This window comes from Pinus tabuliformis, chromosome 7, assembly GCF_031772625.1.
Source record: "Pinus tabuliformis cultivar Carrire ecotype Pingquan chromosome 7, CPIR1, whole genome shotgun sequence".
NCBI classification, from domain to species: Eukaryota; Viridiplantae; Streptophyta; class Pinopsida; order Pinales; family Pinaceae; genus Pinus; species Pinus tabuliformis.
Window position 1 is genome coordinate 1,526,883,935 of NC_142293.1, and position 144,179 is coordinate 1,527,028,113.

Here is a 144,179-nt window from a genome sequence, read left to right on the forward strand (position 1 = left end):
GGCAAGATTGTTATAAGAAGGGCAGACCTTAGGTCTTAAGGTGTCGCGACATGCGATCGCCAAAACATCGCATCGGCGAAAACCCTTTGTAAGTTATCAGACCGGCCGACGAGACGATGCAATAGCGATTTTGCAATTGAACATCAACCGTCGGATCGAGGAACGGATCAACAGCCATCCCATGGTGAAAGAGCGGGGTTTAAACAATGAAAGTGGTATTTTTGGCAGCCTCAAAACCATAAGTGGTATTGAAGGTTAGTCACCTGATTCTTCTTAGTGACTGACACGTAGCAGCGAGGAGGAGAGGAAATCGCTTATCGGGCGATTAATCCTTGCACAAGTTGTCTAGTCGAAATTGTTGTGAACTGTCAGATCCTTTGAGTGCAGATCAACGGTGGAGGATCAACGAACTGTTTTGAATATTCGGAGTGAATATTGATCGTTGGATCTGAGAAACTAATGGACGGTGGAGATCGATGAATGGAGAGCGCAACGGGAGCCAATAGACCGGATGTGCGGACCCGACGATATATAGGTCCAGGTGCATAAATATTTGAAGTTAGATTTAAGCGCTCGGTTGGGTTTTTCCTGTGTATTTCGATATGAAGTATGGTCCCGGTTTAAAGGCTTAAGGCCTCAAATACGCTTCTGATAGGCTTGTGGGCTATAACCCATAGGCCTCAGGATCGAAATTTACAAAGAAAGGGGAAATTGGTATACCCCAAAATCTCCTTTCATCACATTTTAAGCATCTTGGAGGCACAAGGAGAGGAACTCAATTAGAGCAAGAAGGAGGAGATTACTTCTGTTTTAGGGTAGTAGGTTAGGGCTAATTCCAGCGAAGGAGAAGAGGTTGTGTTTGGGTCTCTTTGTGACTGTTTGGATGCCAAGTAAACCTTGCAGGAAGGTCGAGCTTCTTAGGGTGTTTTCTGAGCAAGTTAGGATCCATTTTGGGGAAAAAACACAAGGAAAGGGTTCAGACTTCTCTGCTTAGCCGCAGCAAGCCAAGAAGATAATAGCGAGGTTTTAGGAGGCTATTTCAGGAGGCCGGGGAGTTGTTGAAGAGGATCTAGCCCAGATCTTGGAGGCCGAGAGGCAGGGAGACTGTTTTAGGGTGTTTGGGTGAAGGAATAGCCCTTAGAAGGGTTGTCGCAACTAAGGGACAGCTTGTTGTTGCAAGTCGCAATGAATAAGAGTAGGTTGAAGGGTGGAATGGGGTTGGAACAACCCAACATTGCAGCCAAGGCTTTCCTCCCCTCTTAGAAAGGCAACCACAATTGTGGAGGGCTATTCTGGCCACATTTTGAAGGTTGTCAGGACTGTTGTTAGAGTTCCCTAACCAGTCCAACAATGCAGCAAACAGAGAGCCCTAAAACAGTGAACTGATGTATGCCTTTTGGAGTAGCTTTTGATGGTTGTTGGATCATTGTATTGACCAGTATTGGATCAGTTAAAGGCAGTTGTGGGAGTCAAGGAGAGGGGGCAGATCTGTTGATCAGATGCCCTAGTGACAGATCCCACAGAGATAGTGCAGCGTGGTGAACAACAACATGCTTAGAGGTGTATTGGGTCAAGGGTTGACTCTTGCAAGGATCTGTTTGATGTGCCGATTGTAGCAGCCCTTAGGAGTTGTTTGGTGGATCCCATGTGGACTGTTGGGAGGCCTACCAAGCAGCCAAGGTGACAGCAGTCACATTAGATCAAGAGGCAAGAGGAAAGCAGCAAGGTATGTTGCAGATTGACTCATGTACGATGGATTGATGGTGTCCTAGGTGAGGACACATGGCAGATTGGTGGAGTCTGTGGGCAGCCATGTGTAAGGATCTCCCATGTGTGTGGATGCCCTAGCTAGGAGCAGATGTTACAGCATGAACTTGGTCTCTCGAGGACTGTTGCAGGGCAGCATGAGAGAAGACCAAGTGTAGACGAGATTGGCCACTTATGGTCTGTCAGAGGACAGCATGTTAATGTCCATGTTGAATCTTTAGTGCGGCACCTTTATGGACAAAGGTGACTACTAGCCTGGCAGTTGTTGATAAGCTCAAGGGTTTGATCAACAAGGCGCAGGATTGTGTAGCCCAAGGCGTGCATGTGGAGAAGGACTTCTACAGCAAATGAAGGGAAATCCTCCTAGCCCGTGTTCATTGTAGGAGATGGACATCTTACAGTGATAGTTGGTAGCCCTCCGTGCCCTATGTTGGTCTTCATCGTTACAGCACAGGAAGACCATAATTAGTTTAAGTCCCAGAGTAGCTGAGGAGAAGCAATGGGCAAATCGAGAGTTGTGAACAACTCGACAGGAATCTCGATGTGTTGTGGCCTTGATGGAGGAAGGCACAACTAGAGAGCAGATTGAATAGCCAAGACTCAGTGGCCAGGTGGACTTGGAGCATTGATAGAGGCAGGAGTTGCAAATCGGGAGCCGAAGGACTGGGTAGGTACAGTGATGTAGGAGCATAAGGCTTGAAGACAAATTCAAAGAATTATTCCAAAAATACAAAAAAATCTACAAGCAAAGGAGTAGGGTCCTTTAGCCATCAATTTCCATGTTTTTCTAATTAAGCGTAGAGCTAGAATATAGGATTTGATCATGATGTAATAAGTTTTAGTTAGTTAGCTGTAGTGGAGATTCTCGAGGAGAATGCATCGCAGAATAGATGGGATTAATAAATTTTAGCCTTTGAATTAAGATCCGGTTGTTAGGATGAACTAGTACTTATGTAATTTTCACGCTATTGTAAAAGGATTTTGATTGTTAAGGAAATTTGGCTTTCCAAGAGCAAATCTAGTGAATTGGGGAAAATTGTCTCTGTGCATGTGAATGATAAATTCTCTGTCAAATCCCAAAGGATAATCTCCTTCGAAATCTTTGTTTTATTGTGAATTTCCAAGTTTAAATGGTGTTTTTGTGAAATTGGTTAAAACTGTGTCGATTGTGTTAAATTCTGTGTTTTTCCCTTTTAAACTGAGTTTATCGTAAAACCCTGAGTTTATTAAGCAGAAGGTCGAGATTGTGGAGGAAGACCACAGACAGAGACCGAGGAGATCAACGGTGTTCGGCGCGGAGGTTAACCAATAGTTAACAACCCAAAGCAGTTTGAAGAAACCACAAGTGGTTATCGGGCGGAAGAAGGGCAGTAAGTGGGGAGCGAGAGAAACCACTTATCGGGCAGGTTTCAAGTGTGCAGGTTAGCCGCCCGATATGTGTTTAAGCCGTCAGATCTGTTGATGTGAGATCGACGGTTGACCGAGGTGGAACAAGTCCAAGGTCGGGGAATATTGAGACCGTTAGATCTTGGACAGATCAACGGTGATGAAGAAGAGCCGATGATAATTATGAACGTGGGTGAATAAAATTTGAAGTCTGGGTTTTCGTATTGGCGCATTATTTTCTATGTGATCCTATGTCTTTCTGATAGAGGGTTGTGGACCCGATTTATAAATGAAAACCGATTAAGTTGTATGGTCGGGGTTTGTAAAAGGCTAAGACACAGTTAAACGCTCTGATATGTTGTGGCCATAACAAGCCTTAAAATGTGGATTTCAAGGTTTGTTAAGCCATGGTTTATATTACCTTCGGGTCCATTTATTATGGAATAACCCTGCCGATATTGTATTTTGCATGTTAATGCATTTCTTTTGGGAAAACAGGGTCGATAGAGCTAAGTGCCTCTGTTATCAAATTGTGTCCGATAACGAAAGGTTTGGCTATTAACAACAAAAGGATTGATTATAGCGGCAAAAGGGGAAATATTAATTACACAGTCATTCTAGAAATAGATGACTAATACTCCAGTTGAGGAAGATGAAGGGATTCCACCAAAATTAGAGGAAGTTGTATCAAGGTTTGAACGTTTGTCAATATCGCCTGCACCCAGGCCACCATTAGTGGTATCAGAGCAACCTGTTGACACTGAATTGAATCTCAGAAGCAAGAGAAGGAAATCCAATATGGCTTTCAGAGTTGGAAGAGGACGAGGATGTGGTAGAAGAGGACGACCAGTTGCAAATGTTGAGGTGATGGAAGCTATGCAACAGATGTAGGCTAGATTAGAAGCATTAACAGCAGGGAGAAATATAGATGATGGAGATGTTAGTGAGCCTGAGGTTGAAACTGAAGGAGAGGAGGAAACTATAGCAGTTACTCCTGAGATGAGGTTCTTCCAATCAGTGTTGAGATCCACAACTAGGCCAAAAACTGAGGTTTCAATATATGAAGGAGGATTGAATCCAGAAGAATTGATAGACTGGATTAATGGCATGGAGAAATTCTTTGATTATGAAGAAACAGAAGATGAGAAGAAAGTAAAGTTTGTTTTCACCAAGCTAAAAGGACATACATCACTTTGGTGGGATGGAGTGCAGGCAGAAAGAAAGAGTCTTAACAAGCAACCAATCAGAAATTGGAATAGGATGGTAGCAAAGCTAAGAGGTAAGTTTCTACCAAGTAATTATCAGCAAACCTTGTTCAAACAGATGCAGAATCTTAGACAGGTGTCTATGACAGTGAGAGAATATACAAAGAAATTCTATAAGGTAAGTATAAGAGCTAGACAAACTCAAGATACAAATGAGAAGGTGGCTAGATATGTGATTGGTCTTAGGATGGACATTCAAGATGAGATAAGTATACTGTCTCCTAAAATAGTAGAAGAAGCTTATCAGATGGTATTGAAAGTTGAAGAAAAACTCATGAGGAAGCAATGTGCTAGAGGAAGAGGTGCTTTCCGAGGAAAAGGAAGTCAACGTGGTAGAGGAAGATCTACAGAACCTAGAGATGAAGCTAACAGCAGCTCAACCCAGCATGCAGCCACAGAAGGTGATGCAGGTGGTAGAGGGAGTTTTTCTAGAGGAAGAGGAGGCAGAGGCAGAGGAAGAGAAGTAAGATGTTACAGGTGTAACAAACTGGGACACAGAGCTTTTGAGTGCCCAGAGAATGCAAGAACAAATCAGAGGAATGCAATTGTTGCTCAAGTCGAGGAAGAAGCAGCAATAGTGACAGAAGAAGAAAATGTACCAGAGAGAGGAGAATCTTTGGTAGTCAATAAAGTTTTGCTCAAGCCAGCAAAGAAGATAGTTGAACCATCACAAAGAAAGACTTTGTTTAGAACAATGTGTAATGTTCAAGGAAAATGTTGTCAGATGATCATTGATAGTGGAAGCACTGATAATTTGGTCTCTACAGAAGTGGTGGAAAAATTGAAGTTGAAGACAATGAGATATCCAACACCTTACAAGGTGTCATGGTTACAAAAGGGACATCAATTGTTAGTGAATGAACAGTGTGAAGTGGAGTTGCAGTTGGGAAAATATAAGGATAAAATTGTATGTGATGTGATGCCCATGGATATGTGTCACATATTGCTTGGAAGACCTTGGCAATATGACAGAGGAGCTATGCATGCTGGGAAAAGAAACACCTCCAAGTTTGGTAAATATGGTGTCAATCATATATTCCTGCCTATCGGAGAAGAGGATGCACTAGGAAAGAAGATTGATCCAAAAACTCTATTGCTAGGAGGAAAGGAATACTTATAGAAGATTGAAGAGAATGAGGTAAATTTTGTTGTAATTTGCAAGCCCAAGGTAATAATGACTTCTACTAAAGTTTCTAATTTACCCATTGAAATTCAAGAAATGTTGGACAACTATTGTGATATCATTGTTGATGATTTTCCTAATGAGTTACCACCCATTAGAAGAATTAGCCATCATATAGATTTGATTCCTAGAGCAAATCTACCAAAAAAAGTAGGTTACAGAATGACTCCCACAGAAAATGAAGAGGTTAGAAAGCAGGTTCAGGAATTGCTTGACAAAGCATTGATCAGAGAGAGTTTGATTCCCTGTGCGGTACCAATAGTGTTGAGTCCAAAGAATGAATGTGTACTGATTCAAGAGCCATCAATAAAATCACAATCGGATATAGATTTCCTTTACCTAGAATTGAAGATTTGATGGATTGTTTGAGTGGAGCAAAGTATTTTACAAAACTAGATCTTAAGAGTGGGTATCATTAGATAAGGATAAGAGAAAGGGATGAGTGGAAAATTGCTTTTAAGACAAATGAAGAATCGTATGAATGGAGAGTAATGCCTTTTGGGTTGTCAAAAGCACCAAGTACATTTATGAGACTCATGAATGAAATTCTTAAAGAGGTTATTGGCAAATTTGTAATAGTATATCTGGACGATATATTAGTTTACAGCAGGTCTAAGGAGGAGCACATGAGACATCTAAATTATGTTTTACAAAGGTTACAGCGAGAGAAATTATTGCTGAATTTGAAGAAATGTTCATTCATGAAAAGAATTAGTGTTTTTGGGCTTTGTTGTTTCCACTGAATGATTGAAGATTGATCCAGAGAAGATCAAGGCAACCATGGAATGGCCTTAACCTGAAAGTATCTTTGAGGTAAGAAGTTTTCATGGTCTTGCTAGTTTTTATAGGAAATTCATAAGGAATTTTAGTAAGATCAATGCTCCTATTGTTGAGACTATAAAGAAGGATAAACAACCATTTAGATGGACTACTTAAACAAAAAAAGAATTTTCAGCTATTGAAGAAGAAGATCACTAAAAAACGTATTTTGGTTCTACCTGATTTTAGTAAACGTTTCCAAGTGAAATGTGATGCCAGTGGAGAAGCTATCGGAGGTGTTTTAAGTCGGGAAGACAGACCTATAGCTTATTTTAGTGAAAATTTGAATGATTCAAAGAAGAAGTATCCTTCTTATGATAAAGAGTTTTATGCAATTGTACAGTCATTGAAGAAGTGGAGACATTATCTAATGTCAAAAGAGTTCATACTTTATTCAGATAACCATGCATTGCAGTATATTATGCAGCAGCCAAAGCTTAACCAGAAACATGCCAAATGGGTAGAGTATCTTCAAGGTTTCCATTTTGTCTTGAAGCACATAAATGGTCAATCCAACAAAGTTTCGGATGCTTTAAGTAGGAGAAATACATTACTTCTAGAGAGTCAAATTCAAGTGTTGGGTTTTGATTTTCTTAAAGAATTGTATGAGACAGATTTAGATTTTAAAGAGGCATTTGAAGCTTGTAAAAATCCTGTTTTGATGGATAGGAATAAATGGTTGGATTATTTCTTACAAGATGGATTGTTGTTTAAGAGAAATCAGTTGTGCATACCAAATTGTTCTATGAGAGAGAACTTAATCAAAGAGAAACATAGTGGTGGACTTGCAGGACATTTTGGTATAGATAAGACTTATGAGGAGTTGAACAGATTTTATTTCTGGCCGAAAATGAGATCTGAAGTGGAAAAGTATGTGAAAACTTGCAAAGTCTGTCAATATGCAAAGGGAAAAAGCCAAAACACAAGTTTTGTATGTTCCATTACCAATTCCAGATAGGCCTTGGGATATGGTAAGTATGGATTTTGTTTTGGGCTTATCAAAAATGGCACATTTTATTCCATGTTATAAAACTAGTGATGCTACTCACATTGCTAGTTTGTTTTTCAAGGAGATTGTAAGATTGCATGGGTTGCCTAAGAGTATTGTCTCAGACAGGGATTCCAAATTTGTTGGATGTTCCTCTACTTGCGGTCGCGACGTGTCTGTGTTCGTCACTCTGGTACAACACTTGTGCCTGGTAGATTACAAAGCATGAGTATCCAGCCCCCACGCCCTAGATCATGGTGCAAAGGCCGATGCACCATCTCAGGCGATAGCAAGTTAATGGGGAATTCAAAGAAGCAATTAATTCCCATGCTCAGAAACACTTTAGTCGCTCGTGGGAGGAAGGTTTGGATGAGAATGACGGACCAAGAGCAGAGCTGGGAAATAATGGCAGATTGTTGGGAATTTATGGAGGTTCATCGGGATTACAGCACCACTCCATTGTACTGCATCATCACACAGTTATGCATTTGCTATTTAAGGAATAACAGTATGTTCAATTTTTATGGTTTAAGGTTCTTTTCTGCTCAAGTGGCCTCTACGAAGGCCTGGCGGGTGAAGTTGAGGTCTCTGAGTATCAATTGTTGGGTCTAGGTTGTAGCGCAGGATCTCAAGGCGATTTCTGGAGTGCCTGAGTATTCGAGTGTTGATCTTCAGGGGGCTACATGTTTGAGTGCGGTGGTTTGGGTGAGGGTTGTTGGTCTGAGTGTTGTTAGTTTGCTTGACTGAGAGGGGGTTCTAGAACAGAACCTCGGGGACTATTCAAGTGTTGATATACAGAGGGTTGCCTGTTTGAGTGCGATCGCTAGTGTGAAGGTTTTTGGTCTGAGTGTTGATAGTCCACTTGACTGGGAGGGGGTTCTAGAACAAAACCTCAGGGACTCTTTAGATTTGGAGGATGGTTTGGAAGACGGCAGGTTCCTAGAGCGGTGGGTCACGGGGAATCTGGAGCCAAGAGGGCAGGATAGTGGGGTTTGTGGCATCCTCGAGAAGCTAGCCAGAGGTAGTCTGAAGATAGATATGAGGTGCACACCGCTGAGGATAGCTCCTTGTCGGGCTCATGGTGTCGTCGCAGGTCGAGGACGGGGGGGCGAGGGTGGGAAATTCTCTAAACGAAGGTAGGAATAGGCAAGTCTGCAACAAATGTGTGCAGGATCACTTGGAGATACGGGAAGGGTTGGCGATGTTGCAACATTGCATCCATCAACAACAACTGGAGAATCTGGCCATGCAGGAGTATCAATTGGAGAAGAAGGAACAAATTCACCAATTGGAAGATGAGGTGGATGTGTTGCAGCAACAAATTGAGTAGTTAAAGCTCAAGATGGAGGAGAGAAGCAAGAGTAACGAAGAAGACTCCATCGGGTTGGATCTGAACAAGAGCAATGAAGAAGTATCCACTGGCCTGGATCTGAACAGTCCAGCGCCAATGGATGTTTAGTCTGTACTCTCTCTAGTTTTACTAATTGTTTTTGAATGACACACTTCAAATGTAAATATTTACTTTTTCAATTTTGTCGAATATATAGCTATAGGATCTCTGGAATGAGAATTTTTTGTGAGAACCACAATTAAAACTCTTATAGAAGGAAAGCGGAACAATTGTTGTATCAACAGCCCTTAGTAGGCTTGAAAATACCTCATAAAATCTCGATTTTGAACGGAACGGTCATGTTATCTATATATATATATATATATATATATATATATATATATATACTCATTATGGTTTAAAAAAAAAATATTTCTAAATATTGTATTATGAATTGTGAAGTTAATACAATGAGATAGAACTATAGCTCTCACTTTAGTTTTTCCAATTAAAAGTTTCCTAGGTAGATTTGTTTACACTCCTAGATTTAGTATTGTTTTTATTGCGTAAGTTAATCAAACTTTTCAGTGATGTCAAAAAAGTACCACTCCCCGATCACTTTTGGATGATTAAGTACCATGCATCCTATTGGTCATTTTAACGATGGCCAAATCATTCAAGGAGAATGATAATGGATGAGGATCATTGGTCATTGATGAACTACTGCAAACAATGAGTTAGCCCAAGCCCAAAAAGGATGACAGATTTTGCAATCGTTGTGGCTTGCACTTGATTTTATGTCAATTATATGTTTTATGTTTGTGCACCCTCTAAAACAACAATTAATGATATTTGTGATTTTATGGTACTTAGCCCTTGTATCCATAGTTTTGTTTTATTTCAGTAGACAATATGGAGATTTTTTATGCTTAACACCTCATAATTTTTTTGAAGTTTTGTTTTTCAAGATACAAATATTAATGCCACTTTATATTTCTTGACATTTTCACTTTGCAAAATGCAAATTGTACCTATTATTATTACATTATTTGAAATATAAATATTTTGTCCAAAAAAAATTAACATATTTCAAATCAAAGCATCTTTTGGATATTAAATATAAATCAAAATCAAAATAATTAAAAATGAGAAACATCCCAGGTTATAAATTAGATAAATTAGCATCTTTTACACCTCATTTTATAAATGAGAAGCCAATTAAGCGAGGACTATATATATGGAGCTCGTATACATGTGCACCCAAAGCACCGCTGCCTGTGCCAAATGGCCGTAGGATAGCCTCTATACAGTTTCCTGTCCAGAGTGAACAATACTACACTGTAGAACAATTAAAATAATATTGAATGCATTAAAGCAGGAGAGCCTGTTTGAAAGGGACCAATAAGATCGCCTTGTGTTTAGGTGCAGAGTGGTGCATGTCGAGCGTTGGACCTCTTTAGTATTATCTGAAATTGGCATGACAGTGCCATTTTTTATTTTTTTGACATTCTCCCTTTATACATATTACATTATTTGAAATATAAAGATTTTTTCCAAAAAAAAAAAAATAACATATTTCAAATCAATGCATCTTCTGGATTTTAAATCTAAATCAAAAATCTAAAAATAAAATAAATAAAAATGGCAAACATCCCATGTTATAAATTAGACAAATCAGCATCTTTTACACCCCATTTTATAAATGAGAAGTCGATCGAGAGAGAAAAACACACACACTTGTGCGTGTGGTGCACCCAAAGCACCGCTGCCTGTGCCAAATGGCTGTAGGATATATATATATATATAGATATATATACACCCAAAGCACCGCTGCTTGTGGCCATAGGATAGCCTCTATACAGTTTCCTCTCCACAGTGAACAATATCACACTGTAGAACAATTAAAATAATATTGAATGCATTAGAGCAAGAAAGCCTGTTTGAAAGCGACCAATAAGATTGCCTTGTGTTTAGGTGCCTGCAGAATGGCGCACGTATAGTGTTGGACCTATTCAGTATTATCTGAAATTGGCATGACTCCAGGGAACAATATCCACAATAAACAACCTAGTGATGACACATGTAAATGAAAACACTTTCAAGGATCACCTAGTGATGACACATGTAAATGAAAACACTTTTCAAGAATCCCCTTGGTAACATTAGTCCTAAATGATGAGCAAACAGAGTGATAATATAACAATGAGAAATCCACAACTAGTCGATCATTCAAGAAAGTTGTGGCAAACTATAAAGGAAATCAATGAAATATACCAACACCATTTCTGTGACAGGATAGGATCACAAGTGGAGAGCCATGAGATAGGTGCCTAGTGATGACACATGTAAATGAAAACACTTTCAAGGATCACCTAGTGATGACATATGTAAATGAAAACACTTTTCAAGAATCGCCTTGGTAACATTAGTCCTAACTTAATGATGAGCGAACAGTGTGATAATATAACAATGAGAAATCCACAACTGGTCGATCATTCAAGAAAGTTGCAGCAAACAATAAAGGAAATCAATGAAATATACCTAACACCATTTCTATGACAGGACAGGATCACAAGTGGAGAGCCATAAGATAGGTGCCAATAAAGCAAATATTATTGGCAACTAGAAAATACAAAACCAGAGACCCATCCAGAAATAGCCAATATCTCCAAATGAAACAACAACATAACCATAATCAGAAATCCCCACATATAAGTCTTCTTTTGTATGTTCTAAGAGATCGTATGTTGTCATTCGGTGTACCAATCATCTGCATATTATTACTAATGTCATATTAAACCTTCCATTATTTCAAAACTTCAAAATACAAAATCAAACATGTAAATGCGATAGACACGTAAAAATAGAAAATAACAAAAAGATCATACATGCGTACCCCTATACTTTCAACAGACCTTGTATGATTTCACTGTTTTCCGATAATAAAAAGGCCCATAGCAATAATATTATCAATTAATGATATTCAGGCTTCAAATTGCTGGTGGAAAGATGAGAAAATTCATCAACTTGCAAATGACCAATAATTTGGCAACCATGCAGCCGAAATGTATGTGAATTCTTCATGCACCAACTTCGTTGACAGATAACAGTAGAAATTAACTCATACATAGGTTTGTCCAATAACCATTGTTGACTATCCTGTAACTTTAAGTAAATCCCTAAAGCACAGAAACAAAATCTTCAAAGATATTGCCTCAGTCCAGCTCAAACGAAATCAAAAATGATATGCATGCACAAGGCAAAATAATATATTGTGAATATATCATGTAGTTGAACTGCTGCTTCATCCAAAACTCAACCTCTAATACCGACCCAAGAGAATGAAATCCTCATCCTCTAGAACTTGAACATCTCTATTTCCAACGAAATTTCCGCGGCCAATATCTCGAACAATATTGCAAAATTGCATCCTTTTCCCAACAGGAAGAGGAGCGTAGGGTAACCTAAATATAGGCCGTATTACACCGAGTTGTGCCAAAGCTGTATTAAGAGCAATCGGATTAGGCTCACAAAAGAGCCAGTCCATCAAAGGTAATAACATTTTGTTCAGAGCTTCATCCTTCCCATTGAACATAAGATCGCGCATCAAACCTGGAACCAAGTTACTTGTAACAGAGATGACACCTCTAGCTCCATGGTTCCACCTTGCATCATGACACTGATCATCATTTCCACTCCAGACAGCCATACCGTTATCTGTGTACTCATTAATACGGTCATTTCCTACGCATTCTTTAACACCTGCAAAATTTGGACTCTCTGCAAGTTTCTTTATTACTAATGGAGGAATGTCTTGTCCAGTCCTGCCAGGGACATTATATATTATGGTTGGACCCATTGATAGCACACTTCTAAAATGTAACACCAATCCTTCATGTGATGTCTTTCCATAGTAAGGATTAATGTGAAGAGCAGCATGCATTCCAACAGCAAAACCTTGTTCTGTTGCATGTATTGCCTCTCTTGTTGAATTGCTTCCGGTATTTCCAATGACTTTGATTGCATCACCAAAACAATTGACAGTATGTCCAATTAGCATAATATGTTCATCCCAACTCATTAGCTGCCCTTCCCCAGTTGTTCCTCCAACAATAACACCCTCGACACCATTTACTATTTGCATATTTAGCAGAGAATCATAAGCTTCCAGATCAAAACGTCCGTCTGGTAAATATGGTGTCTTAATTGCTGTAATCAACTTGAGCTTTTTTATTTCATTGACTTGAGTTCTGTAAAAACAAAGGAAAAAAGAACGTTGAATCAACCATAGTAGGATTAATCTCCAAAACTTATAGACAGCAAATAACAAGAGAAGATAACAAAGTGTACATGAGGTACTAGCTTGTTTTATTGTTGCAGTGCAATTCAAATTAGGAATAATCTAACAAGAAACAAATAGGCATTTACCTAAATGGGTGCCAAAGCATGTCATGTTACATAATTTTAGTCCGTATAATATATATACAGACTCTCCACATCACTAAGAAACAAAAAAACTCTTCATAGCAGATGGGCCAAGGCATTATGCATAGCACAGATTTTATAATTTGTTTTCTAAATAATTATTTATTACCGAGTGATAGGCAGCTAGTTGACTAAACCTATATACATAAACAATCCATTATTTTAATGGCGTTATTTCTGAAATCCACCCCGTCTCTTTCCTCACAATCATAAACATATGCCTGCCTACTCGAAGCTGAAAAACAAAATGAGGTTTCCTTAAATAAGTACAGCTGCTAAATTGTGGCATTTATTTTGGTCTCTAATATTGGAACTTTTCACGTCATTTGTTTCTAAACATTATCATAGAACACAACTAAGAAACAAATTCAAAGAACGAAAACACTAAAAGGTCCAGATTAGGGACAAAAGTAAAATAGTAGTTTCACTTATTTCAGGAAACCACATTCTGTTGTTCATCCTCAAGTTGGAAGTGAATGGATATATGCTTGTAGTTGTGATATAAAACACAGAAAGGACATTAACATAATATTTATTATGCTTAGTTTCTAGCTTGTTCATAGATCTTAATTTCTGCTTTCAGCGTAGACCTAGAAGATGCTTTTGTACTTGCACTGGTGTACTATTGACCTACTTTTGTTGTGGTCATTGTTGGACATTAATTATTGATGTTTGTAGCTTGGGCAGGTACTTCTGTACAGGCCTAATTGTGTAGATGTGCGGAATTTGCCTAATACACACTTAACCTTAGCAATTACTTCAGTGATTAAAGTAATTTATTTTTATGAGACAAAAGTGAGTTAATTTAATAAAATGCAAAGGCTTTTGCACAAGTGAATTAGATGAATGTCAACCGTTGATCTTAAGTGAGATGAGATCTAATATCAACCCTCAATCACTTTGGATATTAGGGTTGTGGATTCAGTCATAACTCAAACTTATAAAAGGAATGCTAGGCTAAGGAAAAAGAAACATTGAATGAGCACACATTGAGGAAAGGACATCAGCGTGTGGGTGGAGGACTTCCATCCAAGTGTGTTGGGTTCAAGGAAGTTGCACGGGGCAACAGGGAAGATCCAAAAATACCAAGCAGGGTTCGATCTACTAGGTCAGATACATGTTCTTGTTGTAAATAATTTCTGCACAAGGCCATTATCCCAGTAAGGGAGCCCTTGTAGTTCTGAAGATTAAATAAAAAACTGATATGATTACGCAGAAAAATTTTGTGTAATGTGTGATTGAGATTAGTTGTTTATTTGCTTCTGTTGTTTAGTTTTGTTAAGATCCCTGTCGTTCTTTTATTCAGTGTCTCTGTGATAAATCTGCTAGGAAATAAATTGCCAGGTTACTGAGTTCAAAAGTTAACATTAATAGAATGATCTTAGCTTATCTTATCTATGCATATAAAGGCACTTACAACTCTGTGGTAAATAATTATGTATTCATTCACTTCTTTTTGCATACGGAGTCATGAGAGGAATGTGTTACAAATTAAATATATATAAAAATAACACAAATAATATAAATGACAATAATAATTATTAATGATTAATTAATTAGTAATTAATGAAAAGGTATGTCCTTAAGGACATAACCATTGGTGAATAGGCACCTGCCTAGGGTATATAAGCAGGCCCTCATCCTCATTGTAATCATCTTACATCAATTATTTTATAATATTCAATATACACTTACTTGTTCTACAATGGATGTCATTGTCTTCGAAGTATTCTGAAGATTTCTGCTGCATATACAAACTTTGTTCGTTACATTGGTATCAAAGCCACGTCTGATCCGGCTCTTGGCCAACATCAAATCTTACGTCAACCTTGTTGCCGTCAAGAATTCAAACATAGTTGGAGGTTTTCCATTCCACCAAATTCGTCGTCAAGCCCTTGGCCATTTAATAATTAAAAAAAATAAATAAATCAAAATATTTCAAAAAAAACAAACAAACAAAAACAAAAACAAAACAAAAAAAGGAAAATAGATTATATATTAGAAAGAAAACAAAAAAAAGGAGTCAACACATTGAAAAAAATATAAAGTCAAATACAAGGAGAGTCAATATATATTGAAAAAAATATAAAGACAAATACAAGGACTACAGAGAATAAAAAAGGGGGCTCCTGAATTTAAAAAAAAAAAAAAAAAAATTGTAACAAAAAATAATAATAATTGCAAACCATTGTGGGCCTCTGTCGTCTTCAGTCACCTATCCATGTTGCCTTCGCCACTGGAGCCCATCTGCTAATGTGTGAACCGGTCAAAAAAACTGTCATCCATCGCCTGCCTTTGCCTTCTTAGTAACCCTGCCACCATTATCAACCAATTGCATGATACGGTGCCTCATCCTTGCAACGAAGTCTGCCCGCAGTCCTGTGTCACCCGAAACACCGCTCGATCGTTTTCCCAGCAAGTCGTTGAGCCACCGCACACCTCCGCTACAACCCGTTTGCTGATTCACCCGCTCCTGTCGCAAATTCCCTCTGACAACCTGACTAGCCGTTGGCTCCTCCGTTCCTGTCTATCGCTCATCGTCCTGTCGTCGTCCAATCGTTGCCAAGAGATCCGACAAGCTCTGTTTGCCAATCCTTTCTCCACAATCAAACGTTGTGACATCATACGGTCACGATTATTCCATCAACCTGACCGTTTCAATTTTTTTTCATAACATTCAATTGTTATATTATATAGTTATATAATAACTATAAACTATATAATTAATTCAATTATATAGTTATATAATAACTATATATTATATAATTAATTAAAAATAATAATAATATTATTATTTAAAAAAAATACCAAGGTATAAAAGAGTATTTTTCAAAGTTCACGTTGATTAAAAGGTTTGGAAGTTCCAAAGTACAAAGTAAAAAATAAATATTCCTTCTAAGAAGTCCATTTTTTGAAGAAAAAAAAACAAATGGGGTCTAATTCAAAGATGAACGAAGAAACTATGGATCCCATACATAACTCTACATTTTAGACCAAATGTCCATTTTGTCGAACAGAAGATCAATATTTGTTGATTTTTAAAAATCACACAATACTTTGTTCAAAATGTCGAAGATTGTTTACTTTGGAAGAATATCAAGGTAATACCTAGACACAAATAAAAAAATTAAAGGAAGAAATCACAAAACTTCAACAAAAGAACGAAGCATCAGATAAAAAACATAAAAATCTCGAAGATCGGTTTCATGAAAAATCAATAGAAAGCAACAAATAAATTTGGCGTCTACGGGACTACAACAAAAACTTACTTTCACAGATCAAAAAGTCCAAAGAAAAGGAAAGTTCTGAGAAGGGATTAAAAGAGATTCTATCAAACAAAGATTTAAATATCAAAAATAAAAATAAAAAAACTTGTGCCTAAAAACACTTAATCAAAAATTATTAGAACAAATCAAAGATTTAAAAGATAAAAAAGAAGATACTAAAGACAAAATCAACAGTTCAGAAAACGAAGAGATTTCACGTCTAAGGAATCATAACCAAGCCTTACGCAAATAAAGAAGCTTAAAAGTAACAAGAAGTCACTAAATGACAAGTTAGAACAACTTCAAGAAGTAGTATTAAAGTCTCCAGTCGTTTCAGTGCAAGTTGAAGATAAAGAAACAAATACCAATCCAGTCAAAATAGTAACCCAAGCATAGGCTAAACCTACTGAAGTGATGACATATTCAGAAATTGCAGTTCAAACAATAGACTTTCCAAATAATGATTCAGTAACCAACTCAACAACAACAGCACCTGAAGGAATTCAAGAAACTAACACGAACATAATAAGGGAGAGTCCAACTAGAAGAACTTTTTATCGACATCTGAATCACAAGAGCGGACTTTCCAATCAATCTAAATACCAGTATCACTCAAAACACAAACAACAGATTTTTGTTCCAAAGAATACTGAAGTTTGCAGAATCCAGTCCTATGATAACAATTCATCACAAAATTCCAATGATCAGAAGATTCCACTGAAGGTTAATCTAGGATGGTCTGATCCATTCTCAGTACGACAATTTTGTCTATCACCCAGAGCATCATATCGTCTTGTATCAAGGAAGATGAAAGTCCAAAAGCAAGAAGATATTTCGAATGGCAGAAGAGATCTGATCCTTCATCAGTAAGCTTTGAGGACAAAGCTTTTTGAAGAGGAAAGCAATGTTACGAATTAAATATATATAAAAATAACACAAATAATGTAAATGAAAATAATAATTATCAATGATTAATTAATTAGTAATTAATGAAAAGGTAATTATTAATTAATTAGTAATTAATGAAAAGGTATGTCCCTAAGGAAATAATCGTTGGTGAAGAGGTCCCTGCCTAGGGTATATAAGCAGGCCCTCATCCTCATTGTAATCATCTTACATCAATTCTTTTATAATATTCAATATACACTTACTTGTCCTACAATGGATGTCTTTGTCTTCGAAGTATTCTGAAGATTTCCGCTGCATATACGAATTTTGTTCATTACAGAATGGAGAGCATATAGCATCTAAAGAACTGTTTTGATGGCAGACGTTAATTAGTCATAAAATAAGTAACAAGCAATATAACTAAAAATGTTGGAAACGTGAAACTGACAATGGACCAATGTTGCTAAAATCAGCATCAGTAAAAACAGGAAGGGTCTGGGGAATGAAAAAAATCAAAAAATCGGGAAAATATAGGTGAAAATCGGCAAACATTAGCAAAATTTAAAAAAAAAATACAGAAAATCAAAAAAGTGACTTACAACAATTTTTTGGATTTGTATGTGATTTTATTATGATTTTTACGATTTTATCATGATTTTATCCCAATATTATCCTGATTTTATTGCAATTTTCCCCGCTTTTTTTGGACATGAAAATCGGTGATTTTTAGGCCGATAAAATCAGCACCCAGAAAGAATCGTGACTTCGCATGTTATTGCGATTTGTTCACAGTGTTTGCAACACTGCAATGGACCACTATATTCCTCGATAAAGGCTTTCCTTGGTCATTATTCTTTTGTGCTTACAAACCACCTTTCAAATTTAAATGTGAAAACATTTTCCATCATTTGACATGATAAAGGGCATGAAAATTTTAAAAAGAACATTATAAACCCCTACCCCTCTCATTAGGATCTTGTCTTGTTTAGTCGCACTTGTGGTCTTATCCATAAGATAAATATTTCCAGCATGATTGACAAGAATTGTACACTGGCATCCTTAAAGGAGGGGAAGTGGGGGCTGGCTTGGGGGAATTGATAGACATTTCTAGAACTCATTGGCGTAACAGTAATCTTATGAATTTAAGTGCAGACTGAGATAGATATCATAAGTTCAACTTCCAAGTTACTGGATGTAATCACACGCGGTGTTATTGATATGAATCCTTTATAAGAGAAACAGAAACAAATAATAGCACCAATCATTTACAGTTGATAAATTTTCTCAAACCTACCAAACAACAAACAAGTAGACCAACCTATTTTTCAATTCAAAGCTTCGCATAGGAAGATGTACATCTTGCATAGTAGCTGCTCTTGCTGCTCTCCATCTTCTGCTTTCCCTGTATTCACACAAGTCAATTTCAATTCTTAAAAGGACAAGATTTCAAGGAAAAAAATGGATAGGTATTTTCCACATTTTGAAGATATTTCAGCACAGATAATTGCAGGTCACATATTAGAGTCTGCATGACACAATAGCAAGAAAAAATGTGATGTTTAAGTGACCACATGCGCTAAGATATCATATATGTGGCCCACCATTCAAGTTTTCATTTGAACTCTATACACGCCTCATTTTTGTGAGTGAGGGGGGAGGCCTTCCCACTTCTGTAATAAGAATATTAGAGCACATCTAATTGTATTGGAGTCTGCATGACACAATAGCAAGAAAAAATGAGATGCTTAAGTGACCACATGCGCTAAGATATCATATATTTGGCCCACCATTCAAGTTTTCATTTAAACTATAATCACACCTCATTTTTGTGTGTGTGAGAGAGTGTTGGGCGTTGGGGAGGCAGCGAAGCTTCCCAACTCTGTATTAAGAATACTATATTAGGGGTAGGATTAAGGACACTTGTGCATTTGATTTTAAGTTATATTTTCCACACATGCTATGACTACAAAAAAAGTGCTGCTATCTTCAACTAAGTCTAATTTGGTCCAAATTTGTCAGATATTTCAAAGTTTTACAATCTTCACCCTCAAAAACAGTTGGCAGACTTCAATAGAAAAACTCACAATGTTATATAAGACAGGAAAAGAAGCTTAACTGAGCTTAAACTGGAAAACCCACTAAAAACAAAATACTAACTAAAGATCAAGTAAAAGACAGATACATTCTAGACAAAGTTCTAAACATTGCATAATGAGAGGCAATATTGGCAAATATTAAGCCTAGAAAGTCCATTCACTAAAAACAAAATTTTAATTTTATCCATGAAGGTTAATGTCATTCAACATGGGTCAAATTAAAGCTTGTGCCATATGATAACATGCCAGTGCAGTGTATCAAGTTACTTAAATAGCGATGAGTAGGACACACATAAGTAAGTCCATCTCCTTGAATTTCACTGTTCTCTTTCAGGTGTACGTTGGGTTTGTTTTCTTCTGTGTGTCTATTCAACACTATAATCCTCCCCTTAGAGATTTACCCTTGAAGCTCATTTGGCACGGATGACACTGGTGAGCAGGGCAGGATGGGAGGTTTGTGGGAGGCTTCCCCAACTCTGTATTAAGAATACCATATGAGTAGGATTAAGGACATTTGTGCAGTTGATTTTAAATTATATTTTTCAAACATGCTCTGACTACACACAAAGTGCTGCTATCTTCAAATAAGTCTAATTTGGCCCAAATATGTCAGATATTTCAAATTTTTACAATCTTTGCACTCAAAAACGGTTGGTGGACTTCAATAGAAAGGGTTTGCTTTCTTCTGTATGTCTATTCAACACTATAATCCTCCCCTTAGAGATTTACCCTTGCAGCTCATTTGGCATGGATGACACTAGTGGGCAGAGGGGGGGTTTGTGGGAGGCATCCCAAACTCTGTATTAGGAATACCATATTAGTAGGATTAAGGACATTTGTGCAGTTGATTTTAAATTATATTTTTCACACATGCTTTGACTACAAACAAAGTGCTGCTATCTTCAACTAAGTCTAATTTGGTCCAAATTTGTCAGATATTTCGAAGTTTTGCAATCTTTGCCCTCAAAAACCTTGGCAGACTTCAATAGAAAGGGTTTGCTTTCTTCTGTATGTCTATTCAACACTATAATCCTCCCCTTAGAGATTTACCCTTGAAGTTCATTTGGCACAAATGACACTGGTGGACGGGGCGGGAGGGGTGGTTTGTGAGAGACTTCCCAACTCTGTATTAGGAATACCATATTAGTAGGATTCAGGACATTTGTGCAGTTGATTTTAAATTATATTTTTCACACATGCTTTGACTGCAAACAAAGTGCTGCTATCTTCAATTAAATCTAATTTGGTCCAAATTTGTCATAAAAGTTTTGCAATATTTGCCCTCAAAAACAGTTAGCAGACTTCAATAGAAAGGGTTTGCTTTCTTCTGTATGTCTATTCAACACTAATCCTCACCTTAGAGATTTACCCTTGAAGCTCATTTGGCATGGATGACACTGGTTAAGGGGGGGTTGTGGAAGGCTTCCCCAACTCTGTATTAAGAATACTATATTAGGAGTAGGATTAAGGACATTTGTGCAGTTGATTTTAAATTATATTTTCACACATGCTTTGACTACAAACAAAGTGCTGCTATCTTCAACTAAGTCTAAGTTGGTCCAAATTTGTCAGATATTTCAAAGTTTTACAATCTTTGCCCTCAAAAAAAGTTGGCAGAATTCAATAGAAAAACTTGCAATGTAATATAATATAGGAAAAGAAGCTTAACTGAGCTTAAACTGGAAAACCCACTAAAAACAAAATACCAACTAAAGATCAAGTAAAAGACAGATACATTCTAGATGAAGTTCTAACCATTGCACAATGAGGCAATATTGGCAAATATTAAGCCTAGAAAGTCCATTTCACTAAAATTAAAATTTATCAATGAAGATTAATGTCATCCAACATGGGTCAAATTAAAGCTCGTGCCATATGTAACATGCCAGAGCAATATATCAGGTTCCTTAAAATAGCAACCAGTAGGACACACTTAAGTAAGTCCATCTCCTTGAATTTTACTGTCTCTTTCAGGTGTACATTCGGGTTGTTTTCTTCTATATGTCTATTCAACACTATAATCCTCCCCTTAGAGATGTACCCTTGAAGCCCATTTGGCACAGATGACACTGGTAAGTTAATTATGTAGTCCAAATCTTCTTTCCAATCTGGTCTCTTGCATATCTGCATCAACAATCCTAAGACAAGTGGGTTTGAGGCCCATCATATTTCCTTAGGCAAACTGTGAAAATTTCAAAATTGAAATCCTATTGTAGCAACTGAAAATTATTCTTCTAATTGTTAATTAATTTAACAATTTATTTGTTATGGAAAATACTGAATAAATCACACTGCAACCTTCACAAATAAAACTACAGAAGAAAATAGCATTGGAAACTGAGAAAATTCTAGCACACACACACATAAAAATGACACCATTATTTTTGGACGAATGTCCCTGAAAAAACCCAACTTGGGAAAACTGGCACAGTAGCTAAGGGCTTTTATTATTAAGCAGCAGTGAAATCTGAGTACAATCTATGGATGCCCAATCTACCTGTCTCTACTAAGGAAACCGCTTCTCCGGCACTTTGGAACCTCTCCCTGGCCTCTGGAATTGAAAACAATTTTTCCTCCGGCTAAATCAAGTTGCTCTTCTGAAGCAACTACACAGTCCTCTACGCTGCCCCACTGGGAATAACTCGTCCTGTTGCTGCAGCCTCTCCGAATATGGAAAACTTCCTCCTGATCACTGTCTCTGCCCCTCACTGACTCTACTTCAATCTCAGGCTCTCCAGCAACTGTTGCTACTCTCTGGAAATCGATTTGCCAACTACTGGTGTGTCTTCTCCAAGGGACCATCGACTTCTTCTTATAATCATCTGTTGGGACTCCAACATCCAAGATTAAATCTTAATCAAGGGCTAGGATTATCTTGAAGTCGATCTGTGTGAGTTTCTAGACTATTCTCACCTTGACTTAATTAATTCTGATTAATTAACCATATTCCCTAATTTTAGACTTAGGAAATATTTACCAATCGGTTAATAATCTAATTAAGCCATCCCTAGGTGGAATTTCCATAAACGATTTCTGGGTTATGGAGATCTCATGTATTCTAGCCTCTCCACCGAGTTTTGTGGCTAGAACACATCTGATGCTACAAAAACTAACATTCCCTCTTAGCATGGACTGTGTTCTAGTGCTGCACACCCTGCTACAACACCATGTTTCTGTACCACTCTGTCACGCTGTTGATGTCTAGCCACTATGACTTCCTGCCATTGCCCACCAACCACTGCACACCTCTAATGTTGCATTTGTGTTGCTACTGACCTGTTGTACTGTTGCCAACGCTGCAACTCCCTCTCATCTATTGTTGCTACAACTGCAACTACTGCAACTGAGAAGCATCTGAAATACTGAATCATATGTGTCTACTGCATCTGTCTCATGAGTCCTGACTCCTGACTACTACTAGCCTCTGCATTGTCACTGAAGAATCTACGTTGTTGTTGACTCTGCACTGCGCTCCCCAGCACCTGACTGCTACTAGTATGCAACTGTCACTCTGATATCTGACTGCATCTCCTAACACTGATCCATCCTGCTACTGAATATTGTGGGCCCCTATAGCAAGGTAATGATCCATGAGGTGGACTCCTCAAGGACCTTGCCCATCTCTATAGCTCTCTGGGGCTACAGCACCAAGTCACCCCACCTCACTCCTGGAGGTATATCGGTGAACATCGCGGAGTCTTCTCCAACCTGGAGGACAACCTATCTACCTTAGCATGTGTTGCCACCTAGTCCTGCTTCTCTTTCTTATCCTTCTTTCTGATAGGACACTGGGTACTGTAGTGGCCAAACTCGCCACACTTGAAGCACTTGACCTTAGATAGGTCCTTCTTCTTCTTCCCCTATTCCCCCTGCCCCTGATTGGGACCCTTAGATGGTAGGGCCACATTCTCCTCCTCCTTCACACTATTCGATCCACTGCTACTGTTGCCGCTGATGGAGCTCTTTAAAAGAGCTACCTCAACTCCTCCTGTTGTAAGTCAACTCACATTTTGTCCCATCCTAGTAGCATGTCTCTGCCCAATATACTTTGGACAAAGACTTGCCAATCCTCAGAGACACTGTTCAGTGCCAACCTCACTAGCTTTGATGGTTGAGGCGCTACCCCAACAGCTGCAAGCTGGTCTCGGACCTCCTGAATCCTGGTGAGAAAGGGATCTATGCCTTCCCCCTCTGCATCCTGATGCATCTCAGCTTTTCTTCCAGGAACATCTTTCGCTGCTCGGAAGTACCTTGGTATAGCGTGGAGAGAGCTACCCACATTTCCCTAGCAGTATTCTTGCCAAAAATATGTGAGACTATGTGATCTCGGACTCCATCCAAAATCATCCTCTTCGCCCGTGCCATCTCCTTCCTATATTCCTTCAACTGATCCGCATCCTGGGGAACTGCCACCACATTATCTATGTAGGCTTTCAGGCCATATTCATCTAGAAGGAAGGACATCCTAGCCTTCCAGATGACATAGTTGGAAGCTCCATCCAACCTATCCTGATCTCTAAGCCTTGTTGTGGCCATCTCTTATCAAGTCGAAAACTCCCTCTTTCCCTCTGCTCGACTGTTGCTTTGCTACTCGTATTCCCTTCTGGAATGCGAGGATCTTCTAGCTGCTATTGCCAATCTGCTTGGAAAAATCGAACTTTTGACACTCGACATTCCCTGAGAGAATTTTTCCCTCTACTGTGTGTGCTTTTCCCTTCCACCCGACGTTGGTTTTGCTGCTGCAAAACCCTCTGCATCCAACCAAGGAATCTACTCAGCGAAAATCTAAGTTGCAGTTGCTCCCTATGACTGTTGAAATCACTAACCCAGGCAATTCGACTTTTTTGGAACCCTGCAACTGAAAATCGAATTTTTGCCCTAGCAATTCGACTTGCCTATCTAGGTACTCTGTTGCCTCTGAGAATTTCGGCCTGCTACTTCCACTGAACAGTGAAATTCTCACCTCCGCTTTTGAGCTTCCCAGTTGATCACTCACGCTCTGATACCATGTGAAAATTTCAAAACTTAAATTCTATTGCAACAACTGGAAATTATTCTTCTAATTGTTAATTAATTTAACAATTTATTTGTTACGGAAACACTGAATAAATCACACTGCAACCTTCACAAATAAAACTGCGGAAGAAAATAGTGCTGGAAACTAAGAAAATTCTAACACACACACACACATAAAAATGACACCGTTATTTTTGGACAAATGTCCCCGAAAAAACCCAACTTGGGAAAACCAGTGCAACAGCTGAGGGTTTTTATTATTAAGCAGCAATCAAATCTGAGTACAATCTATGGATGCCCAACTGGCAATTCAAACAACAAGAAAATCTGGCCAAAATTATTTAAGGGAATTACCCTTCTTCCACAAGAAACCCCAGCACAATTTTCCTTCAGAAAATCGTCCTCCTAGAACCCTTACGCTAGCCTCTGCGCAATGCTTGTGCAGGCCCTATCACGTCTAGCTCGGAACTGCCTCTGATGAAGTCCTTTTGTCTGTCTATGCTGAGGAAATCGCTTCTCTAGCTTTCTGAAACCTCTACCCGGCCTCTGGAACTGAAAACAATTTTTCCTCCAGCTAAATCAAGTTGCTTTTCTGAAGCAACTGCCCAGTCCTCTACGCTACCCCGCTGGGAATAACTCGGCCTCTTGTTGCAACCTCTCCGGATCTGGAAAACTTCCTCTGAATCACTATCTCTACCCCTCATTGTCTTTGCTTCGATCTCAGGCTCTCTGGCAACTGTTGTTGCTCTCTGGAAATCAATCTGCCAAGGAAATCGAACTGTCGGTGCGTCTTCTCCAAGTGTCCATCGACTTCTTCTTATAATCCTTTGTTGGGACTCCAACGGCCAAGATTAAATCTTAATCAAGGGCTAGGATTATCTTAAAGTCGATCCGTGTGAATTATGGAAATCTCATGTATTCTAGCCTCTCCACCAAGTTTCGTGGCTATAACACATCACATGCTACAAAAACTACCACAAACTCCAATTGTGGCTTTACTTTACAAGCCTCCTCTTTATTAGACTCCATCCAGCAATGCAACCTAAAGTTGTTTAGCTACAAATCTATTGTTCTTCATGCAATGAATGCAACCTTTTCATTGACAATCCCCAACTTTTAAGTCTAATTGTGTGTAATGTTAGCCTATCCAACACAGTGGGCTATAGTCCTGGATAAAGGGTGAAACCCCAAAATACCCAATGTGTGGGCAATTTTTAAGGCAGTTCGGCAAAGAAACCCAAAGTTGGGGTTTGGTGTGAATTTTACTCTAATCAATTAAGAAGAAAATCCCCTCTAGGAAATATATAAATACAAGAGGGTTGAATTCATTGGAAGCATCACTGGATTGGATCATTTTATCTTTGTTTTCTTTGAGCGTGAGGCACTGAGGGTTTTAAGGCCCCCTTCCTTTTGTCAATTTCGGTGGTGAAAGTTCCACCCTAGTTGACATCACTCTCATTTTTCTCTGTTTTGGATCAAGAGTACCTTCTGAAAGAACAAAATTTTCTGTTGGATTGATCTTGTTCTGGGCACACTAAATACAATTGGAGGACATCAAAGTTCTGGCATAGGAATATCCTTTGGAGAAACAACAAATTCTACGTGAAATTTGCTTCTCGGTTTTGGCACAGAAAACATCATTTGAAAACAGCGAGGGTTCAGGGTTTCTGTTGTTTCATGAACAGGCTTGCGAAGGGAATTCTGGTCCAGGTTAACCAAACTAAGACAGAATCTTAAGTATGGTTCTTCCTGAAATATTCGAAGCCCCTGAGGGTATAAAAAATAGTGGAGTTCTGGGCCTCCGAAGTGTGGACAGAATGAGTCCTATGTATGGACAGTCTGAATTCTGGGCACGTCTAGGACCCTAATCTGAAGCAAGTGGAACCCTGTGGTTTAACTCGAACCTGTGGCCAATCCAGTGCAGAGACTAAGAAAGAGTTTAGTGCTAATCAATCCTTTCTGATTGAAGGTTGTCCGTCTAAACTAATACGGGATTCCTGAGTGCCACGCAGTAAAAATTCTATAATATTGAAGACCTCTTGACAGAAACGCAAGTGATCTATCCCAACGCGAGGATACCTGAAAAGGTGTAGGCCATACGAAGTTGGATTTGGAAGCATCGGGACCCATAATAACGTCCAGGAAGTTTGTGCGTGGCACTGGGCTGTCACAACCAGTCGAGTCTGCGGAATTTAGAGCTGGATCGTAACCTTTGTTTGTCGGTGCAAGATTGTAATAATATTCTGGAAATTCGAGCGTGGAATTAACACCGTCAACCCATCGCGTCTGCGGAATTGAGAACAGGGTCGCATCCAAATTTCAGAAAATTAACGCAGGACCTGTAGCTGAGTCAGACAAGACAGGATTCGACCTGTTGAAGTGGATCGAAATTGGAGTAATACGCAGATCCTGAGTGGTATAGAATTTTGTGTAGAATCTAAAGAATTAGCAGCAATTGGGAACGTCTAGTTAGGGTATAAATTCTGATTTGAATTATGTCTGAACATAAACTATATTGGAAGAATCTCTCGTATCTTTGTGTGGTCTTTTTAATGATATTACACTGTACTGTTGGGTCCAATTATGACTGTTGACTGTTACATCACTGTTCAATTTCTGGTGTCATGAGATGTTGATGTTGTTCATTAAAAGAATACACTATTGTATTAGTTTAACTGTTGTTTGATAAGAAAGACTCTGCCCTGAAACCCTAGTCCATTCATTGTTCTGCAACTTGAAGGAACTGGTATTGTTTAACTACATGTTGCAAAGAAAAAAAGAGAGAAATTTGGTTGAAAACCTATGAAACACTAGTACAAAATTGCCCTAGACTATTACAGTGATATCAGAGCTGGCTCTCCTGCCAGCCTGGAGGATGTTTAAAGATGGAACCATGGGAAACAATATTCGGTGAGGAGTATGCAGAACCTTGCCAGAAGTTGGAAAAGCAGCATGCGGAAACCATGAAAGAATTGCAATATTGGAACAGAAGGGCTTGTGAGGAATTAAAGAAGTTGGGGGCAAAGAATAAAAGAGATCACTCTTCTAAATCTAATGATAAGGGCACACCCCTTAGAAGTACTCAGTAATTTGGGATGAATCAATCTTCAACTCCAAAATTTGGCCAAAACATTCCTGCTTTAGAGAGAAACTTGATCTCTAGCAGCACACCAACAATGTTGTCACAGAGCAAGTCAGCAGGCCTTGCAAAGTCAACTCCTCTGTTCAATGGCCTTCAATCACCAAATCATGCCCAGGCACAGGGTGTATTTTCATTTGGTAATTTTGATCAGGCACACAACCAGTTGTTTCTGGTGATTTCGGTGGCACATCAATTTCAATTATTGGGCAGGGCACCTTAAGGCAACCTACTCAACAGAATGTAATCACTGCCACAACCGTGTCCTTCAAGACGAATCAAACATCTGAATTGAAGGGGCACACAGCGGAAAGCAAGTAAATGGAATGATTTTTGGGCTAGCTGCAAGAAAGGAAAATCAAGTGATATTGATGATCAGCCAAAGCATGAAAATCAAATTACAAGAGAAACTGAAGAAAAAGCAAATGCATGGACATGACTGTATCCCCCTAAAAGAAAGGTATGCAATTAGCCCGAGTTATTTGAAAAGGATGGAGATAGTGATGGATTGCCAACTTTAGCTGCCACAGTGAATGCCCCCCCCCCCCCAGATGTGAAGATGAGGGAGATTTGGGAAAACATCTTGATTGTGGAAGTGGAACTATTGAAACAGCTGTTGCTTTTGATGATAAATAAAAATAGCATGGATTCAGTTAGGAAACCTATTGCAGCTAGTATCTCAGCTTTACATGCCAATATAGTGAAGGACAAGATTGATCTTGATACCATTTCCGAGGTAAAAGATACTACCAATGAGAACCGGGGACCCAGTATGAGAAATAAATGAAAACCTGAAGTAAATACATATGGGCTCATTAAAGCAACTGCTGATGACAGTATACCAATTGCCTCCAATCATAAATATGAACAGGAGATTAAATCTCAGTGGCCGCACAAAACATTAACTATTCATTATTGATAGAAAAAATGGAAGTTCCAAATGGTAGGATTACTAGAGCATCTGAATCAGGTAATCTGTCAAAAGATGATGAGCTTAGTATAAAGGACATTAGAGTTGATAACGGGATGCCCTCAAAAGATAAACTGATTCTGACATGGGAAGATGGCTACTATGAATCTGTAAAACCCCCAGGCATTTCAAATCTTTCTACATTAGCGGCGATTGACTCACTGCTCAAAGGTTGGGATACTGGAGGAAATCAACTTGATTATGAAGCCCATGGTTCAGATGGGTGTTCTATGGAGGATCAAATGCAATCCTTTATGACTCAGATGTCAAACCAGACGTATTCACTTGGAGAAGGTATCATTGGACATACTGCATCTACTGGGAAGCATCGTTGGGCATTTCAAGAGAACTACTTCCAGAAAGGGTTTTCCTTTGGTTCACAGAATGGATGTGTCCAAATCTAGAGTATCCCCCTGAATGGAAGAATCAATTTGCATCTGGAATAAAGAGAGTTGCATTTACAGCAGCAGTACCGTATGGAGTTGTTCAACTTGGTTCAAACAAGAGAATTTAGAGCTTGTAAGCCATATAAGGGCGTTGTTTCGAAATGTAGTAGGAGCAATTTCACGTGATTCTGTTACAGAACTTTTGGGTGGAAGACTTCATGGAATTCAGCCCAGACTAAAGATGAGATCTAGAACTTTACTTCATGGGATAACGCAGTCTATACCATAAATTCAATACTCAAATATTATTCAACAAGAGGGTGGTTCCATTCTGGTGTTGGGAATGACCAAAGGCTTGCAGGCTGAGGTTCATGTATCATCTTCTATATGCAGTTCCTGTGGGTCAAACAAAGCTTTCAGTCATTTTTCTTTGTTACAGGAAAGGGGAGTCCGGTTAAGCAGCCTTACAGTGGCCTCTGAACAAGAAGCTATATTGGAAAATATGAGGGCACTGCCCAGTGCAAGGGTAATGCTTCCTTTTCAAGATGCACAACAAGCAAATTTGGATGGGACTGACAGTTACCATTACCAACCATTCCTTATTCAGTCAAGTAGAGGAAGCAATGGACTGTCACTTATGGAGCAACGACTGGTAAAGGAAATGGGGTTACAAGGACAATTGCCACTACTACTGAGCAATGGTAAGAGTACAGTTCATACAAGCTTTCATGATATTACACCATCTGGTTTTAGACCAACAGCAGGTTTGAACTCTACATTCAGGACAGTTGAATCAAACAACTGTGGAAGAAATTTGTAGAGAAATCTCAGGGAATCCATTAGGGGTAAAGGCATGCTTAGAGCAGACTTGTTTCAACAAGGGGTTCGTCATGTAAGTGCCTTGAAACAAATAGAAATGCAGGTAGCAGGTCCAGTATTCCAGCATTTTGTGCAAACTAAGAACCCTGGAGCATCTTCAAGACCAACAGTACAGAGTAACCTGGTAGTAGGAATAGACCAAAATAAGAGGCCTTTGGCTGAGGCGAATAATAACCATCTTCTTTACAAGGCTCCTACATTTCTTCAAAGTTCAGACAACATGAAAACTCCTGGTATAAAAATCATATGCTGGCGGGATCATTTCAGAGGAATTAGAAAAGCTGATTCAGGTTGTATACCTTTTCCAAAACAAGAGCAGCATATTATCTGCTCTCATAATACCTTTGTGATAGATACTAAGACTGGGGAAGAGACAAACTTGCAGACTCAAATTTATGAGAGTTGGATACCACCAACTGCAGACAGCATGGAATTGATGCAGCTCCCAAACATGCCATTGCTTGCAGACAAGCAATGTCGGGGAGGGGGGGTTGTGATGTTCCCGAGAAATTAATTGTTCAAGAGACAAAGTGGCCTCTCCATCCCCGTAGGCTATAGTCCTGGATAAAGGGGAAAACCCCAAAATACCAATGTGTGGGTGAGTTTTGGGCAGCTGGACAAAGAAAACCAAAGTTTGGGTTTGGTGTGAATTTTACTCAATCAATTAAGGAGAAAATCCCCTCCAGGAAATCTATAAATACAAGAGGGTTGAATTCATTGGAGGCATCATTGGATTGGATCATTTTATCTCTGTTCTTCTTTGAGCCTGAGGCTCTGAGGGTTTTAAAACGCCCTTCCTTTTGTCAATTTCGGTGGTGAAAGATTCCACCCTAGTTGACACCACTCTCTCATTTATCTCTGTTTTGGCTGAGGAGTAACTTCTGAAGAAAAAACGAAATTTTCTGTTGGATTGATCTTGTTCTGGGCACAGTAAATACTATTGGAGGACAGCAAAGTTCTGGCATAGGAATATCCTCTGGAGAAACAGTGAATTCTGTGTGATTTTGCTTCTTGGTTTTGGCACAGGAAACATCATTTGAAAACAGCGAGGCTTTCTGTTGTTTCTTGAACAGTTTTGTGCAGAGAATTCTGGTCCAGGTTAACCAAAGTAAGACAGAATCTTAAGTGTGGCTCCTACTGAAATATTCGGAGCCCCTGAGGGTATAAAAAATAGTGCACTTCTGGACCTCCTAACTGTGGACAGAACAAGTCCTATTTTCCTGAAACATAGACGCAGTGGCATTACAGTCCTAATTCTGGGCACGTCTAGGACCCTATTCTGAAGCAAGCAGAACCCTGTGGTTTAAGTTTTTAACTCGAACCTGTGGCTAATCCAGTGCAGAGACTCTGAGAGAGTTTAGTGCTAATCAATCCTTTCTGATTGAAAGTCATCTATCTGAACTAGTACAGGATTCCTGAGTGCCACGCAGTAAAAATCCTATAATATCGAAGACTTCTTGACAGAAACGCGAGTGATCTATCCCAGTGCGAAAATACCTGAAGAGGTGTGGGCCATACGAAGTTGGATTTGGAAGCATCGGGACCCATAATAACGCCCGGGAAGTTTGTATGTGGAACTGAGCCATAATAACGCCCGGGAAGTTTGTATGTGGAACTGAGCCATCACAACCAGTCGAGTCTACGGAATTTAGTACCAGATCGTAACCTTTGTTTGCCAGTGCAAGATAGTAATAATATTCTGGAAATTCGTGCGTGGAATTGAGACCGTCAACCCGTCACGTCTGCAGAATTGAGAACAGGGTCGCATCCAAATTTCAGAAAATCAACACAGGACCTGTAGCTGAGTCAGACAAGACAGGTTTCGACCTGTTGAAGTGGATCGAGATTGGAGTAATACGCGGATCCTGAGCGATATAGAATTTTGCGTAGAATCTAAAGAATTAGCAGCAATTGGGAATGTCTGGTTAGGGTATAAATTCTGAGTTGAATTCTGTCTGAACATAAACTATATTGGAAGAATCTCTAGAATCTTTGTATGGTTTTAACGATATTACACTATACTGTTGGGTCCAATTACGACTGTTGACTGTTACATCACGATGTTCAATTCCTGGTGTCATGAGATTCTAATGTTGTTCATTAAAAGAACACATTATTGTATTAATTTAACTGTTGTTTGATAATAAAGACTCTGCCCTGAAACCCAAGTCCATTCATCGTTCTGCAACTTGAAGTGACCAGTATTGTTTAACTACATATTGACAAAAATAGAGAAATTTGGGTGAAAACCTACACAACCCTAGTACAAAATTGCCCTAGACTATTACATTGTGTTTTGGTGCATTAGAGTCTTAGACCCTCCTATTCTATGTTAACCATCAACTGCATCTGAGGGGGCTGTTTCTGGCAGATTACCGTCCCAAAACAGAACCCATGTCAGAAAATTGTTCCGATTTCCCATTTCTGAACAGGAACCCATTTCTAAGAAACAGTCTGCATTTCTACTGGTCGTTTCTTCCAGGTTTCTATCCTGCAAGAAATGGCCAACAGAAAAGGCCTCAAAATAAACAAAAAGGAGAAAAGAAAAAGACATACTTAAGAAAGATCATGAAAAGTAAATTGGTTTAGTGGAAAAGAAAAACACTATAGTTCCCTTTGCAAAACTACAACTGCATCATTTGTGTCACTCTTTTACTGCAGAACTGAGCTGTAAGAACTAAGCAGAAACCCTCCACTTTGGACTTGTTTGGACAACAGGATGTCACACAGTTGGAGCCTTGGACTCTACAATATTGCTTGAGAATTTTGACCTGCATCAAACTCTACAATATAGAAATTTTGGACATCTTTCCACCAGGTTGGCTTTAAACTGAAAGCTTTCTTTCTTGGGCTTTTTATGTTTCTAGATGTGTATCGTTTGCACTGTCAAATCAAATATTATGGCAGGAAGCCCAAATACCCAAATCATCAATATCACAAAAGACAAAAAGCGCTGCCAACCGAAGGCAAACTAATCTCCATTTAAAAGATTAGCCTTTGAAACTAGATCATGGACTGCTATATAGTCTACTCATTTGTACAATTGACCAATTGGGGCAATAGGATAAAGGCATTGGATATGCTCTTACTGCAAGCAGCCAAAAAACAAGGGAATTGCATGTGTCAGAAAGCATTTAATTGCAATTGGCAAAAGGGAGAAAATCAAAATATGCCACCATGTTCTTGGCTCCGGCTCCGATAAGGGGTCCTTAGTAAAACATTATCAAAAAGTTCAAAGACTGAAAACCCCTCTTGCTACAACTGCCAGTCAACCCACCAATGCAGGCCAGTCCCAGCAGTAGTGTTGTTCAAACACTGCGGTCATCCATCAGTTGATCATCTTTGGGATATAATGAGACATATGTAACACCCCCTCCTGAAGATCATATGCTGTCTGGAAGCTGTCACGACTCACGGCCATTAATTGTAATACAGAGGGTTTAATTCTGTCTCTCTACTGTATATCATTTTGCAGTTATGACCTCAGATCCTAGGCTTTAATTCCCACTGGCTTGTGCAGCCAGGCTTCTTGATGATTCCAGAAGACTCTGACACTGAGCCAGTGCCCAATTCACCCCCCTATCCCTTGGCCATTAGACTCGGGAGACCTTGACATCATTGGCCTCATTGTCCAATCTCCCTCTCTCACTCTCTCTTGACAGGTTCTAAGATTGAATTGTCCACCTTTCCACTCTTGGACAAACTCACTTCGTGTTTTATATCACCATACCTTTGTCACAGGTTTATACATATGTTCCGATGTTATATAGATTTCTTTCTTGTATTATTTTCAGCATTTTCTAGGAGTTGCACTAGCACTCCCACATTGTATTCATGCTAGTTGTACTTTTTAGTCCCACTGACCTACTTTTGTGGTCATTTGTCAGACATTAATAAAATTGCTAGTTGTACTTTTTAGTCCCACTGACCTACTTTTGTGGTCATTTGTCAGACATTAATAAAATTATCCTAAGTTACCAGGATTCGGATCCGGATTCGGATCCGGATCCGGATTCGGATACGGATCCGCTAGTTTTTTGAAAAACCAGGATCCGGAAACGTCAAGGAAACGGCAAGTACATGCAAATATAAAATATTTTAAAATTTTTAAAATTTAAAGTTATATAAATATATAAAAAAAAAAATCATACGCTAATTTTTAAATATATAATTTTTACATACAGTAAATAATTATTATATAAATAATTTCAAACTTAATATATCATTTATAAATATTAATTAAACATTAATTAAATTTATATTAAAAAAAATTATATGTGAATTTTTAAATATATAACTCCAATATAATACTTTAAAAATAATTATTAATTTAATCATAATAGAATTAATACATTATTTATATATATTTAAACATTAATTATTAGTTATAATATTTATATTAAGCAAATTATTAAACTTAATTTTAAAACTTGAAAAAAAAAACCTTCAAAATTGATTAAAATAAAAATTATTTTTAAACTTTATAATATCTAAATAACTTCTTACTTTTTAAACTTTAAAAATATCTAAATAAAAATTTAGATTTTAAACTTTAGAAATATGTAAATAAAAATTTAGATTTTAAATTTCAAAATAAACTTTAAAATATCTGAATAAATGTGAGTGGATTATAAACTTCACGTAACCTCGTGCCGAAAAAAAAGAACTTCACGTAACCTGCATTAAACTTTAAGGTTTATAATGTTTTGTATTAAACCTTATAATATGGTCCAATAACATAAAATAATAAATTGGCAGACTCCCTAGTTTATTTTCGCGAACGTGGATTCATTAATCCGTTTCTGATCATTCATTAATTGGCTTGCGCGGATGATTAAATTTTCTGTTTTGGAATTTTGTTTTGACATTTGCTGCAGATTTGTGCATTGACCTTGACGGTTTTTTACCCGAGAGACGCTGGACCGAATGGAAGTTTATTCGCAGACGCCAATTCATTAATCCATTTCTTAATTGGCTTGCGTTGATTAAATTTTCTGTTTTCGAATTTTGTTCTGACATTTGCTGCAAATTTGTGTGTTTGACGTTGACTGTTTTTACCCGAGAAGAGCTGGACGGAACGGATCTTTGCGGATCCGGATCCGAATCCGTCTCTGATCCGGGTATCCGCTGATCCTTCCATTAGACCTGACGGATCCGGTAACTTAGAAATTATCTTATCTCATATAATGAGAAGTATTGGGCATATGAACCCCCCAATAAATGGGGCCCTAATTTTGAAGAGGATTGTAAATATATGTTCGGAAGAGAATTGTTAATGCAAGCTGCTGTAAACGTAGAAAAATGTTAAAGAATCTAATCCCAACCACCTGATAGGTGTCAAAACCGTCCCTCCAAGTGTCCTAGTTCAGTTTCAGTTAAGTCCAATTTAGTCGAGTTTAACTCCAGTGATTTATTACTGATGTTTCCAATGTAATCTTATTTAAGTGATTTGTAATACTAAGAAGAGCAAGTCCTCTGCTCCACGTTTTGTTCTCTTCAATTTTTGTCATGGTATTAGAGCTTAGACTGCGTAAGACTCTTTGACAGAGCAGCAGAGATCAAAGCAGTTTGCATAAGACTCCCTGAGAGAGCAGCAACATGAGTGAAGAGAGAGAAGCAGAGAGAATAGGCGAGCCGACATAAGACTCTTTGACAGAGCAGCGGAAGTTTGAAGAAGCCTACTGCGAAGAAGCAGAGAGAGAGCGTAAGACTCTTTGAGAGAGCAGCAGAAATTTCAAAAAGCTTGTGAAGAAGCAGCAAGATCCATTATTACAAATCACTTAAATAAGGTTACATTGGAAACATCAGTAATAAATGACTGGAGTTAAACTCGACTAAACTGAACTTAACTGAAACTAAACTAGGACACTTGGAGGGACAGTTTTGACACCTAACAGGTGGTTGGGATTAGATTCTCCAACACTCCCCCTTAATTACAACCACATAAAAAATTCAATTAAGATACCTACTAGTCTATGTCTCAGCTAGGTTTACAATTTAAAAATTGACTTCAACTTTTCTTCTTCTCTTTTTCCAGATCCTATAGCCTCTACGCTGTTTTAGATCTTTCTTCTTGTTGTATCCTTCAAACCTCAGTTTATTCATTTGTTGGTGCAGGTCTTCCATTTTTCCGGGTTGTCTAGGCATATCTTGGACTTCTTCAAAAAACGAGTTGTATGTTGGCTGCTACCACATATTATCTTCTGTAGTGTGTTTTTCATCATCAATGTGTTGCAACATGAGATCATAATACAATTTCATCTCTTCAGGACTCCAATACCTGAAAATTTCATTAGTGTTCTCATCATCCAAGATGTCTTCAACATGCATTTCTGCATCTTCTATGCAGACTTTATGAAGACATGGTGTTGCAAGCCATGCTTCAAGAAAATTTAGTTGTTCTTCAAAATCATTCTCTGTACCTGCACATTGACATTGGAAATCAAAGTATTACAAATCACTTAAATAAGATTACATTGGAAACACCAGTAATAAATGACTGGAGTTAAACTTGACTAAACTGGACTTAACTGAAACTGAACTAGGACACTTGGAGGGACGGTTTTGACACCTAACAGGTGTTGGGATTAGATTCTCCAACACTCACCCTTAATTACAAACACATAAAAAATTCAATTAAGATACCTGCTAGTCTATGTCTCAGCTAGGTTTACAATTTAAAATTTGACTTCAACTTGTCTTCTTCTCTTTTTCCAGATCCTATAGCCTCTAAACTGTTTTAGCTCTTTCTCCTTGTTGTATCCTTCAAACCTTAGTTTCTCCATTTGTTGGTGCAGGTCTTCCATTTTTCCAGGTTGTCTACGCATATCTTGGATTTCTTCAAAAAACGAGTTGTATGTTGGTTGCTACCACATATTATCTTCTATAGTGTGTTTTTCATCATCAATGTGCTGCAACATGAGACCATAATACAATTTCATCTCTTCAGGACTCCAATACCTGAAAATTTCATTGATGTTCTCATCATCCAAGATGTCTTCAACATGCATTTCTGCATCTTCTATGCAAACTTTATGAAGACATGGTGTTGCAAGCCATGCTTCAAGAAAATTTAGTTGTTCTTCATAATCATTCTCTGTACCCGTACATTGACATTGGAAATCAAAGTATTACAAATCACTTAAATAAGATTACATTGGAAACATCAGTAATAAATGACTGGAGTTAAACTCGACTAAACTGGACTTAACTAAAACTGAACTAGGACACTTGGAGGGACGGTTTTGACACCTAACAGGTGGTTGGGATTAGATTCTCCAACACTCCCCCTTAATTACAACCACATAGAAAATTCAATTAAGATACCTGTTGGTCTATGTCTCAACTAGGTTTACAATTTAAAAATTGACTTCAACTTTTCTTCTTCTCTTTTTCCAGATCTTATAGCCTCTAAATTGTTTTAGCTCTTTCTTCTTGTTGTATCCTTCAAACCTTAGTTTCTTCATTTGTTGGTGCAGGATTTCCATTTTTCCAAGTTGTCTAAGCATATCTTGGACTTCTTCAAAAAATGAGTTGTATGTTGGTTGCTGCCACATATTATCTTCTGTAGTGCGTTTTTCATCATCAATGTGCTGCAACATGAGACCATAATACAATTTCATCTTTTCAGGACTCCAATACCTGAAAATTTCATTGATGTTCTCATCATCCAAGATGTCTTCAACATGCATTTCTGCATCCTTCTATGCAGCCTTTGTGAAGACATGGTGTTGCAAGCCATGCTTCAAGAAAATTTAGTTGTTCTTCAAAATCATTCTCTGTACCTGCACATTGACATTGGAAATCAATGGTAAGTTTAAAAACATCTACAAAACCATATTGGTTCTGTTCTTTCTGCTCTGCAATGAAAGCTTCCTTTTGTTGCACTTCCAACTCTGCTTTTGCCTTTGTCTATGTTTTCTCTTTATGGGCTTCTTTCTTTGCCTCTTCCTTAGTTTTTGTCTCTATCTCTTCGACCTCTTTACTAACCTGTGCTGTTGTAAACAGGTTGTCTTCCACTGACTCACCAAATAGCATCATGTCAATATGATGTTTTTGTTGTATCACCTGCAACCATACATCATTAGCCAATAATTCTTATTACATCAGCAATATTAATTGTTGGATTCACCATAGTATTGACTACTCCAATCACAGTTTCATTGTCATCAACAAATTTTATTGTTGGATTCACCAAAATTTCATCAGCAAGTTTTGTTGTTGGTTTTACCAAATCTTCATCAGCAAGCTTCGTTGTTGGCATCACCATATTGTCATCAGCAAGCTCTATTGCTGGAATCAACACATTTTCATCAGCAAGCTCTGTTGTTGGAATCACCAAGGTTTCATTCACCTGTCGCTGTGCATAGTGAGGTTCATGAGAATCTGTGTGCTCCTTCTCTCTTGCTTTTGCGACTTCTTCACAGACATCATCCACTTGTGGCTGAGCATAGTGGGATTCATCTTCAACTTCAGTGCTCCCCTTTACACGAAAACATCTCTCAAGAGTATCCCAGGCCTGCTTGGCTGTCTTGGCTTCTGAAATCAGGGGAAGAATGTTGTCATCTACAAATTCTTTTATGCATTTCAATGCAAAGGCATTCTTTTGCCTCTTCACTTCCAGATCTAAAAAGATCTCAAACATCTCTTGTTGTCACTTTGACTTTCTTAGCCTCTTGGCTTTTCCCATTTGTTGAGTGTTGGCTCACTACGACTCAACAAGTTGGCTTCCACAAACAAACGAGTCTACAAATTTTTTGCTTGTTGAGTCGTAGTGAGCCAACACTCAACAAATGGGAAAAGCCAAGAGGCTAAGAAAGTCAAAGCGACAACAAGAGATGTTTGAGATCTTTTTAGATCTGGAAGTAAAGAGGCAAAAGGATGCCTTTGCATTGAAATGCATAAAAGAATCTGTAGATGACAGCATTCTTCCCCTGATTTCAGAATCCAAGACAGCCAAGGAGGCTTGGGATACTCTTGAGAGATGTTTTCGTGTAAAGGGGAGCATTGAAGTTGAAGATGAATCCCACTATGCTCAACCACAAGTGGATGATGTCTGTGAAGAAGTCACAGAAGCAAGAGAGAAGGAACACGTAGATGCTCATGAACCCCACTGTGCATAGCCACAAGTGAACGAAAACTTAGGATTCCAGCAACAGAGCTTGTTGATGAAAATATGTTGATTCCAGCAACAGCGCTGGTTGATGATAATATGATGATGCCAGCAACGAAGCTTGTTGATGAAAGTTTGGTGAATCCAGCAACAGAGCTTGCTGATGAAGATTGGGTAAAACCAGCGACAGAACTTGCTGATGAAATTTTGGTGAATCCAGCAACAAAGTTCGCTGATGACAGTGAAACTGTCATTGGAGAAGTCAATACTATGGTGAATCCAGCAATTAATATTGTTGATGTAATCTTTGATGAAGAATTATTGGCTAATGATGTATGGTTGCAAGTGATACAACAAAAACATCATATTGACATGTTGTTATTTGGTGAGTCAATGGAAGACAACCTATTTACAGCAGCACAGGTTAGTAAAGAAGTCGAACAGACAAAGACAGAAACTAAGGAAGAGGCTGAAAAAGAAGCCCATAAAGAGAAAACAGAGACAAAGGCAAAAGCAGAGTTGGAAGTGCAACAGAAGGAAGCTCTCATTGCAGAGCAGAAAGAAAAAAACCAATGTGGTTTTGTAGATGTTTTTAAACTTACCATTGATTTCCAATGTCAATGTGCAGGTACAGAGAATGATTTTGAAGAACAACTAAATTTTCTTGAAGCATGGCTTGCAACACCATCTCTTCATAAAGTCTGCATAGAAGATGCAGAAATGCATGCTGAAGACATCTTGGATGATGAGAACATCAATGAAATTTCCAGGTATTGGAGTCCTGAAGAGATGAAATTGTATTATGGTCTCATGTTGCAGCACATTGATGATGAAAAACGCACTATAGAAGATAATATGTGGCAGCAGCCAACATACAACTTGTTTTTTGAAGAAGTCCAAGATATGCTTAAGACAACTTGGAAAAATGGAAGACCTGCACCAACAAATGAAGAAACTGAGGTTTGAAGGATACAACAAGAAGAAAGAGTTAAAACAGTTTAGAGGCTTTAGGATCTGGAAAAAGAGAAGAAGAAGAGTTGAAATCAATTTTTAAATTGTAAACCTAGCTGAGACATAGACCAACTGGTATCTTAATTGAATTTTTTATGTGGTTGTAATTAAGGGGAGTGTTGGAGAATCTAATCCCAACCACCTGTTAGGTGTCAAAACCGTCCCTCCAAGTGTCCTAGTTCAGTTTCAGTTAAGTCCAGTTTAGTTGAGTTTAACTCCAGTCATTTATTACTGATGTTTCCAATGTAATCTTATTTAAGTGATTTGTAATACTTTGATTTCCAATGTCAATGTGCAGGTACAGAGAATGATTTTGAAGAACAACTAAATTTTCTTGAAACATGGCTTGCAACACCATGTCTTCATAAAGTTTGCATAGAAGATGCAGAAATGCATGTTGAAGACATCTCAGATGATGAGAACATCAATGAAATTTTCAGGTATTGGAGTCCTGAAGAGATGAAATTGTATTATGGTCTCATGTTGCAGCACATTGATGATGAAAATGCACAACAGAGGATAATATGTGGCAGCAGCCAACATACAACTCGTTTTTTGAAGAAGTCCAAGATATGCTTAGACAACCTGGAAAAATGGAAGACCTGCATCAACAAATGAAGAAATTGAGGTTTGAAGGATACAACAAGAAGAAAGAACTAAAACAATGTAGAGGCTATAGGATCTGGAAAAAGAGAAAAAGAAAAGTTGAAGTCAATTTTTAAATTGTAAACCTAGCTAAGACATAGACTAGCAGGTATCTTAATTGAATTTTTTATGTGGTTGTAATTAAGAGGGAGTGTTGGAGAACCTAATCCCAACCACCTGTTAGGTGTCAAAACCGTCCCTCCCAGTGTCCTAGTTCAGTTTCAGTTAAGTCCAGTTTAGTCGAGTTTAACTCCAGTCATTTATTACTGGTGTTTCCAATGTAATCTTATTTAAGTGATTTATAATATAGAGAAGAGCAAGTCCTCTGCTCCACGTTTTGTTGTCTTCAATTTTTGTCAAAAAATACTCTTGCAATTGCCCACGTATCAGCTATGTTTATTTAATGTATGAGAAGATTTGTGTTTTATCATTTTTGGGAACTGTGTTAATTGGTTATGGTCAATGTTATTTTATAATTGTCCATGAATTACATGTAAGAAAGTTGGCTAATGCTTAGTTTTGCAATCGTATACACTAGCACAACCACATTAGCAAATGTAGTTGATATACGCCAATCAGTATCATTTTTCCCCTTTTATATACCTGTGTATCCGCATGATGCCATTTGTTATTTGATAATTTGCATGGTAATTTCATAATTGTATTAGGTAAATGTGAAAAGGTAAACATGGATTTAGTCATCCAAGGTAGTTAATATTAGAAATTCTATCCATTGATGTAGAAGTGACGACAAGAATATGCCAGCATGTTTAATTTATGACCATAAGATAAAGATTTGGATTAAAAGAAAGATTAATCTTCTAACGTCCAACAGGGGATGCCAATTGGTGTAATTACGTTGTGGTATCAAAGCACGAGGTTGGTGTGTGTTTGGAGGCTTCAGGAAGTACTCCATATCCACAACATAGTAGGGAGGGTATTGGGTATGTTACAATTTGAATTTACATATGTCGATGCATCAGTTGGAAGGCCTTTCTTTGCAAATCGCATAACATTCTATGTTTGTAGGTCTTCTTATTGAAGGAAGTGTTAGTTTTCTTAAAACTCAACTATCTAATTTGTGAATTTTACCAAACAAAGAGCTGGAATCTGAACTTTAACTTTTAACCCACAAATATACTGAGTTTACAAACAAATGAAGACAAACACACCACAAAAACATACACAACAAATTTACCCAAGAAACCCCAACTAGGAAAATCCAGCAAACTTGGTGTTTTTCTTATTAAGCTCAACAAAGATCTTCAGAAAAATGATTACAAATTTGAGGGAAAACTTCCCTTCACTCAGCGAAACCTCTACACAATTTATTTGCACCCTTCACAACAACTTGGCCTCTCTTTTGCAACTTGCACGAACTCTCACGGGTCTATACATCCCTTCTTCGCACTAAATGCGGGCCCCTAGAAGAAGTCTATGCTGGCTGGAAAAGATTTGAGGCTAAATCAGCCTCTCTTTCTGCCTCTAATTCCGCTAATCCAAAGCCCTAGTCACTGAACAAAAAACCCTTCTTTGATGAGCAGAATGCCAAGCTCTCTAGTGCATAATGACCAATTTTGTGCCCTTTTTCCCTCTTTGAAATCAACCTGGGCCCACTAGTCCCACGAAGAGTTGAGATCGCTCCAACTCTTAACTTTAGGAAAATTCCAAGCTCTCTAGTGCATAATGACCAATTTTGTGCCCCTTTTTCCTCTTTGAAATCGACCTAGGCCCACTAGTCCCACGAAGAGCTGAGATCGCTCCAACTCTTAACTTTAGGAAAATTTAAATTTTCCTAGGTCAAGGAATAATAAAAAGTTATTTTTGCACCTTGGCCCCACTTGTGGGTCCATCTACCAAATTTAGCGCACCTAATAAATCTCACTAAACCCTTCCTCCTTTAACTTCATTTAACACTCCCTCTTAGAGAGGAAGGTGTTCTGAACTACACCCAATTTGTCCTTGAAATGGACAAAGCTCCCTCTAGGCAAAGCCTTAGTCAATATGTTTGTTGTCTGCTCTGTTGTAGGAATGTACTGAAGTTTGATCTTGCCCCTCTGAACATATGGTGGTACCGGACCTTGATGTGTTTTGAGCGGTCATGGAACACTGGATTGTCTGAGAGCTTAATGCAACTCTGATTGTCGCACTGCATGACTATAGCTCCAACCTCTGACTGAAAATCCCAACAAGCAGTGTTCTCAACTAGATGGCCTCACAAGTTGCCAACTTGGCAGACATGTATTCAACCTCGACTGAGCTCAATTCGACAGATCTCTACTTCCTATTGAACCAGGAAATAGTTGTTGACACAACACTGAAGGTGCAACCTAAAGTACTCTTCATGTCCATGGAACCCCCTACCCAATCTGCATTTGTGAAGCCTTCCATCTTCACTCCATCTACCTGTCTAGACAACAGCCCATAATCAATTGTGCCTCTGAGGTACTGTTAATTTTAGTTAACAATGGTATGTTCTATGCTTAGCACAATTACTTCAATGTTCTTTAGCAGACCAATGACAATTTCCAGTTTAGTTTTCCAATAGCAATCACATCAACCATAAATCACATTGACAGTAACTGTAAGATAGAACATAAATAATAAAAATGCAGAAGTCAAGCCAAGACAAGAGGACACCAGATTTGGCGGATGCCAAGGAAAAACCCCAAGCTAGGGAAAACCCTTTGATCAATTCTTCTTATTATTATATCAAATGTTCAGCAGAGAGAGAGTACAAAAAGTCAAAATTGATGGTGTGGCCAACCTTGACAATTTGCACGTGTGGGCATAAATTCAAAAACACATTTCTGCTTGTCCAAATTTGATGATCTTTAGGTTAATTTTGGTCCTCTCGAAAAGAGGAATTCAATGCAATCATCATCTCTATCAAATGAGCTATCCAAAGTGGAATTTGGCCCTAGTTTCCAATTTTAACACTTCCTCTCAACTAGGGAGAATTCCACCTGCCAATCCATCCATCATCATCAATCATCATGCCATCCTATCGTCATGTATCATCTTTGTATCTCATCTCTACTTTGTTGAACACTTATACAGATAATGAAGAAGAATCAATCGAGAGTGAATCACAAGATGTTACCACTCTCCACTGACAAAAGTCAGTCCAGGGGTAGAACCCCAATCAGACTTGATCCCAGATCAAGTTGTTGAACACCATGCATCCTAGACATAGGGAGTACGACAGTACACGATGCATCCATCTGTAGTGCTATGGTCCCTATCCACTTTTCCCAACTCATTGGCCAAATGAGAGGTACTTCCCATGAGTCTCGAACTACATGGGTAGGATGTATGTTGGGGCATCCGCAGGAGAAGGTGAACCACTCATCTTGCTCATATGCCATAGGAGAAGGTGAACCACTCATCCTATGCATATATCATCAATCGTAGGGGAAGGTGAACCACTCACCCTACACACGTGTCATCAATCATAGGGGAAGGTGAACCACTCACCCTACACACATGTCAACCATCATGGGGTATCACAAGGGAAGGTGAACCACTCACCCTATACACAGCGCACCTATAGGGGAAGGTGAACCACTCACCTTGTACACAGCGCACCTATAGGGGAAGGTGAACCACTCACCCTATGGTCGCTCATAGCTCCAAGAAGTACCCCAAGCCCCCAGGAGCTCCCAGAGCTCAGTGTCCAACTCAAGCGAGACCCTCATGAGAGGGTCCTTCCACGACTCCAAGTCTCTCTCGGAAGGCTAAGAATTTGACCTTCCCCAAGGGCTTCGTGAGGATGTCAGCGACCTGCTCATCGGTCCTAATGTGTTGGAGCCTTATTGCTCCCTGTTGTACCATATCTCAGATAAAGTGGTACCTGATATCAATGTGCTTGGAGTGGTCGTGGAACACGAAATTCTCTGAAAGGCGAATCCCACTTTGGTTGTCGCAATAGATCACGATGGTATCTAGCACGTGCTCAAATAGCTCACTAAAGAACTTCCTCAACCAAACAACTTCACAACAGGCCATACTAGTTGCAATGTATTCGGCCTCGATGGTGCTTAGAGCAATCGATTTTTGCTTCCTACTCATCCAAGAAATCGGAGCAGACCCTAATGAGAAGCAACATCCTGACGTGCTCTTTTGATCCACCACACTGCCATCCCAGTAAACATCAGTATATCCATGTAGCCTCAAATTCCCAGCAGTGTGTCTCAGCCCATAGTTAATTTTGCCACAGAAATATCTTAAGAGATTCTTAGCAGCAATCCAATGTATGTGATGAGGCTCAACCATAAATTGACTCAATGTATTCACAGCGAAGCATATGTCTGTATAGGAGTTTACCAAGAACATCAAGGCTCCCACAAGTTGTCGATACTCGGAAGGATTTGCCAATTCGGGCCCAGCAACATTTCCACATAGCTTCTTGAAGTTGAGTTCCATCGGAGTAGACACAAACTTGCAATCCACCATCCCACATCTCTCGAGTGGCTTCACAATGTATTTTCCTTGAGAAAGGAAAATCTTACCTAGCTTTTGCCAAACCTCCAAGCCTAGGAAATAGTGCATCAATCCTAGGTCCTTCATCTTGAACTCAAAAGTCAACTCCCTCTTGCATTGATAAATGAGAGGGTTCGCACCAATCAGAAAGAGATCATCAACATAAAGGACTAAAATGAGAGGCATGTCCTTTTCAACCTTTAAGTATAGGTTTTGATCAACATAACTCCTTGTAAATCTCAGCATCATAAGAAAGCCATCAATCCTCTCATACCAAGCCTTAGGGGCTTGCTTCGACCCATAGAGGGATTTCTTCAACCTGCATACATGTGTCCTTCGATCTTGAACTTTGAACCCCTGAGGTTGCTCTAAGTAGACCTTCTCATTAAACGAGCCATGCAAGAAAGCAGTGTTAACGTCCATTTGATGTAGGCTCCATCCTTAAGTGGCAGCGAGAGCAATAATAGATCGGATAGTGGTATATCGGGCAACTGGTGCAAATATTTAGTCATAGTCCACTCTTTCCTTTTGAAAGAAGCCTCAAGCAACGAACCTGGCTTTATATTTTTCAGCACTCCCATCAGCTCCATGTTTAATTTTGTAAAGCCATTTTGAGGTGACCATGGACTTGACCTTGGGTCTAGGTACCACATCCCATACATCATTCTTCATGATAGATTCATATTCCTCATTCATCGCATCCTTCCATATTTGGTGCTTTACGGCTTCTTTGAACGTGCATGGTTCGGCTTGAACAATAGTACTCATAGCAGCCAAATATCCTTGGTACCTATTCGGCTTCTTACTTTCACGAAATGTCCCTCTTGGAGCAATATGTCTTTCAACATCTTCAAGAGTATCTTTAAGTGAAGGGTTGTTTCCTTGAAGCATAGGTATCACCACGAGGTGGATCAATAGGATCCATCAGACCATCAACATCGGGCATGGGCTCATTTGTTGGAGGTTCATCCTGTTTTTCTATAGCATCATCATTGTCCTTCCATGGGATAGGGAGATCTCTAGCTTTCCCAACATACTTCCACATCTCTTTGACCAGGTACATAGATCCTATATGCCTTTGAATTTTCACTGTAGCCAATAAATATACCCTTCTTGAATCCTTGACCCTGTCTTCTTGGAACAGCATTATTCTTCCTCTTTGCATGAGCGAAGAAAGTAGTAGGTTCATTTCCATTTGAAGGCTTGTCTCTCTCCATCATCCAAGTCTCCTCTTGAGTGCTTCTAGTCAATAACTCATTGAAACCAAGTATCATGTCATTATTGAAAATGGTGGTGTTAAACACATCCCATGATCTTGGAACACCTCAAAGTGCAATGAGAGTGAGCTCCCTGTCAGTAATAACTTCTCCAATAAATAGTAGGTGATTCTTGATTTGAGTTATTCTCATGAAGTAGGTTTGAATAGACTCCCCTTTATCCATCTTGATATCCTTCAACTTGTTTTTGAGAAAGAGTATTTGGTTTGCATTGTTCACTTTGAACATCCCAACCAGCGTATCATACATCTCCTTAGATGTTCCCAAATCAAAAATATAGGCAACCAAATGCTTTTGAATGGAGTCTATGATAATTTTCTTAGCTTTGACCTCACCTTTCTTATACTTCGTCTTTGCAGTAGCAGGTGCATTTGAAGGAGGCTCCACCACTTTTCCTTGCACATAGTCCATTGCATCATGCTCTTCCAAAGTCATGCCCAAAGTCATCTTCCATGCATAATAGTCAGATTTTCCTTTGAGCTTATCCTCAGTCTTGAAGTAAGATGTACAAGCCATTGAGGCTTGTCCAATAGTTTGTCTAACAAATCTCTCTTAGTGATTGCTTTTCTCTCTCTTGCTTGGGCTTTGTCTTCACATGGGCTCTGATATTATGTTAATTTTAGTTAACAAGTTCTATGCTTAGCACAATTACTTCAATGTTCTTTAGCCGCCCAATGACAATTTCCAATTTAGTTTTCCAATAGCAATCGCATCAACCATAAATCGCATTGACAGTAACTGCAGATAGAACATGAACAATAAAAATGCAGAAGACAAGCCAAGACAAGAGGACACTAGATTTGGCAGATGTTAGGGAAAAAACCCAAGATGGGGAAAACCCTTTGATCAATTCTTCTTATTATTATATCAGATGTTCAGCAAAGAGAAGGAACAAAAAGTCAAAATTGACTTGCCAATAGATATCAAAAACATCCCTGTCAAAATCTGCAATGTTGTTCTCAGTCAACAGTTGTCAAATCATCCCTGGCCCCTAACCAGTCAATGGTGCAGCAGCAAATAGTGCACAAAAGAGCTTGGTCAAATGCGACCTAATCAAATGGTCAAGATGCCTTGAAAACAATCCCAAAATTCCTCCTTAAACTCGGTTAACGTCAAAGTCAAATCTGTTGCAGAAACCCTAGTTGTAGGTCTGAAGTTCACACAGTCAAAGCCAACAAAAAGCCTCGGGTTTTGTGCCAATAAATGCAGACTGTTGAGACAGAGATCCTCCCAAAAGATCGAAGTCAAAATTCGCCTGGAAAGTCAAAGTCAATGTAGGTCAACACTGGTCAAATTGCAAGAAAATTTGAAATTTCCAACCCTGTAATTCTTTCTAAAATTCGTCCTCCTTGCCACGTGTGAGAGAAAAAAGATATGCCCAATAGATATACAAACCAATGAGAGAAGGAGAAAGAAGAATGAGTGAGTGAGTGAGGTGCCAAATGAGGTTGGAGGTCACTTATATATATACAAGTCGTTGAGGGTGAAGTGACATATCTCTTGGGCTTCATGAGCCTACATGATGATGTGGCTAACCTTGACAATTTGCACATGTGTGGGCATAAATTCAAAACCACATTTCTGCTTGTCCAAATTTGATGATCTTTAAGTCAATTTTGGTCCTCTCGAAAAGAGAAATTCAATGCAATCATCATCTCCATCAAATGAGTTGTCCAGAGTGGAATTTGGCCCTAGTTGCCAATTTTAACAGGTACTTAAGTATATGTTTGGATTCTGGAAGCTACCCAGTGTACTCTAGTAGGTTCAATCATGAGTTGCCTCAACTGGTTCACTACATAACAAATATCAGGTCATGTATTCACAAGACACGTCAGCAAACCAATTAATTGTGTACAAAGTGTAGAATCAACTTGCTCTGCTCTACTAGCATCTATCTTCCTCTAGTTTGTCACTAGAGGCATGACCATGGGCCTGCACTCTTGCATGTGAAACCTCTTGAGAATCTCTAGAGCATACTTGCCTTGTCCCAAGAAAATCTATCCGTCACCCTGCCATACCTCCAGCCCAAGGAAATAGTGCACAAGCCTTATATCCTTCATGTCAAACTCTGTTGCAAGATCCTTCTTGCAGTCACTAATGAGCTTCTCGTCGGTATGAGGTCATCTATGTACAACACAAGAATGAGAGGCTAACCCCCAACCACAATGTAGTATAGGTTGGGGTCAGCTTCACTCTTGGTGAAGCCTAGTCCCAAAAGATAGTTGTCAATGCGAGAGTACCATGCTTACGGGGCCTGCTTAAGCCCATAAAGAGCTCTCTTGAGCCTACACACATGTGTCTCCCTACTATGTGCCTCAAACCCCTCTGGATGCTCAATGCAAATCTCTTCCTCAACAACTTCATTAAGGAAGGCAGTCTTCATGTACATTTGGTGGATCATCCACCCCATCTGCACTGTTAGTGCCAATATGGTCCTAATGGACAAATAGCGAGCCATGAGTGCAAAAGTCTCATCGTAGTCAATGCCCTCCACCTGAGAGAACCCCTTGCCTATGAATCTAGCCTTGTACTTTTCCACGCCCCCGTCAACTCAGTGCTTAATCTTGTAGACCCACCTAGATCTAATCACAAATCTGCCCTTCGGCCTTGGCATGATCTCCTAGACATCATTCTACGTGATGGAAGAGTACGCTTCCACCAAAGCATCAAACCAAACCTGTTGAGAAGTTGCCACCTTGTAACTAGAAGGCCCTGAGTCTAAAGCCTCAGTTATCAATGCCAAATAAATTGTGTATCTTTGTCGTTGTTTGCTCTCCCTAAATATGGAGTTGGGTGCCACAACCCTGTCCTAAGCCTCCTGAATCAACTGATCAACCCACTTCGACTTTCTTTTGCCTGTGCTAAGTATCATTGTTGGAGTGGGCCTTGCTCGCTCCTCTCTCTCATCCTGCTCCTATGTTGCCTCCTCAACTAACTATTGTATGTCCTACTCAACAGTTGGATGTGACATGGCCTGAGGGGATAACTAAGCCTGCAACTCCTCAACCTGTGTTGTAGCCTACTCACGCTCTAAGGACTTCCTGAGAGCCCTTTCCTACCCAAACTTGGCATCACGCCTGATAACTGTCTTCCTCAATGCTAGTACGTACACCTTGTACGCCTTAGACGTCTCACTGCAGCCCACGAAAATGCCTTTTTTTTGTTGTAGGCTCCAGCTTCTTCTGGCTCTCTGAGGGCAAGTGGTAGTAGACCAAACCACCAAAAATACAGAAGTGAGAAAACATCCGACTTCTTGTCAGTGAATGCCTCCTCTGGTGTAACTCGTCCAAGAACCTTATGTGGACTCTTGTTCTACAAAAAGACTATAGTGTTGCATGCCTCTGCCCAAAGAAATAAGGCAGTCCCTAGTCATGAAACATGGCCTTGGCCGCTCCAACAATGCTCCTATTATTGCGCTCTGCCACCTCGATTTGTTGAGGGTTATAGGGTGTGGTGAGATCTCTCCTTATGCCCTCCTTGGCACATAAATCCTTGAAGGCATTGGAGAGATACTCCCCTTCATTATTTAATCTCAGTGCTTTGACCTTCTTTCTTATCTGGTTCTCCACCAATGCTTTGAACTCCTGAAACTTCGAGAACACCTCATCCTTCTTCTTCATGAAGAAGATCCATGTCTTCCTCGAATGGTCATCAATGAAGGTGATGTAGTACTTGTATCCCATGAGGGATGGAGAAGAGAATGGACCACATATGTCTGAATGAACCAAGTCCAAGATGCCCTTGGCTTGATTTTCATTGTTGGGAAAGGATGTCCATGTTGCACTATGGCAACCCTGTGGCTATCTCCCTAAAGATTTTCAATGCTCCATGGTGTAGATGGCCCATACGCTTATGCTATAGCACCCCAAGGTCTCGGCCTTGCTCATAGCCCTCTCTATTGGTCAAGGTCGTGGCTATCTCAAATCGTAGCCTATAGAGGTTCTTCACCCTCACTCCAATCTACTTCATGGCTCCATAATTTAAGGGCTTGAGGAATGCATTTCTCCTATTGAAGATAACATCATAACCTTTGTACTCTAGGGTTGAAACTGAAACAAGATTCTTTTTAAGACCTAAAACATAAAGGACATCCTTGAGATGAAGAGGGTTACCAGACTCCCTCTCAAATCTGACAGTACTCACACCCTTGGTCAAGTACCTGCCATCATCTCCTAGCTCAATGTGAAAGTGCATGTCCTTCTCCATCAAATAGTTGAAATATTCCTTCTTCCCAGCCATATGGTTGGATGCTCCATTATCAATGTACCATATGTTGTTGGCTATTGAGCTTGCCATGCAAGCTATGAGCGAGAACTCCTTCTCAACCTGGAACTAAACTCGTCCACCTCTACCGAAGCTACCACTTGGTCCTTCTTGGACCCCTTCTTCCTCTGAGGACACTTGGTGGCATATTGTCCAAACCAAGGTTACTTGGGAGCGGGAGCGGGAGTGGAAGCGGGGAGCAAGAGTGGAAGCGGGAGCGGGGAGCGACATTTTCAAAAGCTCTCAGTTCGGGAGCGAATTGGGAGAGAATTTTTATATATTTTGATGCATATATGTCAACAAAAACATATAGAATGATAAATTAGATATAAAAAGCATAAAAACATGGATTGAACCATATAACATCAATCATATAGAAGTTATAATCTTCATCAACCATGTCCAAAAGTTAGTAACATACAACATATCGAGTCTCATGATTCATCAATCTTAAAGTTTCAAGCTTTCAAAATTCAATATAACATTTATCATCATTGATCACTAAAAATTGTAACTTGTAACCATTATCATTACCAAGTAACCAAACGATAACAAAGAATATCTAACATGAAATGAAATGTTTCAACTTTCACGACACATCATATAATATATTCATAATTCATTACGAATGAGTTAAAATTGCCAACTTCAAACTTAAATTGTCATATATTGTTTACAAAAAATATCATAATAAATATGAAAGAGTCAACAGTTATAAAAACCACTAGAAACTAGAAAATACAAGTAAATCCATTATCTACTGCTAATGTTTGGGCCTCTTGCCACAAGAAATGTCTAATTTCTGAGAAGGTCATGATGGTCTACAGGGAGTCTCTCCCACATAGTCGGATGACCAGAACCAGAAGGCACATGACCTCCACATGAAGATGTAGATGTAAGATGGAGGTAGCGGCAGCAAAGGCAAAGATTGTCGAACTCGAGCACTGCTACTGGATGATGGGGGTGGCATGGTTGTTGTTGCTTTTTCATCAACTTTCAAAAGTTTTGTTTCTAATTCTTCTAGATGTAGAGCACCATCCTCCAAATTCTTTTCCTCTGGGTTGTTGTCCCAAGTTGTATATGATGTATCATCTCGAGCCCAATCACAATAATGACTCAACAACCTCAAGTTGTAGTGCACATAAACCAAGCTTTTTGCCTGGTTTTCATTGAGTTTGCTTCTTCTAACATTATGGATGAAGCTATAGGTGCTTCAACACCTCTCTACAGAAGAAGTATTTACAACTTGTGAAAGGACTTTTCTTGCCAGTTTTGGAAAAATTCCCTGGCCGCCATACACATCCCACCATGTGATAGCATCAAATTTGTCCATATCTTCCATTGCATGCAAAGAACCAAACACTCCAGTGCTAGTGAAGTATCTACATAATTCAAGATGCAATCTAGCACACTCCTCCCTGTCAAGGACCAACTTGTCTAATGTTGTCATATACCCATTTTGTACCTCTGGATTTGTATGGGGTTTGGCCCTAACCCCACCCCTAGGTGCAAGTTTGCTCAACCAAGATGGAGAGTAGTATTTTGGCGTAAGGATATACGCTAAGGCATGTAGTGGAACATCAAGTTTATCCCACTATGCACACACAAATTTGTGAATAATATCATACAAGTTGGGATCTTTTTCCTGAACAATATCTTTTATTTGCCCCAACATGTTATTCATTTGCTCATACACCTCCCCTATCACTGGTGCATTTGTATCTGCAAAACGAATCATGTTATAAATGGGCTTGGTGAATTGCAAAACTTCCCTCACACGTGCCCAAAATAAACCATCAAGAGCGGTGTTCTCCACCTCTTCAAAACCTTGCTTGTCAACTGCAGTTGGAGCCTTGTCCTTTAATACCTGTCAGTGTTGACTTGATACCATGCTAGTCAATGACTCTCTTACCTTCACAAGGCACTTGAAGGTGAGGTAATAGTTAGCAAATCTAATCTTCGCCATCTTCAATAGCGCCAAACTTGAGTGACTGCGAAAAATCCCATGGGTATTGCTATGATTGGTAATAAATGTTATCATTCTCTTGTCTCTCTTGTAAAAATCACCAATCCATTTGTATTGAGGGTGTTTGTTCTTAATAATATCATGCATCAAAAGGTTCATTGTGTGAACCAAACACCCAAACCAAAATATGTTGGGGTATCTATCCTCAATAATTGCTCTTGTTGCCTTACAATTAGAAGCAGTATCAATGATGACTTGGATGACATTGTATGGCCCAATTCTTTCAATTGTTTGAAGTAATGGTTCTGCAATGTTGATGGCAGTCTTGAACTTTTCTGAGTAATCATATGTTGAAAGGAAGACTGCACCACTAGTAGACACAGCAAGAACACTTCTCAATGGCTTGCCTTTTACATTTGTCCAGCCATAAGATACAATGGATACACAATGGTCATTCCAAGAGCTTATCATTTTACCCAAAGTATGTTCTATTTTTGCTTTTTCATGATCAAGTCCCACAGTTTTAGCCTTGTCATACGCAGAGCTCTTGTATCCTTTAGGGGCATCATTAATGGCAGAAACCATTTCATGCCAATAAGGTGAGTGAAGAACATTGAATGGTATCCCACATGCATAGAGAAACCGGTAAATTTTTTAATCCACATCATTCCTACACCCTTCGTCAAAGAAATCCGATATGGTTCTACGCCTTAAAGGGATGTTTGTTCCTATGCCTCCATATCCACTGCCATGGGAGGATGTTAATGGAGTTCTTAGTCTATGTGAATGTGGGCTAGTGGTGTCATGTTCAAAGTCACCCTTTGATCTTTTAGATTTGTATTGGGCTTCCTCCTCTTCCCTTATGTATTTGGCTCTTTGATGTTGTGACACACTTCCACAAGTTTTGATTCCTATTTGTTTATTTCCATCCCATGGCATTTTCCCACAGAGATGCTTTTTGGCACAGGTGTATGAACCTGTGTAAGTCTTTTTGCAATGGAGGCATGTAAATTTAGTGGTTCCACCCCCTTTCCCTCCATCGGGCCTAGAAACATATTTCCACAATGGGGTTTGGTCTAATTTGGTTTTTGTGCCCTCGTCATCTCCACTCTCCTCCTCCTCCTCCTCCTCACCAAGGTACTCCTTTCCAGGGTTTTCAAATCCACCACTACCCACTTCTTCATCCTCTTCATCAACCCTCCTCCTACTCTCCAACACCATAATAACAAAAAAAGAAACCAACATCAAGAGAATACCAAGCCATGTAGCCATGATGTTTGAAGTTTTGATTCTTTGAACTTTGGTGGAGTTATAGTTTCTTACCTACAGTAAAATGGAAGAATGGGAATGGGAAACTTGAAAGAAAGAAGAGAATATTTTCATTTAACAATGAACATATAAAAAACACAAATGCTAGATTAGAGTCTAGATCCTACCTCTTTGGTCTTCAATCCCAAGCTCCAATCTCCCTTGCAAGCTCCTCAAGCTCCCAAGCAACCCTCTCAATCTTCCTCCTCAACTCTTGCTCCAATTCCAAAATCCCTCTCCTTGCTCTCTCATATGCAAATGGTGAATTGTGGGAGGGGAGGAGGGCCTTTTATTTCTTTTGCCCCTCCCCTCCCTCCAAAACCCCCCTCCGCACGGTTGTGCCTTTTTCGCCCACTAGGAGCGATTTTTTTAGGCGGGAGCAGTCGAGAGCGATCGCTCCCCGACTGCTCCCACCTAAAAAATATCGCTCCCGGAACGAACGAGAGCGAACACTCCTCGACCGCTCCCTTGTTCGCTCTCGAAAAACGAAGGAGCGAATTATTTTTAAGTGAGAGCGCTCCGGGAGCGGGCTCGAGGGGGTGGGTGCTCCCCTGCAACCCTGGTCTAAACTGATGACACTAGAAGCATTTCATCTTGTTGAGATCCTTCTTTTCTTTCTTGCCTTTGAAGCTAGACTCGGCCCCTCTTGCGCTCTTCTTGCTCTTGGCTTTGCCAGCTAGGGAAAATTTCTCCTTGTCCTCATGCTTAACATGAGCTCCAGAACTAGCCTACCTCTAAATCTCCTCCTAAACACAGTCACCCCACAACGGCTCCCAATCTAGAAGCTTTTCTTTGTCCCTCACTATGTCCTGGAAGTTATCCCATGATTTGTGAAGCCCTGATAGGGCAAGACTCACCATGTCTGCTTCAGGTATTGTCTCTTCCACACTGACCAACTCGTCCTTCACCTAGGTGAACCTGGAGAGGTAAGAAATTATGGGCTCAGACTTGCCCATCCAGATATTTCTGAGTTTGTCCTTCAGCGCGAGTTTTTTGGCCTCACTTGTGTCTTGGTAGGTTCAAAATGATTGTCCAAATATCTCTAGCAGTCTTCTTGCCGAAAAGATGTGGCACAATGTGGCCTTTGACTCCCTCAAGAAGGATCCTTCTCGCTCTTGCATCATTCTTGTTATGCGGAACCAACTGGGGGTGAGTTGGTGTGGCTGGTGGGTTCTCCACAAACTCCTTCACACCTTGCTCCTCAAGCACCACAGAATTTTTTCCTTCCATGAACAGAAATTCGTTGCTCCCTCCAAACTGTGCTCTAGTCTCAAATCTTGGTAAGACATTCTACTGGTCAAATTCTTAAAACCGAGCTATATAATTTGTGAATTTTACCAAGCAAAGAATTGAAATCTGAACTTTAACTTTTAACCCACAAATATACTAAGTTTATTGACTAGCATGCAGCAGAAATAAGGAACAAATGAAGACAAACACACCATAAAAACATACACAACAAATCTACCCAGGAAACCCCAACTGGGGAAAACCTACAAACTTGGTGTTCTTCTTATTATGCTTAGCAAAGATCTTCAGAAAAATTATTACAAACATGAGGGAAAGCCTCCCTTCACTCAGCTAACCCTCTGCACAATTTATTAGCGCCCTTCACACCAACTCGACCTCTCATCTGCGCCATATACGAACTCGCACAGGCCTATACGACCCTCTTACGCACTGAATGCGGCCCCTAGAAGAAGTCTACACTGGTTGGAAAAGATCTAACGCTGAATCGACCTCTCTTTCTACGTCTAACTGCATTAATCTGAAGCCCTAGTCGTTGAACACCCTTCGTCTTTGTTGAGCAAAACACCAATCTCTCTAGTGCATAATTACCAAGTTTGTGCCCTTTTACCTCTTTGAAATCGACCTAGGCCCACCAGTCCCACAAAGGGCTGAGATTAAGTCTCCTTGGACAATTGAGATCACTCCAACTATTGACTATAGGAAAATTCACATTTTCCTAGGTCAAGGAATAATAAAAAAGTGAGCCTTGGCCCCACTTGTGGGTCCCTCTACCAAATTTAGTACACCTGCTAAATCTGGTTGAACCCTTCCTCCTCTAACTTCATTTAACAAGAAGATTGCACACAATTTGGTCAAGGATACACCTAGAGACTACACACACCTATTTTGGAGAAAATGAGGACATCAATATTGGGGGGAAAAAAGAGTGCTCACACTGAAAGATTTCATTACATTAGATAGAATTGGAGGGATTCCAGGGCGTCTATTATCTGAGATAGTTGCACAGATATGATCCATAGACGTGTCATTAATATATTGGCTTCTAGTCTCATTAAATTTAAAAGAAATATAGTGTAAGTTCCTTATTCAAGTTTTTATCATTAAATGTTAATCACACCATTCCCATTTTGCTAAAGATGTGACTAGCCATTGGCATGTGAGCAAAATTCGGTTGAGTATCCCTCCATTCATTATGTGAATAGAAATCACCTTGCCTTCCAAAAGGTTAAATATTTGGAAGGCTCACTCAATCTTCACCTTCTATCTTGACAATAGACAGAGTACCTGGTTTGACCCACTTTATTGGATTATGGCAGTTCTTAAGATGATAGTGAGGATGAGACGCCTTCAGATGTGTTGAAAGGAAATGCAAAGACATGTTAGAACATCTTAGCCATAATACTATTGATCTATGAACAGGATCTAACTCGGATTCTTAAGAGTGAGGAGTTGGAATACAAATATAGGTCACTTCGCAAACTAATTTATCATTCATGAACTACACAATGAACATTTTGATATTTGCATTGTTACAAACTTCATGTTGTGAACATAAATCATGTTATTGATGCCCTAGCTTTTGTTATGAATATTGATATGATCGCTTTTTAATTTTATGAATTTGAATGATTTGCAAAAAACCTTGTATGATGAGTATTGCCAGTTACAAATTTTAATTATTCTTGCATATTTATTTTAAAAACCTAAAATATTTCTTATCTCAAAAACGAAGAATTTATGTTCCCTGCTCTAAACATGTTTTTTGTTTCGTACTTTTGATTTCTAGTAACATAGCTTCTAATAATTGTCTATTAGATGTCTTGGTTGTTCACGACTTGATAAGCCTAGTCACATTATCGTGGAGTTATTTGCTCATGAATCAGAGCTTCCTATCACTCTAACACTATGTTACGAAAAACTTTACCTTGATGCATTGGAAACTCATTCCAACATTTTAAAAACATTTCCCTATATCAAAACATCTTTGAAACATGACTAGAACATTTTAGTGGTGTTTTGGCTTTTGTTTTCTCCTTCTCATTTCAAGGAACATAGCTTCTAATAAATGTCCACTCGTTTTCTTGGCCAACAGCGACTCGATAAGCCAAGTTGCATCATCTTGGAGCACCAACTCATGATTTAAAGCTTCCTATCATTCCAACACTGTGTTACTAAAAACTCCACCTTGAAGTGTTGGAAACCTGTTTCGATGTTTTGAAAATGCATCCTTGTCTAAAACATCTAAGAAACATCATTGAAACATTTCAGTGGCATTTCAAATTTTTTCACTGTTATATCAATTGTTTCAAACAACATATCTTTTGTTTCAATGGGTTGTTTTGGTCAACATATCAATCGTTTCAAACAACATATCTTTTGTCTCAGTGGGATTTTTTCATTAACGTACCAATCATTTCAAATGGCATGAAAGGTCACTAAAAATGAATGAAAACAAAAAACAAAAACACTTACAAAAAAAAAACAAAACAAAATGCTAACACTAATTTCTTATAGAGGGCTTGGACCTCTCTTAAGGGCAATTCTAGTTTTTGGATTTATTCCAAGTCTGAGATTCATGAATGATATGAAAATTTTGTGCCCCAGTTTCTTTCATATACATACATACATATATATGGCAACCATAGGATCACTTTGAGGTAGTGGTCAAAAATGTGGTTGCACCTAGAGGAATTTTATTAAATGATCTTATGACCCGGGCACAGGTAACTTGATCAAAGTCAAGCCCAACGTGTAACCTTTGCTTTGGGAACAAACACTACTTTGTTTTTAGGCATAGCCCAAAACTTTTCCCAAAAGAGTAGGATGGTAAGCAACTAAGGATTTTGATGACGAAAGCAAGGATTGCATAATGTTATGGCTTTCAATGGCAGCATCCAAGGGGCAAAAATGTTGTTTATAGACTTTGACTTCAATTATGTTAATTTTAGGTATGTTCTATGCTAGAGCAATTTATTTGAATTTTCACAGTTAGCTCAATATCTTTTCCAAATTAGCAATCACATCAACATTAAAGTAAACTACAGATAGAACATAAACATAAATCACAGAAGACAAGCCAAGACAAGAGGACACAAGATATGGCGCTATCCAGGGACAAACCCCAATGTGAGGAAACCCTTGATCAATTCTTCTTTTATGTTCTTCAAAGTTCAGCAGAGAGAGAGAGATAGTACATTTACAACAGAAGTCAACACTTTGACTTGTCTAGATATGAGCATAGATCATCTTCTATCATGATGATACATGAGATCAATTGAAGACATTCTGCTTCAACTGATTCTCCAAGGTAACGGCTTCACCTAACATAGTGTTGCAGCTTGCACTCATGTTGCACCAGTCATTGTGATGCACCTAGTCACTGAATTGCTCCCATCATCACGCTGCCCTTTACTAACATGCCCATCATGCTGCATCATTCATCATCATGATCTGAGACTGTTCATCCTTATCATTCTCATTATGTTGAGACTGTAACCATCATAAACATTACTGCTTATGATCCTGGTCATTGTGACTACATATTAGAACATCATTTAATACTCCACGTCACTGCTGTACAAGATGTTTGTACTGCCATAAGGATTTCACTGAGATCTATATTTCAGGACTGTTGTGTGAGATAACACAGTCCCTTCATCCGAGATTTTCATCCAACCGAGATCCTTACAAGTATGCCGAGGCCATGTAATATGCCCATACAGATCCGAATGTTAAGACATAGATGCAGGGATGTTACCCTTGTCACTTCTTGTAATTCAGATCACTGTTTGCATTATGCAATAGATACGTTACTTGGATCATCTTCATACTGCTATTCAATATGCTTAAGCAGCTACAAAAGAACCACCGAGATCTGGTGTCAAGACTGCTTCTTTCCATAAACAATGTTGGATTTTACCACACTATCACCTACAGCTACGTGGCATTAACACGGATCCTTCACGCTATAGTATAACTGCTTTATAATAGATCAGCTACAAGTATATCATAGATGTTTGAAGGCCAAGGATATTCTCTTCATGGTGACTGCGTCCTTATGCCGAGAATCATCACTTCAATACACGCTGCCTGATCTACTCCGCCAGATCACATGCTGCATGATCTACGTTGCCTGATCTATGCTACCAAATCCCACGCTGCCAGATCAGAGAACATCACAGGATGCTGAGAGTGCCATGACTGCACCACGGTGCAGTCAATACCTTACTGCGGAGACTGCGGCTTCCTTAACAGCGGCTCCCTTATGCGAAGATTTCTGCGTGTTAAGCCTGCGGCTTACTGCTGCTAGGGCATCACTGCGGTTGTAGCTAGGGCATCACTGCGGCTAGCTTTGTCTCCTTTTCTTTGCCCCCAAGCACAGTCTCCTTTGCATCAATTGTAGACGGAATGATGAGCCTTCTTCTTGCTGCGTATAGACTTCTCCATGACAGTTTCTAGGGCTTCTGCGTTTAGATCTAGGGCATCATTCGTACATAGGCCAGCATATCCTCTATGCGTCTCTCCTTCACCAAAAACCCAAAGACGTGGAGAGGAGGAGATCACATGAAGAGTTAGTGTATCAAATGACTTCAAGTCCTCTTCTATTTATACTAAAAACGTAGAGGTTGAATAGACATGTCGGTTGGGCTTCTGAGCCTACATAAGTTGTTGGTCGACTTAACAATTTGTCCATAATCTAAATAAATTCATATCTTCATAAATACTTATCGGAATCGGATGATCTTTAGATCAATCCTACACCTCTCAATGAGAGGGATCCAATAAAAATATCAGTTGCCATAAATAAGATGACCCACATGGAGTTTTGGCCCTAGTTGCCAATTTTAACAAATTAAGGTTGCTTTCTAATGGAATGGATTGTTAAAGGTGTCAAGGAACTCTCCAAGCATAATATAGGGAGGGAGCTTGCAACAATGGCTCACATTTGTCACTTACTCTCAAAATCTATAAAGGTGTTGGAAGATGAATTAATTAGATATTTCAGCCAACAAAACCTTCACTACCTAAGCTCGCTCCATGGATATGATCAATAATATGTGGGCATTGATTTCCAAGGGCAAGTTAAAAATCCATCCTCTCTATCACGGGTCGTTTTCTTTCTTCTTTGAATATCTAACAAACCTAAACTTAGTTTTGGAGAGGAGGGACATGAATTCTCAATGATTTGGAGCAAGTTCTATTGCTATAGAAAGACTATTTTAACTCAAGCACAACCAGAGGGGTAGCTTGTATTTATGGGTTCAGTTCTCGAGCTTACCTCTCCTTCTTTACAATCCAAGGCTAATGAAGAATATCGGCAACAAATTAGGTGTTTTTCAATGTGATAACCTAAGAACCCTAGCAAAGGACAGTGCCCCAAATATTTGGTTCTAATGCCAACAAATGAGAGCATCCCAGTTCCCAGATTATATTTTTTTGGAATGCAATGCTTCTTAGTAGAAGAAGTAGATCAACTATGAAGGCATCCCATTTAGATGTTTGTTTGTTGTCAATATGGGCATATTATCTGTGAATTCTACAAGAAGAAGAATACACTCAAAAAGCGAGAGAAGCCCAAGCCTTCCTCAAGAAGAGTATGCCATATGGGCACTCCCTTAGGGAGAGTTGACAAGCATGCCAAAACTAAAAAGCATTCAATAGAACATAACAAGCTTTTAGGTGCATCCAATGATCAAATGGAGTTCGCATCTCTCCCCCAAGGTAGTAGCTCTCACAGTGGTGGATCCAATTAAGAAGGCCTCATAGGTTTGAGGTTCATTGTCACATAGTTGATACACCATAAATGGACTTCCTTAGCAATCTTCCTAGCACATCGCTTAAGTACATCAATAACTACAATTGCATGTTCCCCAAGCTCAAGGGAGATAGTGGCTTCAATTCTATTTAGAAATTGGTCTATAGATATTGTCAAACCCAAATCCACTTGTAGGGAGGCTCATTAGCCTCCCATTCAACATTGACTTCTCCACATTTGTCAAGTTCACATGCCATTCAATCAAGCACTAAGATCTCCAACCTGATGCATGTCAATGGCAAATTGGTTGAGGTAGCCTTAGGCCATACAATGCTTGTTGTGGATTTCATGCTCAACGCATGCAGTGATTCAAGTAAGGGGTCTCCCAATAATCCATCTTTGACCAATGGTTTGGCATGGTTACACATTTGTGCAATTATTGTTGTGATTCTCAAGATGATCATGCAAATAAGTTACCTTTGGAGGTGTTGCAAGCAAATGCAAAAAGATGTTTAAAGGTCATAGTCATAATACATTTTATTTGACAAAGGGGTCTAGCTTGGGTAGTTAAAGTGAGGGATTGTTTTCCTCCCCACCCAAGTTCGACTCCCACTTATGACATGATTGCCCTTCATGAGCAAATTTGACCCCACCAATGATCTATATCATGTGAATGGGACCAAATTTGACATCCTAGAGTCCTTTGACATGTTAAATTCCCCCCTAATAGAACTACTTAGATAAGAACTGATTCCACAAGCCCACAATATTCACTAAAAGCAATTCAAATAAAAATAATCATAATATTATTGATCCTAGTCAAAATTATGCCTCAAGCTCTTTCACTCAAGAAGAGCTAATGTATGAAATGGAATCCAAATATTAGTCTTTTTCTTAACTGATTTATCATTATGTCGAACAAGACACGGGAAAATAACCCTCATCAACCACATAGGCTTACTCGACAAAAGGGCCCAAGTAGACCTTCCCATATTGAAATGGCAATCCCTCTAATTATGACCCAAGTGTTGTATGCAAGGTAAGTTATTCTAATGTTATTTATCTAATCTAATGTAAACTAACAAATGTAAGTGTTAAAATAGAAATGAGGATGGGGTGTGTTACCCACCATTTTGTGGGTAATATCCCTAGGAGAAAAAAAATCTCCACGATAGTCCTCAGTCGGCAACCATCAGCTAGCTCATTGTTCCATTTCTCCACCACCTAAGCCAGCCATGTGGTCTCTCGCCCATCTGCCATGATCCTATGTTTGAAGGTGGGCCTCCTAAATCTAAAGGTATGCCTTGTCATTTTGAAATTGAGTATTGTGGTTTGTTTATCATGGACACTTCTGGGCATGGATTAATGGGGGGATTCAGCGGAAGGAATGGGCTAGGTCTGTGCTTCTGTACCCTAGAACCCTTCTAGGGATTAACCTTGGATTTTAGTCCTGTGGAATCTCTTTTATTGACCATTTGGTTTCAGGGATGATATTTCACAGGAAATACCGATTTTGGTTGCGTGGTCCCGCTCCCTTATCCACTTATATTACCCTCTTTCCATCCGTTACTACCCCATTCATCATTTTTCCCGCCTGGGTCCACATAGGGTTAGCTTGCCCCTTCCCCTTGCCCACACCTTGGGTCATGGCCTAGAATGAAGCTCAGAGGTTGATGCAGCTGAAAAGAAAGTTAAAAGCATATATGGCCACATTTAACAGGAAAAGTACCGCAAAATGCAAAAGATGGTCAGGACAAAAACATTTTAGCACATGGGCAAAAGCCAATACATGAGCTCTACCCCATTATCATGGCCAACACCCTGGTTCCTACAGGTTCTATGAGCATTCTTCATCATATAGAAAACCATGATTATCCCAACCTCTGGTGGGTGATGAACCGCCCCACCTTAAAAGAGGGGATTCCACTGCTATATCTCACACATCATGCTCTAACCCCTTGAGCCCCGAGCAATTAATCAAAGAAAATCATAAAAAGGCAAAAGGCATATAAATAAGGGTGGAAAAATCAAGATCGGGGCACCTCATGTACCACAATTGCTTCCTCCTACACATTGTAAACCCAAGTGTGGGCTTCCCTCTTATTAGCTACCCTTGTACCCCAACATGTGACCCAGGGCTGCCCCTTCTCATCCCCTACTTCATCCACCTATCTATCACATGCCACCACCTTTTGACGGATGTACCTTGACTATATTATCCCCTTTAGAGGTAAAAACCACCTAATAGGGTGCTTGGTTAACCCATTTGAAGTTTAGGAGACATTGGCACATCCTGAAGCCCATTATGGAAGGGCAGGCCATTATGAAGTCCCCACCTGTGGTCCATGATTAGGTAAGCTCATTTACTCGATTTCTCTAACGACTTGTTGTACTGGAAGGCTAGGGGACGCATTAGATCTTATGCAAGATTGCAGATGCTTTCCATTTGGAATTTGGTCTCCCTATACGAGGTCCTAATCCTCCAAAGGGCGACATTGGCACATGTAGGGTGAGCGTTGAGAGCCATGGGCCTCCATAGCAGCAAAGTACACTCCATGGATCCCCACAGCCATTCAAAGATTGCTCGTGGTTCACCTATTGGATGAGGAGGATGCACTTGATCCATCATGCCCAGTCGGCCCCAAATCTACACCATACACTTGGCAGATGATCCAGGACTTCCACGATGATGTGGCATCACCTACACCATCATCCTAGCCCTTGAGGGAAACCTACAAGCATCTTCGATTTGTTTGGAGACCCATGAGGACACTTGTGTGCCCCTAGATGTCATTTGGAGCACCATAGGTTATCACAAGGGGCCACCCCCTTGTCCACTGCTTTTGAGGGTCCTTCTCTTCATTATGGCACCCATGGACCTCATTAGGCCTCTTAGAGGGCCCTACGACATGCATAGATTATTATTTGACCTCTTGAGAGGCTTATCTTTTCATTCATGAGCTAGTTTGGTGGGCTTGTCACCAAAAGTTGTATTATTAGCACATTATTTTATTTTTGGGGCTTATGTAGGCCAAGGAGGCTAATTTGAACTCCTTAGGTGTGTATAAATACAAGTGAGGTGAGATCATTTCTCACCATCACTTTGGATTGGATCTCTCTCTTCTTTAGAGAAATTCACACTTTTTTATAGAGGAAAAATTGGAGCATTTATGGATGAATTTTGATGTATGGTTATTGGTCTATCTTCTCTTGGAGCTTCTCTATTGTCATTTGTGAATGGTTGGATATACTCTAATGCATGTAAGTACGAATTTTTGATGTTATTCTTGTTACTTTTGTCACATATGTTGGATGGGATTTTTGTTGTTTTAAGGCTAATTACTGCATGCAAATTGTTGCTTAATATTGTGGGATTGTCTCTATTATAACGTTCTCTCCATGTATTGGCCCATGTAGTATGAGCGAAATCTCCTAGGGGTAAATCTGACCTTGATAAGCCATTCCTCTTGTACATTTGAAGTATAAAGAAACAAGATTGCTTTCACTTGACCTAGAGGGGTTTGTGAAGTAATTTTGAGGCCTCCTTGACTGGGAACCAAGAAATCTTACACATAATCAACATAGACTCCATTCTCCCAAGGATTAAGGCACTGATCTACCAAGGGTGGTCACCAAAACACTTATTCTTTCACCTTCTCCCAAGTCTAGCCACATTGGGGTGCCTAGGGCATCAATTTCCCGACAAGTTAGCCACTGAAAAAGTTCAATCTCCTAGGGTCTCTTGCGTTGGCCTTTCCTCTAGCCCTCCTCCAAATTTGAAGACATTCTGACAGTGGAGTTGGGAGAAAAGCCAAGCCCTAGCTTCGAGACCAAAACTTACCCTGCCATCCCTAAGGCTAGTACTTCCCAGGGTCAAAACAACATCATTGAGTGAAATGCTTTCTTTGATCCTTCCCACCTTGTCTAGGGTAAGAAAATCATTGATTATTTCATACCTTCCTCATACCCTAGACCGGGTCCACTTGGCCCTGTGTGGTCCGCTCCTTCAAAAGACCATTCTTCAAGAACCATCCAGGATACCAACTTTAACAAGGATTTAGGGTGTAGGGAACTCCTTTCAAAGCCTATTCTCATACACCTAACCCCCAAAATCCTCTTCCTTTCCCTAGAAGAACATAGTACCTTGCTTAGAAAGCAAGCAAGCTCCATCCTTCAAAACCTTCTTGGAAAGGGTCTGGGTCACTCATATCCATTGACTTATCATTCATTAGTGACTCCATACATATCGGGTCTCCTCCCATCGGTGAAAGTCCGTAAATAGAAGGGAGCCTTAGCTGAGGTGACAATGGGCTAAGACTCCATTTGTTGCCCTTGGCCTACCATTTTCCCTTTAGGGATTCCCCTTAGGTCCCCTGCTAGATTGAGCGGTAACAGGGTGAATATGGAGAATGAAGTGCAGCAAATGCGAGATGCAAAAGCAGCTAATTGGAGGATCAAAGAACAAGGCCTAAAGATGCAACTGATACTAGGAGAATATCCACCATTGTCATTAATGAATCCAAATCAAAACCTCCCAACTCCTTACTAAAGTGAAATGTTGTCGTTTTGAATCACTTCTTTGCCACGAACCTAGTTATTAACCAAGTAAAGTTCAAACATAATTAGGCATATAGCATTATAGGCAGAAAAGTCCACTAGAAAAAGTATATGCAAAATACAAGACTTGTAGCAACCAAAAATAGTCCACAAAATGTCGAGAAACTCCCTCCTTCACATAAATTGTTAGCAAGAATAAGATAAGTGAGAATAAAATTCACAAACAAGACATGTGGCTACAAGTTAAAATGCTCCCACTGGCAAGCACCAAGAGAACCATAAAAGAAAAGAATATTCCGCACCCAATATAGTTCTATGATAGTACAAATATACAAGCTAACAACAGTCTCTTTATTAAAATATGATGATAGCTTACAATGCCAAAAAGATAACTCCTTTTTCTTTCTTTGAAGTCTTATTAACTATAAGGGAATGTCCCTTGACTTTCCATCTATGCCCCCAACCTGTCTTCAAATATCAGACTTGATGATGCCATCTCACTAGATCAATTTCAGCCACAAAACCCTAGTTGCAAAATAGAAATTATGCTAGAAAACTAATTTATTTTTTGTAGAACTTTTGTGTTGCATGATCTCCCCCACAGAGTTTCTACTGCTTTGATACCATGTTAAATCTCCAATACCAGGTTTGATTTATTTATACCTCAACAATTATTTTATACCCTATTCTTTACTCAATAAAATCTGAAAATTGTTGGAGAATAAATTCAATGTTATTTTAACTTTCAAAAATTAAATTTGCAATGAAAATAAAATAGGGAAATAAATCGCACAATAGCAGAAAACTCTGTCCAAAACGATCTCCCTTCACTTTATATTACTCAAGAAAATTAGGGCCTAGTCCCACAAAGAATACACAAAAAAGCACAGCTGCTTGGAACCTGGAAATCGGCCTCAAGAAATTCAGCCCTTGGAAATCTACCCTCCGAGAAGAAGTTGGCCCTTGGAGAATTCGGCCTCCCTCACCAACAAATCAACCCCTCCTCCTCTTGTATGCCCCTGTCACACATGAGAAAAATCAGCCCCTAGATATTTCGGCCTCACTCTCCTAGACTCGGCCTCCCTAAATTTTGCTCCTGAAATTTCATTGTTGCAATCCTTTTCCCTTCTTTTTAGTGTTGAAGTCTCTCACTCCTTGATAAAATTGCTCTCTCAATAATAGCAATGTATCTTCATGCTTTCCATAGGTTCTCTTTATAATTTCTCCATGGGCCAAATCCATAATCTCCAAAGTGATAGACAAATAAGATTAAATCCCAGCATTGTTAGATCAATGGTGGAGATTAGATCTAAGCCACTTAAATAATTTAATATTTATACTTAGATAAACATTATCGCAAATTCAACATTAATTAAATAATTAATCAAAATGTACTCTTTCCTAAGTTAAAAAAACAGGAACGAGATCATATTAGTTGCTCCTCTCGAACAACCACCTAAAGAGGACTTTTTCTCTTGCATGCTAGACACAAGACTATGCAGAATACCCTCTAAAGATACAAAATCAACACTCCCTCCTAGCAAGGAAGGGATTCTTCACAACCCCAATCTTGTCTCTATAGAAAACAAATTTCCCCTTCACCAAAGGCTTGTTGAGAATATATGCTACTTGCTACCCTATGGAAACGTACTACAATCTCACAACACCTATTTGGACCCTATCTTTGGTGAAGTGGTACGTGATCTCTATATACTTAGACCTATTATGAAACACTGGATTCTTCAAAAGCTTGATGCAGCTTTGATTGTCACAGTGAATCATTGTAGGCCCCATCTCAAGACCAAACAAACCTAAGAGCATCTTGCAAAGCCATATCGCCTCACAACTCGCCAAACTCATTGCCATGTACCTGACCTCTACTGAGTTAAGTGCCATTAGGTATTGCTTCTTACTAAACCACAAGATCAATGTTGACCCCAAGCTAAAACGACATCCAAATGTGCTCTTCTTATCCATTGCACTCGCAACCTAGTCTGAATCTATATAGCCCTGCAACTGCACTCCACCAACTCACATATCTCAGTCCAAAGTCCATTGTACTACACAAATACCTCGATTCCATCATGAATTGGTTGTGTGTATTCATAGCAAAACATATATTCGGCCTAGTATTAACCAAATACATCAACGACTCGACCAACTACTTGTACAATGTGGGATACACCAACTCACCCTTAGAAGCATTAAGCTTCCTCAAGTTGGTAATTGTGGGTGGGAACATTGTCCTGCAATCCTCTATCCTGAATCTCTTCAAGATATCAACTGCATACTTGCTCTGTCCTAGGAAAATCTCTCTTAGTTGCTACCACACCTCCAATTCCAAAAGTAGTGCATCAATCCAATATCCTTCATCTTGAAGTTTGAAGCAAGGTCCTCCTTGCACATCCTTATGAGCCTCTCCAATCCTATCAAAAAGAGATCGTCAACATACAATACCAAGATAAGCGACTCACCATCAACAAGTACATAGTACAAGTTGGAGTCCACCTCACTCTTGGTGAAGCCCAATCCAAGTACGTAACCATCAATACTGGAGTACCATGCGTGAGGTGCTTGCTTAAGTCTGTATAAGGCCTTCTTCAGTCTACATACATGGGACTCCCTCCCATGCACCTCAAATGCCTGAGGCTGCTCACTATGCACCTCTTCCTCAATTGCCTCATTGAGGAAGGCAGTCTTCAAATCCATTTGATGAACCCTCCACCCCATCTCTAAGGCAATAGATATACCTGTGTTAATAAATGTATATCTAGTGATAGATGCAAATGTCTCCTCATAATCCACTCCCTCCTAGGAGAACCCTCTCGCCACGAACCTCGCTTTGTACTTCTCAACATTGCCATCTATTGCATTTTTTATCTTGTAGATCCATCGAAAAGCAACCACTGACTTCCCCTCAAGCCTTGGTACTATCTCCCACACATCATCTCTCATGCTAGAACTATACTCTTCAACCATGGTGTCCCTCCAAACCTACTAGTTTGCTGCCTCCTCAAAGGTAGAAGGTTGGGACTCACTAATGGTGCTCATCAAGGCAATATAACTAGAAAATCTAGTTGGTGATCTAGTTTCCCTAAAGGTCCTACTAGGAGCCTCTACATGTCCCTTTGCATCCCTCAAGGTCCGCTTACGCATCTTGGCCTCCTCCTAGTAGAGCTCAAAGGAACATCTCGCTCCTCCTAATCAGAAGGTTGTGACCCTCTCATTGGTGTTATTGGTCCCTACTTGACCTTGGGAGCCTCTTTCTCCCAATCCTTTGACACTAGAGGATTGGTCTCATGCAAACTCCTAAAGGTCCTACCCTCCTCAAACTTGACATCCTGGCTAACTACTATCTTCTTTTGCCTTGAAGTGTAGACCTTGTAGTCTTTTGAGATCTCACTATATGCAACAAAAACCTCTCTCTCAGATGAGGGCTCTAGCTTAGTCCTCTTCTTGATAGAATATGGACATACACTAGGCTACCGAAGATGCGAAGGTGGCTCACCATCGGTCTCACTCCTGTAAATGCCTCCTCAGGAGTCTTGTCCTCCATTGCCTTGTGAGGAATCATATTATGTAGGTACATTGTTGTGTTACAAGCCTCCACCCATAAGAACATAGGCATCCTAATCATGGATCATTGCCTTTGTTACTCCGACTATAACCCTGTTCTTCCTCTCTGCCACAACATTCTACTACGGATACTGCTTGAGTGGGCCTAATGGTTAAGAGCATGTGTTTCTTCCTACAAGGTCACAGATTCAAAACGAGAGGGGGTAGAGTATGTATGCCTTCGTCGACTTAGCAATCAAATCACTGCGCAAAGGTGGGTCCCTTGTCCCACAAACAAGGGGATCTCATACACCAATGTGGTGTCGGGCTTGGCCGTGACCTTAAAATTGGATAATAATTATTATTATTATTTCTTGATTCCTATCTCCTTGCAAAAACCCTTGAACTCATTGCAATGTTTTCAAGGTAGGATTTGCAAATGGATTTTGTTATTCCAGGAATTCACATTTGAAGTAATTGTCAAGCCAGGCCGACTGAATGTGGGGCCCGATCACCTCTCTCGGCTAGAGTCAAGTGAAAGTGGAGGATCCATTGATGATCAGTTGCCAGACGTCGATTTGTTTCGAGTTGAAGTTGTACCATACTACTTGGAGGATATAGCAACATTTCTAGCTACAGGTAAATGCCCGGAAGAATACACAACAACACAACGAAGACACATGGTTGTCTGTGCTACAGGTTATCAGTTTTTCTAGCTACATGTAAATGCCCGAAGGAATACACAACAACACAACGGAGACACATGGTTGTCCGTGCTATAGATTATCAGTTGATTGCGAGGCAACTGTACAAATTAGGCCTTGATCAAGTATTGTGCAGATGTGTCCTAGACCATGAGAGGCAAGATGTATTGTGGGAGTGTCATTCAAGGGTTGCAAGAGGTCATGTTGGAGGGAAGGCCACCACAAGGAAAGTATTGCAAGCGGGGCTCTAGTGGCCCAGAGTTTTCAGAGATGCAAAGGAATATGCCAAAAGGTGTGATGTTTGCCAAAGGGTTGGAAAGCCATCACACCGAGATGAACTACCTTTGCAACCAATACGAGCGCTGCAAGTTTTTGAGAAATGGGCAATTGACTTTATAAGACCTATCAATCCGTTGGCACACCACTCCCACACTAGATATATCATCACCGCCACAGAGTACCTTACCAGATGGGCAAGAGCCGCACTCGTTAAAGATTGTACTGCAAATACCGCTGCCAGATTTATTTTTGAGAATATCATCACCCGATTTGGGTTCCCTCGAAGCCTCACTAGTGATCAGGGGACCCATTTCATTAATGAAACAGTTGCCTCATTACTCCAAAACTTCATGCTACAACACCATAGGAGCAGCCTGTATCGCCCTCCGTGGAGGCTTTCAACAAGATCTTAGAGAGGGGACTAACCAAGATATGCTCAGCCAACAGGGATGATTGGGATGAGCGGGTGCCATCTACTCTATGGGCCTATCGCATAACTATTAAACGCTTACACAAACATATGTCTTTCCAACTAGTATATGGACAAAAGGCTATAATACCTGCCGAGTTAACTATTCCCAGCCTTTTCATTGTGCAGGCCACTCATATGATGGAGGAAGAATCAATTATGAAGCAGTTGGAGGAACTTTGGGAACTGGATGAGGCTAGGTTCATGGCAGATTTCCATCAAATGGTCGAAAAGCAGAGGGAGAAGGCATGGCACGACAAGCATATTAAGCAAAAATCATTTACGACCGGAGGACATGTTCTACTATATGATAGCAAATTCTTGAAGTTTCCCGAAAAGTTGCAGATGCATTGGTTGGGACCTTTTATTGTTACAGAAGTGAAGGAATCATGAGCTGTCAAGCTTGCGCAACTGGATGGTGTCTTACTGCCAGGATGGATGAGTGATGCACGCCTGAAACCAATGTTGTTAAAAGCGCGAGCGGGATTAAATCGGCGCCGGGAATAAAGCGGAAAAAATCGGCAAAAGCGGGAAAAAAGCGTTTGGCACAAAAATATTCATTTTTTTTCAATTTTTTTAATATCTAAACCATCTACAACATAAAATAAATACATTGACACATAAATATGATAAAAAAACTAATATATAAGATGTTTAATATCATTTCTAGCGCTAAAATCACACATAACATTGAATCATGTCCTGAATAGTAAGTCTTGAGTCCCAACTCAGCCTCAAAATATCAACAAAAAATATGATAATCTATCTCATCATGTCATAATGTCGTATACAATAAAATGAAAGTCTAATCCTATTGATTTCCTCTGCCCCTCTTGCGAGAAAATGTCACAGCTTTCTCTTTCCCTCTGGATGTAGAAGCTGCTGCCTGTGCTGGTGGAAATGGCAGTGGAGTCTGACGTGCTCTAGAAGCTGAAGAACTAGTAGTAGCAGCTACAGGAGGTAGACGGAGACCACGTCCTCTACTGGTGGTAGTGGTAGCCCGGGTAGGCGGTGTCACCTCCTCCTCCTGCTCCTCCTCCTCCACCTGCTCCTCCTCCTGCTCCTGCTCCTCCTCCTCCTCCTCCTCCCCCTCCTCCTCCCCCTCATCCTGCACTAACCAATCATCAGTGGGATCCATGAGAGGCCTCTCGGTCTCAACCCTCCATTCAGCAGTGGTGTCAATCCCATCCAATGAGATGGCATCCATATCAGGTGTCCTCTCTAGTTGCCTCACCCACAATCGAAGATTGTAGTAGACATAGACCATGTCATTAAGTCTATGGGACTCCAACCTGTACAAAGTTCATGAAATAATAATTAATAATTAATATTATAAAAAAAATATTGTTTAATGAATTCAAAAATTTATTTGGAAATTTGCAATATTTTAAATGTTTAAGTGTTAACCTATTGCGCTTCTTGTTGTGTATTTTTTCAAATACACTCCAATTGCGCTCACATCCTGAGGAGCTGCATGTTTGGCTGAGGATGCGTATGGCAAGCTTTTTCAAAAGGGGTACTCTGCCACCATACATCTTCCACCATGCGTCTACAACAAAATTTTAAATAAACATAAGAAAAAAATGGAATTTGAAGAGACAATGAAATTTGAAACAAAGTTACAAAGTACAAACTAAAAAATACCTGGCATTTTAATCATCCTATCAGTGACAGCCATCTCAAAGCCAAATGTGCCACCTGACATCTTATATGTCTCAATTTGTTTAGAGATCTCTATACGTTGTTCTGGAGATCTCACCATCTTCTGGACACAGGATAATAATCCATCCATGATCTCAGCATCAAAATCAAACCCACATGCATAAGAAAATGCAGGGTTCAGGAAAAGCCCAGCAGCATGAATGGGACGATGGAGTGTGTTGTTCCATCGCTCATCAATCACTTCCCATAGAAGGAGTTGTTTCTGAAACCCATCATCTCCCTTATCATCATAGTAGGACCGAATGGCTTCTTTGGCCCTGTCCATGGCTTCATACAAATAGCCCATTGCGAGCTTCTCACCATCAACCAACCGAAGAACCTTTACCAAAGGTTCAGTAACGGCGCACACCTCCTGCACTCCCGCCCAGAAGTCTTCCTGGTATGAAACCAGTCTGCATACGGCCTCTCCTTCTGGTTTGCGGCTCATTGACGAAGCACGCCACTCCTCTGAAAGAAACATTCTCTTCAAATCCCACATAGAATTCAAGAGGGATTAAAGAGATATGAAACTCGTCGCAAACCGTGTAATGGCGGGGCGCACCAACTCTTTGTTGTTGGTGCATTTTCTCATCAAGCTAAGCACAGATGTATGATTGTAAATAAATTTTGTGATGTTTTTTGATGAGTCAACAATATCTTTGACAAAGGGAATTTTCCCTATGTCCTCTAACATCAAATCAATACAATGGGCAGCACAAGGTGTCCAAAATAAAGTAGGATGCCTGTCCATAAGCATTCTACCAGCAGCAACATAATTTGCAGCATTGTCCGTTATGACTTGGACAACATTTTCTGCACCCACCTCCAAAATAAACACATCTAGCAAATCACATAAAGTTCTTGCATCTTTGATTTGATGAGTTGCATCAATAGATTTGATAAACATAGTCCCCTTGGGACAACTAACAAAGAAGTTTATAAGGGTTCTCCCCTTTTGGTCAGTCCAACCATCTGACATAACAGTGCATCCTGTTTGTGCCCATGATGCCCTAAAATCCTCCAATCTTTGGGTGCAGTCACGCTTTTCATCTTGAAGAATCCGGCCTCTGAAATCATGATAAGAAGGGATTTTGTACCCCGGGCCAACACTGGCAATAGCATCAACAGCAGGTTGGAAAAATGGATTATTCCTTACAATGCTGAAAGGAATATCACTCCAGAGGAGAAATTTTGCCATCAACCTATCAGCTTGTTCTTTTTCAGTTCTTTTTAGCATTGAACCGATAGTTGGTTGTGAACCAGGTGTGGTTCGAGGAACAAAAAATGATGATGCAGCTACCGGATTGACTGACGCTGCAGTAGAACCAGTGCCACTTGGCCCACTTCCTTCAGCTGACCTTTTTAGTTGCCTTTTGAGTTCTTCTTTGGCCTCTCTAGTGTGCTCTAATTCTCCCAATGCTCTCATGGCTCTTTGGATAAGTTCAGGATTTGTATTTATACAGGGCCCCACATCACGTCCAGGGATTTGTGCAAGGTGATACTTCAACCTGTACACCCCCCCGCGTATCTCCTTTCCACACAACTTGCAATACAAGTTTTGTCTATCATTCGGAGCAAAAGGTTCACCATATTCCCAGAAAGGATCCAATTTCCTTGGCATGTTTGGTTTTGAATTTTGAATTTGCAAACCTATGGAAAAATAAGGATTAGGAAATAGGAATTTAGGATTACAAATTACAATTTAGCATTTACAAAATTACAAGTTACAAATTTACAAAATCCCAATTTCCAAACCCAAGTTACCCAACCAAATGGCAAATGCCAAAAAACAATGAAAAAACATAAACAATGTTTAAAAAAAATGAAAAAATAAAAATAAAAAATTGGTTCCCATAGTCATACCAAGTTACCCATCCCAAATCAATGAAAAATTACAAAAAATTCTTTAAAAACAATGAAAACAAAAGGAAAATGGTGCCCATATGAAGTTTCCCAACCAAAAACAATGAAAAACAAAGTTTTTAAAGAAGGAAAACAAAAAAAAATTAATCTACATACCGTTTTTATGGACAAATTGGTGATCTTGTCTTGGATTTCTCCTAAAAACACTTGGATTCGCTCCCAAAGTGGACCCAAACCCTTCAGCTCTTCTCCTCAAGGCTTCTCCTCCTCCTCCGCGCGGCGACAGTCAGAAATGACAAATAAAAAATCGATTTTCATTGTTATAACCCCGCTGCCCGCGCCCTCGGCGCTTTTTTCGGTTTAAAGCGCGCTTTTTTCAAAAAAAAACGGTATAAAAAAAACGGCGCTTTTTTGGTATAAAACGCGGGTTTTAATCGGCTCAGTCAAAAACGCGCGCTTTTAACGACACTACCTGAAACCCTTCCAAGGATCAAACAATTCCACTCCAAATTGATGCATCTCCAAAAGGAGGCCATAGGTAGGATTAGGTAGAGGCAATTAGTTCTTTGTCATGTATTAGTTGTGTCTGTTAAACTGGTTGGTCATCTATTTCAGTTGAAGTTAGTCTAGAATAAATCTCTTGTCAGGTCTCTTCCAGTTGCAGAGGTATTTCCACCCCACCGCAACTGTTTGTGGTCGGGGAGCCACATGTGTCAGGGGTCGTATTCATAATAATTAGGCAACAATACCCAGTGTCAGTTTAAATTTGTGTTAAATCTTTCCCATAATACCCATCATCAACTCCTAAGTCCCTCCCATCACATCGCCATAATTACCCATCAACTACACGCTCCTTTTTAAGTTTTGCATCATCCGAGTCAAGTCCATCTCAACCGTCATCAGTTAACACGATTAAGACCCAGTGGAGAAAGTTGTCATAGTAATTAGTTAAGCGGTCTAGTCAGAAATGTCGTGTCGATCTTTTCTACTTGATCTGCATCGCAACGACAAGTTTTTCAGAACTCGGAGCTGAGGAGATAGAATTGCCAAATCTGGAGTTTGTTTCCAATTTCCATTGTCTCAAGCCCAAGTTCAAGCCCCCTATGTTTTGTGTATATCAGTGTTGTTCTAAAACAATGACGAAGGTTGTGATCTTTGTCCCAGAGGTCGGATTCAATGAAAGAATCACGAAGAGAGAGCCTCTCTATGGAAAATATGATAAGGCAGTGCTTATTGACAACAACGTCTCAGACTGTTAAGTTATGGTATGTTCTATGCTTATAACAGTTTACTTCTTTTTCTATAAAGTAAAGTGCAGACAGAACATTAAACGATCGACAGAAAACAAGCCAAGACAAGAGACACAAGATGTGGCGGCTAGCCAGGGACAAACCCCACAATGTGTGGAGAAACCCTTTGATCAAATCTTCTTTATCTTCAATAATTCAGCAGAGAGAAATAGTACAATAAATCTGATTTATATCAGCAGTAGCAAACCCTAGATCAGTAGCATCAGCATTAGCGGCTTCATTATCAAACTAGGGCAGACCATATCTCACAAACCGACAGTCGGATTGACTTCATTCCACCACCAAAAGTTTCGGCTTCCAGAGGAGGTTCAGATGAACCTACAGCGCAGTTCAGATAAGGAGATCTTCTAGGCCACGCAAGTCAATCTTTACTTCTGCAATTGCAGCTTCAGTTTCAGCAGTTTCCGGCTTCAAACTAGGGCAGTCGATATCTTGCAAACCGTTCGTCGAATTGACTTCATTCCACCACCAAAAGTTGCGGCTTTCAAAGGAGGTTCAGATGAACCTACAGCGCAGTTCCAAAGAGGAGATCTTCTAGGCCACGCAAGTCAATCTTTACTTCTGCAGTTGCAGCTTCAAATTCAACAGCTTTCGGCTTCACATGTGTGAGAGAGAGAGACCCATTTCAGCGCAGTAGAGAAGAGACTCATATCTGCGCAGTAGAGAGAGAGAGATGTGATGAGATGAGTGAGTCCAAATGAGGAAAAGTCCTCTTATATTTATACACAACGTTGGTGGGTGAATAGATGCGGCTGTTGGGCTTCTGAGCCTACATGAGTTGTAGGTCGGCTTGATAATAATTCCATAATCAAAATAAATTCATATCTCCATGAATACTTATCGGAATTGGATGATCTTTATATCGATCCTACACCTCTCGACGAGAGGAATCTAATAAAAATATTATTAGCCATGAATAAGATGACCCACATGAAGTTTTGCCCTGGTTTCCAATTTTAACACTCCCTCTCAACCATGGAGAACTTCATCTGCAATCTGTCTATCGGTCGTTACTATTCATCCATCAAATGCACTGCCTTGTACAGCCTGACCCTTGCCCTGCTCTGCTCTATTTTGCCTGTTCTGCTTTGTCTTGTTCTGCCCTGCACTGATCTGTACTGTTTTGTTTTGTTCTGCTCTGCTCTTGTATTGTTCTGTTCTACTCTGCTTTTGTCCGAATTATGAAGAAGAAGAAATGATCGAGGATGTATCATACTGACTCAAAGTCAGTCTCAGAGTATGTACCATTGGTCCCAGACCAGTCTCAACCAACCCAAAGTCAGCGTCATAGTGAGTACAACTCCAATGGTCCCAGACCAATATCATCCTCCACTGACTCAAAGTCAGTCTCAGAGTATGTACCACTGATCCCAGACCAGTCTCAACCGACCCGAAGTCAGCGTCATAGTATGGTACAACTCCTACCACTGGTCCCAGACCAGTATCATTGATCCCAGATCAATGGAGGTCATCCTAGCGTAGGGAGTACGGTAGTTACAACGATGCGTCCATCGGTACTACTATGGTCCCTAACTTCATTTCCCTGCTCATTGATCAGATGAGAGGTACTTCCCATGAGTCCCAGACTGCATGGGTAGGATGCCTCGACAGGAGAACTAATCAATCCTGTCCTCACAGGAGAACACATCAATCCTGCTACAATTGCCATGGAGAACACATCAATCCAGGCCTCACAGGAGAACACATCAATCCTGCTACAATTGCCATGGAGAACACATCAATCCAGGCCTCACAAGAGAACACATCAATCCTGCTACAATCGCCATGGAGAACACATCAATCCAAGCCTCACCGGAGATCTAAAAATCCTGCTACACAGGAGAGCGAATCATCCTGTTCCACAAGAGAGCGAATCATCTTGTCCCACAAGAGAGCGAATCATCTTGTTCCAGTGTGCACCACCAGGGGAGGGTGAGTCACCCTGTGGTCGTATGTTGCTCCAGTAATAATCGCAAGCCCTCAGAGCTCCCAGAGCTCAATGTATGCAACATGCAAGACCCTTGTACAAGGGTTTCTTACCGACTCCAAGTCGTTTGGGAAAATCACAGATTAGATCTTTCCTCGGGGCTTTGACAAGGTGTATCAACCTGTACATCATCTTAATGCGATGGAGCCTCCTTGCTCATCAACTTACCATATCCAAGATGATGTCTATCTGCTGGAGCAATCGACGAATACGGGATTCCCCAATAATCGAATCCCACCTCTGGTTGTTATAGAGAATCACAGTGGTATCCAATGTAAATTCAAACAGCTCACTGAAGAGCTTACGCAACAAGACTGCCTCACATGAGGTTATGCTAGCAACAATATATCCTGCTTCGAAGCAGATCCCAAGGTGAAACAGTACCCGGAAGTGCTCTTACGGTCCACCACACTGCCTGCTCAATCAACATCAGTATATCACATCTCCGGTAGTGTATCTTAATCCATGAGAGATTGTGTCCTGAAGACATCTCAGAAGATTCCTGGCATCAATCCAGTGAGGCTTAACCAAATATGAGCTCACAATGCTAACTGCAAAACATATGTTCGGACGGAGGTTCACCAAGAACATCAATGCGAATGAGTTTTTGAAACTCAGAGGCATTTCCCAAGTCTGGTCCGACATCACTACCATATAACTTCTAAAAGTTAAGATCCTCGAGGTAGTCACAGGCTTGCAGTCCATCATACCAAATCTTTCCAATATCTTTACCACATATTTTCCTTAAGATAGGAAAATTTCCCTTGGCTTCTGCCATACTTCAAGTCCTAGGAAGTAGTGCATCAGTCCTAGGTCTTTCATTTCAAATTCAGAGGCCAGCTCCGTCTTACATTTGTGAATGAGAGGGTCTGCACCTGTTAGAAAGAGGTCATCCACATACAATACTAGTATGAGAGGCTTGTCATCTTCAACCTTAAAGTAAAGGTTAGGATCGGCTTCACTCCTAATGAATCCCAGCTTCATCAAGTAGCTATCGATCCTCTCATACCATGCTCGGGGTGCTTCAGCCCATAGAGAGCTTTCTTCAACCTGCATACATGAAATTTTCGATCGTAAATCTCAAATCCTTCGGGTTGCTCCACATAGACCTCTTCTTTGATCGAGCCATGAAAGAACGCAGTCTTGATATCCATCTGATGTAGGTTCCATCCTTGTGAAGCGGCAAGGGCTATGATCGAGCGGATGGTCGTATATCTAGCAACAGGTGCAAATATCTCATCATAGTCTATACCTTCCTTTTGGGAGAAACCTCGAGCAACAAAACGAGCCTTATACTTTTCCGTGCTTCCATCTGCTGCATGCTTTATCTTGTAAAGCCATTTTGAAGTAACAATTGTCTTGTCCAGGGTCTGGGAACTACTTCCCAGACATCATTCTCCATAATAGACTCATATTCTACGGTCATAGCATCCTTCCATACTTGATGCTTGACGGCATCTGAGAATGACGAAGGCTCATTTTGTGTGATCGTGCTCATGATGGTCAGGTATCCTTGATACCTATTAAGTTTCTTACTTTGACGGAAGGTTCCTCAGGGTGCAGCATGTCCTTTAACATCATCAAATATCCCCCTAAGCCATGAAGGCCTCTTCCTAGAAGAGGAAGGCTCATGTGGATGAGAATCTATCAGATCCATGGGTTCTTCTACATCAGGCATTGATTCGTCATCCTTTTCTTTCGGTTCCCTGGTGTTGGCTTCTTGAGAGCTTCTCAAAGTCGAAAGATTGTTCACTTTGCGGTGAACTTTTCTTTAGGAGTCTTGGAACCCAATGCTTGATGAGGGCATCAATTTTGTACATATACGATGGTGATTGTAGTTTCAGCCCATAGAAACATCAGAAGTCTTTGATCATGTAGCATGGCCCAGACAGCTTCCATCATCGTGCGGTTCTTCCTTCCCACCACACCATTCTGCTCAGGAGTATGTGGTGTAGTAGTCTCCCTCTTAATGCCAACCTCAGGTATGCCTGAGTGAACCAATTGTAATATATTAGAGGTCTTGCTTTGGCTTGAGGGGAATGGTCCCCTTTTGAGCTTTCCTTCAGCACATCCTGGACATACACCTTCATTCTCTATTCAGAATTCGGGCATCCCTATCACCATTTGTCTTACACCGAGTATAGCTTTATAATGAAGGTGGGCAAACCTCCGATGCCAAAGTTCGGACTGAAGAGATGTGTCATAAGACATGACACCTAGCAGACTTCCATCGACCTGATATAATGAATCAACACTAAACCCAAGAGTAAAGGCATCTTTAACATTATTTTTCCATATACATACCTTGCCATCGCTGAAGGTTACCTTGTAGCCTTTGTCTTCCGTTCCCGAGATGGACACTAGGTTCTTTTTTAGGTCAGGTGCATTTAATACATCCTGGAATTTCTAGCCTTCTTGAATGCTTGTCCTCTTCCTTGATTCCCAGCTCTCCTCTTACCTTTGCTGTTGAATTTGTCATTCCTTTGATTGCCATCAGAGGGATTTTGATCATCGTCCTAGAGTGAGTCCTTTCTATCAGGGCACTCCCTTGCATAGTGACTTGCTTTATCGCAAATGTAACATCGTCATTTTCTTCTAGCCTTAGGTCCAGCCTTTCCTTTTGATTTAGTCTCGGAATTATTTCTTTTCTTTGCATGAAAAGAAAAGGCAGCAGGAGGACCTTTAGGCATGGGCATTTCTTGCACTTCTTCCCTTGTTTCTTCTTGAATGCATCTAGCCATTAATTCCTCGAAACCAAGAATTACATTATAGTTCAAAAGAGTAGTCCTGAACACATACCATTCAAATGGCAATCCTCCAAGAGTTGTGAGTGCCATTTCTCTATCAGTAATAGTTTCCCCAATAGATAGGAGATCGTTCTTGATCTCGGTGATTCTTAAGAAGTATGCTTGCATACTTTCATCTTTACCCTTCTTGATTTCCCTCAGCTTATTTCTAAGAAACAAAACTTGATTTGCATCATTAACTTTAAATAAATTCACCAGTCTGTCGTAGATTTCCTTGGAGGTGTCTAGATCAGAGATGTAGGCCACCAAGCGCTTGTCGATAGAGTCCCGGATGATCTTCTTTGTTTTGACTTCTCCATTTTTCCATTTGTTCCAGGCAGCAGCAGATGCATTTGATGAAGGCTCAACAATATTGCCTCTTACATGGTCCAGCACTCCTTGATCTTCAAGGGTTAGATCGATAGACATCTTTCATCCATGATAGTCAGCTTTCACGGAGCTTTTCTTCGGCAGGAAAGAGTGTTGAGGACCCCATAGTTCTTTTAGGATAGCCTTGCCAATCTTCTCTTCAATGATTGCTCTTGCTCTTGCTCGGGCTTTGTCTTCACCTCAGCTCTGATACCATGTTAAGTTATGGTATGTTCTATGCTTAAAACAGTTTACTTCTTTTTCTATAAAGTAAAGTGCAGATAGAACATTAAACGATCGACAAAAAACAAGCCAAGACAAGAGACACAAGATGTGGCGGCTAGCCAGGGACAAACCCCACAATGTGTTGGGAAACCCTTTGATCAAATCTTCTTTTATCTTCAATAATTCAGCAGAGAGAAATAGTACAATAAATCTGATTTATATCAGCAGTAGCAAACCCTAGATCAGTAGCATCAGCATTAGCGGCTTCATTATCAAACTAGGGCAAACCATATCTCACAAACCGACAGTCAGATTGACTTCATTCCACCACCAAAAGTTTCGGCTTCCAGAGGAGGTTCAGATGAACCTACAGTGCAGTTCAGATGAGGAGATTTTCTAGGCCACGCAAGTCAATCTTTACTTCTGCAGTTGCAGCTTCAGTTTCAGCAGTTTCCGGCTTCAAACTAGGGCAGTCGATATCTTGCAAACCGTTTGTCGAATTGACTTCATTCCACCACCAAAAGTTGCGGCTTTCAAAGGAGGTTCAGATGAACCTACAGCGCAGTTCCAAAGAGGAGATCTTCTAGGCCACGCAAGTCAATCTTTACTTCTGCAGTTGCAGCTTCAAATTCAACAACTTCTGGCTTCACATGTGTGAGAGAGAGAGACCCATTTCAGCGCAGTAGAGAAGAGACTCATATCTGCGCAGTAGAGAGAGAGAGATGTGATGAGATGAGTGAGTCCAAATGAGGAAAAGTCCTCTTATATTTATACACAACATTGGTGGGTGAATAGATGCGACTGTTGGGCTTCTGAGCCTACATGAGTTGTAGGTCGGCTTGATAATAATTCCATAATCAAAATAAATTCATATCTCCATGAATACTTATCGGAATTGGATGATCTTTATATCAATCCTACACCTCTCGACGAGAGGAATCTAATAAAAATATTATTAGCCATGAATAAGATGACCCACATGAAGTTTTGCCCTGGTTGCCAATTTTAACACAGACTCCTTTCAATTTCTAGCACTTAAGCGAGAGGTCTACACCGAACCAGTAGTCAAGGTTGATGGAAGTCAATCCATCAAGTTGCTGAGAACTTCAAGGGAATTCAAAGGTCAACGTTGCTGAACCTGAGGAGTCTTCCTGCGTTTGGGACGACGGGAGCCGCCATGCAGTGTACAAAGCTTCTTATTAGCTAGATGCATGGAGGATTATTATGGCTCAACAAGGAGTATCCAATACATGTGGTTGACCTTCAGAGGCTCACAGGCCTATCTGTTGTTGGGGTCACTATATCCACTGCATTTCAAACAATTTCCAACGCGAGGAAGACGGGGAATGATAACTACTATAACAAGTACAATACCCAGAGAGGGGGCAAGGGTGTGTTAATAGAACCAATCAACACGCCCAATGTCAAATTCGGATGTTATATTATTGTCGGGAAGCTCATGCGACATTTCTCGAGGAATGAGTGCACATTGGATACTATTTCAGTGGCGGAGAACTGTGTACAAGGCGCACAGTTGAACTGGTGCAGTTTTCTACTTCAAGAGTTGTTTGAGGTTTGCAAGGATGTATATAAGGGAGCCACTCCATTTATGGATATATTGTTGTTACACTAGCCATGTGGAAATGGTGCCCACTAGAGGGTCGGTAATTGGCTCTCATTGTGGAAGACCAACCACTGGCCCTCCGGTATACACCTTGGTGAACCTCGGGGGACCCAAGCAGCAAAGAAATCAACGAGGCCTCCTTTACTGGATGGTACAAGAAGATGTTGGAGCTCGTCAAGGCCACGGAAAGGATCCCAAAGATGTTATTGGATGATTACTCGTTGGAAATATGGTTCGGCATCAGTCATGGCAATACCTGGATACGGCCGAAATGTGTCCATCCTGACACATTTCAAATGAGGGCCCAAAAGTTCATATTGACTGAAGAATCTTTCCACACGGAGGTCAGTTCCTGGCTGAGGATCACCGGAGAAGTTCGAGAGGGGAAGCATATATATTTGTTTGGAGTGACAGTGCCACAGCCACTACTGGGAGAGACATTTGCGCCAAGTGTGTGGTCAAGCAGCTCGAAAATTAAACATTGAAAGACAACATCGATTGTTGCATTTATATTCATGAAAAAATGTTTTATTTGTATTGGCTTTGATTTGACCAATCAACCCTACATTTAAGGCATATCATTGCCCATTTCGAATGATATGTTTTGAGCCTCTTGATGACTGGTTCCAATTGTATAAGGCTCCTTGATGCCGCAAACGCACTCTATTCAGGAAACCATGGTGAGCATCGGAGTCTCGGTAGATTCGTTCCCCACTTTCTTTGAATTTCAAAGTTCAAGGTTGTATGATTCTGTGGTTGGTGCTCCCCTCGTCGCTTCACTCCCTATAGTGGGCCACCATTCCCAATCAAAACCGGAAATCCCAGAACCCCGACAACTGAAACCTGCAAAATCTCCAACCGGGTCCAAGAGAAAGAACACGACCACCTCCACCCAAATTGTTGATCTTACAGATGAAGAACCCCAGTCATATACTGCGGCACCCATTCTCGAAGAACATCCACCTTCCACTTCCGTTGCGTCACCCCAATCACACAATCCATCTCCTCGTACAACCTCCACATCTGCCACCATCTCAAACACCTTACCCTCCAAAACACTGCTAGGAACAAAAACGGAAATGGAGGTTGACTCCGTTGTCCAATCCATTACTGCAGTTACTATCACAGAAGCCGCTCCAATGTCCATGTTATCTTTATTGCTTGAGTCGGGTCCACTCACCGTCACGGGACAGATAATTACCCCTCCCCTTTCCGCTGCAATCCATACAGTATCGTTGCCCTTTCATTCCCCTTCTTCAGTACCATCCCACCCCGCTCCCATCCATACCAATCCGCCGACAGTCGAACCCTCGCAGCAGGCCACATCACCCTAGGGGCATTCTAAGAAGTCTGTCGCCAGTGAAAAATCGTTGCAAAGTCGGTTTCTCGAACCATCAACAATGAGCCACGATGATCTCCAGCGCTGGTCCTCAACCCAACTATTTAATTTTATTCAACTAGTTGCACGCCAAGCAGAGGTGTTGCACAACGTTCTAGCAACCGAACATGAGCAGCAACAACAGCAGATCCTTACCCTCACCACAGAACGTGATCACCTGCTCCAAGAAAAGAAACATCTCCAGAGTCAGCTTGATTAGATAATTGAAAAGTTCCAAGTACTATGACCCTCAATCTCAGAAGTAGTGCTTAATGCCCCGGAATATTTTTCTGCCTGTACCCTTGTCGAATGTTGTGATCACATTCAAGCAGCATGTGCTGATCTAATCTCAACAAATTGCGAGCTCAAGCGAAACCTTGCTGACACCCAAAGGGCACTGCCAGGCCCTACCACCCAGTACGCAACCGAGATCAAGCAAAAACTAGCAAATGCAGCAGACCTCAAAGATTCACTCATCAATGTCGTGGAAGAAGCTCTCACCCTTCTACAGCAAGTTCACGACTGGTCTGGCTGTCTAGCAAAGAAGAACCAGCCTATCTACCCTCTACACACCTGTGTCAATCACTTACTTAATGAAGCCAGGGGTACCAGGGACAAGTGCCAGCGAAAGGAGATTCTAGCACAGGTGAACGATCTCGAGAACCAAATCCAACGGATCGAAGATGAATCAGCCAAGACCAAGCAGATACAGCGACTCTCACAGGCACATGGCAGGAAGCACTCAACGCCTACACTTAGTTCAGAAAGGCGGCCATCGAATCTGTTCTTGAGTTGGGTCCTTCGTTTGAAGGGACCAGCCAAGGGGAAGCAACGCAGGAAGGAGCACTAGAAGCATCAACAGCACCAAAAGCATCAGCAGCACCAGTAGCATCAACAACGTCAACAAGAGATTGACTCGAGGACGAGTCAATGAACTGTGGTTGGGACCTGTTGGCTCCTTTGCTTTGGGGAACTAAAGAACTTAGATGACAAGTTGGAAGGTTGATGACATTTTACGGAGATAGTTGTTCGGAAGTTGTGAGGGAGACAACCAGAAAGGAGGAAGGAACCCGCTGAGAACTAATAGTTGTGGAGGAATGGCGGAAGAACACAACCATAGCCAAGCGGAGAAGAATACTAACAGCCGAGCAATAGAAGCAACTTCTATTGTTAAAAAAATTTACATCTTTTATTGTTAAAAGTTTTTGCAGCTTCCTTGTAGTATCGCTTCTGCTATTTAGGGTCAGATGAGCACTTTGGTGAAGTCGGTCTTATAATCCTGGGTTGTTCAGTGGCTCCCATGTCAACTCCAGTCTTTTTCCCTCAGTGACTATGTTGATGTTTGAGAGGGGAGTTGTCTCTCGCAGCCTTGGCTCCGCATTGATTAAGTTTGCTCCCCTTTGGCGGTTGCGTTCTTCCCATCTAGCAATCAACTCTGGGCAGTCCTTTGTTGCATGCGTGTTAACCCTGCACTCAAAGCACCTTGGTATTCTGGGTAGTGGGAAATCTCGAGCAATGTGCCCTTCCTGATCACAGTTATAACAACGAATCAGGCCTCTACCTCATATCCTGCCTCCCCTTGTTCCTCCTCATCCTTGTCCTCGAGGAGCCTCATTGATTCGATAGGCCAATCGGTCCAACCAATCAAGTAGGGCATCCAGTGCTCTACACTGATCAGTATGATGAGTTGGTGAAGCACAGAATTTGCAAAAGGTGTTGTTTGGAACGTTGGAATACTTCTATAGTATTGGACAGAGACAAGGGAGATGCCCATATCCTCTGCATATCTCACAGTACTCGGTGTTGAATTCTATTGACTTGGAAACGCATGAAATTGGTTGCGACTTGTGTATAATCCTTGCGTCCCTATCTGTGCAACTTCTGCAGTGGGGGTAGATCCAAATGGTCCCACTAGTGTAGGTGTAGTGGTTGGGCCCCGCAACCTTGGGCACTCTGTAGCAAGATGGCCCTCTACCAGACAATTAGTACACCATACATTCGGTCGCGTCGGCCGCGCTGGTTGTAGATCCCTCAGCTTCTCTGTCAAGTTCGCAATTTGATGTTGCAGACCAAATATGGACGGGTCATGAGGTGTTGCACCACCGCCCCCCTGATACTCGTGGATATCCTGCCATAGCCTCAATCTGAGTCGCCTGCTCCAAAGCGTCTTACAGCGTATCAATTTTCTGTTGAGTCAACAGTGTGCAGGTAAGTGGCAATAATGCTTTAATGAACCAATCCCATTGATGATTTGGGTCTATCAAATAGCTCAGCTTGCCAATCGCATCCTTGAATCTTTGCATTAGCTCCCAAGCAATTTCTCCTTCCCGCTACTTGATTTCCCATAGCTCAGACAACCCCTGCTGGTTGGTCTGAGGAAGCTTAAATTCCTGCACAAATTCCCGCTTGACATCATCTACCGTTGGATTTTGGTGCAATTCCGGCCACTTAATGAACAATCTGAACACTCTTTCTTTGAGAGTGGTTTGGAATTCAATTAACTTTACAGCATCAGGTGTCTGGCAGGCCCTCCAAATGGCTTTGCACAGATACCAATGCTACTCTACATCATCGTTCCCTTTACCAGAGAACTTGGGATATTTGGTGAACGATCCCACCATATTTGACTAAACTTGTGAGAGGAGTATAAATCCTTGCGACCCAGGCTGCAATGATCCTTGTAAGTTAGCACTACTATTACTAGTTCTACTACTACCAGCACCAGCTTTGTAGGTAGCATGCACATTGTGAACTCTTATGACTTTGATTAACTTAAACAAAAATTTATCAGGGTTATGATAGAGTACCAAGGGAAGGTTGGGGAATCTACCTACCTGAGCTATGGGGAGGCGAGTCATTGCTTACAGTGGACGCATCATTTTCTGCAAATAATCTCCTCATGGCAAAGTGCATGTCATCATCCAAGCCTTCCTTGGAGCCTGTGTATCCCATTCCATCCAACGTTTCCATTTCCACTGGCGGGGATGGGTTCCTGTCACCCTCCTGACCCACACAGTCATTACGGCCATCTCTGCTCTTCCCGATGGACCAACTTCCGCTCTTTCTTCCTCTTTTAAACCTCCTAACACCGCTCCTGCTTGGTGTAAACTCTTCTGTCGTCTATTAATTTCCCGTAGAGCACTCTCCCGCCATTTCTCAATTATCCGCGCCCTTAGATCCCTAGCCTTTCAGAAATCATCTACATCCATTTCTTTGATATTCTCATAGTTCCCTGCTTAGTAGCACCCCTCCCTTTAAGTCCTTCCCCCAGTACTCGGCGGTTAAGCTACCATGTTTGGGTTCTGAAACACCAACAAGTTCTCCTCCACCATTAGAGCCTTAACCCACAACGGGATTTCCCTTAGCAGTCTTCCTCTCAATCCTGACCTGAACATGGCCTCAGCTTTCGAAAAGGATTGATGACTCTCTATAGCAAACTCAATAATGTATCCCTATAGCGTGGTCTGCACCCAGAAATCCACAGCTCGCGTCAGATCTGTGTCAAGTCGATGTAGCTCGACAAAATCCGCTCGAGTCTAGGTACGGCAAGATCGGTTTTGTCCACTTGTCTTTCCTTTTACTTGCACTCTCCGCAACCAGTTGTAGAGCTCCTCTGGGAATTTGCACCAGAAAATCTTGTATTGATTGCTAGTCAGTTCCGCGTATAGGATCTCTTCCTTCAACTTCTCCACACCTTGTCGACGGAGTTGAGCTTGTTGAGAGACGAACCGTTCCACTTGTTCATGCCACCAGTCTTGCAGCTCCTTCTTAAAGATCCTCGATACCATATTCCAAACCCCTTTTTGAAATTTCAGGTCCCGGCAACGGACCATTTGTTGGCGCAAAAATATTAACAGGGTTGAGACCCCAGGTCCAGGCACAGGGACCAGCAAAGCTCCGCTATAGTCTAGCATAACGCCAGCATTTTCACAAGTCTCACCCGAGGCGTGTCGTGACCCTGGTCAAATGGGGGTGGGAGTCCGATATCGGGCTGGAGTCACATGAGGGATGCAAGAGTCAAAGAGCCCCGAACTATATCAATTAGACATCTAATCGCAACAGATCATGAACATACAGAGGATAAATACAATACAGATATGATCATATTAAAAATTTTAAGAAACCATGTAACCATCCATACACTATACAAATATCCCAACAAACTCCCTTTTCTATTAATCCATGCAGCAGTATAGTATTACATCCGGCTTGAGAGCCTCTTATCAACATCACAAAACTACCATGAGAGATCAATACATAACCACATTAACCAAGACAACAGACACAGTGCGGCTCGAACAGCTCCGCAACAGCATTTCAGTACTCTCCTCCTCTTTTTCTTGTTCCACTCGTCCTTCTTTATATTTCTGCACCTGCTTGGACTGCCAATTCTCTCTTGGAGGCTCCGCCTTCTTCCTCGTTCGGCTGCTTCTATTGCTCGGTTGTCAGTATTCTTCTCCCCTCGGCTGTGGCTGCCTACTTCCGCCGTTCCTCCGCAACTGTTAGTTCTCAGCGGGTTCCTTCCTCCTTTCCAGCTGTCTCCCTCACAGCTTTCCAACGGCTATCTCCGCAAAATGTCATCAGCCTTCCAGCTTGTCATCTAAGTTCTTTAGTTCCCCAAAACGAAGGACCCAACACAATCCTTGGGGATACATAGGATATTAACCAACTTCTCCCCACTTTGAGATGATTCCTCTCCAAAACTGTACTGTTCCTTGCTGGACAAATAACAGAACAAAATTAACTACAAATAAGAAAAGCTCATAAGAGTTTAAGCTCATCAAATCCAGCAAAGGCAAGCTACAGTTAACATATGCACACATCTGAACTAGGCTTCAAAAACAGGTTGGTCACTACAACACAGTCTTCCATTCAAAAGAGAGCTTGGGTCAAAAATAGGTGAAGCTGGGGCCTGTAAGATTTTGAATTGCATAATAACATAAACACTAAGTACATGAAAACATAGGCAAAGGCAGCTAAATTGAATCATTCCCCTGTAATTTTTTTAATACAAGAGCAAATTAAAATCTGTACATTACTAACAAATGTCATGTATTACAAATAGCGATCAGCTATTTTATATATATATATATATATAAAGGCTTCAAATACAGGGTGGTCACTACACTACAGTCTCCCATTCAAAAGAGAGCTGGGGTCAAAAATAAGTGAAGATGGGAACTTTTAGATTTTGAATTACGTCATAAAATAAACACTAAGAACACAAAAATATAGGCACAAACCAGCTAAATTGAATCACTCCTGTAATATTTTAATACAAAAGCAAATTAAAATCTGTACAGTACTTACAAATGTCATGTAATATATATATATATATATATATAAAGGCTTCAAATACAGGGTGGTCACTACACTACAGTCTCCCATTCAAAAGAGAGCTGGGGTCAAAAATAAGTGAAGATGGGGCCTTTTAGATTTTGAATTACATCATAAAATAAACACTAAGAACACAAAAATATAGGCACAAACCACCTAAATTGAATCATTCTCCTGTAATTTTTTAATACCAAAGCAAATTAAAATCTGTACGGTACTTACAAATGTCATGTAATATATATATATATATAACACTATACTCTAATTAGGCTCATTAATCCAGCAAAGACAAGCTACAATTAACTTATACAGACCTATAATCCAGGCTTCAAAAACAGGCTGATCATTACAGCACAGGCCCCCATGGAAAAGAGAACTTGGATCAAAAATAAGTCAGGATGGGGCCTGTTGGATTTTGAATTTACATCGTAAAATAACCACTAATAACACAAAAAATAAACAAAGGTGGATAAATCGAATTATTGTCCTGTATTTTATAAATAAAAACTCACACCAAATTATGTACAGTATTTACAAATGTCATTTAATACTTCTAAATAGCCATCAGCACTACTATATATATATATATATATATGCCCGCCAAAATTAGGTGCAATATATATATATATATATATGCCCACCAAAATTAGGTGCAAAGTACTCTTACTGTTGTTCCTCTATCCATATGGTTAACTCTTTTGACCCAAGTCAATTTGAGATTCTAATCTTTGACAATCAGGTCATGGGTTCAGATATCTGTCAGGATTGCAAATGGAAACCACTGCTGTCAAATAAGCTTGGAACAATAAAATCTGTCCTGTATTTCTCCACGTTATCTCTTGCCTTTATTCTCTCATGTTCACTCCTCCCACATTTACACAATACTGTCACATCTAATCTCAAGAATTGCATTAGGTGTGGATCTTGTCACATCTAATATATATATACCCACTATAATTAGGCTCATTAATCCAGCAAAGACAAGCTACAGTTAACTTATACAGACCTCTAATCAAGGCTTCAAAATCAGGCTGGTCACTACAGCACAGGCCCCCATGGAAAAGAGAACTTGGATCAAAAATAAGTCAGGATGGGGCCAGTTAGATTTTAAATTTACATCATAAAATAACCACTAATAACACAAAAAATAAACAAAGGTGGATAAATCGAATTATTGTCCTGTATTTTTTAAATACAAAACTCACACCAAATTATGTACAGTATTTACAAATGCCATCTAATACTTCTAAATAGCCATCAGCACTTGAAATATATATATATATATGTGTGTGTGTGTGTGTGTGCCCACCAAAATTAGGTGCACAGTACGCTTACTGTTATTCCTCTATCCATATGGTTAACGATTTTGACCTAAGTCAATTTGAGATTCTAATCTTTGACAAACAGGTCATGGGTTCAGATATATATCAGGATTGCAAATGGAAATGTTAGGGTCCCACCCTAACCCCCTTATTTATGTCATGGGATCACGTCATAGTCAAGAGTCAATAAAGCCCATATTAATATTTGTAAGTGGTTAACCCGCAATTAATGACGGGACCACAGTTAGTTGCAAATGGGCCGTAGTATTAGATAGATGGTATTAATAAAACCCACGGTATTGGCCCGTGGTATTGCATGTATGAGTCATATATAAAGGATAGAGACTCCCTGCGAGGAGCATCGTGTCTTATTTTGTAGTCGAGCTCTGCTCTATTGGAAGTTGCCCCCTCGAAGAGGCAAGTGAACATTACTCTTTGAATAATAAAATCATTGATATTCTGTGTTCTGGGTATCTTTTCTTCGCATATTCTGTATTTGGGTATCATTTTGCAGGTTAAGAGCATAACAAGTGGTATCAGAGCACTTTCCAGGGCCGGTGGGATCTCCAATTCTTAGCAAAAAAAAAATTCGGCTAGAGACGTGTTCCGGCGTCTTTAAACCACGGGATCTGTCGTTGAGCGCATAAACCTGCGGATTTGGGGAGGCATGCACGCAGGAAATACAAGAGGTGGTCACGTCTGTTGGACTCCCTTGTAACCCCTGTGGGTACCCCTTCGAGTAGTAGCGCATTAGACAGAACCGCGCACGAACTGTCTTCCACGTACCCTCTGGGTATATCGGAAGCCCCCTAGGCTCCCTTGAAACCTCACCATAGATAAACCGTCGGCCGTCTTGTGGCTACAGTACACCGAGAACAACACTCGGAGAGATTACTCGCCCGTACGATAGGGTAGTCGGGTTGTACGGCTAAGGGTACGGTAGATCCTCCTTAGTTAGAGCCCTGAAACATTGGGCCGAGTACTACTGCCAGACCCTTATGTATATTGCGATCTGTAGCACCTGACACTCCTCAAGACCATAGTTCCCTTTTCTATCGGGGGATCGCACATCATCTATATCAGATCCGCTTGTGCAAAGGAGTGCAGTAGCAGCAGCAGACATCAGTCCCGCAGTCTCGAGTTCGCAGATCAGTCATTCCGATCTATTAGATCCAGCCGATCCGCAGCAGCAGTCTGTTCCGCCGCCCAGAGCTATCCGATCCGCCATTCAGATCTCTCAGATCCACCAGATCGGAGTTGTTGTGAAGGGTTCCTATACCGGGGTATAATTTTCGCAGGACTTTTGGCCGCATTGACATTTTGAGGATTTGGCGACTGCAGTATTGATCAGGAAGGAGTAAAACTCCGTAAGTCTGAGATCTTCCGGGGCGCTTATTGGTGATCTAGCCCATCAAAATCAGGACGACGAGCTGAGCACGGTGGTACCATTCAATTATTAGTGAAAATTTTTAGGCGGTCCCAATTGTTCATCAGGTTGGTGTATGGTAGAAACTAGAGCCCAAGCGATGGCCAATGAAAGGATGGACAAACTTGAAGAATCCATGCAATCCCTCACCAATCAACTTAACGGACTATGTCTCCAGGTCCAGCAATTAATCCCGAAGGGCAAGGAGCAAGCCCACGAGGAGGCGTATAATGGCAATGAATACAATGAGGGTGAGTCTAGCCACTCTCCTCACGTCTGGCACACCCACCAACAACCCAGTCAGCGACCTCCCAAGTTGGATATGCATAAATTTGATGGTTCTCACCCGTCGGCATGGATAGCACAAATGGAGCAGTATTTCAAACTGAATCGCATCTTAGATAATGCGACTCAGCTTATGTTGGGGAGCATGTACTTGGACAATGAAAGGTGGCAATGGTGGGAATGGCATCAACGTTGCAATGGACCTTTTAGGACTTGGACCCAATTTACAAAAGCTCTTCAAGACCGCTTTGAACAGGAAACCTCTTTTTTGGGTCGTCTTACTAAGCTCCGACAGACGGGTACAGTGGATGAATATATTACAGCTTTTGAAGCCTTAGCCTTCCGCACTTGGGGTCTCTCAGATGTGTTCTACATGGAATGTTTTATCAGCGGTCTTAAAGAAGCCATCAAAGCTCAAGTCTTACTGCACCACCCTCCCACATGGACAGAGGCTTGCAAGGTAGCCTGTAACGTGGAACGTGCATTAGCAGCCCAATACAGTCGCCCAAATTTCTCCACTAAAGGTCGCCCCCCACAAGCTCACAACACGACTCAAACACTTAAGGTCCAAAAGGTGTCACCTGCGGAAATGGCCGAAAGAAGAAAGCAAGGACTATGTTACTACTGTGATGAAAAATACTCCCCAGGTCATAAATGCAAGGAGCCCAAATTTTTTCAAATAGATGCCACTGACTACAGCTCAACAGAGGAAGATCCACCACTTGAGGAACATGAGGCGCTAGAAGAAGACAACCAAAAGGACAATGTCTCTGACGAACCAGTTATTTCGTTGCATGCGTTGGCAGGGATTTCTTCCCCTCAAACTCTCAAAATCAGAGGTTTTCTTAAACATCGCCCAGTAGTAGTCTTGATTGATAGTGGAAGTACACATAATTTCATCCATCAAAAAGTCGCAGAAGCAGTGCATTGTTTTGTACGAGCAGTTTCTAACTTCCAAGTCCAAATTGCGGATGGGGGCACAATGAAATGTGAAGGCCGCTGTGAAAATGTCAAACTTCAAATGGGGGATTATCAGTTGAAAACCCACATGTTTGCCATACACATGGGGGGTTGCGACATTGTCCTCGGTGCTGAATGGCTCCACACTCTTAGGCCAATCACAATGGATTTCCAGGAGTTATATATGAGTTTTAAGCAGAACAACTCCACACATACCCTCCGTGGACTCCAAGCGGGAGCCCCCTCTATCATCAGCTCGCATAGGATGGAAAAATTGTTAAAAAAGGGCCATCATGGAGTGGTAGCTCAATTTAATGCCATCCAGGTAGTCGAAACCAAGTCTCTGCCAATTCATCCTGAGATGCAACAGATTTTAAATAACCATCTGCCGGTCTTTGACAAGCCTCATGAGCTTCCACCCTCGCGAGGGGAACATGATCATAGCATCACCTTGGTTCCAAGGGCCCAACCCCCAAATGTGCGGCCATACAGATATCCGTTCACCCAAAAGAATGAAATAGAAAAAATAATCAAGGAACTTTTGGAAGCAGGTGTCATTCGTCCCAGCATTAGTCCTTATTCATCCCCAGTGGTCATGGTGCTCAAGAAAGATGGGGAGTGGCGGATGTGTCCCGACTTCAGGGCCCTCAATAAGTTAACAGTCAAAGATAAATTTCCCATCCCGGTGGTTGACGATTTGCTGGACGAACTCAATGGGGCTCAATTCTTCACTAAGTTGGATCTTCGCTCAGGCTACCACCAAATTCGCATGAAGGAAGTCGACATTCCCAAGACTGCTTTCAAAACTCATGAAGGCCATTATGAGTTCCTGGTCATGCCATTTGGTCTTTGTAATGCCCCCTCTACTTTTCAGAGCCTTATGAATCACATTCTCAAACCATATCTCAGGAAATTTGTCCTTGTCTTCTTCGATGACATCCTCATCTATAGTGGCACTTGGGCTGCACATCTTCAGCATGTAGATCTACTCTTGCAACTGCTCTGCAAGCATAAATTATTTGTCAAGATGTCCAAGTGTTCGTTTGGCATGGAAGAAGTTGAGTATTTGGGCCACATTGTGGGGCGTGAAGGTGTCAAGGTGGACCCCAAAAAGATCCAGGCAATGCAAGAATGGCCTCAACCTAAGACCTTGAAGAGCTTGAGAGGATTTTTGGGTCTCACAGGCTATTATCGTAAATTTGTCCGCAACTATGGCCGCATAGCGAAGCCCCTCACTCAACTCCTAAAGAAAAATTCCTTCTTCTGGAACGAGGAAGCACAACAGGCATTTACCGCTCTCAAAAACACCATGTGTTCCACTCCAGTCTTAGCACTACCTGACTTCACCAAATCCTTTGTCATTGAATGTGATGCTTCGGGGACAGGTATTGGGGCGGTCTTAATGCAGGAAGGGCGACCTTTGGCCTTCACAAGCCAACAACTAAGTGGGAGGAATCTGGGCCAATCTACCTACGAAAAAGAAATGATGGCCATCTTACATGCAGTCGAGACCTGGCGACCTTACTTATTGGGGTGACGTTTTCAAATCCGCACAGATCATCACAGTCTTAAATATTTTTTGGAGCAACGCTTATCCTCCCCACAACAAAATAAATGGATCGCCAAAATGCTGGGATATGATTATGAGATCATTTACAAGAAAGGGAAAGACAATAGTGTAGCAGATGCATTATCTCGCCAATTTGAGGAAGAAAGTACTCTGCTAGCAATTTCCCTCCCCATTCCAGAGTGGATTGAAGAGGCTCGCAAGGAATGGTTTTCACACCCCGGGCTATCCCAACTCATTTCTCAATTGCAGGTAGATCCAAATTCCACCAAGGGCTACTCGTGGCAGGATGATATTCTTCGCTACAGGGACAGAGTCATAATAGCACCAACATCCACCCTCAAAAGTCGCATTTTGGCATAATTGCACTCATCTCCCATTGCAGGACATTCGGGCTTTCAGAAGATGTATGCTCGCACCAGAAGATCATTTTTTTGGACAGGCATGAAAAAGGACATCCTTAATTTCGTAGCAGAATGCGATGTCTGTCAACGCCACAAAGGGGAAACCGTCAACACACCAGGCACATTACAACCATTGCCCATTCCGACATCAATTTGGACAGAGGTTTCTATGGATTTCATTACAGGTCTTCCAAAGTCCGGGAACAAGTCAGTCATCATGATAGTTGTGGACTGGCTGTCGAAGTATGCTCATTTCTGCGCCCTACCCCATCCGTTTACACCAACTTTGGTCGCTCAATCTTTCATGGATCAGATTTTCAAATTGCGTGGCATGCCCACTTCTATTGTGTCCGATCGCGACCCGATCTTCACCAGTAATTTTTGGCAGGAACTTTTCAGGATACAAGGCACTCAACTAAAACTCAGTACTTCCTATCATCCGCAAACGGATGGTCAAACTGAAGCCGTCAACAAATGTCTAGAAACCTACCTTAGGTGTTTCACTTCAGAAAAGCAACACTTTTGGGTACAGTGGTTACCTCTGGCTGAATGGTGGTATAACACCAACTATCATGCCACCACCAAAATGACTCCCTATGAAGCAGTATATGGTCAACTTCCGCCTTCCCCTACTTCTTATCTCAAGGGGTGCTCCAAAGTACAAGCAGTGGATCAACTCCTACAACACCGCGCAACCATGCTCGCCCATCTTAGAGAGAACCTTCATCAAGCTCAGAACCGCATGAAGCAACAGGTCGACCAGCATCGCTCAGAGCGTCAATTTCAAGAAGGGGATCAGGTCTTTTTGAGGCTGCAACCATATAAGCAAACATCACTCAAAGACAAGGGTTGTCAAAAGCTCTCTCCAAAATTCTACGGACCATACCAAGTACTTCAGCGCATTGGAGAAGTGGCTTACAAGTTGGCTTTGCCACCTACTGCAAAAATCCATCCAGTTTTCCATGTATCGTGCCTCAAGAAAGTGATTGGGAACAATTGCCGAGTTCAAACCAGTCTACCTGAATTGGACGAAGAAGGGTCAATCTGGCTTCAACCTGAATAGGTTCTAGACACACGAGACAAGCACCTGCGCGGCCGCATGATTAAGGAAGTCCTCGTCAAATGGAAAGACAGCTCTCCGGAAGATGCAACTTGGGAACCAGCCACTATTCTTCAGCAGTTTCCGCAGCTTCAGCCTTGAGAACAAGGCTAGTCTTAAGGGGGAGGGCATGTTAGGGTCCCACCCTAACCCCCTTATTTATGTCATGGGATCATGTCATAGTCAAGAGTCAATAAAGCCCATATTAATATTTGTAAGTGGTTAACCCGCAATTAATGACGGGACCACAGTTAGTTGCAAATGGGCCGTAGTATTAGATAGATGGTATTTACTATTAATAAAACCCACGGTATTGGCCCGTGGTATTGCATGTATGAGTCATATATAAAGGATAGAGACTCCCTGCGAGGAGCATCGTGTCTTATTTTGTAGTCGAGCTCTGCTCTATTGGAGGTTGCCCCCTCGAAGAGGCAAGTGAACATTACTCTCTGAATAATAAAATCATTGCTATTCTGTGTTCTGGGTATCTTTTCTTCGCATATTCTGTATTTGGGTATCATTTTGCAGGTTGAGAGCATAACAGGAAACCACTGCTGTCAAATAAGATTGGAACAATAAAAACTGTCCTGTATTTCTCCACGTTATCTCTTGCCTTTATTCTATCATGTTCATTCCTCCCACATTTCCACAATACTGTCACATTTAATCTCAAGAATTGCATAAGGTGTGGATCATGTCACATCTATTATATATACATATATATATATCCCCACTAAACTCTAATTAGACTCATTAATCCAGCAAAGACAAGCTACAGTTAACTTATCCAGACCTCTAATCTAGGCTTCAAAAACAGGCTGGTCACTACAGCACAGGCCCCCTGGAAAAGAGAACTTGGATCAAAAATAAGTCAGGATGGGGCCTGTTAGACTTTGAATTTACATCACAAAATAACCACTAATAACACAAAAAAATAAACAAAGGTGGATAAATCGAATTATTGTCCTGTATTTTATAAATACAAAACTCACACCAAATTATGTACAGTATTTACAAATGCCATCTAATACTTCTAAATAGCCATCAGCACTAATATATATATATATATATATGCCCACCAAAATTAGGTGCAAAGTACTTTTATTGTTATTCCTCTATCCATATGGTTAACTCTTTTGAGCCAAGTCAATTTGAAATTCTAATCTTTGACAATCAGGTCATGGGTTCAGATATCTGTCAGGATTGCAAATGGAAACCACTGCTGTCAAATAAGCTTGGAACAACAAAATCTGTCCTGTATTTCTCCGCGTTATCTCTTGCCTTTATTCTCTCATGCTCATTCCTCCCACATTTCCACAATACTGTCACATATAATCTCAAGAATTGCGTAAGGTGTGGATCTTTAACCATGTCCAATCAATCAAATATCTAAGACATTCTTTATATTATGTCCGTGTATCAGTTTCTAAAATTATGATTGTTATTCATGAGAATCAAATAGTAGATTATGCCCATGTATCATTTTCTAAAGTTATGATTTAATGTTATTCATGAGAGTCAAACAGTTGGCCATAAGTTTCGTCCATTTTGCATGAGGAGAACTAATTAATAGAAACTTTGAGAAAAACTTCATTTTAAGGTTGACTAAAAGAAGCAGTGCCTGAACTGAAACCTCGAGTGATCGCGGAAGCAATAATGGCTTTATCATGCAAGCTAAAATGGTTTAAACTGATCACCTCTTTCCTTGACCAACTTGTATGTCGATAGGGAATAGCTTGCACAGCTTTATACAGGCAGACACCATGGCTGGATAAGATTGGCTATCTCAAAATAATCGTTGGAACAAGCTCTTTTTTCTTCAGCAAACTGTCAAGCACACTCTAGAAAATTACAAAAATTCTTCTATTTTCTACTGCCATCTGCAATAAAATGGTCCAGCCATCAGAACATTTAGAAAAACATGAATATTTAAGCCAGCTAGAAATCACTAATGAGGAAATAAATGTAGGTGAGATAACACAGAAATTATTAGAGCCTTAATCATCAAAGCCGACAAGCAGTTAGATAAAAACCATATTTGAATGTAAATCCAAATTTAAAAATATTCTTAATTAATTGTAGTACTAATCATCAAACAAAAACACATAATTACAACATGCATAACAGGTTCGGAAAAAGGGTCCTTCCTTTGGGAATACAGATCAGAGTATGTTCATTGGAGAGTCAAACTGTTCCATTTACAAAACAACATATTTTTTATCAATTCTATTATTTCACTTTCCGCTTGCTCTAAAGTAATTTACAAGTCAAAGGATATCTAATATAATGCACTGCGTAAATCCCCCATACTTAAATTCAAAAAGAGTCAAAGGATCTCTACCTGAATGGTTCATGAGGCACAATACTTGCTAAGGTTTTGCAAATGGGGTAGCAAGCTAAGTGGGCTTGATTGTGGGGAAAAACTCCACAGTTAAGCGCGCTTGAGCCAGAGGAGTTCTGGGATGGGTGACCTCCTGGGAAGTCCTGGTTACCAGGTGCAAGCCCCGGAAGTGATGATTGATGCTATGTGATTCGTTCTCCACATTTCACTAGTTTCAATCCCACTTCTTCACCCCTGTGAGCATCACCCGATGCAATGAGTGCTAAGTGAACTATTCAAAAATCATGAGAAATTAGTCACTTTACGACTACCTCTCATGGAAATGGTCATACTTTGAATGACTTACTTAACGCAGTTGAATCCCAAAAATGATATCTAATAATTTACAAGTGTTTCATCTTCTTCGTTCAAAAATGAACTAGACACTGTTTGGGCATTACAGTGACAAAAATCTGACATTGCAATTTGGTGGGTCAGAAAAAAGGGAATACGCGTAAAACAATTTGAGGAACTTGCTTTCCTATATACCAAAGCCTAAATTTTAGTAATCTTGAGAAAAAGCTACACAAATGAGTATAAAATTTCAGAGTACCGCCAATCTAAACTCCATCCTTTTAAACATCTATGATATCCAAGACAGTTTTAAAAGAGCATTTAGATTCTCATAGGCAATCTGCTAATCCCATAAGTCATCTCAAATGCCTTACCTAAATCAATTCACACCTCCTGTCTTTGTGCTCCATATGGTCATTAACCTCCAAAGTCCTGATACAACTTTGATTCTGAAATCCTCCACAAACTAACCAAACACCCTTGTCCATGGACCCAGTAAAGCCAAACAAGCCCCAAAAGTCTACCAGAGCTTGCTCAGCGAAGAAAAACACCCATGCCTCAAAAACAGACTAGAGGAGATATTTAGCAGCTCCAAATCAATCCCAAGTCCTTATGCAGAACATTCTTATACCAGAAAACTACTTGCATCATAACCAGTCCCTGCACATGAATTACTTATGTGTTGGCTGGTAATTTGGCTAGGGTGAATGTGTTCAACATTGTCCACTTGTCTCAATGAACAAGTGCAGACTCGACATAACTTTTTGGACTCTTTTGAGAAAATTTGTTGTTTTGAGTTTACCATTAAGCTGAATAACAAACCAATCACCAAAGTACGCACAGCTAAATCCAAATTTGTAGCTACTACCTAACATTCATCAACAGGAGCCATTCATTCAAACATGCAGCATAAAAACAAAATGCTCAAGAAAAGGAAACTTGTGTTGTTAAAAAGCAAACAGACATTCACCTTCCTAACTCCAAGTCCTTGCAGACCAACCATATGAAGTCTAAACCTTTCCGAATCAGTAGTAAAAGTGGATTGTGCAATGCAAGATGCAGTTCGCAAGCAAAAGGATCATATCTTAGATGACTGCAGAAAAAACAAATATTTAAACAACAAATAATTAAATTTTTGAATTAAACACAATTGAATGAAAAAAGCTAAAAAAAATCGTAGCTACTGCCTAAAATTCATGGACACAACCCATTCATTCAAATATGCAGCATGAAAAACAAAATTGTAGCTACCGACTAAAATTCATGAACAGAACCCATTCATTCAAACTTGCCGCACAAAAACAAAATTCTCAAGAAAAGGGAAATTTTGTTGTTAAAACCAAAAAAACATTCACCTTCCTAAGATGACCCGGCCGTATGAACATTGCAATACCAGTAGTAAAAGTGGCTTTTGCGATGCAAGATGCGACTTGCAATCGAAAGGATCATTTGTTTGAAAAGCTTTCTTTCGATATGTTTACAAAATTTGGCTCTGGCGATTAGGCTTTTTGTTTTGCACTTGGGGTTTCCTATATTTTTTCTTGGCCGCCCTCATTGCATGGGGAGGCACCATTAATGTAAGACTCTCGCTTGGAAATCACCCCAAATATCACTGTGTTTTCTGAGTTTTGATGAGTTTATCAGTGAAGATTTTCGTCAAACAGATTAGTAGTATACTGCTATAGATGTCTTTTGATGTTTGGGTTTAAATGTATATGAACAGTGAACAACAAGTACCCAAATAATACCCCAACAGCTGACAAATAAAAAAAAGGGCTTTCTAAACACACTTTTAACAACAGATTGACGCTAGTATCGAATCAGTAATTTGACAAATAACATAAGAGGCGTGATCATTCATTGACTGAACCATTGAAAGATTACACAGAACAAGGAAAAGAGGAACCTGGTTTCATTTAGCAGTCCATGAATAAAACCTATACAGGCCTCACGTTACTGCATTTCAGCAACCACAACTTCAGTAATACGCTGACCAGGAGGTATACATATATGTGTAGCCAATAATAATAAATCTTCACACTCAGCCAGCAATAAAAGACACGCTGAATACACTGTATAAGAGGGCTGATAAACACAGCAGATAATAGGCCTGTTAAGGCAGTGTATATATGTCCTTTTTCTGAAGTGAACACGTCCAGATACGCAGAGATAACTCGTCCTACAGAGGAGTACCCGCGAGCAAATTTATATGGATAAACTCGGCCCAGAACAACAAAATGACTTGGGGTCCCACCCACGAAATAACTCAGATGAACTCAACCCCTCTACTTGATTATCTTGACCCCTCTTCAGCATAGAAGAACTCGACCAGCAATAAACTCCAGTCACAGTCACCAATGAAAGCCAGAGTAATTACAGAACAGAGATAAGATCTCAGTATTGGCCCGCGGAATTTGACGGGATATACGGCATTTTTAACGTATTTGACGTTTAAATATTTATATAACCCGCTCTTGTGATATGCGTTTAGAAGCAGTATTTTTGACCACTTATTTCGAAAACGTGATTAAATATTTTATTATCATTCTTTGCCCGCGGAATTTGACGGCCAAAATCCCTGTCATTTGGCATTTTAAACGTATTTGACACTTAAATATTTTATATATCTGCCTCTTGTGATGTGTCTAGAAGTTTAGAAAACATATTTTTGACCACTTATTTTTTTCGAAGAGGTATTCCATTTCTCTCCAACTCCTACGCTGTCATTTGGTAAATCGAGTTTAGTTTCAGGAACGAAAAAGCGTAATTATATTATATACCTTTAAGGTATATAATGAACAGATAATTTCATTGGGGGCAAAAACGGAAGCATGAACAATCCGTTGCAGAAATATCTAAAAGGAGGTGGGAAGCATAATCTCAAACAAAAAAGTTTAGATGTTCATCCAAATAGACAGTGTTTTGAGCTGTAATAAAGTTTACAGAAGGAAAATAAAATTTGGAAAAATAAGATCTCTATCGAGAACCAGGGTTGTTCAGAATTTCCAAATTATATTTGGACCATACATAAATTGAATTTAGTTATATTAATGGATTATCTGTGAATGGATTTCTGGTATGGTCTGAGACTTTTTTTCGAACAGTATCTGTCTTATTATAGGCGCAGAGGCAGTCCCTCTTTTGTCATCAGGATTGTTTTTTGGCTAGTTTATTACGCCTTTACATGTTTCAGCTCATTATATTTCCTTAATATAATATACATGTTGATTTTTCTCTCTGAAAAAAAATGGATTATCTGTGCATTGAAATGAATTATATGCTAAAATCATGTATTAAAATTAGTTTCATAATTCTAATATCAATAAATTTCGTGGATTAAAATTAATTATATTAACCTAATATGAATTAATAATACAAATCAATTTATCTCAGCAAATGTATTTAAATGAATAAAGAGTATAAGTATAATTTTGAATAGAAATGTAAGGTAATTTCAATGAATGAGGTACAATTATAATATAATATCTATGAAGATTTGGGAAAATGGAAGTTTATATAAGTACATATAGAGAGTGGAAACCAAAATTAGAAGAAGAAAAAAATAAAATCAAAACAAGAAATTAGAAAGAAAATGGAGATATAATTAATTATACATAGTCAAATCTATAATAATATCTTATAATTTTTAAGATAATAAATAAATATTTAGGAATATTATTTTATAACTTTAAAAAACATGTTTTACAACTCATGCTCAATAAAAAAATTGTCATTTGATGACCAAAATAAACCATGAACAACAATTTGACTATTAAATTCGATCCTTCATGGAGATATTAATTTGACTTATGAAAAAGACAATATCTATCCACCATATATGGCTTTTCCTCATAAAATTAAAGAATTTTACATTCAATAAAATGTAAACCCATATAAATGTATTATCAATTGATTTTTCAAAACTTTACGGTAAAAAAAAAAATTTATTACAATTATCATAAGCTTGTTTTCAAATCAATATTAATATTTATTTCCAAAAAAATTATTATATATATTTAATATTTTATAAATTACAATTTTGAAATAATATAAATATAAAAATTACAATAATTTGTTATATATTACACTATCATCACAAAATATTTTTCATGAATATATAGAATTCAATATGTCATAAATATAAAAAATTCAATTATAATAATATAAAGTATTGATATTGTAATAATTTATATATTTCCAAACATTTTATTTAATAAATTTAATAAATTTTGAAATAATATAAATCTAAAAATTACAATAATTTGTTATATATTATAATATCATCGCATAATATTTATCATGAATATAAAGAATTCAATTTATAATAAAATTAATTGTAATAATTTATATAAATATTAGTATATCTTTAAAGCGAATGCAATTTATAATATATAAATTGTAATAATTTATATAAATATTAGAATATTTTTAAAGCATAAAAAGATGTTACTATAGGTTAATTTTGCCTTTTAGAAAAAATTAAGTTAAAAATTAGATTTTTCTAAAATTCTTATCTCTCAAAAACAAAAATAATAATATAAAACTAATTCAACCATAACTATTATTATAGGAGTCGTCTAAAGAGGTGGAAGAATTGCCTTGACTGCCAAAAGTGGTTGTAATCCGGGCAAAAAAATTTCAAAAAATCTTGTAGACGCAGTGTTTGAATTGTGTTTCTGATGGTGGAAATAGATTCAGCGCCATCAAAAATGTCTAGGACACCTAAAATTTTGAAGTTTAACGATTATAAATTGGATTTAAAAAAATCCTTTCCGGATTTTCTCTAAATATGACTAGAATTTCCATAAACTACGCGATTATTATAACTTTATTATTATAATTAAACATCCATCACGTGCCATTTATTTATAAAAATTATATTATCTTAAAAAAACTATTAGTTCCACCGTACCTATTCCTCTCCCATAAAAAAAAATGTGCATCATGCAGGTCACCTTAATTTATTGTTTTAAAGTTTTCGCTGATAATGGTTTTTGATCTATTTTTTTCCCATGACATTTGATCAACAAAATACGCATGGCACTAATTTATTGTTTTAAATTTTCTGTTCGATAATTGTTTAAGATTTTACTCTTTTATACATGACTTTCGATCAGCAATAAATACTCGTCTCACTATGGTTCCAGTAATAAATACTCGGGGTACTATGGTTGAAGTAATAAATAATTTATCAATGACACTATAATAATGTGATAAGCTTGGAAATCAATTGTGAACTGTGACATGGAATATGTTGTACTTTAAAATATGTAAAAAAAAAATAAGAAGTTAGAGGTGTAAGAATCTAGGGTATAAAACACACCATGCATATAGGAATTAAACAATATAGCTTGGGAATCAATTGTGAATTGTGACCTGGAATATGTTGTACTTTAAAATATATAAAAAAAAAATTAAGAAGTTAGAGGTGTAAGAATCTAGGGTATAAAACACACCATGCATATAGGAATTAAACAATATAGCTTGGGAATCAATTGTGAATTGTGACCTGGAATATGTTGTACTTTAAAATATGTAAAAAAAAATAAGAAGTTAGAGGTGTAAGAATCTAGGGTATAAAACACACCATGCATATAGGAATTAAACAATATAGCTTGGGAATCAATTGTGAATTGTGACCTGGAATATGTTGTACTTTAAAATATGTAAAAAAAAATAAGAAGTTAGAGGTGTAAGAATCTAGGGTATAAAACACACCATGCATATAGGAATTAAACAATATAGCTTGGGAATCAATTGTGAATTGTGACCTGGAATATGTTGTACTTTAAAATATGTAAAAAAAAAATAAGAAGTTAGAGGTGTAAGAATCTAGGGTATAAAACACACCATGCATATAGGAATTAAACAATATATATTTGACATGAGATTTTGAAGTGGTTAATTAATATTAATCTAATTTTAACATGGCCGATAATTAGATAATATATTGATAATGTATTTGAAATGAGAGAGATTCAATGCATATTATAATAAATTTTGGTTTTGTTTAATTTTTAATATAAAAAATCAATAAAAATAAAAATAAAATGATAATTTTAAAATAACATTATTTTTATTTTAAATTTTAATTTAATAAATATTTTATTATAACATATTAGTATAATAAAAAATTAGATATATATATGATTAGTGAAAGAAAAAACATAATACATTAAATTTAAATATTCACGAATATTTTTTATAAAGAATGTGATACGTTTATTAAATAGGGGAGGTTGCATCATAGTTAGTTCTTATTTTGAACAGGGAGCCGCGGGGCTTGGCAAGCCCAAGTGTCGGACAGCCCAGGCATATAATAAACGCCAAGATAGTCAGCCAAAGCCAAATCTAGACCATAACTCACTCTGTTTTGTGAAGACAAAGTGAAAATCTGCAAAGGGTGGCTATGCGTCCTGCTTGTTAAGGCAGATCTCATTTGAATCATGGCAGATTCATTAGCCCAACCTTTGGGCCAAACTCCTAGCTTCTAGGAAACGTGCAACTTTTCTACATAATTATTTGCTTGTTTCACTGTCATATGTTCCCCAAACTCATAATAGTTTATGGGCATGTCATCCCCAATCAACTGTGCAACAAGTATAACAAGTTCCTCCTTCATAGATTAGATAGGTGAAAAACTATATGTTAATACCAAACAAATTATCCCCTTCCAGAGTGATCTGACAACTAATTCGTGAGATCGAAACAAGATGGTTTAGGAGGTATCAAGATATTTAGAAAAAACATACTTCCTTTCAGACATGAGTGTTTAGGTGATTGGTATTCAGTAATAGTTTAGCAGTTAAAAATAGGTTCCATCACTCTAATCTCACCAATGCTGCTTAAAAATGGAAACTCAATTTTTGGCTACTTGATTTTTGGTTGTTGCTAAGTGATGAGAGAAACATTATTTTACAAAGGTATGGTGCAAGCCTACAACAAAGGGATCATGAAATCCTTGAATGAATCTTAAAGGTAAATATTGTATATTTCATTTGTCCCTAGCTATCCTCCCTATTGAAAACCACGGCTATTACACCTATCTTGTAAGTGAAATGCAATGACAATGGACATTACACAATATAGATGTTTTGAGACCCTTGAATGTTTTGTGATTCTTGAGAGGAATTAATACTGGTAGAAAAGGGTGATATGAGTAACTCACTCTATTTTGTGAAGACAATGTGAAAATCCGCAAAGGGTGGCTATGCTTCATGCTTGTTAAGGCAGGTCTCATTTGAATCATGGCAGATTCATTAGCCCAGCCTTTGGGCCAAACTCCCAGCTTTTAGGAAACGTGCAACTCTTCTACATAATTATTTGCTTGTTTCACTGTCATATGTTCCCCAAACTCATAATAGTTTCTGGGCATGTCATCCCCAATCAATTGTGCAACAAGTATAACAAGCTCCTCCTTCATAGATTAGATAGGTGAAGAACTATATGTTAATACCAAACAAATTATCCCCTTGCAGAGTGACTTGACAACTAATTCATGAGATCGAAACAAGATGGTTTAGGAGGTATCAATATATTTAGAAAAAACATACTTCCTTTCAAACATGAGTGTTTAGGTGATTGGTATTCAGTAATAGTTTAGCAGTTAAAAATAGGTTTCATCACTCTAATCTCACCAATGCTGCTTAAAAATGGCAACTCAATTTTTGGCTACTCAATTTTTGGTGGTTGCTAAGTGATGAGAGAAACATTATTTTATAGAGGTATGGTGCAAGCATGCAGCAAAGGGATCATGAAATCATTGAATGAATATTAAAGGTAAATATTGTATATTTCATTTGTCCTTAGCTATCGTCCCTATTGAAAACCACGACTATTACACCTATCTTGTAGGTGAAATGCAATGACAGTGGACATTACACAATATAGTTGTTTTGAGACCCTTGAATGTTTTGTGATTCTTGAGAGGAATTAATACTGGTAGAAAAGGGTGATCAAAGTTGGGCAAACAATGTAAGAGACAAGTTATAAGTAGAGTTTCACCAGAAATTGGGGGAAAACACATTTCTAAAATTCAAAAACTCATATATAATCTCAGACAACTGGAAGCAAACAAGGCCTGCAACAGACAAGAGAATGGGTGGTAAAACGCTATAATCTCATACAACTGGAAGCAAACAAGGCCTGCAACAGACAAGAGAATGGGTGGTAAAACGCTATATTCGACATAAATAATCATTGTTTACAACTTTCCTCATGACAACATAGTTAGATCTTCTGGGAGTTGTATGACAGTCTAACGATTTTACATATCCAGGCCAGAAATGCCATACATATAAAATATTGATTAGAAATAAATTTATTCTTTTGACCGGTGGATTATCAGAAGAGTACACAAACTCAATTTTGTTTTGTCACTTGTTTCAACACTCCGCATCTGAGATTTTCTTCTTCCCCGAAGCACGATTCTCAGCATTAAATGCACATATTTTTCGAGTTTCACTAAGTGCTAAATCTTCGCCATACACCCTGTATCTTCGCAATTATTGAAGTAAATTCTTGCCCATTGTTACCTTAACTTCATGGCCAAACCTCTTCCATAGCTAAGGCTTCATTGACAGCACACGGTCCAAACAAATAGAAATATTGCCAGCGCTACAAACCGAAGTTACTATGAGTCACATGGGAGCTTCAAAGGATCATCGACCCACGATTTCCATGGGTAAGTAAAACTCCTCTATTAAGCCTTTGTGCAAATTTGATGACTGCCATTAATAAGTACAGTAGTGAATTTTAGCTTGGAAAAGAGTTGGAATGGCAATGATCAATACATTGTGTCTTTGAGAAAGAATTTGTTGTTTGGTTGAGCTTAGGAACTGACCCATTTCAACGTATCCCCTGATGACTGTGAAGCATATTAACACATAATTTTGATGGAGCAGTGGTGATGCTTGTGTAGTCATTTTTTGTGGTTTTCCTGTGCCATTAATTTGTAAGTATTCACATGAACAATGGCGATGCATTTGAGACTCAGAAGTAAGCCTCTGGGCTAATTCTTAAATACCCTACATATGCACATTTAGGCATCTGCCTAGCTAGTTTTAGCTAAGCCCTTTACCAAATTTTCATTGCCATATCCTTGAAATATGTATGAAATAGCTATGGGCAGTTAGAGACAGGGAGACTGACCTTAAAAAGATTCTTTTTTATTTCCCTTCCCCAAGTCTGCCATTAGTTCAAAACTGAAATCAATGCCAGTGGGGAACCCCTCCAAACACCTACTGAACTTGTTGAAATCTAATTTTAATGAAATGAAGAAATGTGTTTTTTGTTTGAAATGCAGGAAAGCAGGTAACCTATGGCTCCAAAAAGCAGTAGATAGAGGAAACAGAAACCAGTTGTTGGGCAATCATCAGGGCCACAACAACAACCATGAGACCAACATTTAGGGACACAACAACCAATTTGAGGATTAGAAAGCTTCTCTAGATGGGGAGAAATATACAAAATATTTCAAGACGAAGATGACCCACGGGTGGTTCCTCCAGCTGACCCTGATGATAAAGAGATTGATGAAAATGTATTTCCTAATATCATAGCAGCACACTTGCCCTGCTCAGAAAGAATTGAATGGATTCTTAATCATCCTAATACAGATGTTAGGACAAGAGTGAATGACCAAGGAAGAACCATAGCCTCTTTCCAACCTGTTAAATTATAGAAGTAGTACAAGTTCTATAGGCCAGATGTCTTCATGACCACTGCCTGGGTGCAATATTTTAATAAGACAAGAGAGACTCTAAAAAGACTGAGTAAGTGGTGGGCAGAAGGCATAAAGTTTCAAGGAAGAAATGATGGCATCTACCCTTCCATTCATCTTCGAGTTCCATACATCTATGCAGTTGCCATGGTAAGCAGGATCTATGGAGAACCAGATGCAATGCATGTTAAAGAAGCTTGGGTGCCTTTGATATATACCATAGTGGAAGAGGGACTAGTTTGAAACTGGGCAGCCATCCTCTCTCATACCTTGAGACAGGAAATCATCATAGTAAAATAGCATAGCCCTTACTCCCTTTGTGCTCACAATCCTTTTCTGGGAATGTCATGGGCATGGAGCATATCCAACATTCCCGTACACGTGTACTGTAAAGACCTCGGAGAAAAGAAGTATAAGATGAAATATTCACTCATCTATGATTCCTTCTTCACCCAAGTATTTCACTAATTTTTGGCAAGCCTGCTCCAAGATTCTCAGATGAGGCCATGGAAGTTCTGAGTAACATAGGGGATTGGTACATTGAAAGGGATTTCACGTATATCAGAATATATGGAGCCACAAAATCCCCACACCTGCTCCCCAAGTTCATGCCTCATAGATTGGTGCTCAAGGAAATAGCCTAGCAAACAATACTACATGGTTTCAATGCCTATCTAGTTAAGGAGAAGCTGAAAATATTTATAAGCTATTCAATGTGCATTGGCCATTATGGCCTCTTAAACTTTGTGTTTGCAAGGATGGAGGCTCATGCTATGTTGGAGTATGGATTAGCAGATGGAATATTTAGAAGGCATGATCCACACGGATTGGTAGCTCAACATGCTACCCAAGAAACAATCTTATGGCCATATTCCCATGACTCCTGGGAAGATGAGGAAATTGAGAAAAGAGCCACATCCTGGGAGGAGGTCCAGGTTAGGATCAGATAAAGGGATCAGTTGTTAACACATCAACAGAGAATGATATTGGAAGAGCAGAGGAAAAAAGAATATTTCTGGTGCAGAACATGAACTTAGTTACATTATTGCTTTCATGCCAGATAACATTGAATCATCATGTACAAGTAGCTCAACAAATACATTTTTTAAAAGGGGAAAAATTGGAAAGGGAACCTTTCAGGATCTTTCCAATGGAAAATCAACCATGAAAGTATTCCAACTCGAAAAGAAAGAAAAATAGTTGTAGCCATTTGACAAAAATTAGAGTTAGTCTGGATGTCATTGTGTTTATATCATTGCACCGAGCTAACCATTTCAATTACTTTAAAATATCGATGTAACATTTATAACAGGGAAAATAAAAATTAAATGTCCCTTGTCTACTGCTTAAAAAATAGAAAACAGAGGGAAAAAACCCACCTAAATCCATCTTCACCAGATCTTTTAAACAATAGGTTTGAATTTGATGTTTTTATATCCCTCTCAATGCTTGATAAATTGAGAGTGGGGTTAAGATAGGTCCATTCTAGTTGTTAACTAAGAAACCACACATATAGCTACAGATAAGAATATTCAACACTATATAGAATATGCAATAACTTACGCATTGAAAACAATATGTACAATCAATTTCGGCAAAAGATGAATTGGAAAATTATCTTGCTTTTATGCACTACCAATTTTGGCAAAAGATAGAACTAGCAAGTCAGCTTGCTTTGAAAACCACAAGCTTGGAGAATAAGGAAACTGTTTCATAAGAATAATGAAGGAGATTGGGACCAACAAAATTCCAAGCCAGAGAACATGCAAACCAATTCTTGCAGCTCGTAGATTAAGTACAAATGTTCCAGCATTTGCATCCCATATGTAGCGAAAAGTGATGAGTCCAAACCCTTGAAGGTCGTGCAGTTTGGGAGCTGTTAGGCTCGCTAGAATGTCTTCTGTACCAATTGAATTCCCCAGATGCTTTGTTGGCATTCTAGATCTCATTCTTTCAACACCTCTAGTCAAATTTCAACATTAATTAATTAAAACCTTCAGATTTAAAATACGTTTGGATAATTGAATTTCTAGCTCACTTATCTAATTCAATGAGAGTGTTGATTCCTGCAAGTTACTCCAATGAGCTGACAACTACTGCTGCTAATGTTTTCTTTCTATGTGACTATGTTGTCAAAATTCAACTGCAACTAGAACAAAACCTTCTGCATAAATAGATTCTCTGCTAGACTATTAGATTCTCGTGTCTAAATATAACACGCAAAGGGCAGAAACAAATACCAATTAGATAACGCCACTAATACATATAAACTACTTAGAAGATTAAAGAGCAAGAAAAACTAGGAATGAAAACATTATTGAATCTCTCTCTGTATATAACAAAATAGCTGGCCAAAGGCCAAGCAACATTCAGACCAATGCGACTTCACTAGATGAACGCACCCAAAGTATGTATGTACAATTGATGAAGCCCTGACCCGGGGTTTTGATTCTATTTCAGATGTTTGGAGCATAACACATATTGTAGGAATGGTTTAGGGATGGTTGCAATCAATCCTATGGATATTAGAAGATAACCAAGCTATGTCCAATCTAAATGGCAATGCTGGATTGATTGATTATAGACAGCCATAAATGGCACTGCCGGATTGATTGATTATAGACATCCATAACTTATGAGATCACATCAGATTATTGGGTTTTCTACTTGAGGGAATAAATATAAGACGGGAAAGAAATACAAGGGCCCGCCTCTCCCACACCAGAGAAGCTTGGTATTTCAAAATACTTGTTTAGTATTTATGAAACAATGAACCACTACAAATGCTTTGGCATACCTTTGAGAAAAATGTACATGATTCATTGAGTTGAGAAGACTGCATTTGTGCAGGAGTAAATGGTGGTCCTGCCTTCCTGCTTGTTAAGGTAGGTCTCATTTGAATGATGGTGATTCATTGGCCCAGCCTTTAGGGCCAAACTCCCAACTTCTAAGAAACGTGCAACTACATCTTCTACGTAATTATTTGCTTGTTTCACTGTCATATGTTCCCCAAACTCATAATAGTTTCTGAGCATGTCATCCCAACTATTCTGAGCATGTCATCCCCAATCAACTGTGCAGCAAATATAACAAGCTCCTCCTGAAACTCTGAAATCTCTTTGTCTTCATTTGTTACAGTAAGCCTCAATGACTTCATTTGTTATAGTAGGCCTCAATGACTTTATTGGATCCAAAAGTGTTTCTGCACAAAGTGATTGGTATTGTTAGCTCTTCTATGGTATATATATAAGGGAATCCAACAAATTTCTCCAAGAACCAAAGAAAAGAGTCAATCATGCCATCAACATTCTCATTCTCAAGACATACAACATACCTTCACCATGCCATCAACATTCTCAAGACAGACATCATACCTTCACCAGTTAACTAGTCATGAAAATGAGGAGTCAGGGAAACAATCCCTTCAAGTTCCTTTGGACAACCCAACCCTTTTCTCCATCCCCTTTGCTTTTGTGGTGAGGCACGTGTAGTCCATGCAAACTTTAAACTTTATACATTATAATTGACCATCTTTTTATTAAACTTTATACATTATAATTGACCATCTTTTTATTAGTAAGTAACCATTATCGACATAACAAAATTAATTTGACACATAACACAATGGGACCTAGCATGAGGGCATGTGTCTCATCATTTCATGCATTGGAACATACTATGGGTCATCTCAAAACTCTGCCCTCCTTACCCTCAGCTGCATCTGCGCATCAACATTCATTTAGACATGGAGTTCCTATCTCTGCAACTAAGCATGGGATCTGTCACTACTTTTCGTGAAATCATATCCAAAGCGTTTGGTTGACATTTCTTATTTTCGCAGTGAAAGAAACCATAATTTTTGCAGTGAAAGAAACCATACATGGATATTGGGAAAAAGGCTAGGGCGCAACAGTAAAGGGAGAGCATATGCCCAGCAAAATTGGAGGTAAGGTTCTCTATTTCTAGCCTCCAATTCATTTATTCCCCTCAAACAGTTCCAATCCGCACCCCGTGTAGTCTGCAGGAGAAAAACAAGAGAAAAAGGTAGTGTACAAGAAGTTGGGGCACTTCAAGTGCCTATCATGGTAGAAGAAGTCCATGAGGAAGACATGGTCTAGATGTAGAATTACATAGATCTGAGGAAGATGGATTTACCTTTCACCAAAATCTAGCACAATACATGATGGAGGTTTCTAGCTGAGGGATGCAAAAATGACACAGAAATTATTTCCTTACAGGAGGCCACACGAGGCAGAAAGCAAATATGGGGTCGCCATGAAAGAAGAAATGAGGCTTGAGGCTGCCCAAGACATCGAAATGGAATAGAACGACATAGAAATGGAACAAAGCAAATATGGGGTCACCATGAAAGAAGAAATGAGGCTTGAGGCTGCCCAAGACATCGAAATGGAACAAAACAGAGAACTGCCAAGCCGGTCTCATGCCAGCCAATTAGTCCACAATGAGAATGTTAAAAGGGTCGCCATGAAAGTAGCTGAAGTTGCCTACATCTACATATGACTACATCAATGGAGAACTGAGTAGCCCTTTCTCATCAATGGAGAACTGAGTAGACCTTTCTCATCCCTGCAGCGCAACGCCAAAATGGTGAAGTTATTGATTAGCCCACAATGAGAATGTTAACGAGGGTCACCATGAAAGTAGTTGAAAGCTGCCTACATCAATGGAGAACTGAACTGAACGGAGAACTGAACTGAGGAGCCCTTTCTCATCCCTTGCAGCCCAGTGCCAAAATGGTGAAGTTACTGATTATCCACCTGAAGAAGCCTGAAGAAGCCTATCCACTTGAAGAAGTATCCACCTAGAAGCCTATCCACTTGAAGAAGCCTGAAGAACAGGAAAAGTGAAGGTCACGAGGAAAAGTGAAGGGCGCCGAACATTAGGTGAAACTGGAACTATAAGTGGCAATGCATGGTGTGCAGGTGGCAGTTATAAGGCATAGCCAATTACCCAAACAAGTATAACATATAACATAGCATTAAACACTTGAGACTAATGTTAGTATTAGTCTACGTTGTGAACTTATACGATTAATAAAACACCTTTAAAACACATATAATATATGGTTCGCCTCTGTTTGCCTCGGGAAGAGGCCAAATAAGATGGTGAAACCATATGTGCTTAAAAACTTTGCTTATAAGTGACCAGGAAAGCTAACAAACAGCTAAATTAATGTTTAACATCGCGATATCGATTACAATAGTCCCAGTCGAGCCTGCGGCAGGGACTAAAAAAGGATGAACTTTTAAATAATACATGATATGGTAACCAAAAACAAAGAAAATGAACTTTTTTACCCTTCACATATTTATTAATGTAAATGATGCTTGTTTTAAGGAAATGGATACTAATTTTACCCATTCATACATTTATAAAAGCAAGAAATGTTTGGTTTATAGAAATTGATTTTATTACATGAGAGTTTATAAAAAGCGAATTCTAAGCATTTAATTATTTGAAATGTTTATTTGAATTTTTTTATATTAATATAGGTTTTTTTTTTAAATTATAATTTTTGATATTTAATTTAAACATGTAAATAAATTAATATTTTAAAATTTTAAAATTTAAATAATAAAAATTAAAATAAAAAATATAACAATTTAAAATATATATTCAAAATTGTGATTGGAAGAAAGAAAGAAAGAAAGAAATTATTTTAACATCCACGAGGCTAAAGATAGCCTATGGGATAGATTGCTTCTTCATCTACTTGATGTATTTGGCCCTTTTTCTGTGAAGCTTCACAATAAATGCTCCCAGCTTCTTGACAAACCCCTCGCTAAATAGATTATCCCAAGAGCTAGCTGTCAGCGTATCTGCATAACTTTCCCTGTTGTCTTTGAAGGCCTCACATTCTAAAATGAAATGCTTTTCTATTTCCACTTTTCCAGGAGAACAAAAAATGCATACTCTTTCCTCCCACACATCTTTTGGCCTTTTCCAGCGCCTTGTTTCACAACGGAGTTGATGAGAATTAGTCCTTAACTGAGCAATAAGAGTTTTGGCTCTCCAAGAGATATTTGCCTATATGTATGCTTTTGGTTGATGACTATGAGTGGGATTAAACACTTCAATATAATACTTTTTCTTTCTTCCTAGCTCCTTATCCCAAGTACGCTTGTGGAACTTATCCATAACAAAAGATTTTATCTCTTTGATGTTTATGGGACACGTGTTCAAGCAAATACCCCATTTACTAAACCATTTGTTATTTTGTTGCATCAAAGTTTTTTTTTTTTTTTGCACAATTTGTCATTAAAGACAACCTTAGGCCATCTACCCTCTTCCATTTGCTCAATTTTTTTTTAAATACCTTATGACTCGCACCATAGCAATTGTTTCAATAGGAGCAACCCCTGTTTCACTTAACAAGATAGCATACAGAACTGCACTTTTAATCTTGAATTTGTTTGTAATCAAACGCTTTTAAATTTTCTCAATTTGTCTCCACTGCATGTCGAATGTACTGTTGGCCCATAGTTGACAACCATAGAGAATCACCGAAATCACTAGAAGCCCAAAAAGAGTTTGAGTGGTTTTCCAATCCCATAACTCTGCCTCTCTACACCTATTTTGAAAAGCATAAAATGCTTTCCAACCCCCCAAAGTTCTTTTCTTTCTACAACCATCCCAACTTAGATTTTTGTTGAAGTCAATTATGAGGTATTTGTAGTCCGCAACTTCTTCCAGAATGTTGCCTTCAAAGTAGAACTTATGCTGGTTATGTTTTCTTTTTTAAGAGAAAACCACTACTTTCATTTCACTGATATTGACTTGCATCCCCACACTTCTACAAAAATGCTCAAGGGATAGTAAGTGCTCTTGCAAACCAAGAGCCGATTTAGCAATCATAATAAGGTCATCTACATACAAAAGAAGCCTTATAACAAACTTGCCCATATAGATACCATCAACCCCTTGCAAATTCAACCACTCCTTAAGCTTGTCCATATATAAACCAAAAAGGGTAGGAGACAGTGGGAAACCTTGCTTGACCCCAATACCACTTCTAAAACTTTCAGAAATGCCTGCTGAAGTTCTAATTTTGACTTTCACTTCTTCATACAGCCTATGCACAACTGCTTTCAAATGTTTAGGAACCCCAAGTTCTTCCATTCTGTGTCAAAGCTTATCCCTAGGAACCGTGTCAAACGCTTTTCTAAAATCAACAAAGCAACAAAAGACTTCTTCCTTTTTCTCCCAAACTTTTTCAATGATGTGCCTTAAAGTTATACAATGATCAACTGTGGAATGTTTAGGTCTAAAACCTTCTTGCCCTTTAGCACACTTATCTCTTTCTTCTGCCCACTTGCTAATTTTATTTTCTAGCATGCTTCCAAATAGCTTTGCAAACAAAGGGTTTATCATGATGGTCCAATAATTGGAGGGATTATTGATGTCACTGCTCTCGAAAAGAGGTATTGCCAGACTAGTTGTCCAATCTGTGGAGAGCCCCTGTTGTGTGATGTTGTTGAAATTTTTTGTAATGTGAGGTGCAAGGATCTTTGAGCCCCACTTTAGATATTCTGCTTGGAGTTCAGCTAAGTCTTTTGCTTTTCCAACAACCAACTTCTTGATACCCATCTCTACCTCTTACACCGTGAAGAGTTTAGTATCAGTGTTGACCAAGGGGGGAGGGTCAACCTTGGGATCCTGATCATAGAGTTGTCTTGCATAGTCAAACCATTTAGAAGTTGTAATACTATTTCCAGTTTGTATCTTTCTCGGTTGGAGCTCCTTCCAAAATAATTTGGGATTATTTTTCCTAAGGAAGATTAGTTCTTCCCTCCTTGAAACCATGAAATCAACCTTTTTATTGCTTAATAACTTCTTGTAAGCTTTGAGATTTATGTTATCCTTGTTTGACTCCTTCCACATTCTCCTTGCCTTTTTTCATTCCTCGTCAAACCAAGCATTAACTAGAAAGCAATTTGTTTCAGACTTCTTAATTTTTTCTCTTTTGCACTTTGTAAGTGCGCATTGAATTAAATGTGTTAATTCATGACTATGAAGGCTGTTAGTTGTGATTTTCTCCTTCTCGAAGATCCTCTCTAGCATCATTTTGAAGGTACTACAATTTTCTGGAGTCAAAAGAATTATGCCCTGTGGGAGATTTTGTTGGACATGCCGAATTTTTGACTCTGATTGTTTCTTTCCAGTCCGAGAGAAACTTAAATAAATTGGCTTGTGATCTGATTTTAAGTCCCACAACTGATCTCCAATCAAAACTTCCTCGATTTTCTCACACAAACCATGCAAGCAAATTACATAATCTACTACACTTGCTCCATTGTAAGTATTACAAGTGAAATTACCGAACTTTTCCCATCTAGTCAGGTCATTACAAATGACTAAATCAAAGGCCCCACATAGAGTAAGCAATTGTTCACCAAAGAGATTGCAACCCTTGTCCTCTGAAATTCTTTCCCACTGATGATTACTCTCTTCTGTAAGCCAAATAGGGTCGCAATCTTCTTTACAGCAAAGAATGCTAGCTTTCTCACTTGCAGTCCTAGCATTGAAATCACCCACTATAAGGACTTCACCTAGCTGAGAATATGTTGCAATATCCGCTTTTAAGGCTACAAATGGATCTTTGTGGTCAAGCCCTCTACCTTTGTAGATTTTTGAAACTTGCGGCGCAAAATAACATGCTGCAATTCTGATGTGGTTTCCATTTTCTGATATTTTAAACCAAATGAATTGCTTATTTGAGTCTTCTTTTTCTAACTGAATGAGATGACCTTATTTCTCCCTCACTAAAACCATGATACCCCCATGTCCTTTGCCATTCCCTGTTGCCTTGTTCCACACTGCCATCTTCCAGTATCCTTCAAACAGAGGTGTCTTGCACCCTTCATGCTCGTGTGTTTCTATGAGGCAAATTATGTCTCTCTCTTCCACAATAGGCCCTAACCCAGGTCCTCGTCTCCATGGGTAACCTCTGCAGTTCCAACAAACTAATATTAAGGAAACCTAAGTATGAATTGATTGCTATTTATTTTGACATGCAAGACTCACATTTGAGTCTTTGTCCCTGCTTTCCCATACTGACCTTGCTTCTTCATTTCCTGTTGAAGAGTTTGTTGCCTCTTCTTTATTATTTATATAAAATAATTTAAAAGCATGGTTATTCAAACATAATTTTAGTTACATGCTGAACAATGTTTACCTCCTCATTTCATGAGGTACCCGATGATGACCATCCTCCACCTACTCGTACAGTAATACCTGAAGCCATCAACCATAACCAACCTTGGGCCTATTTTGACAGATCCGCCCAAGAACAGGGATGTGGGGGGGGGGGGGGGATTTATTTCACCTATCAGACAACCATTTTTTCGTATCCGTATGGGTTTGGGTGCTGGTACAAATAATTTTGCAGAACTCATCTCGCTCAGACATTTATTACATTTTGCCTTGGCACATGATTGTAGACAATTACAGATTTTCGGGGATTCCAAAATCATCATAAATTGGTTCAATAACACATCTACATGTCATGTGCATTCACTCAAAAACATTTTGGATGATTCCATGCAATTAAAATCACAATTTGAACATATTTCTTGTCTACACATTTACAAGGAGCCCAATCAGGTTACAGATCAACTATCCAAGGAGGCCTCGAACCAACCTAGAGGTCTATGGTTAATTCAAGAACAGAGGGAAGCATAGTTTTTTCAGTATTACCACAGGCCTTACATCGATAAGCTACAACAGAGGGCCGATAGGCCCTAATTTCTCAGTGTTTTTGCAGTACATATAAGCTATCTATGCACTATATATTTTTGTATTTTTGTATAAACTTTTACTGAACAATGACTGTATACCCTCTGTGGGTAACTTATGTACAGACCTATATATTTGAAGGCTATGGCCACAACATACAGCATATGCCTATAGGCATATACAACATGTAATTCTCCAAAATAATAGAAAATTACACTTTTTCCCCGGGAAAAAAAAGGTTTACCTCCTCACTTATTTTAAATATTTAAAATATTATGCCTTCCTCACAAATCACGATGATACGTAATTGGACCATGTCAATTCAAATAATCGTGCTTTATACAACAGAAGGTTTATTAATCACTGCAAATCGTGCATCAATCAAATCACAAATTATAATTAATTTTTTTGTATAGGTTTTTCCATCATTACATAATAAGAGGTAAAATATTTCAACCAATAATAATAATAAATTCCATTTTATAATGTTAAACTTTGGAGAAACTTTGAATTTTTTAGTCAAAAGGAAACTAATAGCAAGTCAACAAAAAATTGAATATGTTATATCCTGCCAGTGGCGGCAGGTATAATAAAAAAGTGATTGCCCAACACATCCGATATCAATTTACAATTAGTCAATCAATTGTATTGAGGTGTGTGCTTTGTGCTATTGACGTTATGACGAGGATGAGTCAGAGGACTACAGGGTATTCACTAAGATAAATTGGGTTTGGCGTTGCTAATTACATCTACGAGGCTTAGTAATATATGTTTTGTTTCCGTGAGACTTTGAACTCATGCAGCAAAACAATGGAAAACATTACAACCTACATATTCCATTTGTTTACCTTTGAGAACAATGCAAACATTACATTTCCATGATTTCGAGGTTGGCTATTTTGTTGGAGGCTCAACTTTCCTAGGGATATCTAGAATATCGCGATTTGTATGTGTGTATATAATCTTTAATGTCATTTTATATCTCAATCATATAACTGTGTTGTTATTAAAAATATGGTTGGTTGGGACTCTATTAAGGTCTAGTCAAATGCGGTGTTTGTAGATAGATGATTTGATTGCCCCACCAAATTCTCCTATGATAGCAAGCCAATTGTAGATAGTGACTCCATGAAGCATTGCATGGCTATGAGACAAATATATCAATAAATGTTAAACATAGGACCTGCAAATATAGAAACCTTGAGTGTGATAAGCCAATGCTCCAACTGTTCATCAAAATTTTGACTTTGCTTGATGCTCCAATAACTCTTTTTTTCATCTCGTGTTTGAAAATTATCTATGCTAACAAATCTGAATTAGGTAAGTCACATGAAATGTACATCTAAAATCCCAATTGCCATAAGCCTAAATTGGTTTGCTAGAATTAAACAAAGGGAGGATGACTAATTTGCTGACAGGTTACCCTCATACACTAGGGCCTCCTGCTATTGTATTAGGGTTCTCTAGATAGGTAGTTACAATGCCCCTCTTCTAATGATATGAATGATTTGAGGACATCAGAGTTTACAAAAACCCTTATATAGATAGATGTTCTACCTAGAACGATACTTCATTCTTATTATCACCTTTAATTTTTCATATGGATGCCATTACATTAAGGTAATTATTGTTTTCCTATTTTGGATAGGGAAAATGATTTTTTATCATATATAAATATTATACTATCATATCACTAGTTTTCTTGGTTGGTAGGCGGGCCTAAGATTTGTTTTTTTGCTTCTTGAATTCTTTGATTGATTTCATCCTTACTCAGTGTTGTTACCTTGCACTTTATATCCCACCAATTCTTTGTACTTGTTGTGAGCTCACCATATCTCCTTTCTTTCTCAGAGGCTTGGAGACATTGGTCAAACATTCTTTCTTTCTCCAAAATTAAATGGAAAGGGGTTGAATGTTGGTGATAACATTTTGGAATTGATGGAGAGGAGAAAGTAGCAATCAAAATAAAGGAAAAGAGAACAAGTAGGATATTCAAGAATTACAAGATGTAAATTTTGTTATTTGTCTTTTTATTATTCTAAATTGTTTTTGTTCCTTCTTTTCTATAAATGTATAAATACTCTTGCATTGGTAATTTATTTTATTTTTTTATATTAATATGTTTTTTTCTTCTCAAAATTATTTTTTTCAAAACTTCAACTTAAAAACTGTGTGATACAAGAAACCACATTTTATCATAAAGTACCAAATAATTTTTTTGGTTAAAAGACACTTATAATAAAGTGTCATTTAACCTAAATATAAAAAAAGCATGTAGCTCGTGCTCAGATGTATGTGACATTGTACGCTCGACCTAATATCAAAATGACAAATCATGGAGCACAATTGCACAATTTCAAGTGGTAGCCAAAAGAGGTTTCCAACATTTGAAAGAAATAATAAATTATGGAATATGATATAATGAAACTGTGGGGTAGTTCAAGTTACTAAGAAACAAAAAGAACCCCAAGTCTCCATAGAATTTTAGAGTTCCTTTTTAATAAATATTGGTGCACTAATGTTTAAAAATATATCAAATCTAAAAGTAGATCCCATTAGGTTGTTGGCTAACTCCGCTCATATGATAAGCGACTCTAATAGGCTGTGGGGATGACAAGTCTATTAATGAGGTTATTTCTTGAGTATATTAAAGAGTTTATTGAAGGCCATCAATAACTCCATCGAGGAGTTATGATATATTAATAGTGTCTAATATAAATCATTTTTAAGGTAATTGTTTATAGTTAACAATAATTGGTTCACAGTTGTAAGTGTACAAATATTGAAGGAGTTTATGCAATAGATTTCTGAGTTTTAAATTTTATTATTCATCTCATTTTCCTCCTATTTTTAGCATCTAATTTCTTTGTAAGTTTCATGATAGACCAACCATACAATTACTTTAAAAATGAAAATATATAGCCATCTAGATACTCGATTTCAAGAAAATAATGAGTAATTATAAATTTGAAACACCTTGTGAAATGCAAAAAGCTATATTTGTGACAATGAATATAGATACAAGGATAAGCGAGCTAGTTGCCCCTTACATAACAATTTTACAAACCAGTTGTCAATGACCCTATTAATAAACCATGTTCAATCATTTTTTTACTGTATATATAGTTGAGGATAAGAATCATAAGAAATACATAAACAAACTACCAAATTATGACTTACATGATTTTCTATATTAAAGAGAGACAAAAAAAGGATTACAAACAAATCTCTACCACAATAGGAGATTCACCCTTGTCAATAGTGAAAGCTAGGTTTATCTCTCTAGAATGTACTGAGTCTTCCACTTCATAGGTCCCGTTAAAGCCTCTAAACTTAAATTGGCCTTCATGGTTTGTATGGCTCTTTACGTTTGTTGTCCATTCTTTATTCAAAGAAATGAATCTCTTTCCTGCTTCATTAGGTGTCTGATCCCAATCAACAAGGTGAAGGTGTCCATGCTCCTTGGACATGAGTTCCCAAAAACCCCATAACATAATACCTTCAACTATTGGGTGCGCAAAAGCTTCACGAAGCATAACCTCCAAGTCATTTGCTCTCACAAATTCATTAGTCAAGTAAACATCCATCTCTATAAACCAAATGGGCAGCCTTAAAATAGACATTGTGTTCAAAGCAATGTGTACAATGGAACCAACATGGTAGGTAATATGTCCTTGTATCTCTATCCCCCCAACTAGTGCACCTTGTTCCTCAAGATCCACGGTCTGATTAATATACTTCTCTCAATCTATCATCAGAACATCTTCTACATTGTAGTCATTAACAAATAGAGTTGTAGATGTGTCAAGTTGGTGAGCCATTTTGAACATATAATACCATATATCCTTGCCTAATCTATCTTGATATAATCATCCATGAAGCATCTCATTGTTTACATTGTAATGTCGGAATTTACCGCGATATCTTGAAAGCAAATCAGAGATGCGTTTTTGGATGGTTGCATGTAGGGCATTCTGATTCAATTCTTTGATCCATTGTTGCACATTGTTAATGTATTCCTAGAAGAAACAATGTCCTTTGGTATGGATACCATGACACTTTCAAAACTCAAGGAGCTCATTTGAATCCTTGTAATTATAGTTCTCCTTTTGTGATTCCATCCAATACCATTTTAGCTCATTTTGAAAAACAACCCAGTTGGAATTTTTGACAAAGAAGGCAACATAATATTCATTATCAAGATTGCTCCTATTGATGCATAACCCCAAAGGAAAACTATTATTTATATTGTAATAATTAAGTAATATAATATTGAATAATTGTTTATTTAATAGGGACGTTGATACCATTTTATATTTTTTATAAGCATTTTTTTAATAGTAAACATTTTCACTAATTGGTGCATGCTATTAAAAATATAGTTATTAAGTATTTTGAAGTTATTAAACTTTTAATTATAATTATCAAACTCTTTCGCATTTTCTTTTAGTTTTATTGAAAAACATTTTATTGTTTATTGTATTATAAGTAATCTAATACTTTAATATTAAAAATATTCATGTTATAAAAATAGCTACTTTTTGTAATAATATATTCTTCAGTAGATGAAAGTAGGGTGATTTTCGAGTTTGCGTTAGAACTACATTTTAGCTAGAATATGCTTGTGAATAAATTTTATTTTTGATTTTGTAGTGGACAAAAATTGTTATAATATTTAGAGTTGATTATTGATTTTTGTTCGTAAGATTTTATTGTGAGTGTTCCATGCAATTTCAAACCAAGATTCACAATTCAATAAGTCATTTGTGTGTTATGGTCATTTTTTTTTCTTATGATAAATATGTGAATTTTTTCAACATAATTGTGTTATTAAAGGGTAATTTTTTAATCAAACCTTCATTGATGAAGGGTTAACTTATTATCAAAACATCACTCTTGAAGGGTAAAATTTTAAACATAATGTTCCTTGATGAGAAGTATAAAGACTCAAAACATTAAAAAAGAAAATTGTCTTATGGGTAAAGAGGAATCTAAATCCCAACCCTACCACGTATTATTAATGTTGACCCCGACCAGTGGAATGAGATAATGAGCCCACGACCAACAAGAAACTCACTCTTAGCTTGAACAGAGGAATACTCGGTCTAGTGGTAACCATAAACTCATCCCACAAGAGGGAACTTCAACCAGCTACCCAGAATAAAGACACTTGACCTTGTTCCCCAAGGAACTTCAACCCAACAAGTGGATAACTCGTGTAGCAATGGAATAAAAGGAACATATCCCTCTCAACAAAGACAATTGACCCCCATACTCAATGTGATAACTCAACTTGTTAAAGAGAATGATAAACTTAATGTAAAAAGACAAAATCAACTGATAATACGTCTTTCCTCCATTATCTCTTGCAAATCTTCTTCTCTTTTGTAGCACACTAGTTAAATATGAATGATTCCGCTCTCTAAACCAACTAGGGTGTATAATTTCAACACCGAAGCTAGTAATGGTGACTAAGGTTTCTCAAACCCTAAGCCCTTCTCCCAAAAGTGCTCCAAAAGCCTCTTTTGTCACAATGCAAGTGATAGAATGGGGAGAGACTCCTCACTTTTTCCCCTTTTATAATTTGGTGGCTACTTTTGCTGCCATTTTACCTTTTAATTTTTCATAAAGTCACTTTAGGAACTTTTTACTTTATAAAATGAAAGTGACTTTTCATTTGCCTAGGATGTCCCATTTTTCACCCCTTAGGGAGTTATAATGTTTTTCCTAGACGAATCATGTTCCCTTATTAAAAAAATTCCCTACCTTAGCCTATAAGAACTTTATTAGGATAGTGGAACCCCATCTTATATCTCCCAAGTAGTTGGGGACATTACAATATCCTCTGTGATTGAGGGAGTTGATCCCCCTCACACCTCCTTCAAGGATGTTCTCAATAGTTCCCAAGCTCCCACGGGTCACAATTCTGCTAAAATTATGAAAGATAAGATCCCTACATCCTTTACCAAGGTGCCAATAAGCAAGGAGTCTGTCCAACAACAAAATTCAGGCTTAAAATTAAAAAAAAAACAAGGGAGGGTGTCTTAACAAGTTGCATAACACTCCAACTTGTGGTTTTCTCCCCTTATGGGTTTCCACTTATATCTAGTGTTTTCATGTGTTGCATGCTAAATGTATCACTTATGTGAATGCTTTTAAATTCTGTTTGCATGTACAAATGTCTCTCTAGTAACTACAAAAGAAACAATTAAGAGATGAATATATACATTATCCATTAGCTACAAAAGAAAATACGTTTTGAAAAGTCATAATTATTGATTCACCCTCCCCCCTCTCAGTTATTGGTAAATATTCATCAATGTGATACCGAGTGGAGGGATTTGATCCAAACACGAAAGAATTATCAAAAGCCCTTATCTAGATAACACTGCACTCCTTGCCACTAAAGTTTTAGGACTAGGGAACTCTCACAGGCATAGGCAATATTGTAGGGTCCTATGTCAAATATTCGAAGGATCCCAAGTTGGGTAAGCACATTTTTTGTGCTCGCATTTATATTAATGTCTCCCAAACCCTCCCAACTGCCATAACAATATCCTTCAAGGATAGTGAATGGCTTCAAACCCTAGATTACAAACACATGCCTTTTGTATGCCACAACTGCTATGAGCATGACCAATTATTTTGGGGTTGCCTCCTCAACCAATGATCCAAACTTTAATAGGAATGCAACAAATTACAGATATAACCATAAATACAGAGATGCAACAGAAATAACACTTCATTTCATTAATATCAAATACTAAAATATGCTTACAAATAGAATGGAAATAAACTAGCTCTGACGATGATAACTTATCTCTGAGAAGAGATGTGGCGGCTACATGCCTTTGAACTGTGTTACAATGAGGCTCAAGGGCCTATTTATTATTGAACAACAAGGGAAAACCCTAAACAACCAAAACCCTAACACCAGGAAATGGAACGCCAAGAGTTTGTGGGCCCCGTTGGGGTTAGTTGGGCAACCAACTTCCCGGGGTCATAACTTGGTCATATTATCTTTGTTTAGCGCATATGATACCTTGTTGGAAAGATCTCTCTGAGTACTACAGGATTTGCAGCAAGGTAGGCCATTACCTATGACTGCGAGCTTGTTGTGGACCTAAAAAAAACATCATTTAGGAGGTAAAAACTGCTCCATAAGTTCAGGACCCAAAAAACTACTAAAAATAGGAAATGTTGCAATAAAAAAGGAAACAGATGAAACTGACTGGAGGTCCAGGTGGAATAAATGGGTAGCCACCAATATCCACCTGGATTAGTCCTCCCTCCTTAGGAAATTGCATGCAGAGCTTCCATGAGGTGAGGAAATTTATGTTGAACCTCGTCCCTAATGAACCACTTGCTCTGATGAAGGAGTTGGCTTGCTTTGACAACTCAATATAGTTGGATTCTCTGTTGGAGAGTGTTATTGATTTGAGTGTCCATGATTTGATAAATTGTGGTTTGTTCCATGCATTCTGAGTTTAGCTCTGTTGGTGTTAGTTGCTTTGCAATGTTGGATGTGTCCAACAATGGTGGAAAGTATGGCTGAAGGCGGTCTACATTGAACACTGGGTGCAGACCAAGGAATGGTGGAATGTTGAGCTCGAAGGCATTGTCCCCTATAGCCTTGGTGATGGTGTATGGCCCATATCAGAGCGGGTGAAGCTTGTGGTGGGGTCCAGCGAGGCACTCCTTCTGCAAATGTAGCCAAACTTTGTCACCCACCTGGAACTTGTGCGGAACCTGATGTAGAAAGGAAACATAGGCGGAAAACCCAATGCTCTCGACAATCACTATCAAGGGGCAAAATTCTTCTAACAAAAAATAAAAAATAAAATATATATATATATATATATATATATATATATATATATATATATATATATAAAATAAAAAATTATACTATCTTCAAGACAATGTTAGAGAGATTAATTGAGAAGGAGAAAACTGATTTCAAAAGCTTCAACAATTATGAGTTAACAAATATAATTCAAAGTGCACTTGAGAAGTGCAAAATAGAAAAAAATAAGAAATCATAATAAAATTGTTTTCTTGTAAATGCTTGGTTTGACGAGGAATGAAAAATGGCAAGGAGAACCTTGAAAAAGGCAGACAAGGAGAAGATGAATGTAAAGTTATATAGGCAGATACTAAAAAGGAAAAAAGATGAGTTCATGCAAACAAGGTGAAAAGAGTTAAGATATCTAAGAAAGAATAACCCAAAGCTTTTCTAGCAGAAACTTCAACCACGAAAGAAACAAATTGAAAATAATATTACATCCAATCAATGATTTGAATATGAAAAGAAACTTTATGAGAAAGAATCAGAGGCGAAGCCTCCCCCCGGGATCAACACAACCACAAAGCTATTCATGTTACAGGAGGTAGGGATTGGAATTAGAAGTTGAAAACATGAAAGGCAAAGGACTTGGTTGAACTTCAAGCAAAGTATCTAAAATGGGGAAAGAAAACTCTTGCATCGTACATCATGGAAATATTCAACATCATCATTCAGCAAGGATTCCCAACAGACCAGACAACTAGCCTAGCAATACCCCTTTTTAAAAGTGGAGACATTAATAATCCTTCCAACTATAGAACCATTATTATCAATCCTTTGTTTGCAAATATTTTCAACATCACAGTAGAAAATAGAATCAGTAAGTGGGCAGAAGTAAAAGAAAAGAGGACAAGAGAACAAGCGGGTTTTAGGCCGAAGCATTCTATAGTGGATCATGGTATCACGTTGACACATTGTTGAAAAGGTTTGGGAGGACAAAGAAGAAGTATTTTGCTGCTTTGCTGACTTCAAAAAGGCATTTCACACAGTCCCTAGAGATAAGTTGTGGCGTAGAATGGAAGAACTTGAAATTCCTTCGCATTATAAAGCCGTTGTCCATAGACTTTATGAAGGGGTGAAAGTCAAAATTAAAACCTCAACAGCATTTCAGAAAGCTTTAGAAGTGACATTGGATTCAAGCAAGGTTTCCGTCTATCCCCTACTCTTTTTGGTTTATATATTGATAAACTCGAAGAGTGGCTAAATTTGTAAAGTGGAGATGATGTTCGGTTGAGGGAGTTTGTGATAAAGCTTCTTTTATATGTTGATGATCTTGTATTGATTTCTAAATCGACCCATGGATTGCAAATGCACCTATATGCCCTTGAGCATTTTTGTAGAGCAGTGGGGATGCAAGTCAATACTTGCAAGACCAAAATAATAATTTTCTCTAATAAAAGGAAGTAGAGCCAACATACATTCTTCTTTGAAGGCAACATTCTTGAAGGACTAAATGAGTACAAGTACCTCGAGATTGATTTCAACAACAAACTCAATTAGGAGGACTGTAGAAAGAAGAAAATTTTAGGAGGGTGGAAAGCATTATATGCTCTTCAAAACAGATGTAGAGAGGCAAAGTTATGGAATTGGAAAACGACTAAAGCACTTTTTGGACTCCTAGTTTGTCCAATGATGCTATATGGGTGTGAATTGTGGGCTAGCAGCATGCCCATGTCAAAATGGAAACAAATTGAGAAAATCCAAAAACGCTTGATCATGAGCAAGTTCAAAATAAAAAGTTCGGTACCTTATGAGGTAATGTTGAGTGAAACGGGAGCAAATCCCATCGAAGCAATTGCTATAGTGAAACTCATAAGATATCTAAAAAGAATTGAGAAAATGGGAGTAGGTTGATGGCCTAATGTTATCTTCAATGGAGGCATGAGTGAAAGAAAGAAAACATGGATGAAACAAAACTACACATGGATGGAAAAATGGAATACCTACCTCAATGTCTGTCCCACAAATAGCAAGGAGCTAAATAATTTTGTTATGGAGAATTTTTCGTAAACGGGTATGCAAAAAAGAGTCAGGTAGAAAGAAAAAGTATTATATTGAGGAATTCAACCCTACGTGTGATCTACAACAAAAAAAGTTCATTGGAGCTAGCATTCTGTGGAAGGCAAAGGTTCTTATTGCTCACTTAAGAACCAACTCACATAAAATTATGTGTGAAACATGATGGTGGAAAAGGCCTAAAGAAGATTGAAAGAACGTGTGTGTGCATTTTGCACGTCTAGGGAAGTGGAATCAGAAAAACATTTCAATTTGGAATGTGATGCATTCAAAAACATCAGAGAAAGTTATGGGAATATGTTAGCATAAGTTTCTTGGCATTGTCTTTTCAGCGAGGGGATTGTTGGAAAGTTGGGCCAACTCATCATCAATTTGAATAACAAAATGATTGAATTGCAAAAGGCTAAAACAAAAAACTAATGGTCCCATAGGCTATTTTTATTTTGGTGGATTTTAAAATATCATTTCATTTTATTTCATTTCAATTGAGACTATACAATCCACATTTTAGTATGTGGTACATCAGATATCTATATATATATATATATATATATATATATATATATATATATATATATATATATATATATATATATATATATATATATATATATATCTCTCCAAAGCGTGCACTACACCGTAAATACATAGAATCTGAGTTTGATTATGAGAATTTCCACTAAGTTCGAACTCGAGAGAGGGTCACATTAAGCAAGATTGCAAAAGAAAGAATGTAGTGTCCATAGCTACCATACCACCAGATCGGTTTTTCCATGTTCTCGTGTATCTTGGTTTAATGCATCTTGACAGTTACGACGGATCAAACTGGAGGTGCCCCATTGTAGAATAACTAGAAATTGCGGAGCACTAAATATCCATCTGTCGAAACCTTTTATACCCATAACTCTTCCAATTGCGATGCACACTACGATGTAAAGTAACTGTAAACCAATGATTCCAGACAACAAAAAAACATTTGCCCGATCAATGATTAGCCTACAACTTTTATGAAAAATAATAATTTTCCATGGAGAGAATAGCGTAAAACAGCGCCGCCTTCTGATTTGCAGATATAGTTTCAAATCAAGGCCATCTATTGCCAGAGCAATAGGAATGGCTACCATTATCACAATAATCCTACCTTCAGAGGGTGCCATAGACCACATAGCCATCCCAACCAGCAAACTATTATGATAATGAAGGAGCTTATAATATATCGGCTTTCCCTCCATTGATCCATTGTTAAATAAAATCCAACTCCAAATTTCGCAAACTGTATAAACCATAAAAACTCCTAGTACTCAATTCCAACTTCTTATTGTGAAAGGTTCCAACCTGCCAACGACATCATAAAAATGGAATTATTAAATTGGGAGAGGTTGACCATTGTCTTATCACCGAGATTTGCTTTGTAGGAATAGACACATAACACACATTGAAGTAGCAGTGGAGGTGGTCTTGCGGGGAAGGCATATATAGTGTTATAAACAAAAATGAGTACTAAGTGAAAGGAAGTCTTATTTGCCTTGGTTTATCCTAATTAAAAGAAAATCTTTAGGTTAGGCTCTACAATTTGATGGTATGGGTCGGAATTGAGGAAGGAATCTTTTTGTTTATAATATATATGCTTAAAAGTTACGAGAGAATACTTTCTGTAAATTGAGATGTGATTTATTAGAAGTATTCTCTCGTAACATTATGAATCACAGAAGTTTGTATTCTAGAATATTTAAAAGTTTCATATTTTTAGTAAAATGTTATATATTAAAATTTATATTATTTTAAAAAATATTATTGAGCTAGAGATGTTCGATAGTTGTAAAGTAAATATGTAAATATTTTTAATGTTGGATTTATATTAATATGTTCTTATAAGATGTAAAAGATTTGTAATGACTCAATTAAATAATAATAAAATGTTAAAAATAATATATAGATGTTGTAATGTCCCTAAAAAGTTAAAATGATAAAATTCGATTGGTTATATTATAATTTTATTTTTATTAGTAAAACTAAGATAACTTTTTAGATAAAAGAAAATCTTAATATACATATCACATTAAAATATATGACATATATGTAGTAGCTATAAGTTAAGGTCCATTTTAGATTATGTAACCATATTTAAATTTAATTAATAAGCACATAAAAACTTCAATACTTACAATGCAACAATATTTTTAACCATGGGTAAATACGCTTTGTTACACTATCGTGGGCCAACACCATGGCTCATTAAAACCACATTCCCAAAAACCATCTTTCATTTCACAATCAAAACATTTTATGATTACTTTTGAAATATATCTAAACCCTCTATCACATTAAAATAAATTAAGATCCATTTTACCACATAAATTAAAATAATAATTTTGTAACCATATTTAAATTTTATTAATAAGCACATTAAAACTTAATAATTACAATATAACAATATTTTTAATTGTGGATATTCACCTCCACAATTAATTTTACGATCAAAATATCTCTTATTTCACAATCAAAATTGTAACACCCTCCTTTCACATCTACCCAAGAAACTAGCCAGTCGGGGTAAACATGCGACGAGAGGCCACTATGATATGATTCGACCCCCTAAGTCACCTTAAGGAAGTGGAACCAACAAAAACACACCATACAAACATCCAAATCATCAACAGAGCCCCCAAAGGACAAGTCAACAACTTAGACAGCCTGTCCCTGGGTCCCATTGTTGATTTAGGTCTCTTGGGCCATAGTCAGCCTCATGCTATGGGAAAGGGAGTGACCAAAAACCTAAAGTCTCTCTCACAGGCCTACTTTCCAGCGACTGTGGACCAAAATTGTCAGTGTTGTACCAACGACCTCGAGATTTAAGCTACTTTTTCAGGCTTAGAGCCTAGGACACTGCCCAGAATTGATTCATCTCTTAAAATCAGTAAAGTAACATGGAAATGAAAGTACTAAAGAAAATACTTATTCAAGACCTTGACTGGATCCCTATTGGCCATGATAGGCATTTCATCAAACATATCATCGACATGTATTCTATAGGTGTAAATAACAGAGTTAAGTGTAGGGATCTCATACTTATCTGAGAATTTCTATGAACCATTGTTTCCTCATGCCATTTGCTGCATTATCATCTATTGGGACATTATCCATTCACATACAAGTAAAACATGCTGAGAGCCATACATAGCTAATGTCATAAAATGTGCATATAACCAACACAATAGAAACATAAATACAATAAACATATCAACCATCAAATCCATAAATACTTCAATACCTTTACACATGGAAATCAAGGAAAGGATTTCTCATAAATGAATGCAATGAACCAACCGGAGATGGGACTACCACATTCCACCTGACCATAGAATGGCTGAGTCAAATCTCTCTTCAGCCATTCACCCCCGTGCCATATTCCAAGCATGAATGTGGGATCTCATAGAACACATCAATCTAAACTCATCTAGGGTTTCTAGAGGCCATCCACCTCAACCCATCAAACATTGATTCCACCTCACGGTTAGAAATCAGCAAAACCATCATCAGATTGGTCTCCATCCAAGCTTTCTATGGATTCCAGAGTGTTTGTCCAACCAAGGCTTCAAGAACTAGTAACTCAACCCGCAGCTTATACAGGGCTTCCAGAGCTTTTGTCTAACCAAGGCTTCTAGGACTAGTAACTCAACCCACCAAGGGATTCCAGAGCGTTTGTCCAACCAAGGTTTCTAAGACTAGTAACTCAACCCAAGTTGTTACAGGGCTTCCAAAGCGTTTTCTCATCCAGGCCTTCGAGGACTAATAACTCAACCCAAGCTAAGGAAACATGAGAACCAACCAAAACAAAATAATGAAAATAAACCCACAATCACCATGGTTATCCAGGAAATGGAACATCTAGGCAATCCACTATCGATCCAGGCAATCCTCCATGACAATGACAGATCACAACCAAGAAACCACATGCATATGCCATGCATGCCAAAACTAGTGAAAAAATCATACATGCAACTTGATACCTGCAAGAAAAATCTGATATAGTTGCTGATGTCGATGCTTTCATGCACCTTCCTTCTTTTCATTTGCCTTATTTCTACAAGAATCCAAGTATGCCACACCCTCCAAGAGTGCTCCAAGAAATCTCTAAGTATCCAAGAGTATGAGAGAGAGCTCCAACACTGAACTGACAAAAGGTTACCAATTGATCCTCATAAGAATTTTATGAATGATGCCTCTATTTTCTTCATTTTCCTCCTCACATGCAACTTGTGACCTTTCACCTCATTTTTCTCCTAATTTCCATTATTTTTCATAAATAAATGTGTCAAAATGCCTTTTAATGCCTTAGCCATTGCCTTTGCCAATTTCCTTAGCTATAAAAAACCAAATGAACACCCCCTAAGATGTCTTGCCCAACATTCAGCTTGGAATAAGTGTCCCAGTCATCTGTGGTTGTTGTTTTTAACATTTATTACATGGAATTTTCACTAGGACTGTTATAGAACCCTTCCCCTCGAGGGACACCGTCCTCGGTGTTCAATCACACATATACCCCAACAACTTGCTGAAAGAAGACATACTGTTTATGGAGATTTATAACATAGTTCGATGCAGTATTTACAATGAAATATCTGCTCAACACATAACATCGTGACAACATGACGACATACTTCATAGTGGAGCTTTATAACACAACTCATTACGGTATTTACAATGATCATCCTGCTGAGTGTCAACTCATATGACATCATAACATCACAATAACATAACCACATGATAAGATATTAACATAACACCCATACCGCATAGTAGAGCTTTATAACACAACCCGTTACAGTATCTACATCCATACACGGGTGTACATATAACAACATCATCAAAATATATATACCAAAACATATGCCAAATCATATATCAAAACATATATCAAACATATACTAACATCATATCTAAGAATATATATCAAAACATCATATAGCATATATCAACCATCATAAAGAATATATCGATCATCATAAAGCATATACTAAACCAACATAAAAAAAAACATTAAACCACCACGAAGCATATACCAAGCCATCATAAGCAAATATTAAACCATCATAAAGCAACTACCAACCACCATAAGCAATCACCAAACTACCATATGAAAGTTGCTTTGCCTCAACCGACAAACAAGGAAGGATACATGGCCTGCATCTAATCCACCATCTCCCATGTAGCTTCACTGGGCCAAAAGTGCTTCCATTACACTTTAACTTGCTCTATTGCTCGGTTTCGAAGCATGAGCACTTTTTTCTGCAATATATAGTGAGGCTCTGACTGGAATTCTCCATCTAGTTCCACTTATAATATAGACCAGTGAATCACATGATCATCATCTTTAACATAGTTCTTAAGCAATGAGACATGGAAAACATCATGGACTTTCACTGTCAGAGGTAGTGCAAGTTGATAGACTATTGACCCAATCCTCTTAATGATACTGAAGGGTCCACAAAACCGTGGTGCCAACTTGGCACATGATCCAATCTGCAAGGAGCTCTTCTTCAGTTTGATGCACAAGTACACTTGTTCCCCAACCTCGAACTCCTTGAACATCCTGTTCCTATCTACATAAATCTTCTGCCTATCCTGTGTTGCCTTGATCACTCCAACTAATGGGAGTATTACAACTCCACCCATAAAATGCCTCAAAAGGACTCATCCTCAGTGACTCCTGATAACCGTTGTTGTATGCAAACTCGACCAAAGGGAGATACTCTTCCCACTTCCTTTGTTGATGCATTACATATATCCTCAACATGTCCTCTAATATCCTATTGACCCTCTCTGTACGTCCATCTATCTGCGGATGGTAAGCTGTGCTAAAGGCTAACTCGCTGCACAAAACCTACAAAAAACTCCTTCCAAAACTTGGAAGTGAACTTCGCGTCCTTTTCTGACACAATCTTCTTTGGAACACCATGTAGTCTAACCATGTCTTGGATGAATACCTATGCCACATCACTAGTTAAAAACGTAGACTTCACCGGAACAAAGTGTGCAACCTTTGTTAACTTGTCCATAATGACCATGATGGAATCTTATTGTTTCACTGTCTTTGGAAACACAATATGAAATCCATGGAAATGACCTCCCATTTTTGCAGCAGTCTGCGTGGATGTTTAAACTATGCCTTCACTCGCTAACAATCAAAGCATCTAGCCATAAAATCTGCTACATCCCTCTTCAGATTCGACCAATAGTAATATCTCTTCACCAATGTGGGTGTCTTCTGATAACCTGGGTAACACAAATACAATTTTGCATAAAACCCCCTCAAGATCACCTTCTTAAGCTCATTTCTATCTGATATATATATATCCTGTCTCGTAACCTGACCAATCCATCTACTGCAAGACAATATTCCAAGTCCTGTGCACCTGCACCTATACCTGTGCCACTACCTGTACCTGTACCATCACCTATACCTGTTGCAGAGTCTTGAAAATGTCATTCATTTCCATTACACTTTCACTATTATGTCCATTATATCACCTCCATTTCACTACTATGTCACTACATTCATCCCACTTTCATTATCATTGGGCCACATTTATGTTTTTCCAAACTTTATTAATTCTTAGCCTTTTTAAGTGAATTTGTGGTTAAAAATTAGGAAATAATGTGCATATGCTTATACCTAACAATTGGGTTGAGATTGTTGACATATGTAGGTTAAAAGGAGGCTTCTAAAAGACCCTTATGTGGCACTCTAAGGCCAAATTCGAATTTGAGTGGAAAGAATCATGGGATCATGAGGATATGTGTCACATCTCCTAATTGTATTGAAACTCTAAAAAGACATGTGTTTTATCAATTCCTATTTTGATTAGGACTCTAGAGGTAGAGGGAGATATTCATGGACTCTCATTAATGAGATGACTTCTCATCTTTTTGTATAAATAGGAGATCTCTCTCTTTCATTTGTTAGTTTAAAGCTTGTTAGCTTGTTAGTCCAAGCTTAACTTGGCTTTGTAGTTCTTCCTTGATGGCTTTGAAAAGCTTTGAAGAGCTTTGTTGTACTTTGTAATTTTGAAGAATTTGAATAAAGCTTTGATGTTCTCAACATGGAAGGAGATGTGAAGTAGATGTCATGGAGCATATTAGAATGTAAGGTAGAGTAGATTTTATTTTGTAATTTTGCTTTGATTTCATTTATGTATGTCATTTGATTGCTTTCAAATTTGATAGATTAGATTTTCCATTCATGCAATTTTAATTCATGCAAGTGTGTTCAACCGGTTGATTGTAGATTAGTTTTTCTTTACATGTTTTTGCATCAAATAGTGACATGAGATTTGCCTCTCTACTGAACTTTTTCTTAAGCTTTTCAATTTCAGTTATACTTTGATTTCAGTCTTATTTATTTGCTGTTGTTAGTTAGTTTAGATATAAAATTGTTCATGTCATTTGACGTTATCTCCAGAGCCATGGCTTAACCCCAAAAAACTACTTGGCGAGCTATCAGATTATGAGTGAAGTGATTTGATTTTACTTTCATCTCTGCAATTAGATATCAGGTTCTTCATGTTATTGACGTTATCTCTAGAGCCATGGCTTAACCCCGAAAAGCTACTTGGCAAGCTATCAGATTATAAGTGAAGTGACTTGATTTTACTTTCATTTGCAAGTAGGTAATTTAGATATCAGGTTCTTCATGTTATTGAAATTATCTCGAGAGCCATGGCTTAACCCCGAAAAGCTACTTGGCGAACTATCAGATTATAAGTGAAGTGACTTGATTTTACTTTCATTTGCAAGTAGGTAATTTAGATATCAATTCTTCATGTTATTGACGTTATCTCCAGAGTCATGGCTTAACCCGGAAAAACTACTTGGCGAGCTATTGCATTATAAGTGAAATAAATTGATCTTGCTTTCGTTAGTCTGCAATTTTTGGTTTGTTTGAGTGCAATAGTTTAGATTTTATTTCTATAATTAGATGGACAACAGAGACAATGATTTTATGATCAATATTTCATCTTTTGTTTAATTTAAGTAGCTGCATATTTACATTCTTGTTCAAGTATTAATTTTATCAATAACATGTTTTGAGATCTTTTGAAGTGCTAAGTTTTGGAAGTTACCATAAGGGACATAAACCTTGTCTTGAAATCTACATCCATACTTGACCTTTAAAAGTATTCTTAAGACCTTAGAATAGGATTTCCATTTGCATTAGACACTTTAAGAGATCAACAAGAACAAAACCCCAAAAACAACATAAACTATAAAACAACGAAGTAAGAAAAATGTTAACTAAGCACATATGGTGCACCACACTTCATCAGTTTACGATACCCGGATTGATAATTTATGTAGAGCAATTTAAGACGTTAAATTGACTAAACATTTTGGCACCATTGCCGAGGAAGTGTAATTAGGAGACCTTATTTCTTACATCTAATTTTTTTTAATAATTCTTGAGTATGCTCTTCTTCTGCACTTTTTGTGATCTGGAGGATCAGAAAAAGGGTTGTTATGTAAAAAAAATTAATAATTTTTTAGTATGCTTTCCTCCTGCACTTTTTGTGATCTAGAGGATCAGAAAAATGATTTTTATGTAAAAAAAAAAGAAAAAAAAGAGAAAGGGGACAAAATAAATTTCATCATTTCAATTGATTAAAATAATAATAATAAAAATAAAAAAATGAAACCCAACTGCTTTGATAGGTTTAACTGTCGAAGATTGACTGGTTATGGTTTGTAGTGGTCCTCAAAACACTGTATCCTATTTTAATAAGATTTTGCAACTTAGTTGCGGAATGTAGCCTGATTCCGTAGTTAGTTTCAAGGTTTAATAGGTTACAAGTATCCAATGAAGAAACTGACCACATGGGCATCTTCAGAATTGTCCTGACATGGATCCTATCCTAGTCACCCAGCCCAGATTGATAAAAAATCAGCTTAAGACCTCAGTCAAAGTCCTGTTTTTAGTATATTTTACTTGAAGTCTTTGTTGTCTGAAATTGAAAATCATTAATCATTCTTATAAAATTTCACAATTTCAGAGAAAAAAAGAAAAAGAAAACAATCTATGGCTATCTTCAATCCTAGCTTTCAATGTGGCCTCAGTAGAAAATCTGCATCCCTGTTCAAGCTTTGGCCTGAAACAAACCTGCAAAATCATAAAAAAAAATGCATTTAGAAGTGAGTTTATATCATAACGATGGTGGAATATGCATTGGAAGCTTACATAGTCTAATCGCAAGATCTGATCCCAAACAAAATCCATGACTTTGAAATCGAGACAGAGTGCTGGCAGCCACAACCTTCATATGTTGAAGAGATCTCGCCAGCGACCAAATTCCAAATTGCAAATGGCGATGTTTAAATTCTAGAGAACATGGGCTATTTAAATAAGGGCAAACAAAGTTGTTTTAGGAAAGAATAATGAAGATGCGAAGATGATAGAATTTGTGAGACGTCTTTGCAATCTGTCGTTGTCTAATTCAAGCTCTAAAGGTCACAGGGAACTGCAGGCTGATGGCAGGTCTTCAGGTTGCACTGAAGGAAGAGCAAGAAGGCATATTTTTGCTGAAGAAATCAAAGAAGATACTGAAGAATGGTTACATCTGTCTGTGCTGTGATTGCATCTAAAAAAATTTCAAAATCAATTTTACAGAGAGTGTAGTTCACGAAAACGTAAAACACAAAAAAAACGTCAAACTTTGAATGCACGATCTGGCCAAACGGAGGTGAATTTGGAAAAAATAAAACATTGGTTTTTTCGGCAGTAGGGTCAATTAGATAACCCAGAAACAATTTTAAGAGATTTGTGGCGGTTTGAGAGAATTTCTCGGTTCTCTGAAGCCTCTTTTTGCAGGCCGCGAGAGAAAAAAACGGAATTTCAATTAATGAACTGATAGTTTGATTTAATTCGGTTGTCTGGGGAAGGGAATTCCAATTTGGGAACCTAGTATGTGCTGGTATTCAATCTTATTACACATCTTTAATGACTAACAGTCCCATGCAACCTCCGTGACTGTGCTTCAGTTTCACGGCCGACAGCAAAGACGTATCCAAAAATCATACGGCTCTGTTTTAACTCCATTACGTGAACCAAGCTTTGCACAAGTCAAGGATTGGATTCTTGTGAATCGTAACCTAATTGAATACGTCTCTCTCTCACCGAAATTCTCGTTTTCTACTCCCGCAGTTTTTTTCATGAGCTTAAACCACTCGGACTCCATTCAGTCTTGCGGTTCTGTTCATGAGGGATACTTTGCCTCCATGCAGTCTGTCTGTACACCAAGCTTTACAACCTTCATCCATTTCCTTTCATACGAATCTTCTTACTTCGTAAACCCTTCTTAACGCAGCCTCTTTGCATACACAGTCACCTTGTTTTCACACAGTCTACGCATATAGTCACTCTATCTTCACATACTCTGTACATACAGTTGCTTTAGTCACAGTCATCTGCTTCCATATACATTTTCATTCCATTTCCATATCCATAAATGTCTGATTTCTATCCCTGCAGTCACTCCATTTCTCAGACAGTAAAGGGAATTCTGAAGAGTAGCCGAGAACAAAAAAATGATGGGGCTCATTGGGAGAGCTAAATTAGTTGAACACACTTGGACTTGGACTTTCTTTAGCTAGATCAAAGGGGCAGTCAGGGATATGCGTCAGATGGTTGCTGTAGGAGTCATCAAAGCTGTTGAAAAGATCATACATTTCCATTACTCTGATATATTTTCATCACTAAAACTGTTTTGCTTCATATACCATTTACAAAGGTTTTTTTTTTTTTTTTTTTTTTTTTTTTTTTCAGGCAAACAGTAAAGAAAATTAAAAAAAAAAATATGAGATCATGAATAATTGGTCTTGTGCATTAGTTGTGATCTTCGGCTCTATCTCCCTGGTACTTAGCTACGTAAAATCTCTTTTCCAATAACTTTAATAAGAAAATTGATGGTTGACTGTCTTTTAGCTATGGAATGCAGCCTGATTCCGCAGCTAACTGGCGATTCCGCAGCCATTTTCATACTTCTATAGGTTATAGGTGTCAAGGGACGAAACAAACCACATGGATAGCTGGTAAAATGTCAATACATGGATGGTGTCCTATTCATTTGATCCAAGTCGATGAAAAATACCCCGGTCAAAGGGAAGTCAAGGTGTGTGTTATCACTAAGTCGCCGCATGTCAAGAAAAAAAAACAATTTTGAATCAATGAAATGAATAAGTTATTTGCTCACTTTTTTGAAGGTATTGATTAATTTTGGACTGATGATGAAAGATGAATGGCTAAATTTTTATTCAATATTTTTAGCTATAGAAACTGTGCACATTCTGCAGCTAAAGTCCAATTCCGCAGCTGTTCTCTAATTCCGCAGCTAAAAAACCTCATTGTTCAAATCAGCCTAACTTTCTCATGCAAAATCAGATTTTGATGATTCAAGTATCGTTGGAAAGATCTCAACAAGATCTACACAATGAGAAATCCATCATTAGAGTTTGAAATGGTAAATAATGAAATAAATTGCTGAAAAGAAGCAACATCAACTTGAGGCACTAATTCCAAATCAGGTATAAATTCTTTTGATTTTTCCTTTGAGAACTTGTTTCATTAATACAAATTCTTAGTTTTGTGTGTAAATATCATAACTAGAGAGATTGATCACCTCTCTCCTTTAATAATCTTACATTCCATTGCAGAAGAAGTATTAGTTTTTTTTTGCAGGTTCCAGGAGGAAGGACAAATGACTACAAGAGAATGGTGTCTCTCTAAGAGACCAATTTGTTTCATAAGATGATGATCAACAACAAAGAGGAAATATGCTGATGCAAAATCAGATCCAAACACTTGAAAAAATTTCAGATACTATTGTCTCCATCACATCCATACTTCATAATAAACCATTCACCTCATTTCACTCCATATTTTCCATTTATATTCACATACACTTTCCATCTCTTTTTGTCCATTCATAACCCACAAATAAAAGTAAGAGGCTCATTCACATGCTTATTGCCCATTGCCATATTCCATTTTCATATTCCATTTCTTGTCATTTTCATTCCGCAAATAAGCCCTGTTTCAATGCAAATTATTGAGTCCATAGTCCTTTGAGTATAAGTTCTTTGTAAAAACACCTTGAGGCTTGCATGCCTTAATGGAAACTCCTCATGCTGACAAACAATGGGAATACATTAATGTCCCTTGTTCATCAGATCTTTTAGGTGACTCGACATCGGCAAATTCATTCGTACCTATCAAGATGTGTTTGGACATCTTGACTCTCATTGTCATCAATGGTGAGAGTTCTCGTGCTCACTAGTGGCATCCATTAATGGTCACTAAGTCAACAATTTCCTGCTATGTTCGACATCAGAACATCTTTTCACATAGTAGGAATTGTGCCAATGAGTTATGAAGACTATTATTTTTAACATTTTGGAGCAGATTCAACAAGTTTTAGTAGAAGCAATAAAAAGTCATCTTAACTCTTTATCCATGACTCCTCTTGTTCAACCACTTGAAGAAAAATATGATCAGAATTTTGCAGCCACCACACATACAACTCATCCATTCCAAAGGGTAAGTTAAGGTACGCCATTTTCTAACTTTTGACCATAGAATTCCATAAAAAGCTAGAATGATAATTGTTGGAAAAACATTTCTCTTCCTCATTTCATAAAATTGCCAATACCATCAGTTGGGAGGGAAATCCATTCATATTCATATCTTGCCATGTCCATATCATATTCAGGAGCCCACATACTTCTAACATATTTTAACTATTACATTGTTATTATGAGCATACAATGGCTTTTCAAAAAAAGTTCTTAAAGGATAAATTGGATACAAACAAAATTATGGTTCACACAAGAACCAACCATCATGCAATCCAATAAAGATATACTTTGCAACAATAATCAAAATATCATTATGCAAAGTTCAAAGATCAAAATAAAATGCAAAAAAAAATAAAAATGGTTGTAACTCAAGAACCAACCATGTTGCAATTCAAGTAAAACACTTTGCAAAAATATGAAGTTATCAAATGATATCATGCAAAGTTAAGCCAAAGCTCAAGGATCAAAAGAGTTAATGTAATATATATTGCATGAGGACATGCAATAACTTCAGTTGGGGGGTATGTTGAGTCTTGAAAATGTCATTCATTTCCATTACACTCTCACTATTATTTCCATTATATCACCTCAATTTCACCTCCATTTCACTACTATGTCACTATATTCATCCCACTTTCATTATCATTGGGCCACATTTATGTTTTTCCAAACTTTATTAATTCTTAGCCTTTTTAAGTGAATTTGTGGTTAAAAATTAGGAAAGAATGTGCATATGCTTATACCTAACAAGTGGGTTGAGATTGTTGACATGCGTAGGTTAAAAGGAGGCTTCTAGAAGACCCTTATGTGGCACTCTAAGGCCAAATTCGAATTTGAGTGGAAAAAATCATGGGATCATGAAGATATGTGTCACATCTTCTAATTGTATTGAAACTCTAAAAAGACATGTGTTTTATCAGTTCCTATTTTGATTAGGACTCTAGAGGTAGAGGGAGAGATTCATGGACTCTCATTAATGAGATGACTTCTCATCTTTTTGTATAAATAGGAGATCTCTCTCCTTCATTTGTTAGTTTAGAGCTTGTTAGCTTGTTAGTCTTAGCTTAGCTTGGCTTTGTAGTTCTTCCTTGATGGCTTTGGAAAACTTTGGAGAGCTTTGTTGTACTTTGTAATTTTGAAGAATTTGAATAAAGCTTTGATGTTCTCAACATGGAAGGAGATGTGAAGTAGATGTCATGGAGCATATTAGAATGTAAGGTAGAGTAGATTTTATTTTGTAATTTTGCTTTGATTTCATTTATGTATGTCATTTGATTGCTTTCAAGTTTGATAGATTAGATTTTCCATTCATGCAATTTTAATTCATGCAAGTGTGTTCAACCGGTTGATTGTAGATTAGTTTTTCTTTACATGTTTTTGCATCAAATAGTGACATGAGATTTGCCTCTCTGCTAAACTTTTTCTTAAGCTTTTCAATTTCAGTTATGCTTTGATTTCAGTCTTATTTATTTGCTGTTGTTAGTTAGTTTAGATATCAAATTGTTCATGTTATTTGACGTTATCTCCAGAGCCATGGCTTAACCACGAAAAGCTACTTGGCGAGCTATCAGATTATGAGTGAAGTGATTTGATTTTACTTTCATCTCTGCAATTAGATATCAGGTTCTTCATGTTATTGACATTATCTCCAGAGCCATGGCTTAACCCCGAAAATCTACTTGGCGAGCTATCGGATTATAAGTGAAGTGACTTGATTTTACTTTCATTTGCAAGTAGGTAATTTAGATATCAGGTTCTTCATGTTATTGACGTTATCTCCAGAGCCATGGCTTAACCCCGAAAAGCTACTTGGTGAGCTATTGGATTATAAGTGAAGTGACTTGATTTTACTTTCATTTGCAAGTAGGTAATTTAGATATCAATTCTTCATGTTATTGATGTTATCTCCAGAGCCATGGCTTAACCCGGAAAAGCTACTTGGCGAGCTATCAGATTATAAGTGAAGTAAATTGATCTTGCTTTCGTTAGTCTGCAATTTTTGGTTTGTTTGAGTGCAATAGTTTAGATTTTATTTTTGTAATTAGATGGGCAACAGAGACAGTGATTTCATGATCAGTATTTCATCTTTTGTTTAATTTAAGTAGCTGCATATTTACATTCTTGTTCAAGTATTAATTTTATCAATAGCATGTTTAGATATCTTTTGAAGTGCTAAGTTTTGGAAGTTACCATAAGGGACATAAACCTTGTCTTGAAATCTACATCCATACTTGACATTTAAAAGTATTCTTAAGACCTTAGAATATGATTTCCATTTGCATTAGACACTTTAGGAGATCAACAAGAACAAAACCCCAAAAACAACATAAACTATAAAACAACGAAGTAAGAAAAATGTTAACTAAGCACATATGGTGCACCACACTTCATCAGTTTACGATACCCGGATTGATAATTTATGTAGAGAAATTTAAGATGTTAAATTTACTAGACACTTATACCACCACCTATGCTTGTACCTATACTCTGCTGCAATCTATGCACAATTTCCCTATATCTGACATCCTGTTGTCCTACCCACAAGATCTTGTCTTATAAATATGTCTCATAAGAACTCATAGCTGCTAAGTGATTCAATTGTATCCATCTACTGAGAGCATTTTCCACCATGTTCTCCTTACATTTGATATAGTTGATCTCGAAATCAAACTTGCTAATCGTGGCCAACCATCTAACCTGCTTGACATTTAGATTTGGCTGGTCAAACAAATATCTCAACCCAATGTGATCACTCATAAGAACAAACCACCTGGCAAGAAGATAGTGCCTCCACATCCTCAATGCATGTATAATCATTTCTAACTCAATATCATGTGTCGAGTAGTTCTGCTCGTGCTCGTTTAGTTTCTAGGATTCATAACATACCACCTGTTCATCCTGCATAAGTAATCCACCAATCCCTCTCTTCCAAGCATTTGTACATACTACAAACTCTTTGTTCTGTCAGGCCAGGAGATAACTCCTCAAAACAAATCATGAAATTCATTCAGGTTGTTCATTATTATATACATGAGGGAGAGGCTGTTCATTTCATCTCCCGATGACTCTTCATCTTTTCTATTATTTATTTACATTAGTTACAGTTGTTCACCTGATCCCTATGATTAGGTGTCAACATTCCCCCCTTAATCTGAAGGGATGTTGGTGAGTCCAAGCATTGTTATGAATCTTTCAAGCTTTTCTCTTCCAAGCGCTTTGGTGAAGATGTCTGCAATTTGCTCATTAGTGGAACAATGGCGGAGATGGATTGTTTTGGCCTCAACATGATGTCGAATCAAATGATATTTAGTATTGATGTGCTTTGTTCGATCATGGAACTTTGGGTTCTTGGCCAACTTTATTGCCAAGGTATTATCAATCATGAGTGGAGTCGATTGTACT

The 144,179-nt window shown here is 38.7% G+C and overlaps 1 protein-coding gene and 1 pseudogene across 2 annotated transcripts; both read right to left on the reverse strand.

The window, feature by feature from the left end:
* Positions 1-11,693: 11,693 nt before the first annotated feature.
* Positions 11,694-101,316, reverse strand: LOC149253651 (4-hydroxy-tetrahydrodipicolinate synthase, chloroplastic-like). 2 transcript variants are annotated; one of them, XM_089459997.1, is made up of 5 exons: positions 100,721-101,316; positions 99,785-99,907; positions 97,838-98,020; positions 18,696-18,779; positions 11,694-12,988 (listed from the first exon to the last, which is right to left on the reverse strand). In XM_089459997.1, exons 3-5 carry the CDS (start codon positions 97,903-97,905, stop codon positions 12,061-12,063), a joined length of 1,080 nt encoding a protein of 359 aa, XP_089316123.1. In that variant the 5' UTR covers positions 97,906-98,020; positions 99,785-99,907; positions 100,721-101,316; the 3' UTR covers positions 11,694-12,060. The 2 variants fall into 2 exon arrangements, with proteins under 2 accessions (XP_089316123.1, XP_089316122.1); XM_089459996.1 differs by lacking the exon at positions 99,785-99,907.
* A 20,190-nt stretch (positions 101,317-121,506) lies between these two features.
* Positions 121,507-122,601, reverse strand: LOC149253652 (endo-1,4-beta-xylanase 1 pseudogene; annotated as a pseudogene).
* Positions 122,602-144,179: the final 21,578 nt, after the last annotated feature.

Bases quoted from the DNA above. Each gene is read 5' to 3' on its own strand.
- LOC149253651 (XM_089459996.1), bottom strand. From the start codon at position 97,905: ATGGTGTCTGCCTGTATAAAGCTGTGCAAGCTATTCCCTATCGACATA. The intron at 18,780-97,837 runs GTGATCAGTTTA...GTGTGAATACAG, and splicing joins CAAGTTGGTCAAGGAAAGAG to GGAAAGCAGAAGATGGAGAG. The intron at 12,989-18,695 runs GTTGGTCTACTT...TTGTTTTTACAG, and splicing joins AGCTTTGAATTGAAAAATAG to AACTCAAGTCAATGAAATAA.